Genomic DNA, 144,179 nt, shown 5'->3' on the forward strand with positions numbered 1-144,179 from the left:
CATAGCTACTGTTACTAAGCAGCGGCAAGAGTCCTCCAAGGTGAGCCAGGGGCGGTGCCGCAGCGCAGACAGACACACACACACACACACACGTATCGTACAGGGCAGACAGTATGAGTGGCACAGGCTGTGCCCGGCCGTGTAGCAGCCCGCGGGTGCCCCACCATTCTCAGCCCGCGCCAGTCCCTTCAGTGTGTCTCCTCCTCTTCCTCCCTCCACTTTCTCTCATTCATCGCTCTGCCCCGCCTCCTCTCTCTCTCTATTCAGTCCTATCCACCCTCCTCCTCTTCTTCTTTGCGATCATCCGGCTCAGTGATCCGGCTGCCAGGTAGGCACTGTTACTTCTTCCTCTCACCTTCACCCCTCCTGCCCTCTGATCTCACTATGGTCATCCTCTGCTCCAGCTGTTTCAGAGCTGTGCCCCCTCCTCTGCCTGACATCAGGGGTGGGGGAACACAAGCAATGCTGCAGGGTCCTTGTCCTGATCTGGAGGTGACATCTGGCTCCCCAGGGGATCATTTGTCACCAGTAGACAGACCCAGGTCACTCACTTACTTTTGGGGACATGACTTCATTGCTTTCATCATTCATCTATGGAAGTGTGGGGATGAAATAGTTAACATTTAAATGAGCCTTGGATCCCTGTGATGTCATCAGGACCCTTTGGGTGGTCTCTTTCCCATTTGTTTGAGCAGCTCGTTGGGATTCTTCACACCATGTGTAGGGGGTGAGATTTTTGGCAACTGAATGTATTGGTGTGTAAGCCACATAATATGGAAGGGACCTATACTAGTACCATATGGATGTAGACAGTGTGTATATATATATATATATATATATATATATATATATATTTCTGACACTTTTATGAAAGTTCTCATTAGATCTCAGTCTTTTGTTATATTTTCTTCTTAAGGATTTCGTGATCTTTCCAAGAAATCAGCTGAGTGATCTCATGTGCGTGATATTCCTTGTCTTTTTATAGATAACAAAAAGAATATTGTGTGCGAAACACTTTTGTTTTCTTCTTTTTTTTCCCTACGTGACACCCCTTGTGTGCCAAACACTATTCCTAAAGTGTTACAGTCCGGTCTCGCAGTCTGCATTGTGACTGATCTGCCTGTCTGGATATGATGGATGGAGGATTGTGGAGGTTTCTGTTTTTAGATCTACATTGAAATTCATGTGTTATTGTAAAGAATCTTACTATCTACAGATTTTGCCAGTTTACATATGTCTGTGATTCAGTCATGGGGATGTATAGGGGATCCTCTTACCAGGAGTGAAATTCACATTGGAGAAAGTAATAGATTCTCCCTCTATCTACATTGGCTGATAAGTGGAGCAGGAAAATGAAGGCGGTTGTAGAGACTTAGAATATCATGTCTGTCTTCTTCCAGAAACAGCACCACACCTGTTATGGGCTGTTCCCAATAAGTGATTGAGGCTGAGTTGTGGACAGGTGTGGTGCTGTATATGGAAGAAAGCAGCTTTGTTTCACTCGTCTTGTGCCAACCCCTTTAAAGAGGACCTTTCACCATATCTGGGCACAGGCAGTGTTATATACTGCCAGAAAGCTGACAGTGCGCTGAATTCAGCGCACTGTCGGCTTTCCCGATCCGTGCCCGGTGTAAAGCGCTATCGGTCCCGGTACCGTAGCGCTTTACAGTCAGAAGGGCGTTTCTGACCATTAGCCAGGAACGTCCTTCTGCCTCGCGGCGCCAATCGCGCTGTGCTGTGGAGCCGGGAGGAACTCCCCCTCCCTCTCCTGATAATGCTAGTCTACGGACAAGCTGTGTGAGCAGAGGGAGGGGGCGTTCCTCCCCGCTCCACAGCACAGCGCGATAGGCGCCGCGAGGCAGAAGGACATTCCTGGCTAATGGTCAGAAACGCCCTTCTGACCATAGAAGAGCTACGGTACCGGGCCGTAAGCTCTTCACACCGGGCACAGATCGGGAAAGCCGACAGTGCGCTGAATTCAGCGCACTGTCAGCTTTCTGGCAGTATATAGAACTGCCTGTGGGCAAAATGGTGAAAGGTCCTCTTTAACTTGACAATCTTTAATAATATTTGTGTAGGGAAGTAGTTACATTTGGCAGCATGGTGGCTCAGTGGTTAGCACTGCAGCCTTGCAGCGCTGGAGTCCTGGGTTAAAATCCTGCCAAGGACAACATCAGCAAGGAGTCTGTATGTTCTCCTCGTGTTTGCGTGGGTTTCCTCCGGGTACTCCGGTTTCCTCCCACACGCCAAAGATATACTGATAGGGAATGTAGATTGTGAGCCCTATATGGGACAGTGACTGACAATATCTGTAAAGCGCTACAGAATATGAGGGCGCTATATAGGTAAGCATAATAAATAAATAATACGTTTGTTAAAAAGGGATTTCTGGCCCCCTGGTTGTTGATCCAACACCTGAACCCTGCACCGATCAACTGATTTGTGCAGTTACTTCCTGGTGCCGGAATCTACCTCACTGGATGGCGCGGGAAGCAGCTATGCTGCTATTCAAGTAAGAAGTGGCAGCTGATCAGTAAGGGGTCTGGATGTTGGACCCCAGTGTAAAAAAAAACAAACAAACAAAACAAAAACCCTCTGTGTGTTGCAAATCCCCTTTAAAACAAAAAAGTCCACTGATAATTGTTATGGCTTCTCGCCCAGCTATGGCTATCCCATTAAAGTTGAGGTTTCTGTTTTGATATAGAGATATATGGTGGCAATGCTTTTAGGGTACGTTAATTTTCGCCGCGGTCTAGCCGCTGATGTAGTAGTGCATTGGCATTCCGTTGTGGCATCCCACTGCAGATAAGGCCCAGAAGAATGAGCTTAATCTGCGGGGAATCTAGAACCGCGGACTTTACGGCTGAATGAGCCACGTTGTCCGCGTCAAGATCGAGCAAGACGCATCTTTTGTCCGCTCCCTACTGCAATCTCTGCCTCCTATTGAAAACAATGAGAGGCGCATTCCGGTTTAAAATCCGCACCCAAATCCGCGGCAAATTCCTCTGTGTGAACACAGTCTTACAGGTATTTTAGAGGGCATTTTTTACACTTAGACATCCACACTATAGATGATTGGTCTTCGGTTGGTGAGCTGGTCTTAGGAGCTGCTTGAGCATGCGTTGGCTACTGAAATCAAGTCTAGAGCAGTCTGCGGGGAGGGAAAATTTCCAACATCAGTCCCACTTGCCAGACCTATAAGAATTGTAACTTTTATAATATTGGAAGTGAACAGAAACCTGCATAGAATCTGTCACCACGTCCACGTGCCCCTGAACTACTGTAATGGCTGGATCGCTTCAAAGACTCTGATTTAGAATATCTATTTTTATCTCAGTATTCACTGGCATTGCTCCTTAGTCGGCCTACAAAGGGTCCATGTGCTATAGCCTCTAGGAATCCTCTCCATTATATCTCCCTGTCATTGGAAAGTGTGAATCCAGATATACTAAAAATATATTCTTGTGTGGGAAAGCCCTGACATGTGCTTAGGAAAAACGTGTACATCCCTTTATTGGATTGTGCTTTGTTTTGTTTTATACAGATCTATAATTCAGCTGTATGAGTAGGATCAGTATAGCAGATCTCGGAGATCCCGGCTTCATGCCCCTTCCTTTGTTTACAGAGGGTTTGGACGTAGTAGTCCCTGTCCCTGAGATCTGCCTGATCACTGTATCTACAATGTAGAAGACTTTGGCTACTCTTTGTATATTATTACTACTATTACATTGAAATTATGACTGATAGTTAATAAAGATACTCAGTTTTCTAATATGTTCCCTGTGCTGTAAATAGCAAGTGTATCATAAAAAGACAGAATACAACAGAGATCCTCTTTATTCATTTCTCAGTGTATAAAAAATAAATAAATCACATGTTCTTTATAAATCTGGCACATGTTTATAATGTGTAGATGGAGTTTCCACACTACTACTGCTTATTCTAGGCTTACACCAGCATTCAAGTCTCTACAGGAGACTCCATGCCTGTTTATGCTTAAAGGGCATCTCTCATTAGATCTATGCTTTTCTCATAAGCACTAGTCCTACCTTCATTCTTCTGTCCCCATTAGCTATTTTTAAATAAAATTTTTACTAATTTGCAAATTCAGCTCATGGTGCGCAGGGGGCGTTACTCCTGAGCTCCGAGCTCAGCATCATTATGGCCTGAATTCCGCCTCCTCCGCAATTTAAGGTACGCCCCATCTTTGAAAATAAATCCTCCTCTTCGCTGTGTTTTCTTCATGGACGAGTATGTTATACCGTATAGTTCGTGTAGTTCTAAGGAGCGCTAAGCATACTGTGCATGCGTCGGTGCAGTACGCTCATTGATAAGAGCAAAGATGATGATTCATTTTCAAAGAAGGGGGCGTACCTGAGACGAAGAGAAGGCGGAATGCAGGCGATGACTATGCTGTACTCTGAGCACATGGGGTAACGCCTCCTGTGCTCCTTGAGCTGAATTTGTATATTGGTAAAAAGCATTTTATTCAAAAACTGCTGACGGGAACAGAAGAAGGAAGGTAGTAGGACTAGAACAGCTTTTAGAAAGGCTATTTCAATCATGTGCTTATTGAAAAATGTATAGATCCAATGATACATTCCCTTTAAAAGGGGAAGGGAGAAAAGTCCTACAAGGAGGAATTTTTTCTCCACAGTTTTTGGTACAAAAACAACGAAAATCCGCATGTAGCTGCTTCTTAAAGAGGACCTTTCGCCACTTTTGGGCACATGCAGTGTTATATACTGCTGGAAAGCTGACAGTGCGCTGAATTCAGCGCACTGTCGGCTTTCCCGATCTGTGCCCGGTGTAAAGAGCTTACGGTGCCGGTACCGTAGTGCTCTATGGTCAGAAGGGCGTTTCTGACCATTAGCCAGAGACGTCCTTCTGCCTCGCGGCGCCTATCGCGCTGTGCTGTGGAGCCGGGAGGAACGCCCCCTCCCGCTCCTGATAATACTCGTCTATGGATGAGCTGTGTGAGCAGAGGGAGGGGGCGTTCCTCCCCGCTCCACAGCACAGCGCGATAGGCGCCGCGAGGCAGAAGGACGTCTCTGGCTAATGGTCAGAAACGCCCTTCTGACCATAGAGCACTACGGTACCGGCACTGTAAGCTCTTTACAACGGGCACAGATCGGGAAAGCCGACAGTGCGCTGAACTCAGCGCACTGTCGGCTTTCTGGCAGTATATAACACTGCATGTGCCCAAAAGTGGTGAAAGGTCCTCTTTAAGTGGACAGGGTCTCTGTCTTTCAGATCCCCATACGGACCCGAAGGATGGAAACCCGAATACTAGTGTGAACTTAACGTACCAAGTGGGGTCCTTCCTCACCTCTGAAACCACTAAGATGCTCGTCCAGGCCCTCATAATCTCCCGCTTAGACTACTGCAACACCCTTCTCCATGGACTCCCAGCAAACACCCTCGCCCCCCTCCAGTCCACCTTAAACTGCCCTGCTCGCTTAATCCACCTCACCCCCTGATCTTCATCGGCTGCTCCCCTCTGCCAGTCCCTCCACTGGTTACCCATAGCCCAGCGAATTGAATTCAAGCTAGTAACATTAACATACAAAGCCATCCACAACTTGTCCCCTCCATATAGCTCCAAACTAATCTCCTGCTACCTGCCCACACGTAACCTCAGATCCTCCAATGACCTCCTACTCCGCTCTGCTCTCATCCGCTCCTCACACAACCATCTCCAAGATTTCTCCCGTGCATCCCCCATACTCTGGAACACCTTACCAAGACACATAAGACTGAGCCCCACAATCACAGGATTCAAGAAGGCCCTGAAGACTCACCTATTCAGGAAGGCCTACAACTTCCAATAACACTATCACTGCACTGCCATCTGAACAGCCTCCCCCCTCTCACCTTCTGTCTCTACCCCCCTTCTCTCATAGATTGTAAGCCCTAGTGGGCAGGGCCCTCTATCCCACTGTGCCAGTAAGTCATTGTTAGTGTTAGATCGACCTGTATATTCTGTGTACTGTATGCAACCCCCAAATGTAAAGCACCATGGAATTAATGGTGTTATATAAATAAACAATAATAATAAATATAGTAATGGAGTCTCAGTCTACCATAACCACCTTAATCAGCATGTTCAGAAATTAGTAAACAATAGAGGCAAATATAACAAATTATGTGTGGGTAAATGACCATAGCAACAAAGTGAACCAGCCACACAAAATATATGAATAAAAATTAACTTTTATTAAGTGCTCCTAAAAAGGTGTAGCAACATATATACATACAAAATATATAAACAAACATAAAACAAAATCATATAGGGGTAGACAATGCTACAAATACCAACTTGTCAGCCATGGAATGTACACTGGATGGCAACACTAATATCATGGTACAAAGGGCTCAACCATAGCTAAGACTGAAAGTGTCCAATAATAAAGTGTTGTAAATGAAAACAACAAATAATCAGTGTAATAACCCACAGATAGCTATGAGACTGCCCACATAAGATGATCCAAGATTAGCCTCCATACATACCAACAGTAAAGGGACCCGACGCGCGTTTCACCTGTGCTTGACAGGTTTCGTGAGGGGACCAACGAAACCTGACGAAACCTGTCAAGCACAGGTGAAACGCGCGTCGGGTCCCTTTACTGTTGGTATGTATGGAGGCTAATCTTGGATCATCTTATGTGGGCAGTCTCATAGCTATCTGTGGGTTATTACACTGATTATTTGTTGTTTTCATTTACAACACTTTATTATTGGACACTTTCAGTCTTAGCTATGGTTGAGCCCTTTGTACCATGATATTAGTGTTGCCATCCAGTGTACATTCCATGGCTGACAAGTTGGTATTTGTAGCATTGTCTACCCCTATATGATTTTGTTTTATGTTTGTTTATATATTTTGTATGTATATATGTTGCTACACCTTTTTAGGAGCACTTAATAAAAGTTAATTTTTATTCATATATTTTGTGTGGCTGGTTCACTTTGTTGCTATGTTCAGAAATTAACAAGAGTGAAAAGATTATTTTGGTCTCCTTTACAAGGGGATAAAACACATAGGAAAGTTCAGCCATCTATCTAATACAACTATCTAAGTTCAGACATAAGGGATATGTGGCAGATTTTCCATCTCCTGACAGCAGTTTTCTGCCCATCTCAAGTATATTTGCACCTTTATACATCCTAAAGTCGGTTGCACATTACCATGTGCTAACTGGCTGCCGTGAATAAATGGCACGGGTGGCGCATGGGGAACACACAGTCATCTTTGTGCCGTCTGTGCACCGGCCGTGCTTCCGCAACCCCTTTCATTCAATGAAAGGGGCCGCGGAAGATGAAGGGGGCAGTTAAACTGGGGGAAGATAAAGAGGGACATTAAGCTGGTGACAAATGAAGGGGGGACATTAAATTAGTGGCAGATGAAGGGGGACATTAAGCTGGGGACAGATGGAGGGGGGGAACATTAAACTTGGGACAGATGGAGGGTTGACTTTAAACTGGGGACAGATAGAGGAATGGACATTAAATGTGGGGGGCAACTGGAGGAGGACATTAAACCGTGGGGGTTAGCTGGAGGGGGACATGTCTTCCTCTAGTTACCCCCAGTTTAATGTCCCTCTCCAGCAGGCCTAGCTTAATGTCCCCCTCTAGTTTCCGCCAGTTTAAACTGGGGCGCGAAGAAAGGGGCAATTGAAGTGGAACATTATAATGTGGGGACATATAATGTTAGGGTAACTGTAGGAGCATTATAATGTGTGGAGGCACATGGAAAAATGGATGAGAATGGGCAGAGTAAACCTAGAAGTGTGTGGAGGCTAAATTTGCCGCAGCGCGCATAGCACGCCATACATTTTGTCCTCTTTCTGTCCTTTGAAAGATGGGAGGTATGTGCAAGGGGGCTAATCCTACTAATATTATAAATGTTTGTGTGTTTGTTACTCTTTCACGCAAAAATGGCTGAACGGATTTGGATGAAATTTGGCACACAGATAGTTTACCTCGATTAAGACTTAGGGTGCATTCACACTGAGTAAACGCTAGCTTATTCTGAACGTAAAACACGTTCAGAATAAGCGGCGTCTAAAGCAGCTCCATTCATCTCTATGGGAGCCGGCATACGAGCGCTCCCCATAGAAATGAATGGGCTGCTTCTTTCACTCCGTGCAGTCCCATTGAAGTGAATGGGGAGTGCCGGCGTGTACGCTCCGGCATGAGCAGAGCTTGCCGTATACGCCGGCACTCCCCATTCACTTCAATGGGACTGCACGGAGTGAAAGAAGCAGCCCATTCATTTCTATGGGGAGCGCTCGTATGCCGGCTCCCATAGAGATGAATGGAGCTGCTTTAGACGCCGCTTATTCTGAACGTGTTTTACATTCAGAATAAGCTAGCGTTTACTCAGTGTGAATGCACCCTTAGGCTACTTTTTATCCCAGTAAATGACGTGGCTTTACGACTGTTATGAATTTATGTTCATACTATGTTAAACTGCTGGAGATTTCAGCTATTTGCAGTTTTGCTGATAAAGCCTGTCCTGTTATCTCTCTAGATAAACACACAGATAACACAGAATCTTCTCAGACACTGAGATAGGAAAACCCCTTTCATCCAAATTTCCAGATGTAGCAGAGATGTGCATGTACAGATGTAGTAGAGCTTAAAACCGGCTGAATGGATTTGGATAAAATTTGACACATAGATAGTTTGTAACCTCGATTAACACATAATGACATAGCTTCACGACTCCTATTAATTTATGTTAATACTAGCTCGTGACTTCAGAATTCGGTCCAGAGAGAAATAAAAAAAAGTGTAATAAAAAAAAAAATTAAAGGGATAATAAAATTTCACCCATCATATTGCTTGTGCTGTAATAGAGAGAAATAGCTGCAGTTTTGCGTTTAAGTCATTAGGTATTTCATATGGTAGTCACAAAATTTCACTCCTTGCTTCTCACATGGTTAACTTTACGTCGCTTGCTCGAGTATCGAGTGCTCAAAACTTACAGGTACTGATGGAAAATGATAAATAATACAATGTCGTCTATAGAAGTATATTAACTTTTTTTTTTTGTTTAACTGTATTTTTATTGAAAATTTTAACATAACAAGTAAGAAAACAATTGCGAAGAAGAAAACAAATAAGGGAGAGGTCACAGGCCTCGCAGGGCGCAATAGGCATCCCAAGGGGACCAAATGGAGTCAAAGTCCTTCAATGTATTATTGAGGCTGGCCGTCAAAAATTCAAGAAGTATATTAACTTAACATATGTATGTCCAAAAAAAATAAATAAATTTTGTGATCACCATATCAAATACCTAATGACTTAAACGCAAAACTTCAGCTATTTCTCTCTATTACAGCGCAAGCGATATGACGGGTGACATTTTTTTTTTATCCCATTCACTTTTTTTTTATTATTCACACATTTTTCATTTCTCTCTGGACCCAATTCTGAAGTCCACACAGACAAAGTCACGTGCAGAAGCTAGTACAGTATAAAGCTACATTCACATCTGCAAGCCTGACTTTTTCTTATAGCGATTTCAGTAAAAAGGAGAAGGGACACTCTGAATCTGCTTGTGTCCATCATTTCCTGATCTGTTACAAATCGTAGAATACTGTCATCTGAATCAGGCCTTGTTTATATCATTATTTCTTCTAATACTACACTTATCACAAGATCTCAGCTGTTATCTTCATAAACATGCTTCAACTCTCATTTATACATGTTCTTATCTGATAAGAAGAAAGCCTTATTCTAGTTAGTGCATACCTCCCAACTTTTGAAGAACCGAAAGAGGTACAAAATGTGTGGCGCGCGTAGCGCGCTGCTGCAAATTTAGCCCCACCCACTTTTGTGTTGACTCCACCCACTCGTTAATTTTTCATGTGCCCGCACATAGTTTAATCCTCCTACAGTCACCCGTAAATTATATGTCCCCCCTCTATCTCTCCCCCAGTTTCATATACACCCTTCATCTGCCCCCAGATTCATGTCCTCTCCATCTCTGCCCCCAGATTCATGTCCCCACATCTCTGCCCCCAGATTCATGTCCCTCCATCTCTGCCCCCAGATTCATGTCCCTCCATCTCTGCCCCCAGATTCATGTCCCCCCATCTCTGCCCCCAGATTCATGTCCCCCCATCTCTGCCCCCAGATTCATGTCCCCCCATCTCTGCCCCCAGATTCATGTCCCCCCATCTCTGCCCCCAGATTCCTGTCCCTCCATCTCTGCCCCCAGATTCATGTCCCCCATCTCTGCCCCCAGATTCATGTCCCCCATCTCTTCCCCCAGATTCATGTCCCTCCATCTGTGCCCCCAGATTCTTGTCCCTCCATCTCTGCCCCCAGTGTCATGCCGTCCTCTCCATCTCTGCCCCCACTGTCATACCGTCCTCTCCTTCATCTGCCCCCAGATTCACGTTCCACCTCCACATTAAACTTACCTTCTCCTCCGCTCCCTCGCCGCTCTCTGCCCGCCTCTCTCGCTGACACATGCAGCTGAAGGAAGGAGCTGACACAGGTCAGCTCCTCGCTTCGCCGCTGCCCGCCTCTCTCCCTGACACATGCGGCTGAAGCTGCTCGCGTGCTCGCTTAGCCGCTGCGTGTCTCTCTCGCTGACACATGCGGCTGAAGCGAGGAGCTGACCTGTCAGCTCCTCGCTTCGCCGCTGTCGCCGGCTCCTGGCTTGTCACATCGCGTCTACAAGCCAGGAGCCGGCGGCAGTGGCGAAGCGAGGAGCTGACACAGGTCAGCTCCTCGCTTCAGCCGCATGTGTCAGCGAGAGAGACGCAGCGGCGAAGCGAGCAAGCGAGCAGCTTCAGCCGCATGTGTCAGGGAGAGACGCGGGCAGCCGCGAAGCAAGGAGCTGACCTGTGTCAGCTCCTTCCTTCAGCCGCATATGTGTTCAACTCAGATCTGCGTCCTCTGGACGCAGATCTGAGTTGAAATCGGGACATACCTCCCTCCAACCGGGACCGCGGGACATGTCACCCAAATCGTGACTGTCCCGCGGAAATCGGGATGGTTGGGAGGTATGTTAGTGGAGTCCATGTTAGGGTACACCCATTAGTAACATGAGCTTAAAGGATTACAAGCAGATATTATAACATGCTTTGTATATGCCAATTACCTGCTGCTCACCCATATGGCTACTTTCACACATGCAAATTTTCAGTCTGCAGCAAATTCTTAAAGGGGGGGCCTTTTACAACCTCAACTGACTGAGCCCTTCTCGTCCTTTAATAGGTGCTCACTACTGACTCCAGTGCAGCAAATATTTTTTCTCTAGCCCCTTCTGTTCCCAAATAATCAGCGCTGTTAGTTTGGATGCCTGATATGCTGGCTACACACTCTAATGTGAAGTAGGTGGAGTCAGGCAAGGGAGCATGGTAATGAGCTCTGTGTCCACTCAGGGCCAGTGACAGCACCTGGCTAACCTGGGAAGTTGCCGGGGCCCAATGAGCTCAAGGGGGCCTACTGATCAGCTAAGAACTGAAAACATTGGTTTTGTTAACATAAGAGCCTTTTACCTAGCTGAACTTGCTGCCGTCCGTCTGCAACCCCCTGTGTCCTAAAGTTTCCCTTCTCTGACCCCTCCGTAGCTGCTGTCTTCTCCAAGTGATGTATAGTACTTCTGTAACTGCTTATATGTGAGTGACCACACATAAGTGATTGATTGGCAGTAGAAGTTTTAGTCCTGTTAATTTGCTAACATGTTCACTGTACACTTCCTCTGACCTGGGACTTGTAGTACTTGTATAATTTTAATGAGGAATCATTTTAACAACTGTCCAGTGTAAAAGCATGAAATGATGAAACTCGAACAAACCAAAGTCTGTTGGGTAATAGTGGTGTCTGCCATGAGGCGAAGCTAACAATATGTTGTGATTTGCATTTATAACAGAATCCGTGATGGAGATGTGAACGTAGCCTTTATTTGTGGGGAGTTTTTGGGTGTTGGGAAGTTAGAAAGTGTAAGACTACAATGAATGTTGTCTATGTATGATAGTAGTATTGATGTATACATCCAACCAGTCATTGCAGTAGAGTATGAATAAGGCTAGGTTGACACTTTACAGTTTGCTCATCTGACAGAGTTACAGATGCTGCACCCTCCATTTGCATCCACCACCATTTACTGCAATGATAAAAAATTGAAACTTTTTTACTTTTATGAAGTTCTTTATGAATTGCAGGGCTCACTTGATGTAACTTGTAAGCTTACCATGACTAACAGAAGGCCACTGAGACTCTGTCATCCAAGGTCCCATAAGAACCTGGAGCTGGCCATGACACTTCTTATTGGAGCTCTGAGTCTAGTTAGCATGTTTGGTACCAAACTAACAGTACTTATTGTCCAGGAATCATAGGGGGCTAGAGAAAAAAATCCAACTGTGTCAGAATCAGTGGAGAGACGGCCATTCAGGAGGACCTTTCGCCACCTCCAACAAGTCCAGCTCTTTACATCAATTAATAAATGCTGATTTGCTGATTGATACAATTAGAATTTTTTCTCTAGCCCCCACCGTTCCTGAACAATCAGTGTTGTTAATTTTGCTGCCTGACATTTATTCTCTGTACTGTCAGGAGGGCGGTGTCAGTCAGGAGCAGACATGTGGTGTGATTCTGAGCTCTGATCCTGGCTTTCTCTGGAGCTCTGAATTACACCCCCCTGCCTGACACTGCCTCCCTGACATATAAGGGCCCATTCACACGGCAGAAAATGAAAAATTCCTCTTCATTTTCTGCCGCCAGCTTTATCACCACGGTCTAGCTATTACACGATGCTGATGCAGTGCATCGGCCTTCCGTTGCGGCATCCTGCTGCTGATTAGGCCTGGATCAGTAGGGAGCCTTGAGTGACGACTCTGTGGAGGAGGAATCCACGTCCAGATCAAGCAGGACGCTCCTTTTTTCTGTGTCCTGCTAAGATCTCTGCCTCCCATTTAAAACAGTGGGAGGTGGATTCCAAGGCGAAATCTGCCGCCAAATCCATTGCAAATTCTTCCTTGTGAACACAGCCTGGCAAAGCTTAAATGGAATATCAGGCACCAAAACTAACACTGCTTGTTGCTCAGGAACAGTGGGGGCTAGAGAAAAAATTCCAACTGCACTGTAATTAGTGGAGGGTGGACCCTACTGATCCCGTTCTCCTATCCTGATAGACGTACACATGCTCATCCTTGCTGCTCCATCTCTGGTGTAGGATAACGTCAGATCCTTAAAACTATCCGCAGTTGGCCATTTTGAGCAGTTCCGCTGTGTATACGCTCTTTTGGACGGAGACAAAAGTTAGACAGATGGCTGTCTATGCGTCCAGCTCTCTCCATTGTAGTGCATAGTTGAGAAATTCTTGGCTGATTGGAAAAGAAGGGGAACCCTGTTCTCCTGAGAGGTTGGGGTCCTAGAAGTGGAATCGGCAACCATCATACTTTTATAGCATATACGCCTGATATGTCTCGTGCGCAGTAATAACCTTTATGTTGTATTGCAGCTCTTGGGCATGACAGTATGGACTTTACACCAGTAAGGTTGTGCCTTTGTTGTAAACAATCTCCTGCCTACCACAAAAATCCTCAGGTATGGTAGACTGTCCAACTACCAGGGGCACAAAGTCGAAATCTTATAGAGAAAGTTTGGCTGAAAGCATCCTTTATGTGTAGCACCATAACTAAAAGGGATTATTATTGTCAGCTGGATTTGTCTTTTGTTTAATATCGGGCCGGACATGGCAATCTCGTGCTGACACCAGTGTTTTGGCCTGATTTTTTAAATTAATATTTATCTACCTTATTGCTGAGAAACGAAAATAGTTGGAGTAGGAATGGTCTAACAGGCTTCTAGGAATGGCATCTTTACCTGTATGGCAAGTATGTACAAGTAGATCTGTCAGCAGGTTACCTAAAAAGTGCTATTCTGTTCTCTATGGATGGAGCAATTTATGTTGATCATATATACTCTGTCCTGAGCGGCCCTCTCCATGTACAGACATGTAAAGAGGTATTTCCCTGGGATTGTAGACATGAGGTTGTGATTTGTGTTCATGCACATTGTCATGTGCATGGACAGTGCAGAGTGGCACATTCTTCCAATGCTATGGTGTCTGCTTGTGCAGGTCTCAGAATAAGCTTGAAAGGTCTTAAAGGTGTTGTATGGATTTATAGGTTTGGCTATGGGTGAAGTACAGTCTGTTTGAGGCCTCATTTATACTTCCAGTCCTCCCAGTTCACTATACGTTGTATGGGGAAGGTTCAGTAGAAGCAGTGGTGCAAACCGAACCAGACAGGGACGCAATATCTTGTGCAAACAGGTTTATTTGAAAAAAAATAAATAAATAAATAAGCCTTTACTTCAGGTACAAAATAAGCAAAATAAAATACAGCCTTAACTTCAGTCAGAAATGTCAAACAAAACCCTGCTCGTCCGAACACTAACTAAACAGTATAAAGATAACTATACATGTGGCTTACTACAAACAAAATAGCACAATATGGTGTCACCAGACTCTCAGTATTTTAGGACAGATCCAGGTGCCTCCTTTTGCACCAAGGATCTTCCCTGAAGAGTAGGCTCTGCAGCGTTTTATGGCCCAGTTATGAGCCCAGGACCCAAGACCCGCACTGGACCACACACATCAGAAACCTGGGGGAGATATACTGGGACTTCAGTATCTACCCAGCCCCATTTTTTCACAGCTGATAAAGGAAAAGACATTGCCTTCCTTAGAAGCGGCGTATTACTGAAGGCTTATTGCAATAAACCAAATATGGATTTATGTGAAACCCTCTTTCCTTTTTAAAATTTGCTTTTTATGTAGATACAGTGCTGGTGCTGACTGATGCCCCCTTTAAGGCTATGTGATCCAATGTGGGATATTTGCAGTGGAATATACCACAGCAGAGCTGGCCGTGGTTGTGGCTGCAGGTTTAACCACTGCGTTGCAAAGGTTGAAAAGTGCTTCAGAATTGGCAGCAATAATTGACTTTCTAGGGGTTCTTTGGAGTTCATCACCCATGGAGTGCTATTATACTCTGGGGTCTCCTTAGACCCCATGGTATAATAAGGGGTGGCTCAGGGAACGTATGGACATATAACATACACTTATACTCTCCTTGCCTCACCTCTCCTGGGCACGTTCACGGTTTCCGGTTTTACCCGATGACTTCTGCCTCAGTGGTCATGTGGGGAGCGCAATTGTCATAATTAGAGATGAGCGAGTAGTATTCGATTGAGTAGGTATTTGATAGATTACTACGGTATTCAAAATACTTGTACTCGGTCGAATGCCACGCGGTAAACGCAGTAAAAATTTGGTTCCCCTCCCACCTTCCTTGGTTCTTTTTATACACCAATAACTATGCAGGGGAGGTGGGACAGAAACTAGGACAACGTAGGCATTAAAAAAAAAACATATACAGTAGAGATGAGCGAGTAGTGAAATGTTCTTTCAAGTAGATCTCAATGTTCGACTATTCGATCGAATACCTACTCAATTGAATACAACTCGCTCCCCTCTAGTCATAATACTGGGTGTGGCCCACGTCAAATGCAGGCTGGAGAAGGCATAAAGAGGACATTGGTGGACTGTTGGACCCCCCCCCCCCCATGCAGATGAGGCGAGTATAATTCTTTGTTGTTTTTACTCCCATGGTGGCCTATGTTGAGCCGATACCTGTTAGATTAATCCAGCAAGTAGCAGCCGATGTTTGACTCATCGATTCCCACTCCTGTTGTGCCTGGCCTCCACTTTGCCCTCCAGGGTGCGGACACTGAAAAAAGCTGCAGCACCCTCTGGAGGAAGAAGCAGAGGCCGGACTGGACAGAAGCCAGGATTGGTGAGTATAATATCGGCCTGTTGGAACAAACCAATAGGTAGTAGCTGATTAAAAGGAAAAAAATGCTGCCCCTCAGTTTCTGCCATGGCAGGCGCGGCTCTGGTATGGGAGGCACTGTCCTCTATAAATGGGTACATTACATGTGGTGTGTTTGTGTAGTAACATACTTTGTACCCTGTAACTATTAGGCAGTGATCATTCTGTAAACCACAAATCATTAGAAATAACTCCCATAGACTTGGCTCAATTTGAAATCAATCGCTTGTCTCTTCCTAATCCCTCTGTGCATATATAGTGATTACTGCGAAAAGCCTTTTAATAGTTATTACTGAAAACACGGGGGAGTTTAATAATTCATTCTGCCCACTTTGTTTTCCAGCCTCAATACGTCTATTGATTATTTATTTAGTTTACAGTTTTTCAATACATCTGCTCGGATTACAACATTTGGCTTGTATCATGCCAATTATGTCTGAGAGCAGCCACCCACTGCAGATCTCCAGTCGTGGCAAATGGAAAAAGTGATTTGCTTCCCAGGGAACCATCTCTTCTCAACACACGTCTTAAAATGAGTAGCTCGATGCGGCTCTTATCAAACTTTACATGCCTGGAATATGAACGCAGTTGTTTTACTAAAAAGAATAGCAAGCTTTCTCATATTTTGGAAGAAAGAGTAAGGCTGGGTTCACATTTGCATTCAGGTTTCTGTTCTTCGGTTCCGCTTGGGGATCCGAAGAATGGAAACCATCTCCACTTAAAGTGATTACCTGCGGAATAGTGCAGCCCCCAAAAGACTATAATGGGGTTGCAAGGTTTCCACGGATCTGGGGACAGAAACCCTGAACATAGAGCAGACGTAGGTGTGAAAATAGCCCGAGTTTGCGTTTGGAGAGTCAGTTGCAGCGACTGCTGAAAATCGCCAGAAGAAAAAGGGCCGCAAGTATGGCTTTTTTTGTCTGGAAGATTCATTTTGAAAGAACAGATGTCGGACGCATCTCATTATAATAGTTCACAAAATCAATGAGTTAACAATAATTTAGAATTGTATTGAATTTGAAAGGAATGCGACCCTTCAGCATCATATATGTGTGAGGATCTAGGATAGACCTGGGCAATGTACGACCCGCGAGTCATATCTGGCCCTCTGACTGATTTAGTCCGGCCCGCATAGCTTGTCTAGGGAGGCGTGTCTTAGTGCCGGCAGGACAGTGCAAGAAGATGGAGACGTGTGGTGTCTAGAGGGGAGGGGGGATGTGAGATGCAAGGTGGAGAGTGTGTGTTTGTCTGTCTGTGTGTGTCTGTTTCTCAGTAACCTAGAGGCTGAGTTGGAAGGGGAATGTTATACTGGGGGCAGATATGGAGGGGAAATGTTATACTGGGGGCAGATATGGAGGGGAATGTTATACTGGGGGCAGATATGGAGGGGAAATGTTATACTGGGGGCAGATATGGAGGGGGAAGTTTATACTGGGGGCAGATATGGAGGGGGAATGTTATACTGGGGGCAGATATGGAGGGGGAATGTTATACTGGGGGCAGATATGGAGGGGGAATGTTATACTGGGGGCAGATATGGAGGGGGGATGTTATACTGGGGCAGAGATGGAAGGGGAATGTTATACTGGGGGCAGATATGGAGGGGGAATGTTATACTGGGGCAGAGATGGAAGGGGAATGTTATACTGGGGGCAGATATGGAGGGGAAATGTTATTCTGGGAGCAGATATGGAGGGGGAATATTATACTGGGGGCAGATATGGAGGGGGAATGTTATACTGGGGGTAGATATGGAGGGGGAATGTTATACTGGGGGCAGATATGGAGGGGGAATGTTATACTGGGGCAGATATGGAGGGGGAATGTTATACTGGGGGCAGATATGGAGGGGAAATGTTATTCTGGGAACAGATATGGAGGGGGAATGTTATACTGGGGGCAGATATGGAGGGGGAATGTTATACTGGGGGCAGATATGGAGGGGGGACATGAAATGGGGCAGATGAAGGGGGATATGAAACTGGTAAAGAAATGGAGGGGGGCATGAAACTGGGGGTAGATGAAGGGAACACTTAAACTAGGGGGACATTAAACTGGGGACAACTGGAGGGGGCATTAAACCGTGCAGGTAGCTGGAGGGGGACCTGTCTGCCTCTAGTTGCCCCCAGTTTAATGTCACTCCAGCTACCCCTACGGTTTAATTGTTGCTTCCAGCTGCCCGAGTTTAATGCCACCACCCCCCTCCCCCCCTCTAGTTTCCACTAGTTAAACCTGGGGCACCAGGAGAGGGACTTAATACTGCTGGGCAGTTGGAAGGGAACATTATAATGTGGGGGCATATAATGTACGGGTGACTGTAGGAGGATTATACTTTGTGGGGGCACATGAAAAGATGATTGAGAATGGGCGGAGTCAACGTAGAAGTGGGTGGAGCTAAATTTGCCACGGCGCACAATAGAATAGTTTCAATTTCTTCTCCGGCCCCTTGGGAAAATTAATTGCCCACCCCTGCTCTAGGAGATCAGGAGGATGTGAAAAAATCAAAAGTATAATAGTAAAGTCATTACATTTATATTGCAGCCTAAGCTACAGATTTGTATCCTTCTATCCCCAGCATGACTCTCTTAAGATCAGAGAACCTTTTAACCTCTGTCCTTAGTCATATGAGCCTGTATACAGAAAGCTGTCAGTCATTGAGTGAAGGCTGCTAAAATGAGTTACAAAGGTATTGGACTGAAAAGCTATAAATCAATGTAGTGAGCGTCTCCTCTGCCGCCTGGGGATCGAGGAGAATGAGACTTCTGATGGGGCCACTTTACACTACTATGCTACAATGACCTTTTGTTCCTTCTTCCACAAACCTTTAGGCTATTCTACCTGGCCCTGAAATTTTGGGGGTCACTTTGAAAATCAGCCTGAGAACCAGTCTGTGAAACCCCTATTTGTTATTTCTTTGTGATCCTTGCTCTGAACAAGATATATACCAGAGGTAATAAGTGAAAATGATGAAGCGATAAATAATCATTGAAAGCGAAGTCATGCAGCGTTGCACTTGAAAGAATTTCTCTTCTGCAGTTTTCTCCGCTCAAATATTTCATTTCCAAGTGGCGGTGTAAAGAGGATTTTAGGACAGAGAATGTTAAAGAGCTGGATGCGTTTCAAGGGCTTGTGCACCTATTAATACTTTATGGCTACCCAAGCCATAGCCTGTCATTTAATCTCATTATGGTAGAATTGGAATTGTGAACTGATCCAAATACAATTGCTGGGCATGAAGTCTTCACGGGAAATTGCAAGTTTCTTGTAGCTTAGTTCCACATATATGACTCTTTTGTATAGGTATTGTACGTCTATGTATTTGGGCTCATGGTCTATAATCTTATATATATAACGATCACACATAGCCATTAATAGGTGAAATAACATTCATTATCTTATAACAATGGCACGTCAAGGGCTAGGATATGGTAGGGAGCAGAAGTTGATGTGTTCAAAGTAAGAAACATGGGTTTAAGTGTAGGGATCTGAATGACTTTCACAGAGGTCAGAATGTAAAAGCGATTTCCAATATCCACATCGGTGTGTTATCAATAAAGCGTGTGTTTCTACAAGTCGGACTTAGCGCAGAACTTTTTGGCACAACAGATCCAGTCATGGATATAGTTGTAGCTGCGGCCGCCAGAAATATTATTTTCCACACTAACACGCTCCGGCGGTTAGACAAGGTAACTGCTGCCGACCCCTTATCTGACCAACGCAAGAAGAGCGCAACCATACAAAGAGACATCCCACGGGTGGCTCCTACCACTTTCCAGTTGCTCGGTGCCTCACACATATTTTATATGATAAATAGGATAACAGTCTACATCACCTCTTCTGACTGACTTCAGATAGTTATGAATCAATGAAGAACCCTAACCTGTACACACAATACTCCACAACCCCCGTCCTAATCTTCAAGACATGCTTGGAAGCTGACATAATCTCTTCAAAAAATTTTAAACACTCAAACTTGAGGATATAAAATCCTACTACTGTCATGCCACTAAAGCGTGCTTTAATCTTATTAGATTCATGTAATTTAGTTCTTCTTTTCAGCATGAAATATGCTTAGTTCTGTTAATCTACCATGACATGAACTCTTTAGAATTTTAAAGGGTAACAACTTTTATATATATATATATATATATATATATATATATATATATATATATATATATATATATATATACACTCACCGGCCACTTTATTAGGTACACCTGTCCAACTGCTCGTTAACACTTAATTTCTAATCAGCCAATCACATGGCGGCAACTCAGTGCATTTAGGCATGTAGACATGGTCAAGACAATCTCCTGCAGTTCAAACCGAGCATCAGTATGGGGAAGAAAGGTGATTTGAGTGCCTTTGAACGTGGCATGGTTGTTGGTGCCAGAAGGGCTGGTCTGAGTATTTCAGAAACTGCTGATCTACTGGGATTTTCACGCACAACCATCTCTAGAGTTTACAGAGAATGGTCCGAAAAAGAAAAAACATCCAGTGAGCGGCAGTTCTGTGGGCGGAAATGCGTTGTTGATGCCAGAGGTCAGAGGAGAATGGCCAGACTGGTTCGAGCTGATAGAAAGGCAACAGTGACTCAAATAGCCACCCGTTACAACCAAGGTAGCCAGAAGAGCATCTCTGAACGCACAGTACGTCGAACTTTGAGGCAGATGGGCTACAGCAGCAGAAGACCACACCGGGTGCCACTCCTTTCAGCTAAGAACAGGAAACTGAGGCTACAATTTGCACAAGCTCATCGAAATTGGACAATTGAAGATTGGAAAAACGTTGCCTGGTCTGATGAGTCTCGATTTCTGCTGCGACATTCGGATGGTAGGGTCAGAATTTGGCGTCAACAACATGAAAGCATGGATCCATCTTGCCTTGTATCAACGGTTCAGGCTGGTGGTGGTGGTGTCATGGTGTGGGGAATATTTTCTTGGCACTCTTTGGGCCCCTTGGTATCAATTGAGCATCGTCGCAACGCCAAAGCCTACCTGAGTATTGTTGCTGACCATGTCCATCCCTTTATGACCACAATGTACCCAACATCTGATGGCTACTTTCAGCAGGATAATGCGCCATGTCATAAAGCTGGAATCATCTCAGACTGGTTTCTTGAACATGACAATGAGTTCACTGTACTCCAATGGCCTCCACAGTCACCAGATCTCAATCCAATAGAGCATCTTTGGGATGTGGTGGAACGGGAGATTCGCATCATGGATGTGCAGCCGACAAATCTGCGGCAACTGTGTGATGCCATCATGTCAATATGGACCAAAATCTCTGAGGAATGCTTCCAGCACTATGCCACGAAGAATTGAGGCAGTTCTGAAGGCAAAAGGGGTCCAACCCGTTACTAGCATGGTGTACCTAATAAAGTGGCCGGTGAGTGTATATATACACACAGTCCTATGAAAAAGTTTGGGCACCCCTATTAATCTTAATCATTTTTAGTTCTAAATATTTTGGTATTTGCAACAGCCATTTCAGTTTGATATATCTAATAACTGATGGACACAGTAATATTTCAGGATTGAAATGAGGTTTATTGTACTAACAGAAAATGCGCAATATGCATTAAACCAAAATTTGACCGGTGCAAAAGTATGGGCACCTCAACAGAAAAGTGACATTAATATTTAGCAGATCCTCCTTTTGCAAAGATAACAGCCTCTAGTCGCTTCCTGTAGATTTTAATCAGTTCCTGGATCCTGGATAAAGGTATTTTGGACAAACAATTCAAGTTCAGTTAAGTTAGATGGTCGCCGAGCATGGACAGCCCGCTTCAAATCATCCCACAGATGTTCAATGATATTCAGGTCTGGGGACTGGGATGGCCATTCCAGAACATTGTAATTGTTCCTCTGCATGAATGCCTGAGTTGATTTGGAGCGGTGTTTTGGATCATTGTCTTGCTGAAATATCCATCCCCGGCGTAACTTCAACTTCGTCACTGATTCTTGAACATTATTCTCAAGAATCTGCTGATACTGAGTGGAATCCATGCGACTCTCAACTTTAACAAGATTCCCGATGCCGGCATTGGCCACACAGCCCCAAAGCATGATGGAACCTCCACCAAATTTTACAGTGGGTAGCATGTGTTTTTCTTGGAATGCTGTTTCTTTTTGGACGCCATGCATAACGCCTTTTTTTATAACCAAACAACTCAATTTTTGTTTCCAAAATGAAGCTGCCTTGTCCAAATGTGCTTTTTCATACCTCAGGCAACTCTATTTGTGGCGTACGTGCAGAAACGGCTTCTTTCTCATCACTCTCCCATACAGCTTCTCCTTGTGCAAAGTGCGCTGTATAGTTGACCGATGCACAGTGACACCATCTGCAGCAAGATGATGCTGCAGCTCTTTGGAGGTGGTCTGTGGATTGTCCTTGACTGTTCTCACCATTCTTCTTCTCTGCCTTTCTGATATTTTTCTTGGCCTGCCACTTCTGGGCTTAACAAGAACTGTCCCTGTGGTCTTCCATTTCCTTACTATGTTCCTCACAGTGGAAACTGACAGGTTAAATCTCTGAGACAGCTTTTTGTATCCTTCCGCTGAACAACTATGTTGAACAATCTTTGTTTTCAGATCATTTGAGAGTTGTTTTGAGTAGCCCATGATGCCACTCTTCAGAGGAGATTCAAATAGTAGAACAACTTGCAATTGGCCACCTTAAATACCTTTTCTCATGATTGGATACACCTGGCTATGAAGTTCAAAGCTCACTGAGGTTACAAAACCAATTTTGTGCTTCAGTAAGTCAGTAAAAAGTAGTTAGGAGTATTCAAATCAATAAAATGATAAGGGTGCCCATACTTTTGCACCGGTCAAATTTTGGTTTAATGCATATTGCACATTTTCTGTTAGTACAATAAACCTCATTTCAATCCTGAAATATTACTGTGTCCATCAGTTATTAGATATATCAAACTGAAATGGCTGTTATAAACACCAAAATATTTAGAACTAAAAATGATTAAGATTAATAGGGGTGCCCAAACTTTTTCATAGGACTGTATATATATATATATATATATATATATATATATATATATATATATATAATTTTTTTTATTTTTTTTTCCACAAATCTATAGTGCCGGTGAAGATGATCTTTGTAATAGACTTTTAAAGGAAATAAATGAAAGAAAAGTGCCTGTATCCTCACTTTATTTGCTTCTTTCTACCACTGATTAAACCTGTACAATAAAAGTCTATGGAGAGGTGAGTAGGTGGAAGAAGAGAACTTCTCAAAGAAGTGAGAATTCTGCCCTGTAGAGAGACTGTTTTCTTTTACAATACTTGGGGATTGTCAGAAATGACTATCTAGCCTTCTTCTGATAAGATATAAAACGTTAGACTGTATCATATCTGTCTCTCTTCTTCTCCATAGACTGCATTGTAAACTGACACTTCTTGTGTAGGGAGTACAGACTGAAATCATTCAGATAAGAAGTAAAGAGAGAAAAATAAGTAAAAATATAATTATTCTGTAAGTGGGCCAAGATTAGCAGTGAAAATGGTGCAGTTTGTGCTAAATTTCTCCATATGCCATATATACCATGGTATACTTTGAAAACCTCTCTATTCATGTTAGATGATTTTATTTCTATCGCCTCTTGGTTAACCCCTCCCCACTGCAGGCATTTTTCGATTTTCGTTTTTCACTTTCCATCATTCAAACTGCATATTCTTTTTTTTTTTTCTTTTTTTTTTAATATTCACAGAGCCATATGAGAGCTTAATGTTTGCGGGATAAATTGTATTCTGTAATGGTACAATTCAATATTCTGTACAATGTACTGGGAAGCTGGAAAAATTGAATTGGAGAAAAACTGCTTTTGTGTGACTTTTGTATGGGCCTCATTTTTACAGCGTTCACTGTGCAGGCAAAATTACATGTCACCCGTATTCTGGTAGGTCTGTACGATTCCAGGAATACCAAATTTATATATATATATATATATATATATATATATATATATATATATATATATATATATATTTATTTATTTATTTTACATTATAACTAGAGATGAGCAAACAGTGAAATATTCGAGATTCGATATTCGTTTCGAGTAGAGCCTCAATATTCGGCTACTCGATCGAATATGGAATCCCATTATAGTCTATAGGAAAAAATGCTCGTTTCGGGGGAAACCACTATTCGACTAAAGGAGAGTCACAAAGTCCACGAATAGCAGGATGAGAGTGTTTAGGAGGAGCGCTGTGCAGTTACAGCGTACGGACCCCATTATAGTCTATGGGGTCCATGCGCTTTAACTGCACAGCGTTTACAGTTGCGCTGATAAAAAAGTCAGCTCCCTCGTAACAGCAAGCTGCCAGCTCTCCTGACTAGCAAAGACGAGCCTGCTGCAGAACCAGCGTTGCTTTTGCGCAGGCTCGTCCTTGCTAGTCAGGAGAGCTGGCAGCTTGCTGTTACGAGGGAGCTGACTTTTTCTCATAGGAATGAATAGACCAGCGTTGATTGGCAAGTGTACAGCATTCAGTCAGTCAACACTGGTCCTGCAGCAGGCTCGTCCTTGCTAGTCGGGAGAGCTGGCAGCTTGCTGTTATGAGGGAGCTGACTCTCTTTCTCATAGGAATGAAATGACCAGCATTGATTGGCCAGTGTAAAGCATTCAGCCAAACAATGTTGGTCCTGCCAGAGGCTCATCTGTGAGGAGGCGGAGTCTAAAATCGGACCACAATGGAGACTGCTGTAGGCCGATCTTAGACTCCGCCTCCTCACAGACGAGCCTCCGGCAGAACCAGCATAGGCTGTCATGTCAGACGCTGCAGACAAATTAAACAGACCTATATGCACTTGAGAAAGGGCTAGTGCCCGAAATGCGTAGTGCCTTGTCAATAAAGATTCTGGAAGAATTTATGTCCAGCTGGTTTTTGCACGCCTTACCCCACTCCTTTGCTACCCGATTGGTCTTGGACTTTGAGGGCCACCTGTACATTTGCTTATTCTCATAGTCTGCAATACTATGATGTCCATTGGTCTCCTGGCAATACCAAATCTCTATTCCAAAAGAAGAAAGCAACCATTTTTTCAAAGTCCTGCACAACCCCCTTTACTGTATATACCCTTCTTTGAGACCCTTTACAAACCTGTCAAGGGAGCTAATAATAAATATAGTTCACACCATGAGCTGCTTTATTTTTGTAAAATTTTCTGCAAAATCTTGAGCTTCATTTATGCCTAGTAAATCTTTTGTTATACTTGCAGTTTGTTCTGCAGTCTTATCTCTCGTACTCTGACCTGTTTACTTTGAGTTTGCCGTCATATTTTAATCGCTAACGGTTAATAACAATTGATCTGGTTTACAAAGGGCGCCACGATATTGACATGGACTGCACAGATATATATATAGAGCAACTTCTACACCACTTACTGCTGCTGTTTTGTATGGTTTGCATTGATTTGGCTGCAGCTGACCATTACAGTTTTTAAGGAGATCCTACCAGTTTCTACAGGATTTAGTAATAATCTGTTGTCTATGGGGTTTGGCAATCCTCTGACACCTGCATTTAGGGGAAAGTAGGAAAAGACAGGTTCCACAATGTCTGCACCGGAACCCGATTAAAACCTGCAAGAAACCTCTAGAATATAAAATATAAAGGGTTTGTCCATTTTCAGCAAATAAATGTTACTGTTTGAATGCTGAAAAGTTATGTAATTTTCCAATATACTTTCTGTAGTGTTACCTTCCAGTTTTCTAGATCTCTGCTTGCTGTCATTCATTGTTCACTTCCAGTGGTTAAAAATCAGTCCATGGTCATGTGATATACCTGTCCATGGTCATGTGATATACCTGTCCATGGTCATGTGATATACCTGTCCATGGTCATGTGATATACCTGTCCATGGTCATGTGATATACCTGTCCATGGTCATGTGATATACCTGTCCATGGTCATGTGATATACCTGTCCATGGTCATGTGATATACCTGTCCATGGTCATGTGATGAACACACAGGTGCACGGCTTGTTACCAGGCAGATGTCTGATTACTGTGCTGTGACTATAACGAGTCGATGACCAAGGACTGTATATCACATGACCAGTTTCAGATACTCAGTATGTGGAAAGAGCAGCATTTTTTTTTTTCATTATTTAATACATAATTATATTTGTAGACAGTTAAACGTTAAACAAGTGTTTTGACACTTACATTTTTTATTATTTGAATCTGCTGCTTCTAGTTTATAAAAAAATAACAAAGAATTACTTGCCCCTCCCTGGGCTTCCCATTTCAGTGACAGTAGCGCAGTTCTTCTGTGTACAGGTATTTGGCTGATGTTGCCAGTCACATCCTTTTTGTTCGAGGAACTGCTGCAGCCAATCACTAAAAGCAGGCGACTGCTGTTATGTGCCGTTTGTGAGGAGGTGATCGCAGAAATCTGGGATGGGCACCAGGCACAAACCGTGGGGATACCTGTATACAAACCAACAGACCTGCTATTGCTGGAGATAGAGGCCCGGGGATAAGCGATTACTTGTTTGTTACATGTATAGGCCCACTAGCAACACTTTTTAGTCATAAAAAAAATGTAGCAGAACACCCTTTTAAAGGGATCCTATCATTCAGATGACATTTTTTCTAAGTGCCACGTCGGAATAGCCTTAAGAAAGGCTATTCTTCTCCTACCTTTCATTGTCTTCTACATGCTGCCGTTTGCCTACAATCCCGGTTCTTGTCTGTATGTAAATTAGCTCTCTCGCAGCACTGGGGGCGGGCCCAAGCACTCAGACAGCACTGGGGGCGTCCCCAATGCTGCGAGAGAACTCTCTCCAGTGCCGCTTCCTCTTCTTCAGCAGCGTCATCTGCAGCCTCTTCTTCCAGCGGTGGCTTGTAACTTCTAAGGCCTCCGGCCTTGGGCAGGGTATACTGCGCATGCCCATAGGCCATGAGAAATTGGCCACTTGCATAGTATTGTAAGCGGCCATTTTCTCAGGGCCTGTGGGCATGCACAGTCTGCTCTGCCCGAGGCCTAGAAGTAAGAAGACACTGCCGGAAGAACAGAATGAAGAGGCCATTCCTGATGAAGATGGAGGCGGCGCTGGAGAGTGTTCTCTCGCAGCATTGGGGCTGCCCCCAGTGCTGTCTGAGCACTGGGGCCCGCCCCAGTGCTGCGAGAGAGCTAATTTACATACCGACAAGAACTGGTATTGTCGGCGAACCCCGGCACTGAGAAGACAACGAAGGGTAGGAGAAGAATAGCCTTTCTTAAGGCTATTCCAACGTGGTACTTAGAAAAAATGTCGTCTGAATGATAGGATCCCTTTAAACATGTTTATGCCATTCATAATTTTGTTATTGTGGCTGGTTATCTGATTATACCTTGTCCACAATAAAAAAAAATCAGGGCTGGGTTTCTGAGAATTAGCAGACCATATAAGGTTCCTGCTCATGGTCGTATCCATTGGCAATTTATCAAGACAAAAGACAGTCAACACTAAGATGGAGGTAGAGGAAAAACTCTGTAAAAGTTATTTTTTTTTTGTATAGGAGATATGTAAAACTTTTAATTGTCTTCAAATATGAATATGGCTATGTTAATGGGAAAACACCTTGAAATTAATGAATCTATTCCCACAAATTCTATCTGTCTGCTCAGCTTTGCCTGATCATGGAAGACTTTGTAGTGAGCCCATTGCAATCTTAAAATGATCTTCTATACTGTGATAAATCTATTTAGTTGGGTAACCCTAAGGTATTGCCATTGTAACTACTGAGTAGATTATATTCTGTTCAGTGTGCCATAGTAGAGCCTGCAAAGTAATCTAATGTAGCTCAAGTGTATGAAGCCAGTGCCCAATAATTATGGGGCTTAAGTCCTGATCGTATCTGGTAATAGCTAGTAACAACAAGGTAATAATCACTCTGAATTTAGTGACGCCCAGGAGTCCTGTCAGAACAGAGTGGCATAATACAACTGCACTATTTGTCTGCTGCGTTATGTTTCAGGAAACCTTAGGCCGGATTCACACAGGGTTTTTTTGTCCGGAACTGAGGCGGAGGCCGCCTCAGTTTCTGGACCAAAAAATGGGTAACTGCGACTTGATGCCGGTGCAATGCATCGAGTTGCGCACTCTGCTCCAGATTAGGACCAATGAATGGGCCTAGTCAGGAGGAGGAAGTGTCTTCGGGCGGATGTGCGAGGTGAATCCGCCTGAAGAATGAGCATGTTGCCTCTTTTTTCCGGGAGCCGGAACAAACTGATCCCACAAAAAAAGAACTGACCGGCTCTCATTTGATTTCAATGGGAGCCATCTTTTTGATCAAAATCCTGACCAAAAAACTATATCTGAACTCAAACTTTCATTCTGCAACTGAGGCCCATCCATGGAAAGTGTGCGGTTGGCCCCAGACTAAACTCTGCCGCGTGTCACCGCATCAGTTGTGATAAAATGAGCTCTTGAACTAATAGCATTATATCAGCTCATTACTGTAGCGATCGGACTGTTCAAGAGCTCACTGCATTATAACGGACTATGATACAGGGACTCCTATGCATACGGCCGAGTTCAGTCCAAGTCCTACTCACAGACCCTTTTACACGGATGGGATTTGGTTTTGTGCAAGGCCCCTTAGAATACACATGTATACACACGGAAATGTGCATGTAAAAAATTCACCAACTGGTGAGGGTTCTCATTCATGTATATCAGGATTTTAGAAATAAATTGATATACTGTAGATTTTAAAAATGGCTCTGTAGGTCAGTTTTTGATCTATGTGAATGAGAAATGGAACTTCTCATTGACTTTAACATCAATGGATTAATGTACAGATTTTCTGCATTGAAATCTACTTGGAAAATCTGCACGTAATCCTGATTGTGTGCATGTACCCTAAGGCCTTATAAACACTATTGTGAAAAATGAGAGGCTATGAGTGTATTCACATGTTTTTGTGAAATTAATGGATCCGTTTTTAGATGATACAAACTTGGATCTGGGTTAAAAAAGACCTTTTTTTTAATTTTTATTTTTTTAAATAAACTGTTTAATAAAAACATATGACACTCTGCTATCAAAATCTGACGAAGCAACACTAAACAGATACACAACGGCTTTCAAAAATGGACGTGTATGGACATCTGTTTTTCATGCACATTGGGTCTGATAAAAACGTAACGGCCATGTGAAAAGGTTGCACATGGGTTACACGTAGCAGGTTGTATAGTATGAGAATAACAGATGATATTTAACAAAATCTCATCCACATACTTCCACTAAAACCTGCACCGCTGGGGGCGTGGCCTGGCGATGCACGAGTAGAGACGTGCTTCACATCGGCTCCCGCCCGAGACTTACCCCGTGCCGCATATATCACAGACCGGCCTGCCGCGGACTTCATCCATGGGGAGATCCAAGCGGGGCACAGGGCGCTCCTCCTCCACGCCGCCTCCCTTAGCTCCGGGAGCGGCGCTTCACTGGCTTTTCGGCCCGTCTGCTTCTGCCGGCGGGTCTGTCAAGATGGCGCCTGCCACGTGTGTGGAGTCCCGGAACCTGCCGCCTGGCTCTGCCTCAGCCCTGGCGCCACAACAGGAGATTGCCAGCAGCTCTCCTCCGTCCTCCTTGGCTTCCAGCCCCCCCGCCTCCAGCTCTAGAAGATTCTCTTCTCTGCACTCCTCCGGCTGCTTCCTCTTCCCCAGGTACTGGGCATGGACACGTCTCTCCCTCCCCCCAGGGCCCTGTGCTTGCCTCTGATTTGGACTGGCCCTCTCTTCCTGCCTCCCCTATGCAGGCCCCACAGCAGGCTACCCTGAGCTCCCCTGCTGTACGGGCCTCTCAACATGAGCCCTCTGTGATCCAACCTGCACAGACTCCTCCGGCCTCCCTGCCCCCATGGCATGCTGCTGGTCCTTCTACCTCGCCTGTGAGTTTTGTGGGGTCTTCCGTTGGCTTTCCTGCTGGTTCACTTTCGGGTCCCTCCACAATCTGTCATCCTGCTGTATCTATGACTGCTGTACCTGGGGCCCCCTTAGGTGATGCCCTGAGTGAGCTGCGTCGTCTCAGTGCTACTATCAGCTCCATCCCGACCAAAGCGGACATGGAATCTTATGTTGCTAGACTGGAACGGTCCTACAAGGCTGAGCTGGCTGCTGTTTCTTCCTCTGTTAAACGCCTGGAGCATAGGGTGGCTGCGGTTGAGGCTTCTTCATCTACTACTTCGGCCCTGGTGGACTCCCACGATGTGGTTCTGCAAACACACTCCCACCAACTGCAGCGACTCTCTGACGCCTTGGACGATTTGGAGAACCGAAACAGGCGCAACAACATCCGAGTGCGTGGCCTTCCGGAGTCGGTTGAACCTCGACACCTGGAGGGTACCCTCTACTCCATTTTCAATTCCCTGCTGGGTGCCTCCCCGGATTCTCCCCTAGAATTGGATCGTGCACACAGGGCACTGGGCCCCCGCACTCCCTGTCAGGACAATCCGAGAGATGTCATCTGCTGAGTGCACCGTTATCAGCTTAAAGAGCAAATCCTTCGCAAAGCTAGAGACTCTGCTCCAGTCCTCTTCCAGGGTCAGCCGATACAGCTCCTACCTGACCTTTCCCGTATTACTCTGGCCAAGTGTAAGGCCCTGAAGCCCCTCCTGGATGTCCTAGTGCGCAACAACATCGCCTACTCTTGGGGCTTCCCTTTCCGTCTGCAGGTCCGGAGAGATGGTCAACTTCTCACCCTTCATCATCCTGCTGAGATCCCATCATTCATGTTGGCCCTTCACCTTCCTCCAGTGGACATTCCTAGCTGGCCTGCTCCCGGCGGAGCCCCTGCTCCTTATCTACGCCCGATTCCTCAGAGGAGGGCACGGCCCCGCCAGCGCCCCCCGGACAGGGCTTCGGATGATGGCCCCACTGGGCGAGCTGCCCTACCGCCCTGAGATGGTTTTATCCCCTTTGTTGGGTTGCTTTTGCTATTGTTGTACTTTGTTTGATTGATTCCCTTTTTTTGCTGATTTTCCTTCCACTGAGTTCTAGGCCTGGCCGGTCTACTGTATGTTCATTTATCTGTTATCCTTTTCTTTATTGTGGTGCAGGGTCCTCGGGGGGAGCCGGTCTGTTCTTGCCTGGCTTCTTCCCTCCCGGGGTCCTCGCGTTAGTTGTTAACGTGATTCTTGGTGCGTTGGTCACCTCTCCCCACTTTTTCTAGGGAGGACTTCTCCTCCCCCCACTTCGTGGTTTCTGTTGTGTTTTGTGTGTTGTCTTCCCTGTCCCTTGTCTTTGTTCTTTTACTCCTCTCCCCCTTGTCTTTTCCTTTTGTGTCCAGCTTTCCTTCTGTTTCTGGTCCTCTTTGTGAGCTCACCTCGCCCCATCCTTCCTCCAGGGTTGTGGCACTATGGCCTCGGTTACATTGTGCTCTTTGAATGCCAGGGGCCTCAATACCCCTCAGAAGCGGCACCAGGTGTTATATCAATCTCACAAATCGCATTCTCACATATTAATTTTGCAGGAAACTCATTTCCGGAAAGACCATATTCCAGCTATGCGTGACCGTCATTACCCGACGTGGTTCCACAGCGCCAACCCCTCGGCGAAGTTGAAGGGTGTCTCTATTGCTCTTCACCGATCTCTTCAACATGAGGTACTGGGCTCGGTTCTTGATCCGGAGGGCAGGTATGTTTTTCTGAAATTACGTATTGGCAGCTCTGTTGTGACTATCGCGGGGTGTTATCTTCCCAATCAGCGGCAGATGGCTTACTGTCGGTCCCTATTGAGTAAATTGGCGGACTTCAGCGAGGGGGTGGTGATCCTGGGGGGCGACTTCAATTTTGTTCTTGACCCTTCTGTAGACTCTTCCCCCCCACGCTTGCCCAACGCCCCCTCCCAATTATGCAGACTTAAAGCCCAGTTACACTCTCTCCGTCTCGTAGATGTCTGGAGGGTCCTCCACCCCCAGGGGCGTGATTACACGTACCACTCCCCTGCCCATGGCTCGTACGGCCGTCTTGATTTTTTCTTAGTCAGTCACCATACACTGTCCTGGTCCCCCACGGCCCGTATAGGGTCCATGCTTTGGTCGGATCATGCTCCTGTCTTTGTGTCCTTTTTGATCCCCGGACTTGTTTCCCGTCCTTTCACCTGGCGCCTCAATGATTCCCTCCTCAAAGATGCTTCCTGCCGGACTGACATCTTCTCAACCATTCAGGAGTTCGAGCTCACTCATGCCCACGACCCTACTCCCCTTCCGACAAAATAGGAGGCCCTCAAATGTGTCCTTCGGGGAATCTTTATCAAACACGGCTCCCGACTTAAGAAGGAGCGCTCAATCTGGATTTCCGACCGCTTGGCGAAGATACATGCTCTCGAACTTGCGCATAAGCGTACCCCCATGACCTCTTTATCCACTGAACTTCTCAATGCCCGAGAGGAGTTGCGCTCTTACCTAGATGAAAGGTATATGGCGAATCGCGATAGACAGCGGAAGCATTTTTACGAATTTGCAAATAAATGTGGCCGACCGCTCGCTAAAAAATTGCATCCCCGGGTGGCTAAGACGTATATTCCTTTTCTGAGAGATAGCTCGGGTCGCCCCTTACACAACCTTGAGGGCCCTAGTGACTCGGCTGGCCCTGATTCGACCCTCCTTAAAAATCGGGACTACGTATGCAACACGGCCCTCCCCTCGATATCGAGCTCGGATAGGGAGGCGTTGGACTCCCCCTTTACTGAAGAGGAGCTGTCTCTGGCAATTCAGACGGCCCCATCAGGCAAATCCCCCGGCCCAGATGGTTTCACTCCCCGCTTTTATAAGATGTGTAAGGATCAGGTTTCTCCCCTCCTACTCAGAGTCTTCAACAGTCTGGGTGCGGATACCCCTTTCACACGCCAATCACTTTCTGCCCTAGTTACGGTTCTCCCCAAACCGGGGAGGGACCCTACCTGTTGTCCTAATATTCGCCCGATCTCCCTCCTTAATGTCGACATCAAGCTTTTTGCTAAGATGCTAGCTAATCGCCTTTCCCCTCTCATGCCCCGTATCATTCACACTGACCAGGTGGGCTTCATACCCGGGCGGGAGGCGCGGGATAATATAGGTAAAACCCTCCTAGTTCTGAACGCGGCTCGTGCGCGCTGCTTCCCACTCTGCCTTCTCTCTGTCGACGCCGTAAAAGCGTTCGACCGGGTCCACTGGGGTTTTTTGAGGGCGTCCCTGGAGCAGGTTGGTGTCGGGCAGGTGTTCCTTCACAGGGTACTTTCGCTATATGGGGATTCCTCTGCCCGGGTACGTGCGAACGGTATCATCTCGGACCCTTTCCTGGTCCGCAATGGCACCCGTCAGGGCTGCCCCCTCTCTCCCCTTCTCTACGCTCTTGTGATGGAGCACTTGGCCGTGGCTATACGCTCTCGCTCGGACATCACGGGATTTTCGGTAGATGGCACCCAGGTTAAGGCCGCTCTGTACGCAGATGATCTATTGCTCTATGTTGCCCAACCCAACCGCTCTTTCCCTGCTATCCTTGATGAATTCCGTCGCTTCGGGGAGGTCTCCAACTTCAAAGTTAACCTTACCAAGAGTGAAGCCCTTAATGTCTCTCTCCCGCCTTCCGAGGTCGCCGGTCTAGCCGCCCAATTTCCTTTTCGTTGGCAATCCCGCTCCATTAAATATCTGGGGATCCGGGTCGCCCCTGACCCTAAGGATCTGGTAGATCTCAACTATTTTCCCCTCTTAGAGAGGACTACCTCCGATTTGAGCTCCTACGGCTCCCTTGGTCTATCCTGGTTCGGCCGTATAAATGTCCTGAAAATGGATGTCGTTCCTCGTTTCCTCTACCTCTTTCAGGCTCTCCCGATCTCGGTTCCCGGGCGTTTTTTTTCCGCGCTTAGGTCCCTTTTCGGTCGTTTTGTCTGGGGCCCTTCCCGTAGTCGGATTCGCTTTAGGACACTTACTCGGCGCAAAACTGCTGGGGGCGCTGGCTTGCCGGATCCCATTCTTTACTACCGCGCAGCGGTCCTCCTCCGCTTGATTGATTGGCGCTATAGGTCCCGCGATAAACAATGGGTGTCACTAGAGGCAAAGCTGACGTCTTCCCACCTTCCTTCTCTCCCCTGGTTACCCTCGCACTTCCGCCCTGCCTCGATCCGCTCTTCTCCGTTGGCTTCCCACTTCCTTTCAGTGTGGGACTCTTTGTGTAAATCTGCTGCTCTGGCTAGGGTACCCGGCCCCCTGACCCCACTGTTTCGAAACCCTATGTTTCCACCGGGCGTAGCCGCCCGTCGCTTTTTGGTTTGGTCTGCAACTGCTGACATTAAACTGGGCGATATCCCCGATTCTTCTCCCTCTCTACCCCCCTTTGCCCACTTCCAATCTTCCTGTCCGGACGTTGCGCTCTCCTGGTTGGAGTATCACCAATTATCCGCCTTTTGGCACAAGTATTCTGTACAATCCATCCTTTCCCCTCCCCTCACGGACTTAGAGACTTTGCTGAGGGGCGCTTGTTTTCTTTAATTGCAAAAACCTTAATAAAATCTGATTACACCTAAAACCTGCACCGCTACCTGATCTACGCCAAAGGTTATCAAGCCGTGACATGCCAAATTACGCCGCAGCTCGAGAGGGAAAAAAAATCACTATAAAATATGGTGAGACCGGTAATAGATGAAGTAAGTGTAAAACCTAGAAATCTAGACAGGTGCATGCGCTACGTACCTCCACTCCATCCTTCCTCTCCGTGCTGAGCATTATAGTGAAGGGTCTCATAATGGATCTCCTGGTTCTTGACGGAGATCCTCTTTAATACACACATGAGTGTTCAGTAAGTGCAGTCTCGTTTTTTTTAATGGTGAATGTCTGGAGCCATCTGATAGAATTAGGCCAGTACTTTACTGGAGACAGACACAGAGAGCTGCTATTGATTGTTGTTGGAGCCAGATGTTTTACACTATCCTAATCTTTTTTTTACAGGGAACTCTTCTAAATAAATAAAAAAATAGAAATGTAACGAAGGGTAACATGAGGATAGACAGCGCTCTACTTCATGCATGATGTGCAAGCTACACACATTACTGGTCTCTGGGGGGAAAGGAAAAGTATTGTGAATCTTCCATTCATGGCATACATCTATTAAAACTGTGCACTGTTAGTTTCGCTTATTTTATTTTTTATAATGTACAATACTTGATATCAAGCTTTAGCTTTTTTGATTCAGTAGCTTTCATGTGACTTCAATTGATAGGTAAGTTTGACCTCCTATGGCCAGATCTACAGCCGTCCTTTATGTAACCAACAGACAAAAATAACATTGAAGCTCCTTCTAACGTGTCAGTCTTTTGATCCATTGCACCAGTTAAAGGAAATGTATTGTTAGAAATTTTTTACGATTTCAAATTAAGTTTTTATGTTGAACATTTTTTTTCTTAATTTTTCATGTCATTCTCTTTCTTAAAAAATAATCCGGAAATTTATTATTTTTCACTGCGGCCAATATTCCTCATTAGTATCCTAGGTGATATTACAGTAAAGGTTAACACTGGGTCCACCATAATCTACGTGATGATCACATCTTACCTCTCTACAGGTCAGTGGGCATGCCCACAACTCTAGAACTTGGTCATCTCCAGATACCAGTAGCCTTTGTCCATGGAGGTGCTGTAAAGCAAATCTCTGAACTGCTGTTCAGCAGAGGAGCAGCTCAGGAAAGATGGCTTACACAATATACATTCATCATGTACATTAAAAAAAAAACAAAAAAAACAACAACCCTTCATTAAATAAAAACAGATGAAACAATATTTCAATGACTGGTTTTAATTGGTAAAAACCATATACATTAGGTGGTATATTCCCTTTAAAATGTTATATTGTTCTTGGTACCATTACATCCTATAGATTTTGTTTCCCATTGGTGGCGAGAACTGCTGCTACTGCATCACAGGAGAACTGCCGTCCATATAATGACAATCTGTTCTCCCATGACCAATTCCATGAAGTGATATGACCTATAATTTAACCTGAGTCTTCAGAATTTTCTGCTACTAACTGTACAATAAACCGTATTGAAAATAGGATTAAATCCATTGGCATTTGACCGGTTTGTGTCATAAAGGTCAAGATGGTAAGCTGTTACTGTCAGGATGAGGCCTTCACTCATTGATTGTTCAGGTCCCTTAGGCATTTCAATGTAAGGGACATACAAGTTTAATAAAGAAAAAATGCAATGGTCATGGCACTAATACGTGGCAGGGTAAAAGTAAGCCTCAGGGGGGGGGGTATCCATAACTAATGACCTCTAATTGTAAACCATAAATCAGTGAAAGGTGATAGCCACATCACTAAAGTTATATACAGAAGGGTTTAAGGGGTTCTTAAGGGTTAGAAAAGGCTTATCTGATCTGATCTTTTTTTTTCCCGTATTGCGTGTTTCCAATCTGCAGGTCCATTTTTTTTTTTTTAATGTGAGAGTAACAACCGTTTTTCACTGATCACGTTTTTTCAGATGACATCTAAATGTCGTTAGTATTTTTTTTTCCCAATCCATAAACTTCAATAGGCACCTCAGGTCAATAAAATACAGACCAGAATACACTAAACACCAGCGCCCGATCTCCGTTTCCAGGTTTCCGTCTTCTGCCGATTGAAGACAGAAACCTGACAGACCGTGAGCACCGGTAAGTTGTTTGTGCTCTCCGCAGTGAAACAGTTTATTTTTTTTAATTTTATTTTATTTTTTTAACCGGACACAAAATCCTGCATGTCCGACTTTGTGTCCAGTTAAAAAAAAAAAACGGTTTTGCTGCGAAGAGCACAAAACGGTCACCGGTGCTCACGGTTGAACACTTTCCAAACCCATTCAAATGAATGGGTTTGAAAACTGACTGCAGGTTTCCGTCTCCTGTCCGGTTTCGGGCAGGAAACGAAAACCTGCAAAACAGAGACCGGAGTGCAGTTGTGAATGAGTCCTTAAAGGGGTTGTCCCATAACAAGGATCCTATCTATACTGCTAGTTTATGTGGATTTAAGACTTTTTCTAAATACATTGCTTTATCAAAACTGCCTTGTTTGGCCACTATCTTAATTTATTCATTTAACCCCTTAGCGACCCTTGACGTAACTGTACGTCATGGGTCGCATGGGGATGTATGGAGCGAGCTCACACGCTCCATACATCCAAATATATACATTATATATATATATTATACAAAAATATAAAAGTTCAAATCACCCCCCTTTCCCTAGATTAGCTATAAAAGTAATTAAAGAACATTAAACATAAACATATTAGGTATCCCCGCGCTCCAAAATGCCCGAACTATTAGAATATTAAAACATTTATCCCGTACTGCGAACGGCGTAGCGGCAAAAAAAATAAAAACCGCCAAAAAGCGTTTTTTTCAACACTTTGCCTCCTATAAAAAATTGAATAAAAAGTGATCAAACCATCCGATCTTTCCCCAAATGGTATCAATAGAAACGTCATCTTGTCCCGCATAAAAAGACACCACAACCAGCTCCATACATGGAAATATGAAAAAGTTACAGGTGTTAGAACATGATGACACAACATTTTTTTTCTATTTTGCAAAGTTTATCATTTTTTTAAAAGTATCAAAACATTTCAAATACTATATAAATTTGGTATCACCGTGTTCGTACTGACACGTAGAACACAGGTAACATGTCATTTGTACCAAACAGTGAACGCTGTAAAAATTAAACCCATAAGAAAATGGCGCAAATGCATTTTTTCTCCAATTGCGCCTCATTCTGAATTTTTTTCCAGCTTCCCAGTACATTGCACAGCATATTGAATGGTGCCATTACAAAGTACAATTTGTCCCGCAAACAATAAGCCATCATGTGACTCTGTGAACTGAAAAATGAAAAAGTTATGGCTCTTGAAATGTGAGGAGGGAAAAACGAAAATGCGAAACCAAAAAATGGCCGGGTCCTTAAGGGGTTAATTGTTTACATGCGTTTCTATGACCACGAGCCCCAGACCACAGGCTTATCTGCTCAGTCCCTAAGTGAGGTAGCTGCCTTCTCTCAGGGGGGGGAGGGGCTGAGTGCTGGGAGCAATGCTGAGCTGTTTGGATGATAAGTAACGGAGATCCTCAGATAGGGGAGGGGGGGAGGTGAGAGATTCAGGATTTCTGAGCTCTTATCTCCTGCTCTTCCACTTATCAGCCGATTTAATTGAATTTGGCTGATAAGGGCTTAGATAGGGAGTCCAGTACTGCAAATGTAATGCAAACTGATTCAAATCCAACTCTGCTACATCAACCTCTACATCAGCTTCATACTGTGGTAATTCATTTACAACCATTCCCTCATTACTGAGTGCAAACATAGCAGAGCAAGTGAAACTCCGCCCACCAATGTGCCGAGAAAACCAGGAAGTGAAGAGCGCACACAGCCTGCAGGTTGGTGAACAAAAGTTATGGGAATACCCCTTTAACCAGAAAATCTGATATGTCCAACATCGGACTGCAATATAATGTGGACTTTCTAAGAGGAGAAGCATAAAATAAATCTACGTTTATATACGTTTCTATGACCAATGCGAAATAATAATCTGTTACCTCTCATGTATTTCCGATGTTAAAGAAATGGATTTGCTGTTTAAATAGAATCTGATTCTCTGAGGTTTTTTTGTTGTTTTTGTAGATAATTCTATTATTTTGGTAGACTTGAGTTGCAAAGGGCATCCTGTAAAAGCCGCACTGAACTGAAAAATCTGAATAGTTGTAGAGTATTTTTTCATCCCTTGGCATAATAGTGGTCATTACCAATATAAATGCTGTGCAGTGGGGAGGAAACAGTCATTTCAGAGCTGGTGCTTTTCCAATAATGACAGTGCTGAAATAACAGGTATTAACCGCAGATACTCCAGTTTATATAAATGAAGTTCTTGCTGAGCGTACACTTTATATATAAAAAGATTTCTCTGTTGTAAGCTTTGGTTACACTTGTTTAATGGATTCAGATTTGGAAATTGAGATAGGCCGGTGAAGATCTGCTGTGAAATCTTCTGAATATTATTTTATGAATGTAGAAAGCTGAATAATGCAAATATTCATTTTTGAAAATTGTTATTTTACTTAGCTGGATACTCCTGATATTACTAGAGGCACAGAAAAGTAAGAATGGTTAGATTGTTATTCCAGACTGTTGTTTGGGTAAAATTTCCTATTGCGATAAGGGGTTTTTAGATTTTTCCGTTAAGGTCTTTATTAATTAATTTATTCATTCATTCATTCATTTATTTATTTTTTAAATAAGGAAGAGAGAGAATCTCCCAGACTCACCAAACCAGATGTGGAAGTGTTGGTGATTTGGAAAAGAAAACAGGAATAGATCAGGTTAAAGGGGTTGTCCCATCTGAAGGACCCTATCTAATATCTATCATGTGACCACTCCACCGACACTTTATGATGATCCGGTGATGTTCCGTTTCACCGCGTCCGAAACAGAACGTCACTATCACTCTTCCCTATCCCCATCAATACTTACCAAGCCTTCCTATGTCCGGAGATGGCCCCTCCCCCTCTTCCTTTCTTTTAGCAGTAGGCGGAATAGGCTAGCCAGGGAGACGGGTGAGGGTAGGAGGGACTAGTAATGGGCAAGATCGCTAGTCAGTGGGAGGGGCTAGTCTTAGTGAGGCTGGGTGGGAGGGCTTAGTGAGGCGGGAGGTTTTGTAATAGAGTGAGAGAGGAGGGGGGGCTGATTGATTAGGGAGTTAATGTAGAAGCTGCACAGAAGGAGGTTACACCATGTAAACTAACATAGAGGATGCCGCAGCAACCAGAGACTCTCAGAAATCACTCCAATAACTGCTAAAGGTGTAAGGGTGTACTTATTAACCCATCACTAGCACTAACACACATTTATTTAAAAAAAAAAAAAGATTTTCTGCCCAGAAAAACCCTTTTCAGTAAATTCAAGAGTTTTCTTAAATACATTGCTTTAGAAATGCTTTTTCGTTTGCCTGTTATGTGAAAATATTCCACCCATTGCTTTCATCATGTTGCCAAGGTACCCAACCTGTTATCTCTCCTTATCCAGCATTATACAAGGGCTGATGTGACTCTCTGATCTCTGGAGGGGTGGGTGGCTGAGTTCTCGGGATCACGCTTGCTCCCAGAGCTGTCATCTCCTGCTATTAGGTCCTGGACAATCAGGTCAGCTAATTGTAGTTTGCTTATCAATGTCTGTTATCTCTTTATGTAAACATAAAGATAACAATGAGTTTATAGAAATTCAATTATCAGTCCTGGCAGCATGTAAGTTGTTTTTTTTTTGTTGTTGTTTTTGTTTTTTTGTTTTGTTTTTTTTTTCTTTCCAAACATGTGTATTGTACACTTACTTTGCATCTGATTTGATCTGCATTATTTATAGGCTTCTAGTACTCATAGTAAATAAAATCTCATGGTAAAGATAATATCTATATCTACTGAGGTACTTCATAATGTCCTGTTCAAATAGTCAAAACCCACTTAACAGCTTGTTGAAGAATACAGGAAGTTAGAAGAAGAGATAGCAGGCAAACTGATGTGAAAGGAAGAGGGAAAATTTCATAACTCATCTTCACCAGGTTTCTGGCATAGATGGGCGATAAAGTGATGCATCTTTGGCACAAGCCCCTTCCTAGTGTCAAAGATAATCCACATCCTCCGTGCTGTACCCCGCTTGCCATGTTCATGTACCCTCAGCCCAACATATTTATTATAATTCACGCCAGTTTTCTGACATGAATTAAACTTAAATCTACACCAGTTCCTGATGCATAAGTGTTTGCCGAATTTATTAAGGGGTTAGAGCCTCTTAAAACTTCAAATGTATATGGCACGAGTCGGGACTTTTATAAAGACTGGTGTACAAAACACCAGTCTTAATAAATATGTCTCAATGTATTTTATCTGGTTTTCCTGCAATTGTCAAAGTGTTTTGTTTTTTTTTGTATGTGTCAGTAGCATATTTTTCTTAAACACAATCTGGTATGACTTGCTTTCTGTGGTCTTTCTTGTGGATGTCTCTGCAAAAAACAAAACAAAACCCCAAACACCAAAAATACTTGAAATGCATGTGTATTTTAGCACCTAAGAAAATTTGTGTAACGAAGCCTTAAAGGTTTTGTTCTACCTGGGCTCTTCTTAGGATAAATTTACAAATTTACAGAAGAATTTCTGGTTTTGAATTTTTTTTTTCTTTTTGTTGTGATTATCACAAAATCCATACCTCCCAACCATCCCGATTTCCGCGGGACAGTCACGATTCTGGTGACATGTCCCGCGGTCCCGGTTGGAGGGAGGTATGTCCCGATTGCAACTCAGATCTGCGTCCAGAGGACGCAGATCTGAGTTGAACACATATGCGGCTGAAGCAAGGAGCTGACACAGGTCAGCTCCTCGCTTCGCCGCTGCCCGCCTCTCTCCCTGACACACGCGGCTGAAGCTGCTCGCGTGCTCGCTTCGCCGCTGCGTCTCTCTCTCTCTCGCTGACACATGCGGCTGAAGCGAGGAGCTGACCTGTGTCAGCTCCTCGCTTCGCCGCTGCCGCCGGCTCCTGGCTTGTAGACGCGATGTACAAGCCAGGAGCTGGCGGCAGCAGCGAAGCGAGGAGCTGACACAGGTCAGCTCCTCGCTTCAGCCGCATGTGTCAGCGAGAGAGAGACGCAGCGGCGAAGCGAGCACGCCAGCAGCTTCAGCCGCGTGTGTCAGGGAGAGAGGCGGGCAGAGAGCGGCGAGGGAGCGGAGGAGAAGGTGAGTTTAATGTGGAGGTGGAACGTGAATCTGGGGGCAGATGAAGGAGAGGACAGCATGACACTGGGGGCAGAGATGGAGAGGACATGAATCTGGGGGCAGAGATGGAGGGACAGGAATCTGGGGGCAGAGATGTGGGACATGAATCTGGGGGCAGAGATGTGGGACATGAATCTGGGGGCAGAAATGGAGGGACATGAATCTGGGGGCAGAGATGGAGTGGACATGAAACTGGGGGCAGAGATGTGGGGACATGAAACTGGGGGCAGAGATGGAGAGGACATGAATCTGAGGGCAGAGATGGGGGACATGAATCTGGGGGAAGAGATGGGAGACATGAATCTGGGGCAGAGATGGAGAGGACATGAATCTGGGGGCAGAGATGGAGAGGACATGAATCTGGGGGCAGAGATGGAGAGGACATGAATCTGGGGGCAGAGATGGAGAGGACATGAATCTGGGGGCAGAGATGGAGAGGACATGAATCTGGGGGCAGAGATGGAGGGACATGAATCTGGGGGCAGAGATGAGAGGACATGAATCTGGGGGCAGAGATGGAGGGACATGAATCTGGGGGCAGAGATGTGGGGACATGAATCTGGGGGCAGAGATGTGGGACATGAATCTGGGGGCAGAGATGGAGGGACATGAATCTGGGGGCAGAGATGAGAGGACATGAATCTGGGGGAAGAGATGGGGGACATGAATCTGGGGGCAGAGATGGGGGGACATGAATCTGGGGGCAGAGATGGAGGGACATGAATCTGGGGGGAGAGATGTGGGGACATGAATCTGGGGGCAGAGATGGAGGGACATGAATCTGGGGGCAGAGATGGAGGGACATGAATCTGGGGGCAGAGATGTGGGACATGAATCTGGGGGCAGAGATGTGGGGACATGAATCTGGGGGTAGAGATGGAGAGGACATGAATCTGGGGGCAGAGATGGAGGGACATGAATCTGGGGGCAGAGATGGAGGGACATGAATCTGGGGGCAGAGATGGAAGAGGGACATAAAACTGGGGGCAGATGAAGGGTGTATATGAAACTGGGGGAGAGATAGAGGGGGGACATATAATTTACGGGTGACTGTAGGAGGATTATACTGTGTGCGGGCACATGAAAAATTAACGAGTAGGCGGGGTCAACACAAAAGTGGGTGGGGCTAAATTTGCCGCGGCGCGCTATGCGTGCCGCACATTTTGTCCCTCTTTCGGTTCTTCAAAAGTTGGGAGGTATGCAACATGCTCATTGTTGATGCAAGTAAGTCTTGGCTTTTAGAATGCAAATAAAGATCAATAGGGGACAGATTTTTTTTTAAATTTTCTTTTTCAAAGAAGAATAGGGAGGGAGAGTGAAACAGAGAAGAAAAACAAAGAGGGGGAAAAAAGGGTGGTGGGTGGATTGGGAGGAATAACCACTGGTTTAAGGGTAAGTTCACACAGGGTTTTTTGGACCGGAACCTGAGGCAGAGGCCGCCTCAGGTTCCGGACCAAAATATGGGTAGCTGCGACTGGATGCCGGTGCAGCACATCAGCATCCAGTCGCGCACTCCACTCTGGATTAGGCCCAAATGAATGGGCCTAGTTGGGAGGGAGTGTCTTCAGGCGGATGTCGCGCGGCGAATCCACCTGAAAAAATGAGCATGTCGCTTTGTTCCGGCTTCCGGAAAAAAAAAACTGACCGGCTCCCATTGATGTCAATGGGAGCCGTCTTTTTGGTCAGGGTTTTGAGGCGGATACGGCCTCAAAATCTTGACCAAAAAACTCAGTGTGATCCCCTGGGCTAGTTCACAAGGGGATTCCGCGTGTGCACATTCCACCGCAGCTGCCACGATGGGATGCCATTGCAGTGCACGGCATCCCATTGCGGCTTTCTGCTCCTGATTAGGCCCAAATGAATGGGCCTAGTCCGGAGGGTGCTGTCGCGAGGCGAACGCCACAGCTGAATCAGCCGCGGAATCTGCCTAAAGAAAGGGCAGATTGATTGATTTTTTTTTTTTTTTTTTCCCCGCTAGCAGGAACCAACCGCTAGCGGAAAAAAGAACACTAGCGGTCTACATCAACCTCTATTGTGAGGGGGCGGATTTTGAGGCGAATTCTGTGCCAAAATCTGCCCCCTGGTTTGGTTTGGTTTTTTGGCCGTTTTTGCCTCAAATTCCTGACCAAAAAGACGGCTTCCATTGAAATTAATGGGAACAGGTCAGGTCTCTTTTCCAGGAGCTGTTTGTTTCCGGAAAAAAGAATGGACATGTTCATTCTTCAGGCCGATTCACAAGGCCTCCTCCCAACTAGGCCCATTCATTGGGCCTAATCCGGAGCGAAGTGCACTGCACCGGCATCAAGTCATGGCTACCCGGTTTTTGGTCCGGAAACTAAGGCGGCGTCCGCCTCAGTTTCTGGATCAAAAAACCCCGTGTGGGAGGGAGGACCTACTGGGATGAGGTTGGCCCCCAAAGCACCCCTAGCTTGATAACATAATCGATTTATAGTCAGCAGAATCCTGGCAGAGTATCCAATAATTCCACTTCTTTATGAAAACAATGGGTTATGAATGGGGACAATGGCCACAGTCAGGGGGGGGGATAGATGGGTAGTAGCAAAGGCAAGGGACACAATTCTCAGAGAATGGGAGATTGTGGGATGTGGGGTGAGCAGGGAGCCGAATCAAGGGGAATCGTGGAGAATGAAGGTTTCAGAGCTTAAAATCAGCATGCCAGTCAACCACCCGGGCGAGGTGAGCCGAAACATAGTATGCTTGAATATTCAGGGGACCCACGCCACATGCCAAATTAGGATAGAAGAAAACAGTTTGTGTTATTCGTGCAGGTTTATTGGCCCATATGAATTTAGTCAAAAGGGAAGAGAGTTTAGAAAAGAATTCCCTGGGGACAGAAATCAGAAGAGCCTGAAGAACATAGAGAATCCAGGGGAGGGGACAGCTTTAGTATTGGTGAATGAATCCGATTTAAAGGGACATTCCTAAATCATAAAATGATGGCATATCACTAGTATGCGGCATCACTTTATGATCAGTGACGGTCTGATCTCTGAGACTCTTATTGATTGGAAGAATGAAGGGGCTGCAGTGCTGGCTCAATACTGTCTCCTTCACAGTCTTCACCTGCCTAGTGGCACTCCAAGTCACTAAACAAAATAAGGCAGAGCCCCATTCAAGTGATTCCTAGTCATTGCATATCCCAGCAATATGTTAGGACTTTGAGATAGGTGAGTAGTGTTTTATTAAACTTGCTGTTAACTTTTTTACTCTTTCTGTACCCCTTTAATGGACGAATTCAGGACAGATTTTCAGCCTTTGAATGTAAGCAATAAATGTTCCCATCCATCTTCCATGCAGGTTATAAAAGAAAACAAATCCCTTTAAGCAATTTTCTGTTGTTTCTGGAAAGCGCTGTAGTTGTGGAACATAAACTATATTGTATTGTGGGTTCAGAGATTACGCTGGCGTGTACTTTGTTGCTAAGAAGACATCACTTTATATGGACAAGACCTTGCTTTACCTTTCAGTGTTTATCCCTTCCAGTCTGTATTTTACCCCCGCAGTTATTATGTATCCCATAGGTTACAAAAGAATAATTCTTAAACTGATTCACTTGTAAGCCATGCTTAATACATGCAAGCAGTTATATACCGTTTTTTGAGCTGGTGCCATATCACACCCACTTACAGTCCCAGTAAATATTTGCTCTGCAGTTCATGTTGATCTCATCTTATGTCCTGCAGATACAAAGTATGTTTAGTTCTATAGTACTTAATACATTCTGCAAAGAAAACGGATTGAAATGAAGGTGACCTGTCACCAGACAGACCCATGTGTTCCAAGGAAGGTTGGACAAAGATCCCATTCACTGTAGGAAACTTCAGGTTGGAACCAGTTTCTTGTTGTAATAAGTTTACTTTTCTTTCGAATGAGTGATCTCTGCAAACATGTAATTTATTAAAGGGGTTATGCAGGGAAAAATAAATCTTACTTCCACTAGTTAAACTTTATTGCTAATATATATGCAGGTTTCCCAGAGCCCCAAGGATTACATTTGCATAGAGTGGTGGCATTCTGGAAGTCTATGCACCCTGGTGCTCTGTGAGGTCACCGACTCCACTCCTCTCCTTCTGCAGGTTCATAGGGTATAGCCAATTCATGTGGGTGCATCAGCACTGGAGGTAGAGGAACCAGACTTCTGGCCTCCCCCACAAATCCTTCAAAGCCAAACATTTGGGGCTGCAGTAATAAAGCTTATCCAGTATAGGGAATTCACTGGTAAGTTTTATTTTTGCCTACAAAGCCTGTATAAGCAGTGCACAGAAATGTTGAGCTACCTAGCAATGGAAAGTCTCTTCCAGGAGGGAGTACATTGCTGGTGCATTGCTATGCATTGTATCTGTAGACAATTGGGACATCCAGCTATGTTTTGTAAAATCTGCTGACAATCTGGTTGCGGTGGTCATATACCTAAAAGTGGCCATACACATTAGATGGAGCTGCTGTTTTGAGTAGGTCTGCAGCTTATTAATGTCTATGGTGGTGTCCAACCACCCTCAATGTCAGGGAAATGAAGAACTGTAGCGTACCATAGGGTTTCCAGCTATGCATCCCCTCCCCGACAGCTTTTCCTCCAAATCCACCCAAACACGTGCACACTTAACTCTGTATAGCATCCATGTGTCCTTAGGGAGAGGGGAGTATGTCTATATTGAAATCTGCATCAAAGTATCAGCTTAGGAGCCTCTGTCAGAGTACTTGCCAAAATCACAGACAAAATAGCCCAGAATACAAATAAAGCTTGATTATTTCACAAGTGGAGCGTGACGCCCTCTTCTTTCCTCTAGTACAAGTGCACTTGTTAGCTTCTTTGTATTAGAGCCATAAAAGGTGTCTGGCTGGAAAAAGTTATGCTTTGCTTTTTGGCTTTGTACTATTTTAACAACTCTCTCGCCAAGTTTTGTTCACTGTAGTTTATAGGCCTGCAATGTAATAAAGGCAATTACTGAAAAACACACAGAAGGGGAATGGATTTTCTCGTGTGTGTGTGGGTTGTTCTCTAAGAAACATCTGAACAATTCTACAAGAAAAATACTTTGTTCTGCAGACCGAAATGTTTAATGGTTAGATTGTCACCTTTAGGTAATGTTCACATTGGTCAGATTTGTTGCAGATATTTCACGTAGAGTCTATACTATGAATCTGAAGCTTACGGCAGCACAATGCAATTGGATGCGGTTTTTAGTGCAGATTGTATGGCTTGTCGCAGATTTTTATAGGCAAAAAGGTAGTGGATTTCACTTTTTGCATTACAAAAAGTGAATTCTATGGTAAAATTCATATCAAAAGATGCAAAAGTGTGAAATTGTAGCAAGTTTACTGAAGCTGGGCTGATGTAATACAAATCTAGATCCATAGAGAATGCCAGGAAATACCCAGCACTAGTGACGCACGCCTGCCAGTGACTGGCTAAGCGGGGTTTCTCAGTCTGTTGAGTTGGGACCAAGAAGTAGAAATCAATGGGAACATGGTAAGGGTATGTTCACACATCAGTATGCCATCCGTCCGTTTGAATTCAGTTTGACACTTCAAAACGGACTGATGCACATACTGATTGTATACTGACACCTTTTTATGCTGATAGCAAACGCTCTCCGTCCCCTAGAGGACAGATAAGGGGATTAAAAGTAGCAATTGTAACCAGAGTGGAGATCAGTATGTGTATCAGTCCGTTTTGAAGTGTCAAACTGAATTCGGACGGATGGCATACTGATGTGTGAACATACCCTAAGAGGCAGATTAAGACCAGTCGGGGATAAGTAAGAGGTTATCACTTCCTTTAATTTCCCCCCCACACCGGACAATCCCTTTAAGGTGGCTATACATATTAGATGAATATCAGTTGAACCCACTATGCATATGTATGGGGTACAGAAGGACTAGCTGTCAGGTCAGATTTAAAGTCTATAGGTATATGCGGCAGACTCAGTCCATCAGTTGTCCTGAGAACAAATATGAGCATTATAATGCCCCAAAAATGAGCATTAGAAAAACGGGGCTGATTTTCAGTTTCTTAGCACTGTAGACATTTGTAGCCACTTACAGTCTGTTACCTCTGCAGTGGTTTAGGGGAGAACAAGTCCTCTCCAATGACGGTTTCCTTATTCTATCCACGCAGGCTTGTAAGTATGCAGGTGAGACACATGCGCACTCCCTACAGTTAAAAATGAAGTTGTAGGAAGGACTGGGCATGTCTGACTGTATCGTACAAGAATAGCAGAGGATGAGGAAAAGGCTTCAAAATTTTATATTAGTTTATTGCAAAAATTGTGATCTACTTATAAGGAATCCTCATAAATATGATTCACATTGATAAGTCCTATGAACAAGTATTTTGTCACGTCCCATAACCATCTTGTAGATTCCAATAATTGCAGAGCATTAAAATTCAACTTTTTTTTCCTCAGGGATGTTTAATGGCAGAAACAAAGAAACCATGAAGACCAAGTAGTAGGAATTAAAGAATGCTTCTCCGAAACCGCTTTATCTTACTGCTGGCCCTGGCAGCCCTTCTGGCCTTTCTAAGTCTCAGTCTCCAGTTCTGTGAGTATAACACTTGGGGTAATCTTGTCTGAAACATTCGTAATGACTGTTAAATTATTACAGCATCACAATGGCATGTTTGTATCGTTGGAAGTATTTATTCCCTACACTTAAAAGTATCCTTTGGATAGGTCACCAGTCTTGGTCTGTAACCCAGGATCCCTTCCAAACACCTGAAGGAAGAGACAAAAGCCACTGAATCTGCCTAAAATTGGTGGAGAGAAAAGTCCTGCAAGGGGGACTTTTCTCTCCACTGGTTTTAGAGTGTGTATATATATATATATATATATATATATATATATATATATATATATATAATATAATTGTCAGAAACTGGGCAGAAACCTGAGATTCCCCATTACAGTCTATGGTATCCGTGGGTTTCCACTTGTAACAACTTTTTAAGCAAACAGGTTTTCCATCTTTCGGGTCACCATGTGGTCCTGAAGGACAGAAACCCAAATGCTAGTGTGAACCTAGCATAACTTCCTTTTTATTATAAAACAGGCTGTAACATTCTCTCTTGCAAAGCTTGTTACTAAGGAAAGTCTGTACATAGTTGTATTGTGAATATGCAGAGCGGAAGCATTTACCAAGGGGGGATGGTCACTTCAAATGGCTGTATCTTCAGTTTTATACCACCTAGAAAAATTATTCTCAGCTTTCATATGATGCCAAGATTAAAGTACTAGCTATAACCGAACCTGATATATCACTGTTCGGCAGCGGCTTTCCTGTGATTGGCCCATGTGAATTTAGTGCCAGATCAGGTGCTTTGTTGCTAAATTGCAATGACCAAAGTGTCCATACATAGCTGGACCAGCAATAGCAGTGGTAGCTCCGCTATGATTTTTTTCTTTTTTCACTTACTTGCCACCAATTCTTTTTACTATTGCTGTACAGTGACATCTTAGTGTCACAGGCTATCACAGAGGAACCATTGCCTCTAATAAATTCAACAGTGGCAGCGGCTCCTCTGTGATAATACATAGGAGATTGTCTGCCACAAACTTTATTTCTTCACTGACTGCAGTCAGAATGGACTGGCATACACTTTCTGCTAGGGACAAAGTACTCACTATTATACATGGAAAAATATAATACCACCAAACAGTAACCATATAGTGGTTAATAACTAGTTCTATACTGATGTTATGTATATATTATTATTATTAGAGATGAGCGAACAGTGTTCTATCGAACACATGTTCGATCGGATATCAGGGTGTTCGCCATGTTCGAATCGAATCGAACACCACGTGGTAAAGTGCGCCAAAATTCGATTCCCCTCCCACCTTCCCTGGCGCCTTTTTTGCACCAATAACAGCGCAGGGGAGGTGGGACAGGAACTACGACACCGGGGGCATTGAAAAAAATTGGAAAAAGTCATTGGCTGCCGAAATCAGGTGACCTCCATTTTAGACGAATAGTGGATTTCAAATCCGGGTCATATGAGAATGTGAACTTTGTGACTATGAGACAGGGATAGCTGTACAGGCAGGGATAGCTAGGGATAACCTTTATTTAGGGGGGAATGTTATTAAAAATAACTTTTTGGGGCTCTATCGGGTGTGTAATTGTGATTTTTGTGAGATAAACTTTTTCCCATAGGGATGCATTGGCCAGCGCTGATTGGCCGAATTCCGTACTCTGGCCAATCAGCGCTGGCCAATGCATTCTATTAGCTTGATGAAGCAGAGTGTGCACAAGGGTTCAAGCGCACCCTCGGCTCTGATGTAGCAGAGCCGAGGCTGCACAAGGGTTCAAGCGCACCCTCGGCTCTGATGTAGGAGAGCCGAGGGTGCACTTGAACCCTTGTGCACCCTCAGCTCTGCTACATCAGAGCCGAGGGTGCGCTTGAACCCTTGTGCACACTCTGCTTCATCAAGCTAATAGAATGCATTGGCCAGCGCTGATTGGCCAATGTATTCTATTAGCCTGATGAAGTAGAGCTGAATGTGTGTGCTAAGCACACACATTCAGCTCTACTTCATCGGGCTAATAGAATGCATTGGCCAGCGCTGATTGGCCAGAGTACGGAACTCGACCAATCAGCGCTGGCTCTGCTGGAGGAGGCGGAGTCTAAGATCGCTCCACACCAGTCTCCATTCAGGTCCGACCTTAGACTCCGCCTCCTCCGGCAGAGCCAGCGCTGATTGGCCGAAGGCTGGCCAATGCATTCCTATGCGAATGCAGACTTAGCAGTGCTGAGTCAGTTTTGCTCAACTACACATCTGATGCACACTCGGCACTGCTACATCAGATGTAGCAATCTGATGTAGCAGAGCCGAGGGTGCACTAGAACCCCTGTGCAAACTCAGTTCACGCTAATAGAATGCATTGGCCAGCGCTGATTGGCCAATGCATTCTATTAGCCCGATGAAGTAGAGCTGAATGTGTGTGCTAAGCACACACATTCAGCACTGCTTCATCACGCCAATACAATGCATTAGCCAGTGCTGATTGGCCAGAGTACGGAATTCGGCCAATCAGCGCTGGCTCTGCTGGAGGAGGCGGAGTCTAAGGTCGGACCTGAATGGAGACTGGTGTGGAGCGATCTTAGACTCCGCCTCCTCCAGCAGAGCCAGCGCTGATTGGTCGAGTTCCGTACTCTGGCCAATCAGCGCTGGCCAATGCATTCTATTAGCACACACATTCAGCTCTACTTCATCAGGCTAATAGAATACATTGGCCAATCAGCGCTGGCCAATGCATTCTATTAGCTTGATGAAGCAGAGTGTGCACAAGGGTTCAAGCGCACCCTCGGCTCTGATGTAGCAGAGCTGAGGGTGCACAAGGGTTCAAGTGCACCCTCGGCTCTCCTACATCAGAGCCGAGGGTGCGCTTGAACCCTTGTGCAGCCTCGGCTCTGCTACATCAGAGCCGAGGGTGCGCTTGAACCCTTGTGCACACTCTGCTTCATCAAGCTAATAGAATGCATTGGCCAGCGCTGATTGGCCAGAGTACGGAATTCGGCCAATCAGCGCTGGCTCTGCTGGAGGAGGCGGAGTCTAAGATCGCTCCACACCAGTCTCCATTCAGGTCCGACCTTAGACTCCGCCTCCTCCAGCAGAGCCAGCGCTGATTGGCCGAATTCCGTACTCTGGCCAATCAGCACTGGCTAATGCATTGTATTGGCGTGATGAAGCAGTGCTGAATGTGTGTGCTTAGCACACACATTCAGCTCTACTTCATCGGGCTAATAGAATGCATTGGCCAATCAGCGCTGGCCAATGCATTCTATTAGCGTGAACTGAGTTTGCACAGGGGTTCTAGTGCACCCTCGGCTCTGCTACATCAGATTGCTACATCTGATGTAGCAGTGCCGAGTGTGCATCAGATGTGTAGTTGAGCAAAACTGACTCAGCACTGCTAAGTCTGCATTCGCATAGGAATGCATTGGCCAGCCTTCGGCCAATCAGCGCTGGCTCTGCCGGAGGAGGCGGAGTCTAAGGTCGGACCTGAATGGAGACTGGTGTGGAGCGATCTTAGACTCCGCCTCCTCCAGCAGAGCCAGCGCTGATTGGCCGAATTCCGTACTCTGGCCAATCAGCGCTGGCCAATGCATTCTATTAGCTTGATGAAGCAGAGTGTGCACAAGGGTTCAAGCGCACCCTCGGCTCTGATGTAGCAGAGCTGAGGCTGCACAAGGGTTCAAGCGCACCCTCGGCTCTGATGTAGGAGAGCCGAGGGTGCACTTGAACCCTTGTGCACCCTCAGCTCTGCTACATCAGAGCCGAGGGTGCGCTTGAACCCTTGTGCACACTCTGCTTCATCAAGCTAATAGAATGCATTGGCCAGCGCTGATTGGCCAATGTATTCTATTAGCCTGATGAAGTAGAGCTGAATGTGTGTGCTAAGCACACACATTCAGCTCTACTTCATCGGGCTAATAGAATGCATTGGCCAATCAGCGCTGGCCAATGCATTCTATTAGCGTGAACTGAGTTTGCACAGGGGTTCTAGTGCACCCTCGGCTCTGCTACATCAGATTGCTACATCTGATGTAGCAGTGCCGAGTGTGCATCAGATGTGTAGTTGAGCAAAACTGACTCAGCACTGCTAAGTCTGCATTCGCATAGGAATGCATTGGCCAGCCTTCGGCCAATCAGCGCTGGCTCTGCCGGAGGAGGCGGAGTCTAAGGTCGGACCTGAATGGAGACTGGTGTGGAGCGATCTTAGACTCCGCCTCCTCCAGCAGAGCCAGCGCTGATTGGCCGAATTCCGTACTCTGGCCAATCAGCACTGGCTAATGCATTGTATTGGCGTGATGAAGCAGTGCTGAATGTGTGTGCTTAGCACACACATTCAGCTCTACTTCATCGGGCTAATAGAATGCATTGGCCAGCGCTGATTGGCCAGAGTACGGAATTCGGCCAATCAGCGCTGGCTCTGCTGGAGGAGGCGGAGTCTAAGATCGCTCCACACCAGTCTCCATTCAGGTCCGACCTTAGACTCCGCCTCCTCCAGCAGAGCCAGCGCTGATTGGCCGAATTCCGTACTCTGGCCAATCAGCACTGGCTAATGCATTGTATTGGCGTGATGAAGCAGTGCTGAATGAGTGTGCTTAGCACACACATTCAGCTCTACTTCATCGGGCTAATAGAATGCATTGGCCAATCAGCGCTGGCCAATGCATTCTATTAGCGTGAACTGAGTTTGCACAGGGGTTCTAGTGCACCCTCGGCTCTGCTACATCAGATTGCTACATCTGATGTAGCAGTGCCGAGTGTGCATCAGATGTGTAGTTGAGCAAAACTGACTCAGCACTGCTAAGTCTGCATTCGCATAGGAATGCATTGGCCAGCCTTCGGCCAATCAGCGCTGGCTCTGCCGGAGGAGGCGGAGTCTAAGGTCGGACCTGAATGGAGACTGGTGTGGAGCGATCTTAGACTCCGCCTCCTCCAGCAGAGCCAGCGCTGATTGGTCGAGTTCCGTACTCTGGCCAATCAGCACTGGCCAATGCATTTCTATGGGGAAAAGTTAGCTTGCGAAAATCGCAAACTGACAGGGATTTCCATGAAATAAAGTGACTTTTATGCCCCCAGACATGCTTCCCCTGCTGTCCCAGTGTCATTCCAGGGTGTTGGTATCATTTCCTGGGGTGTCATAGTGGACTTGGTGACCCTCCAGACACGAATTTGGGTTTCCCCCTTAACGAGTTTATGTTCCCCATAGACTATAATGGGGTTCGAAACCCATTCGAACACTCGAACAGTGAGCGGCTGTTCGAATCGAATTTCGAACCTCGAACATTTTAGTGTTCGCTCATCTCTAATTATTATTATTATTATTATTATTATTATTATTATTATTATTATTATTATTATGCAGAAAATACTGTACTGACCAACTAAATCCAGACCCACTGCTATCCAGGCACTACACCTATTACTATCCCTCCTTCCAGTATTGTGCCTGCTTCAATCCTCTTCACTCCATCTGTGATGCCAATGCCCATAAATTCTATAGAATCCTGCAGAAATATTGCCATAAACTAGAGTAACCCCAAAACAAGTGATATCACAATAGCATAACAACAATGTCCTTGAAAATAATATTGCCACTCACATAGTGCCCCCCATAATAACATTGCTACACACAGGAGATAAAAAGATGAGCCACTGCATTAGTTTTAATAAAAATGCAATATAATGTAGAGGCAATATAACATCACTTATGGAAACTGAATATTTACTATATTAGCAGGACAGATAACATTGTATTATATCATCTCCATCGTGCACTAATACATTCTTAGTACAATGCACAGGGACATTTGTGTTTGTCTCCTCGTCTCTTGTTATTGATCAGAATAAACTATCCTAATAGTAAGATCATTTACTGTGTTGTCTTGTACAATGGCAGGATGCTGATAAGAACACGACTCCCAGAATACTCCTCTCATGAATAGTGCACATCAGTTATTGACCGCTTTCCTGGTATTAGCACATATACAAAGATAGCTGTCAATCATGGTGGCAGATGATGTTGTGGGAAGGAAGAACTGGGCACAGTAAATGTTATCATGCCTGACCTTTTGTTCTTCTGCAAGATAAGTCACCACCAGGGTTGTCCAGTAGCGGCACACGTGCAAGCTTGGTGAAACCAAATGTGCATGTATTAGGAGAGTCTGAAGAACAGTTGTCAATTGAACAAGTGTTTGGGGTGATAATTAGGGCTGGTTGATTAAGCCAAACGTCAACCAGGATGACAGACGCGATTTTGTTCACATCAGTTATTATAATTATATTATATATTATAATAATAGTATATATTATAATAATACAAGGTTCTACCTGCAGTTTCATTCAGACCACAGAGTATAATGATCAGAGGCCCAGGGGAACTGATCAAACATAAAATAATCGTGTTACTCATCTCTCCTGGTCTCCAACACAGCTCCCTGTTCTCTTCAGTGCTTCTGCCCCACGTCAAGGACTGCTGAGGCTTATGATTGCGCTTCAGCAGCTCACGTTGCGTCGTACACATAAACACAAGTATCAAAACATAGCGCAACCTAAATGCTTGTTATTGGACCTCAACAGTCCCTGATGTCAAACAGAAGACCTGAAGATATCAAGTAGTCTCACCGGAGCCCAGGAGAGGTGAGTAACACTATTTTTCATGTTTGATTACGTCCTCTTTTGCCTCCTCTTATTATATCCTAGGGTCTGAAGAGACTCGAGAGTATAATAGCAGTTTTGGTTCAGCTGTGTTCATTCCGAATGAAACCGTCAGCAAACTTCGCAATATTTACCCAGCACGTACACATACTGTAAAGTTGATGTGGCTTAAAAGGAGCATGGCCTAAATAATCGCTATTAATCGTAATCAAAGTAAAATGCCCAATTTAAAGAGGACCTTTCACCATATCTGGGCACATGCAGTGTTATATACTGCCGGAATGCTGACAGTGCGCTGAGTTCAGCGCACTGTCGGCTTTCCCGATCTGTGCCCGGTGTGAAGAGCTTACGGTCCAGTACCGTAGCTCTTCTATGGTCAGAAGGGCGTTTCTGACCATTAGCCAGAGACGTCCTTCTGCCTCGCGGCGCCAATCACGCTGTACTGTGGAGCGGGGAGGAACGCCCCCTCCCTCTGCTCACACAGCTCATCCATAGACGAGTATTATCAGGAGAGGGAGGGGACGTTCCTCCCCGCTCCACAGCACAGCGCGATTGGCGCCGCGAGGCAGAAGGACGTCTCTGGCTAATGGTCAGAAACGCCCTTCTGACCATAGAAGAGCTACGGTACCGGACCGTAAGCTCTTCACACTGGGCACAGATCAGGAAAGCCGACTGTCAGCATTCCGGCAGTATATAACACTGCATGTGCCCAGATATGGTGAAAGGTCCTCTTTAATCGTGATTTTGATTCAGGTCATGAGTAAATTAACCCTGAGATTTCCCTTGTTCTGTGTTCTTATCTGCGCCATTGTCTTTGTTTATGTGGTCTGTTGGAGGATCAGAACAATGGACATACAGAATGCTAAAAGCGCAAACGCCAATGTTGCCCAACAAACCCTATTGACTCTAATGGAATTGTTTGAGCTTTCTTGTGAAACCACTGGATGAAAAAGTTGGACATGCCGCACTTTTTTATCTGGCGATTTTTGATGGTCATTGCAAACCGACTCTGGTACAGAATTGTACTCAGCCTAAAGTGGATATTACATATAATAAATCCCCATCAGTAATGCTCCTGCTTCTCTAACACCAGGAATCAGCTCTTCTGGTCACAGAAAGCCATGTGACCACTCTGTTCCTCTCCAAGCAGTATTTTGGTATGACCTGGCAACCAGGTCCACCATTACTCTTTGTATTGGCTCAACAGTGTAGATCTAAAGTTCTTTTTCCAGTAGGTTTCCCAGGATTTCCTTGGGAGGTCTCCTTCCCAGGACCACTTTTGTTGGGTTTTTTTTCTGCAAAAAGGTACCACAAAGTACTGGGTAACGGGTCCTCTCTTAGTACCTAACTTAGGGTAAGTAAAAGGAGATACGAAGTTATACTGGAAAGTCACAGATAGGTGAAAGCAAACTGCCTGGTATCCAAACCAGATGAACTGGTACTATACATTGAAAAACTGCCTATAGCAAGGTTATCTCCATGGGTTGCTGTTGTGTTCTAGTCCATAGTCTGCTATTTTAGTTGATATTTCCTTCCCCACTTATGCACATTTTTTGTACTGCTTTGCTAGTTTTCTACGACGCAGCTTAGCATAATTTGCATTGGCATCAGGCTTGTTATCTCTTTAGTACTGTAATGTATAAAGTAAGTGACCCCTTACATTGTCTAGAACTCTAGATGACCCTAATGTTAATTTAAGGGGTACTTTGTAACAGGCACTCATGCAAAGAAGAAAATGGAAAACTCTTACATTTTAAGACCACAAGGGAAAGACACAAAAGAAAACTTGGCAGCGATCGCTGCCAGAAGGAATTCAGCATTAAATCCTGCGTGGGTTTATTTAATGGGCGTACAAAGCTTTTCTCTTGTGTTTTTACAGTGTTTTTTTGGGGGGTTTGTTTTTTTATACATATTGAGGCTGAGAAAATCAAATGACTAATGTAGATCTCTGGTTTATATCTCAGGCAAGTACATGTCACCCACCTGACTACTTAGAACTTGGCGTAGTTATGAGAACCTGGGAGGCGGACGGTGGAGCTTACCATTGTACATTTACACAGACTGGTACTCCCCTTCCCCCTGTGTGTTCTGTGTCTATACCTAATGCTCTGCCATAATGCATTATGGGTGATCTGGTGCTATATTGTTCAGTGCAGAGAACTTTACAACCGTCACAATGCAGAATATGTGTAAGCAGTGGATTGTGATATACTTATAGATAATATTGTATTGAAATCGATTATCCCAGTAAAGGTTTAATGTACTGTACGTCAAATTGACAATGTTGTTTACCAGCAGGGCTGCACCTGCCATGAGGCAACAGAGGCTACAGACTCAGGCAGCACCTGCTTTCACAAACTGAGGGGTGACATTTTTCCATTGGCTGCTACCTAATGGTTTATTTCAAGGGGCAGCAGCTGATATTTTACTCACCAATCCTGTCCAGTCCGACTTCAGCATTCACACCCTGGAGACAGAAGTGGAGGCCAGACTTGATAGGAGTGGGGATTGGTGAGTAAAATATTGGTCGCTATCTGTTGGAATAATCAAATAGGTAGAGACCAAACTTGCGTGGCACCAGAGGAAGTGAGTAAAAACAACAAACAATTACACTCACCTCACCTGGACCTCCAGTGGTCTCCTGTCATCCTCTTCAGACATTTTTCAGCCTGCATCTAATGTCATGCACCCTGGGGTCACTGCTGAGGCCTGAACATTATGTCTGATGACCGTGTATGATAGTGCTTCATGGTGACGAACCCCAAAAGTTTAAATATCAGACTGAGCTCAAAACTTTTGGAAAATTTGTGTCGCATCTAAGACTGGTATATCACTGTGAGGGGACCAAAACGAACAGAACAACAATATGTATGGAGGTCTAAAAAGGGTTAATACACTGTGTGTGAGCCAGTAAAGGGGACAGTATACTGTGTGGGAACCAGTAAAAGGGGCAGTACACTGTGGGGTTCAGTATAGGGGAATTATACTGTTTGGGAACCAATAAAAGGGACCATATCCTGAGTGAAGGAGGCAATATCCTGTGTGTTCTTTAAAGAGGACCTTTCACCACTTGGGGCACATGTGGTTTTATATACAGCTAGAAAGCCGACAGTGCGCTGAATTCATTGGCTTTCACGATCTGTGCCCCCCGGTAAAGAGCAGTGTACGGCCCCTTTTACTGGTTCCCACACAGTATACTGTCCCCTTTACTGGCTCACCCACAGTGTATTAACCCTTTTTAGACCTCCATACATATTGTTGTTTTGGTCGGCTTTCTAGCAGTATATAAAACCACATGTGCCCCAGGTGGTGAAAGGTCCTCTTTAAGTGTAATTCTGCAGTATCTACCATAAGTATGGAGATAACTTGCTTATCCTCCTACCTAATGTTCAGGAGAATCAATGTAGCTTATTTTTTTAAGTTAAATTTAAAAAAACAATACAACAGATAACAAAAGGACAAGGCTACAAAGAGAGCATACATGCATGAATAATACATTACATTGTCATTGCAAACCAGAATATACAGTACTATGAAAAATTCAACTGACCTAATAAACATGACCATTCTAGATTATACATGGACCATATTAATATTAATAAATAATATACAGTATACTTGTAGTATCAGGAACAGGATAGACTTCTGGTCGGTGCAGGGGTCAAAGGGAGCGCTATATAGAAGTTGGCAAATTCTGTCAACGAAAAGCCACACAATTCATCCCACAGCTTGAGAAACTTCATGACCTGTATTTGTCTTCACATGAGTTAGCTTTTCCACGTGGTCCACCCACTCTATTTTTATATTCTTTCCTTTTATATGTTTATTTTAGGATCGATGTATGTTGATCTCAGGCAGGTTTACATTCACTTACTGAGCATTTTCCAACCACATTGCTGGATGTTTATTCCCAGCCCCTGCTGTCCTTGCATCCTTGGCAAACAGCAGATTTTGCAAGGGGAAGTCACGCCAGCTGTGCATTTTTACTGTGATGCAAGGACGGTACAAAGTCTGCCAGAATTGTTCCGACTCACACCATTGTAGGACATATGTGCAGATTTTGCCTTCCAGGCACAACCTCCTTGAGTTATTTCCGGATCTGTTCTATTTTATTTATACTGCATGGACAAAAGTAGTGGGACACCTATATATTACCCTACAGGAGCTTTTAGGACATCCCATTCTAATGACGTTAATGTAAAGTTAGTTCCTACTTTGAAGATAAAACAGCTTCCTTTCTCCTGGGAAGACTCTACAAGATTTGGGGGTGTATAGGTGGGAAGATTTTTCTCCTTCATCCAGAAGACTGTTTGTGAGGAATGGACAAGACCAACGTTCACTAAACCCATGCTTGTCCATCAGACAGCCAGATAGAGAAGTGTGACTCTTTTTTTTTTTTTTTTTTGTCTCGTTCACACGTCTGAATAGCCTTAAGAAAGGCTATTCTTCTCCTACCTTTAGATATCTTCTCCACCCTGCCGTTGGGTTAAAATCCCAGTTTTTGTCGGTATGCAAATGAGTTTGTTGCAGCACTGGGGACAGGCCTCAGCGCCCAAATAGCACTGGGGGCGTCCCCAATACTGCGAGAGAACTTTCTCCAGCGACGCCTCCATCTTCTTCAGCAACCACCTCTTCACTCGTCTTCTTCTGGTTGGGGTCACACTTCGACGCCTGCGCAGTCGGCTCTGCCATAGAACTACAGGAGTTTACTGCGCATGCTCGCGAAAGTGGCCACAAAAAAAATGGCCGCCGGCATATGCACTCGGCTCTGCCAGCGGCCCGATGGCAAAGCCGACTGCGCAGGCATCGAAGTGTGACCCTAGCTGGAAGAAGACGAGTGAAGAGGCGGTTGCTGAAGAAGATGGAGGCGTCGCTGGAGAGAGTTCTCTCGCAGTATTGGGGACGCCCCCACTGCTGTTTGAGCGCTGAGGCCCGCCGCCAGTGCTGCGAGAGAACTCATTTGCATACCGGAAAAAAAAACGGGATTTTAACCGAATGGCGGGGCAGAGACAACTTCTAAAGTTAGAAGAAGAATAGCCTTTCTCAAGGCTATTCTGACATGTGAACGAGAAAAAAAGAGCTTTAATGGTAGAATCCCTTTAAGAAAGAATAATAAAGTTTTTAACAAAAAGCTAAAAATTCCAAAATTTTTGCCTACATCTCAAAAATAAACAAAACCAAATATAAATAAATTAGGTATCTCTGTGTCTGAAAATGCCCAAACAACAAATGTATAAAAGTATATTTCCCTTATGGTGAAAAAATCAAAATGGCCAAACCGCCGTTTTTCTGCCATTACACCTTTGCAAGAAAAGATTCCTTACACAGCCCCGTATATATACAGAAATATAAAAAGTTATGGGTTAAAAGATATCGGTTAAAAAAATTTTTTTCAAAGTTATGGATTTTTTTTTACATAGCACCATTATAAAGTACAGTTTGTACCGCAAAAATAAGCCCTCATACGGCTCTGTGAGGGAAAAATTAAAAACAAGTTAAAAAACAATTGAGAAATGGCTGCGGGAAGGGGTTAAGAGGTGTGTCCTAATATAGTTTTCTCCGTGTGTATGACACTGTAACTAATACATTAGTCCAGATGTGGTCTCACTGCAGAGATGGGAGGATTGTAACACCTCTAGCTACAGAATGTCATTCTACCCCCACCCCCCCACCCCTCAAATCCATCTCTTCTGACGTCTTGACTATGATAGAACTACCATTGCCATGCTCCTAAAGAGGATTCTTTCTTCTAGAATCCATTATTTTACCTATATCTATAGTTTCCATTGTTTTCACAGCATTTTTTTTTACTACTGTATAAAGAAACATATAGAGAAAAAACTGAGACCTGTAGCAAGAACAACAAAAAGACAATTTTCTATTTTTGGTAAGAGTAAGTATTCCCTAACAAGACTTAATATTTGGGAAGGCCTGGAGAGCGGACTGCCAGGGCTGAGCATGTTAGCAGCGAAGACCACAAAACCTCACTTGCAAATGTTTAACTTTAATGTTAGTTATTGGAGAACAAGACGGCCTTTCTTTCTGTGGTCCAAGCCTGTCTTTTCCCCCAGCAAGGAATTGAATCAACTGTTAGGTATGCAGAACTGTGAAAGGCCGTCCTGTCCCTCTTTAGGAGGTGCTCCGCCAGTCAGTAAAAATATACAGTGTTTGAGTCAATCCCTGCCATTTCCATAGTGGACCACTGGAAGGCTACAACATGAGCAGCAACATGCTTCCAATTCTGCTCCTACTAGGTGCGTGCCCTGCCATATATTACTGCAACCGCCTGATATACTCTGTGTAACTGTATTTATTGATTTATGGCTGTTTTATATTCATAATGAATATTGCTTTGTTCTTGATGTAAGGCTAAGGTATACTGGCAGTCACTATTACTATTATATTCTATTGTAAAGGCAATTTACAAGAAAGTGTCTACGTTTTTGGTGAATAACTTTAACTCCATAGAAAAGTACTGCTATAAGCCCCTCTTACGTGGACTTTTACTGTCATAGGTATGGTAAGAGGCAGAATAATCTTAACCGTATTCATTAAAATATCTCAGCGATCCTTCTAAGTGTAAGCCCTGCCACTTCTGTGCGTAATATAATGTTAGCATAATACGTGCAAGGTCTGCAGTAGGAATAACGTTAGAACAGATTGGGACTTGTTTTTTTTTCTTTTGCATTGAAAACAATGAATAAATGTAGACTAATCTGAAAAATGAAAACATATTATAATATATTGTTATATATCATAAATATATATTATATTTATTTTTTTAATATGCATTCTGAGTCCTTGGTTCAAATCCAGCCAAAGACAACATCTGTGTGGAGTTTGTATGTTTCCTGCATGTTTGTGTGGGTTTACTCAGTGTACTCTGATTTCTTCCAAGACATACTGATAGGGAATGTAGATTGTGAGTCTATATGGAAAGGTGTTGACAATATCTGTAAGGGGCTGCGGAATATGAAGTGGCTACATTAGTAAGCCAATTAATAATATTAACATACATATATGGTTCATACGTAAAAGTCACAACTCATATGGTTACAATCATGTTGCAGACTTTTGCAATGGATTTTTTAATATGAGGACATTGCTTTTAAAGGGGCTCTATCACTAGATTTACATGTTATGAGCTAAAGATATGCCTGAATAGCCTTTAAAAAGGCTACTCAGGTTCTGCTATTAGTTTGTAAAAAAGACCCCCGTTTTTGTTTCTTACCTCGGAAATCAATATGCAAATTAGCTTGACTGTGCACGGTGGGCGTCCCGTGCACCCCTTACCGTCATAGCTTCTGGATGCCCACCACTGCCACTAAGCCCTCCTCCTACTGCTTCTTCACCGCCTACATCGGCGGCGGTTTCTATTGAAATAACGCGTGTGCGCAGCAGCGCTCCCTCCGGCGCGTTACTGCGCACGCTTCAGTGCCTTTTCCCAATGAAAACATTGTGAGCTGCAGCATGCGCAGTAGCGCGCCGGAGGGAGCGCTACTGCGCACGCGTGTTATTTCAATAGAAACCGCCGACGATGGAAGTGGTGAAGAAGCAGGAGGAGGGGGGCTTGGAGGCAGCGGTGGGCGTCCAGAAGCTATGACGCTAAGTGGTGCACGGGACGCCCTCCGTGCACGGTCAAGCTCGTTTGCATATTGATTTCCGAGGTAAGAAACAAAAACGGGGGGTCTTTTTACAAACTAATAGCAGCACCTGACCTGAGCAGCCTTTTTAAAGGCTATTCAGGCATATCTTTAGCTCATAACATGTAAATCTAGTGATAGAGCCCCTTTAAGTTAATCTATACTGACTATGCCCTTAAGGGTTTTACTATAATTTACCCACATCTATAGTTAGAGGCTTTCCAGCTTTGGTCCACATGTGAAAAATTTAAAGAGGACCCATCACCTATTCTGACATGTCTGCTTTAGTATATAATCATACTCCCTATTATATCTGGAGCATCAATTGTGTTGTGCTGTTTCTCAGTTATTCCTCCTAGAAATGTATAAAAAAAATAAATGACAAGTGGGTGTTACCAGTTGGGGATGGGTCCCCACATAGTATTACTGACAGTATCCACGACCGTGGCTATGCTTACATCCTATGGAACATTACATGATATATACCTTACACAGTATATGTGAATTGGAACAATAGGAACAACCATTTGTGAATGTATTGCTACATTTCTAGAAGAAATAAGAGGAACTGCACTACATAGAGTTCTGACGTGTCAGGGGACGTGTCTGGTAATTTGGAGGTTCTTGAAGAAGAATAAATGTAGCCGCCGGCAAGGAGTTGGTAACCAGGGAAACATTCCAAAAATGATCTAATGACTTTATTACAAGGTACATGTTGTTTTTCAGTATTTGTATTGTAATCGTTGTTTACTATGTCATTTTTGTCTCCAGTCTCCAGATGGCTACCTGTTAGTATGCAGCTTAAGACACAGCCCCATGTCCACCCAGGTAATGTACCATTCCTTACCGTTGCAGTATTTTGTATGGACTATCCAAGGACACAACCAGAGAGTTAATCTAGTTTTCTGCAGATTTCCATTGTGTTTGCAGTGGCTGTGCTGGGACGGTAATATACGCTATGATTTAATGATAGTAATTAAAGTAAACCAATTTTATTTCCAAGCTACCTCAATACGCCGCGGTGAACTCTGTATCCACCAGGGTGCAATCGGAGACCGGTTCTTTGAGGCCAGAGAAATTGGAGAGCGTATCGCGGGATAAAACAGACTTGTAATTCTGGGCATTCCACACCCTAGAAATTATAGTACAAATATACAGAGCCGCTTGGAGCTGTGTTTTCATGTATTTTATAAGGATGGCTTGTTGAAAAATGTGTATAATTATATGTAATTTTTATGTGTATATAGGCTATTTATATTTTTCAGATAGCCTGGGCTCGGTATAAAGTCTAGAGTCAAATTTTGCCTCTGTTTCATGTTGTTTCTTATTATCTACATTATTGTTTCACAACCTGTAATATACCAGTATACCTGAGAGTATGGGCAATGTTCACAACACGTTTAGCACTACACTTTGCATATACCACAGAATAACCATCAGGGTGCACGCAAATTGCAACTATAGATATGCAACCGTATTTTTCGGACTATAAGATGCACTTTTTTTCCCCAAAATTTTTGGGGAAAAAAAGGGTGCGTCTTATAGTCCGAATGTGGCGCCTGGCATCCGCTGTAATAGAGAGACGGATGCCGGCAAGGGATAGACGCCGGGGCCTGAGACATCGCTGCGCTCCTCTGCCCTGCATGAAGCCAGCAGCAGCAGGGGCGATGCTATTCCGCTCCTCCGTCCCCCCGCCGCTGGCTTCATGCAGGGCAGAGGAGCGTAGCGATGTCTCAGGCCCCGGCACCTGTGCCAGCGTCTATCCCTCGCCAGCATCCGCCTCTCTAGTACAGCGGATGCCGGGTCAGTATCGGTGGCCCCTTCTCCCCCGGGGCCAGTCCCCACCGGCCCCGTATCTGTGAAGTTGCAGGCCGGCTCCTGCGCGGCGATATCGCAGGAGCCGACCTGTTCGGGTGACAGCCGGGAGCCTAATGAAGGCTAACAGGCCTGTCACTGCTATATTAGTATTGCGGCTGGGTCTATGACCAGCCGTAATACTAATATACAGAATGTCCCATAGACGGCAATACAGTTGTATTGCCGTCTATGGGACTTGCAGTCAAGTGACCGCAGGTTCAAGCCCCCGGGGGGGAATAAAATAGTAAAAAAAAGAAAAAAAAAAAGCTTTAAAAAATATATAATAAAAATATGAAATAAATAAAAGTTCTAAATCACCTCCTGTCCCTAGAATATATATATAAAAGTAGAAAATCATATATCATAAACCACCGGGTTTTTTTTCAATACAAGGTGATCTAAGCAATAGACATTCCCCAAAATGGTATAACTAAAAAGTACTTCTGGCCCTGCAAAAAAAAAACACACTATGCATCCCCGTACAGCTGCAGGGTCACCTGTCAATGTGGCCTTGCAGCTGTTGCAAAACTACAACTCCCATATATTAAATATTTTACCATTTTTTGCTTCAAAATTTTTTTCCCCTATTTTCCTCCTCTAAAACCTAGGTGCGTCTTATAGTCCGAAAAATACGGAGTATAAGCCTAGTTTTTCAGCACAGTTTTTGTGTTGAAAAAGCCCTCCTCAGCTTATACTCGAGCAAGCAAAAAAAAAAAAAAAAAGTACTTTTTTTTTGGTGGTGGTGGTGGTGGTGGGGTCTAGGGGGGGGTCTATGACCAGACACAATAGTAATGTATAGAATCTCCCATTAAATAGTGGGGGGGGGGGGGGGGGGGGGGAACTTTAGAGAAATATAATAAATTAAATAAATAAAGGTTCTAAATCCCTCCTTTCCCTAGAATACATATAAAAGTAGAAAATGACTGTGACACACATACACATTAGGTATCCCTGTGTCTGAAAATGCCCGGTCTACTGAATATAGGGTATCTGCAGTGCTCCTGTTCCGTCCGGAAGGGGTTAATAGGAGCACTGCAGACACCCTATATTCAGCCAGGCTGAATTCCAAGTGGGGGAAATAAACCCAGTCCTCAAGCTCAGGGAAGGGGCAGACAGACAACTAAAACACCCCCTCCCCTTCCCCAGCATCTACTGCACCCAAAAACTCCGACCATTTTAATTTTTGAAATTTTCCAGTAGCTGCTGCATTCCCCCCCCCCCCCATCGGCTTATACTCGAGTCAATAAGTTTTCCCAGTTTTTTGTGGTAAAATTAGGGACCTCGGCTTATATTCGGGTCAGCTTATACTCGAGTATATACAGTACTTACTCCACTCCTCAGGTCAGTATATGTCAACATACATCATAAAGAGGATTTTAGGATTTTAATATTGATGAACTATCTTTAGAATTTTTGGGGGTCCAACAACCAGGAGCCCCCACAATCAGCTGATGCAACATTGTACATTGTGTAGGGACTGTGCTTGGTATTGCAACTTGGTCTTATTTGCTTTAATGGGACTGAGCTGCAAACAGACCATGTGGCGAATAGATGTAACGTCACTGGCCTGTGAAGCAGAAGCAGCACTCGCCAAGGTACTGGTACTTTGTTAAGCTGATCTGTGTAGAGATTCCCTGTAACAAAATCCAACTGATCAGATATTGATGCCTGATCCTAAGAACTATCCTAATATGTAACTCCTAGAAAACCACATTAAAGAAGGACAGACCAAGCACAGCTTTGGGGAGGACTGGATAGAGAGGGTAGAGTTAAGTAATGATAGAATCAGAGAGGATTAGTCCATGACAGAAGCAGGGAGGAACTGAGATGGTCAGAAAGGGAGGCTAGGGACCGTTAGCTAGTGTCCTCCATACAGGCATTGGGCCATTGAGCAGCTTGCACACCCACCCTGATTGGATCATGGTTGCAGTGGGGAGGAGGGGGGTTCCATGGCATGGAAGGCAGTTATTATGTGGAGTTCTCTGGGGCTTTTAGATTTATAGTAACCCCCAAGTGAACAGTCAAGAGTTACAATGTGCCGCCTACGCCTCCTTCAGACCCATTTATTCTTGCAGTTAGCCCAGGTGACAAAATGGACAGGAATAGTGGCCTGTACTGAAGACTCTTAGCCCTCTACATTGACCTTTGATAATACACAGGCATGTATATGTTGCCATACACACTGATAAAACAACACTTGATTGTGAGCATAGAGATTTAGAGGACAGCTCTTCACTACAAGCTACATGGGCAATTGTATGTACAAAAACATGTTATGCTATATACTGTATCATGTGTGAGCTGTGGGGTTTCTGTACGGTTTGTGAAAAATTGTGCAAGTGGTGCTTGGCCTGATTTACTTACTTGTGTGACTTTTCTGGGGTTTATTATGAATTGCCAAGAGCATTGTTCTGACTTATGGCACTTCCTTAATCTTCTTGTGTCCTGCTTTGTCTCATTTTACAATTAAATCTCAAAAACCTATATAAATAAATAGTTCCTCTCGATGGCCCACATTTACTAAGGCTGGTGTGCCTAGAAAGTGGTCATCAATGCACCTCGACTTGACGAATCTCATTCCTGTACCACTCTTGCCACTTTTTTAGACAGTGGGCAGAGTTGGGTAGGAACATGATCAGAATTACAGGAGCCTCCTAGTATTGCTGGGGAGTTTTGCTGGCGTAAACATTTAAAAATTTTCCCCTATTTGTCTGAGGAGATCAGCCAAGTGCTGTGGTTCTGCTTGTGCTGCCTGGTTGTAAAACAACTGGCTGCAGCAGGAGCCTCCCATCAGTCCTGTCTACAGTAGGATGAAAAGATTTACAATATGCAATTGTAGTAATTATGCCAAGTGTGTATACAGATCATAAGATCTATTCGGACAACGCAAAACAGCCATGAAAATTGGACGTTTTTCACAACCGTTTTTGCATCCCTGGGTCAGCCATTTTCAAGAATCCATAATAAATTTGAGTCTATTGAAAGATCTGTGAAAACGGGTAAAAATAGGACGTCCTTTTCTTCTTTTTTTTTTGTTGGTCCGTTAAAAAGGGGTGTGTCAAAAAATTGGTGATGTGAGTAGCCCCATGCACAGAAATTTATTTTAATGCGGCCTTGTGACGGCCGTGAACAACTTCCTTGAGACTAGATCTTAAGGTCAGTCCCAAGACCAAAGATACATTTTTAAGTGAAGATACTAAAACCCCAAAATGGCATCTACTTTGTAACTAAACAAGAGCTTCTGGCGTCACCCCTTGTGTGCTGCGTTCACATCTGTAACACTGTTTTTGTTGTTCTGCTCTGTCACAGTATCCGAAAAATGGAAAAACAATCCATCTGGTCACGGGGAACCCCATTTTCTATAATGGGGTCTGTCAGGTGTCCTCTATTTTTTTTTTTTTCACAGAAAACCCCAGACAAAAAAAGTCAAGTTTACAGACTTTTTCACTAGGGATATATGCAGGACTTTGTGCTGGAGGTTACCAATGACATGGGTGTGAACGTAGCCTTATTGGGGATGTTGGCTTCTTATTCAATTCTGTTTACTATTTTTCTCACAGGGTTCCCGATGCGGCTCATACCCGCTGCTCCAGCGAGGGAAGAAGTACTCACTGCCAAAAATCGCAAAAGAATCATGCCTGACCTGCTGACAGAGCCTTCTGTACCCGATCCACTGTATGAAGCCAACCTGTACTGCAATACTCCTGGAATAGCAGAGCGTAGTATGGAAGGTAATGTCCTGTGCAGATTGTACACCAGCTACTGTAATACCAATCCACCACTAGTCTGCTGCTCAGATTCCTGTATTACATCATTAGCAATGAGATGTACTAAATAAAATGCATCAGAAAAGTGTTTAAGACACTTCTTAAGCCCATGTAGATATAGTTGGCCCATCCTATTGGTAACAAGAGTGACTCTTCGATATATGCAGAGACAACGCTTTTATCTGTCCATGAAGAGAACAAGGATCAAGAAACTTTTTTTTTTTTTCTAAGCAACACGTTGGAATAGCCTTAAGAAAGGCTATTCTTCTCCTACCTTTCGTTGTCTTCTCTGAGCTGCCGTTCGCCTGAAATCCCGGTTTTTTGTCGGTATGCAAATGAGTTCTCTCGCAGCACTGGGGGCGTGCCCCAGCGCTCAAACAGCACTGGGGGCGTCCCCAATGCTGCGAAAGCTCTCTCTCCAGCGCCACCTCCATCTTCGTCAGCAATGTCCTCTTCTTCCAGCGCAGGTTTCAGACTTCTAGGCCTCGGGCAGAGCTGACTCCGCATGCCCACAGGCCACGAGAAAATGGCCGCTTACAATAATGCTCCATTTCTGTGCTATTTGTTATTTATTTATTTATTTATTCATACTTAGTATAGTTAATTCTCTCCCTTAGGCCCCGTTCACACAGGGCTAGAGACCGCGTTTTTTGGTCCTGATTCTGATGCAGGAAGCCGCGTCAGAATAGGACCAAAATGCGACTGTCGCAGCTTCCGACAGTCGCGGCTTCCCGCTCCGGAGTAGGCCCAAATGAATGGGCTTAGTCTAGAGGGTGCTGCCGTGAAGCAGACGCCGCGGCTGAATCAACCACAGAAACTGCCTGCAGAAAGGGCAGCTCGCTTCTTTTTTCCGTGAGCGGCAACATACCGCTCACGACAAAAAGGAAGATAGCGGTCTACATAGACCTGTATTGTGAGGGGGCGAATTCTGAGGTGGATTCGGCGTCAAAATCCGTCCCCTCTTGCCCAGTGCGAACGAGCCCTTAATATCTCATGGGCCCCCTGTAGCTCATTTCACACGCTAGAACAAAAATATCCCCTCCCTTACATTATAGGAACCCGATAATGTCCATTACCATAATCTTTATTTACAGCACTGCTGGTAGAAGTGACCATCACTTGTATAATTCTCACACTATGTTTACATCTGCGCCTGGTATCTGTATGTTGCGAATCCGTGAAAAAAACAACGAATTTGTCAAAAAAAAAAAAAAAATGGCTACACAGCACATACATAATCTATCTTTTTTGACAGAACTGTCAAAGAAACTGTTTTTGTAGGGTCCGTTCTCCCCCCCCACCACCACCACCACCTTCTTCACTCTGAGCATGTGTAGAGAAGAAAGAGGGTAAAACACGTTGGTAATCCATTTGTGTCTGCCTCCCATAGACATCAATGTTATAAAAAAATGAAATAAAATTTACATTTGTTGCTGTTGTCGTGTATCCTATTTTTTGGATGGAGCAAAAGTCCAACTTTTTTCTCCACTTGGGTACCCAAAAAAACGGAAACCCAATCTGCTTACCCGCGGAACCTTTATACTGCAGTGGAGTCCGCAGGGTTTCTACCTGAAAAATATGGAGAGAAAAGTCCGCATTTTTCAAGCCTAATGGGGGACGGATTTCTCAAACGGTCACACAGCGCTAATGTGACCACAGCCTTACAGTGCTGCAATAACCAGCTCTACCTTATCTATATTGTGTATATAACTTTTATTATTTAAATATGAATTTTCAAATATTTACAATTACAATAATGTAATATTTTTTATCATATAAATATATGTATTATTAATCTAAACATGTGATATTTCATCATTTTCTATGTCTTTAGGCCATGCACCTCATAACTTTAAACTGTTGTCCGTCCAAGTAATGATCCGTCATGGAGATAGGTATCCACTGTATGCTATTCCTAAAACCAAGAGACCTGATATTGACTGTGTCCTGGAGCCAGACAGGTATAGTACATCTTAAAGTCATTTGTGCTTGACTTCATCGTTTCTCTAAAAAAAAAAAAAAAAATCCATCCTTAAATACATCATTAACAATATAGCGTAGGTGAAAACAAGAATTAGATACTAAAGGGATATGGATACACTGTATATACTTGCACAATATGGACTAAAATATTGGAGCACAGCTCTTAACCATTGAATTCTGTTTGAGGTCAGTCTGTCTGAACAAATATATGGGTAAAAAATATGCAAATCTATTCTCCAGGATGTAATTAGGAGAACAGTGCACTCTGTACACCACCCTATAGAGGGCAGCATCCTTAACATCATGAACGACTCAGTTATAAAGTCTATTTAATCATGATGTGGATTTAATTGCCAAATTAGTATTTCTATCCCAAAAGGAACAGATTCCCAGATATGGACAAATGTATGTGAAAGAATGGTTTGCTCTAAAGAGCTCATTGAATCCTAGAGTGATACTGTAATAGGATGTCACCATTGTAAGCCAGTTTGTGAAATTTCTTCCCCCATAGACAATGACTTGTGAGTGTAAGGCAGGGTTCACCGTTATGAAGGTGTCCGTTTAAAAGAAAAAAAAGTACACCTATCATAATGGACATTAACTGATGGTAATGTGTCCGTTTTTTTTTAAATGATCCATTTAATGGATCAGTTAAAAAAAAAACGGACACAGTATCAGCATCAGTTGGTATCAGTTTGTCCATTTTTTATACTGTCTGTTTTTGTTTGTTTGTTTTGGGTTGTTTTTTTTTTGCTTTTTGAGCATGCGCAGAAAATAGAGAGAAAATAACGGAGAGTAACTGATGGCTATGAGTTAAGCGGCGTTCACACTGCTGCTGCTGTCCGCCCCAGGGTGTCCGTGGTAAACCCCGGGGAAACCAGACAGCATACAATTTGCGAGCGGTCTGCTTTAAAACCCATTCATTTGAACTTTTTTTTTATTAGAGGGCTATCATTAATAAGGGGGAACTATTACTGATATGGCGCTGTTTATAAGCAGGGACTATTATTTATAAGGAGGCGCTATAATAACTGATGAGGGGGTGCAAAAATCTATTGGGTCATTATTTCAATTGTCAGACCCCCACTTCAGTGTTGTCTATTGTTCTCCTTACATTTTCTAGGAACCCATCCCATCCAAACTTGGCAGACTTTATTAGCCACATGACAAAAGGAATGGAAGCCCAGATGGATGGTACATTGAGCAGCCTTCCACGTTTTCCCAGCCATTCACTGTGTGAGATGGGAGAATTAACCCAAACAGGTAGACCATATTTTCTGTATTATCTTGTGGCATTCACAAATAAAGGAAAAGTTATTTTTCATTTTAGTACAGTAAACAGGTATCCTATTTAAAAAATGGATTAATTGGGACAGGGGCTGATATCATTGTAATCGACCTTCAGCATATTCCTCTAAACACCATTGACCAATGTGTTCAGTAATCCCTATGTTTCTATTGTGTCATGCAGGTGTTGTTCAGCATTTGCACAATGGACAAATCCTAAGGGAAAATTACTTGAAGAAACATAAACTTCTCACAAGTGACTGGACAGCAAAGCAGCTTTACATGGAATCCACTGGGAAAAGCCGGACGCTGCAGAGCGGTCTGGCCTTACTGTACAGCTTCCTGCCTGGCTTTGACTGGAAGAAGATAAGCGTCCGACACCAGTGGAGCAGTATATTCTGTTCCAGTCACTGTGACTGTCCTATGAGGAACCACTACCTCGAAGAAGAGCAGCGCCGCCAGTACGGCTATAGGATTAAAAACGCTCAGCTAGAAAAGACTTATATTGATATGGCCAAAGTGGTGGGGGTCCCCACTCGGCTATTAAGAGCCTCCAATCCCATTGACTCATTGCTGTGCCATTTTTGCCACAATGTCACCTTCCCGTGCACCAAGAATGGCTGTATAGACATTGAGCACTTTAAGGTTATTAAAGCACATCAAATTGAGGATGAGCGGGAGAGGCATGAAAAGCAGCTGTATTATAAGTATTCACTATTGGCTACTTACCCCCTGCTAAACCAGACTGTCAGCCGAATGCAACGGATATCAGAAGGCAAAAAGACGGAAGTGTTTGCCTTATACTCTGCCCATGACGTGACTCTCTCACCCGTCCTCAGCGCCATCGGTCTCACGGAGGCCAGGTTCCCTCGATTTGCCGCCCGCTTAGTATTTGAATTGTGGCAAAACACTGACAAACAAAAGGACCACTACGTCCGCATCCTGTACAACGGGGAGGATGTCACTTTTCAGACTTCTTTTTGTAGAGAATACGTGAGGCGCTCGAACAGGCCCCTATGTCCGCTTTCAAAATTTGTCAATTTTGTGAAGAAAGAGATGTTCTCGGCCCTGAACAGCACCAGTTATTACGATGCCTGTCATCAGAGGTTGTTTTAGAGAGGAGTTCATGGCAAGAAGCCTATTCATTTATTGTAACATCGACAACAGGAGACATTCATCTTGGTTCAGTAACTGTGCAAATAAAAGTCGCCATTAAGCTCTTGCACGGTTTATGTTGACAGCACTGACCACAGCTAAGCTGCCAACTGAGCAGTGTGTCTGCCATGCAGATTTGTTCCACAGTCCAGCTAGCTCCATGGTTAATGAAAGGCGGCCAGCCTTCTATGTAAGGCATAAAGCAGAGATTGTAATGCGTTACGTTAACTGCAATTTCTTGTGTGCTGAAAAAGCCTGGCTCCATTTAAGACCTGAAATTTCAGACATGACAGCAATTTACTGCATTGTCCTATACTTCCCCATATCACTTTGTCATAGGTTTAGGAAAGTGAGATATTGGCAGTTCAGTTCATGGATTTATCCTTAAGGTGGTCAATTGCCTTTGAAGGAGTTTAATGGCTAAATAATTGATGACCTTTTCTTAGGATAAGTCATCAATAAAAGATCACCAGGGGTCTGACACCTAGGTTCCCGACCAACCACCCATTGAAAGAGGCTGCAGCATTCAGGTAAGTACTGCGGCCTCTTCAGTACCGACTTAGTACAGTGCCGTACATTGGCATGAGAGCATGCTGTGCATTGGTATGGGACTGATCAGACCAAGTCACCGATGAATGAGACATCACATGGCCTTTGAAGCGCCAGCAGTGCTCAGGAAGCTCCGCTACTGCTTCTAACAGCTGATCTGGGGGGTCCCTGGGGTTGGACTCTCACAGATCTTCAATAGTTAACCTATTCTAAGGATAATTCATCAATTAAAAAGTCTCAGAAAACCCCTTTAATAGCTGTTGGCCAGTCCCCCACACATCAGTGGAACCATTGTATTCTCAATAGAGAATATCCTGCAAGAACAAAGGATCAGACATAATGAAATCCAACATGTCCAACCTTTCTTTTCCTCCACATTTGCGGTCAGCACCCTTTTACACACTACATGGTTGGCTGGTCTGATGAGTTTGGCCAACATTCATCAAATGTTTGCAATAGAAAAACACATAGACATCAGCAATGACATCTAAAGTAGTTCTTCCATATAAATATCATGTATATAACACCCAATATCTCAGCTTCCTAAACGCATGTGATTGTCGTATCGGGCCTCTATCTGCAGTCACCGGTGACTATTTAGGTTCCAAGCAGATTGACAAGGAATGTACTTACCACCTTATTGCCTCTTTCATGCTGTGGGTTACTTACAGAATTAAACCAATGTCTAACAGAATTTGGCAGTCACACCACTTACTAAACCATTCCATGGTTGAAAATGTAAGATTATAAAACTTAAAACAACATGTTTATTTGTTAGGATCCTGAAATTCTAGACCTAGATTCTAGAGAGCTTAGAGAGTGCTCACTGCAGTTTAGGCTATGTTCACACTTGCGTAGTAGCTTCCATTTCTTAAAGAAACCACAATATCCTGTCCGATCCGTCCAGTGGACCCCTTTAAGTGATAATGGGGTCTATGTGACCTGTGATGCAGTTATGAAATTGTAAGACAGGTCCCTATGGTGAAGTGTGAATATTAGGCGGGTATTACTGTATAATAAATAAGGCTCTGTTCACATTTCTATTGCAGCTTCTGTTTATAAACCACAGTTAAATGTCTTAAGATCATATGTAACCAGCACCTTCTCTTCATTGGTGCCAAACCATATATAGTGGGACTAGTATACATCTTGAAATCCACTACTACACACCGTGGTCAGGCGATGATAATGTCAGTCGATTCAGGTCACTTACCTCTAGTGCCATCATGAAATCTAGTTTCCTTCTTGGACTACAGCTGCTGACCTGAATATACTGACATTGACCTATCTTGACTACATACCAAAACCAAAAAACGGGGAGGAATACTTGGCGTAATGAAAGGTAAATTTTATTAAAAACTCGGGGAAGGATAATTACCAACAGACAAATAGGAATCTGTCCCAACACAGGTAGGATAAAATACAGCAGTGACACATAGTACAAAAAATTGGTGTCCTATACAGGTATATACGGTCTCTATCCGTGGCTGATTGTTATAGTATATACTTAGAGCTGCGCAATAGAGTAAAGGTCACAAGTGTAGGCAGTTCAGGGAGATGCTGACAATGCAAGTATCTGTGATAGTAAAATCTATAAATAGGTAGAATATATAGCCAATATTGTAAAAATAATGGTAAAACACAAATCCAGCCGTACGAAGTGAAAAAATGCAAAAAGTACACTATGTGATCAAAACTATCCAGATACCCCCAAAAGCATACGTTTTTCATATTAGGTGCATTGTGCTGCCACCTACTGCCAGGTACTCCATGTCAGTGACCTCAGTAGACATTAGACATCGTGAGAGAGCAGAATGGGGCGCTCTGCGAAACTCACGGACTTTGAACGTGGTCAGGTGATTGGGTGCCACACATCACGCAGGTCAATGCCAAACGACGCCTCGCTTGGTGTAAGGAGCGTAAACATTGGACGATTGAACAGTGGAAAAACGTTGTGTGGAGTGACGAATCACAATACACATTGTGGCGATCCGATGGCAGGGTGTGGATATGGTGAATGCCCGGTGAACGACATCTGCCAGCGTGTGTAGTGCCAACAGTAAAATTCGGAGGCGGTGGTGTTATGGTGTGGTCGTGTTCTTCATGGAGGGGGATTGCACCCCTTGTTGTTTTGCGTGGCACTATCACAGCACAGGCCTACATTCATGTTTTAAACACCTTCTTGCTTCCCACTGTTGAAGAGCAATTCGGGGATGGCGATTCCATCTTTCAACACGATCGAGCACCTGTTCATACTGCACGGCCTGTGGTGGAGTGGTTACATGACAATAACATCTCTGTAATGCACTGGCCTGCACAGAGTCCTGATTTGAATCCTATAGAACACCTTTGGGATATTTTGGAACGCCAACTTCATGCCAGGCCTCACCGACCTACATCAATACCTCTCCTCAGTGCAGCACTCTTGGCTGCCATTCCTCAAGAAACCTTCCAGCACCTGATTGAACGTATTCCTGCGAGAGTGGAAGCTGTCATCAAGGCTAAGGGTGGGCCAATACCATATGGAATTCCAGCATTACCGATGGAGGGCGCCACAAACTTGTAAGTCATTTTCAGCCAGGTGTCCGGATACTTTTGATCACATAGTGTATATACTCAAAACTGCAGAATTAGAATAAAATATATATCACAAGTGTGGGCAGTTAGGAAGTGGTGTTAACAATGTAGATGCACATAGTAATTAGATCTGTATACAAATCAAATATAGGAACAATATTGCAATACATTCAAATAGAAGTAAGAAGTATGGTTGGCAATGAAGAATCAGAAGATACAACAAAACAGAAGAGAGATTATAGAGTAGATGGTCACTAGCATAAAGTTAGACACATACCCATGGTAGAAGTATACTGTGGACCCGGAGGGAAAAGAGACCTACACCCCAACGCGCGTTTCGACGCTTGTGCCTTCTTACACCAAGTACAGTATTCCTCCCTGTTTTTTTGTTTTGGTCAGTTTATCCTGGTTATAGGAATACAATACCTACGATGTGACCCGTACAGAGGGAAGATGGTATGTTTTTGCACTCTTATGTTCCCTCGATGTCATGTTTGTTGTATATCTTGACTACATAGTAGAGCCATGAATTTTATGTTGTTAAAACTATCTATCATGGGTAAAACAGGGCCTGTGTGAACAGAGCTGAACAACTTTTTAACCAGTGTAAGTGCTTCATACACACGCTATTTTTAGTGTTTTAAGATGCTTGTAAGAGAAAAAACTGCATTACAAGGATTCTTACAGAATTTTTGGTGGTATTTTTATTTTGTAACTTTTTTTATATGTTACTTTTTTCTGGTGTTCTAGGGAATAATACCAGGAAAAAAATTTACATCGAGAGCATGCTGTTTTACATAAAATACCACTGACCTCAAAAACACAAAGAAAACCTCATAAAAGTGTTGTGTGTTTCCAGTGAAAATCTGTCTATACACAAGATGAGATTTTAGCCTGTCATATTTGTCATTCATAAAAACAGTCCCACAGACAATTGATAGTCTGCATTGTAGCCAAACATTATCTTGTGTGTGTGTCGTTGGCTTAAAGGAAACCTTTCAGTTGAATTTGGGACTCTAAACTACAAGTATTCCCTTATGGGCCTGTGGTTAGTATCCCAAATAAACGAATATACTATATGCCTGCCCACCCTGGGGTTATTTAACACAAAGCCCCTTATGCTTATCAGTAGATGTAGTTCCAATGCATGTACTTTAATGACGCCAGAGCAGTATACGGTGACTTCACTCAACACAGGCCTGATGCACAGTTGTACAATTTTCCAATATACTTTATGTAACAATTCCTATAATGGTTTTCTAGATCTCTGCTTGCAGTCATTCATTCTGCTTACTCCTAGTGAGTAAAAATCAGTCCATGGTCAGGTCATGTGATATACAGTCCATGGTCATGTGATGGAAACACAGGTGCATGGCTTATTACAAGACAAAGCCGTGACTGTAACAAGGTTTGTACCAGTGTGTCCTACTGCACATGTGCAGCAAAGCCAAGATGGGAATTTATCTATAAGTAAGCATAAGGCGGTAATACTAGACACACCCCAGGACGGACAGGCTTACTGTTGTTATATTTTAGACCATAAACTACAGGTCCATAAGGACATACTTGTGATTTATTGTCTGTGAGTCTCCTGACGGGTTCCCTTTAAGGCTGTTAAAGTAGGGCACTTGTGCAGTGTTATACCAGCCATTCAATACATGTAAATATATGACAATGTCTAACTGTAAGCTGTGTGGTTTCAGTGTAGTTACATCTTCTGCGGGCAGTATTTGGTACTGTGTTCTGAACATTTCTTTTTTTTCCAGTTTTACTACATAATTCACTTTTTTTTTTTACCTTGGGACATTGCCTAATTTTATCATCAAGTACATTGTGGTACATCAGGTTGCATTACACTTATATGTACCGTTAAATGAGGCCTATTACTGATTAGAAGTCCATGCCACTTTTATGTTCAACATGTAACTCTATTTTTATGGGCGGCTTATTTGCTTTTTTCTGATATGAAGTGTCCACTGCCCTGCTTTTCTTTGTAGACACATGTAGTGTTATTTGGTGATAATTGTCTGTCCTGTGTTGCCATTACAGGGTGCTTAAAGGGCATGTCCAGTCACGGCAAATAAATGTTGTTTGTATATCGACAAGTTATACAGTTTTCCTATCTACAATTTTGTAACCATTCTTTATGGTTTTCTAGATCTCTGCTTGCTGGTATTCTTTATGTATAAAATTCCGTCCATGGTCATGTGATATACAGTCCATGGTCATGTGATGGACACACAGGTACACAGCTCGTTACAAGACAAAGCTCTGATTACTATGCTGTGACTATAACAAGATGTGCACCTGTGTGACCATCACATGACCATGGACTGTATATCACATGGAGATCTACAAAATCATTAGGAATTGATACAGAAAATATATTGGAAAATAGTAAGATTTTAAATTATAAAAACAATCTTCTGTTTTCTTAAACTGGACAACCCCTTTAAGGCCGGGGCCCCATGGACCAGAAGCTCCGTGATTTGCCTGCGGCGGAAACGCCATGGGAAAAATCACAGTGTTTTACAGTAACTGCAAAGTGAATGGGATTTGTGCAAATCCCATGCCCACTTTCTGGAGAAAACTGTAGCGCGGACACACTGCATGTTCCAAAACTGGTGCAGTTTTGGAAATCACAGCATGTCCATTATATCTACAGAAACGCAGACGGCTTTCCTGTAGATATAATTGTGACAGAAAGTCTGGGGGAAAATTCTGTGAACTTTCTCTTTAAGGCGCTGCGGAGAGAACCGTAATGTGTTGCCACTGCGTTTTTTCCCGCAGCGCTTTACAGCTGCAGGTCGTCCTGTGGGGCTTTAGCCTAAAGGTGAGTAAAACTCCATTCGCATGTAATAAGATAAGATAATCCTTTAATAGTCCCACAATGGGGAAATTTCAGTGATACAGTTTCATAGATGGTACAGTAGTATATAACAAGAGAGAAACACACATACAAGCTCATGGCAGATAGAGAAATCCTAGGAATCATAGCAACTAAAAGGGAAAGAAACACAGACACACTGCAGGATCATTTAGTTCTCTGTGTGAAGTGATGTTAATAATACAGCCCGACCGTGGTTGGAGGACAAAAACATCTGACCGTGGCCTATGACCTTACTGCAGTTTTATTTGACTATTTATTTTCACACATTGACACTTTTGTTATATATGTGAATACAAGACGCTCCTTACCTCCCCATATTCTATATCACTGAGGTGATGCAGGGCAGATGAGAAAAACTGAGATCCAACCCCTGTTATTAGATTATTAAATTAGTAGAATTTAGGATCAATTGGTTTTATTGTCTGATGTAAAAATAACATTTTCAGCTATACTTTCTGTGTCATTTCCTTGTGGTTTTTAATTTTTAAAACTGGAATACCCCACACAGTACACTATGGCCAAATGTATAGAAATATACAGAAATGTTGGAGATTTCACAATGTGTGTCTTGTTTGTGGCTATGCTTAAAAATCTGTGCAGACAGACCAAAAACAAAACTATCTGCCTTATTACACTGCAGTGTGATCAGGTAAGGGGAGTAAACTTGTGGATGGAGCCGCAGCTTGTCCGCCATTGGCTTGGTCACTGACCTAGCAGATTTATAGAACACTGTGTAGTGGCTGTTCCTGGTTACTGCAGATCAACTCCCTTGTATGGAAGCTATGCTGCAGTAACCATGAATGGACACTTTGTGATCTGTGTTAATTTCAGCAACCACGGCTGCCAATATCTGCTGACTGGTGGGGGTGTCACGTCAGACCCACCACAATCTGAAATTGATGCCCTAAAGACAGGATAGGCCATCAAAATCTATATGATAGAAAACCTCTTTAAGGGCTAGTTCACACGGGCACAGAGTCCAGGTCATAATCCACCCCCTCACAATAGAGGTCTATGGAGACTGCTAGCGATCTTTTTTTCTATGAGTGGCATGTTGCCGCTCACGGAAAAAAGAAGCAAGCTGCCCTTTCTTCAGGCAGAGTCCGCGGCTCATTCAGCCACGGTCCGCCTCGCGGCAGCAACCTCCGGATTAGGCCCATTCATTTTGGATGAGAAAAAAGATATATCCAGCACAACGATAGATCCAGATAAAACTTAGCTTTTAATGAATAGGAACATTTGGTCCCATAAAAAACCCAACACAGACATCGAACAGAAATGAGTAAGGAGCTCAGGCTCTGAAATGCGTAAGCGGTTCAGTATGTCGCATCGTCATTGTTAGTCCGGTATGTCTACATGAATTGTTTTGAATAGCGCTGAATTTGTTTTTCTGTTCGATGTCTGTGTTGGGTTTTTTATGGGACCAAATGTTCCTATTCATTAAAAGCTAAGTTTTATCTGGATCTATCGTTGTGCTGGATATATCTTTTTTCTCATGCATTATGTCTTTTGCCTAAACCCAGTAGGCTATATCCGTGCATAACCAGTTTCACGTATATACATTTTTACCGGAGCATCGAGCCGTGAATCATTGTGCCATTCATTTTGGGCCTACTCCGGAGCGGGAAGCCGTGACTGACAGTCGCAGCAAGCGTATTTTGATCAGGACCAAAATATGCTACTCCATCCCCGTGTGAACTAGTTCTAAGGCTAAGGCCCCACGTTGCAGAAATGCTGCATTTTTTGTTGCGGTTTTTTAATCCAAAGCCAAGAATGGCTACAGAAGGAATGGGAAATATATAGGAAGTTCTTATATTTCTATCTTCTGCTCAATCCACTCCTGACTTTGGCTCAAAAAAAACGCAACAAAATCTGCAACAAAAAAAGCTGCATTTCCAAAACATGGGGCTTTAGCCTAAGACAGAATTTCTTTACTAGATTGAGGCTTCTTGTTTGTGCTTTGATGTTTTATTACCTGTTTGGTGAATCCCGTCACACTTCTTGTATCATTTCACTGTCCTACATGTTGCAGTTTTGTGTAAATACTGAACAGAACATAAAGTAATCTGCTGTAATCTGGACATTGCTTGAAAAGAGCTAATTCACAACACTGTTGGGTTGTCTTCATTAAATTGCATCTGAAGTATGTGTGTATAATATATATGTAGTACATACATGTACCCTCATAAGGCCTTGTTTACTTAATGGTTAAAATGGTGTACAGGGAGTAAAGTTTGCTGTATAGCCACTGTACCCACTGAACATGTCTGTAGATTATAAGGCAGGGTTCACATGGACCTTACTTTAAAGAAGAACTGCATTCAGTAATTAATTGCAGTAATATCTAGCACGTTACTGTGTATTTTACCTGTATGATAACAACCACTACATTGAAAACTTCTGGTTTATTGACATAGTACAAATGTGCTACTTATTATAGAGGACCTTTCACCTCCTCAGACACATGCGGTGTAATACACCGCTAGAAAGCCAACAGTGCGCGGAATTCAGTACACTATCAGCTTTCATGTTCTGTGCCCTCAGTGAACAGCTATCAATGTCGGTACCGTACCTCTTCACTGTCAGAAGGGGGTTTCTGACGGTTAGTCAGGAAGGCCCCTCCTCACAGTAGCGTCTATTGCGCTGTACTGTGAGAGGAGGTGTTCCTTATCATCCAGCGATGACGCTGAGCGATGAGGAATGCCCTCCCTCATACTCGTCTGTCAGTCCCTGATCTCAGCGGTGATGCTGGCTTGTACGGCAAATGAATGCTGAGGCTATATGGGGCCTTAGCCTAAAAAACCCTTTTGTTGTCAGAGGGTTAAAAAAAAAAAAATTCTGGGAGTGATGACATATCGTACCAACATGTGGCCTAGTCTCTGATCTTAGAGGTGATTCCACTAAGTACAGCTCACCATTACTCCCTGGAGGTAAATACAGATCAGCGGGTCACCAGAGCATCAGTGCTGGAGAAGCAAGGAATGGACAAGGTGAGGAGGGTGTGTTTAGTTTTTATATGAGTACATTTGTTACTACGGTACTCTCTGACATCCCCTTTAATCTTCAGAGTAAAAACAAGGCTCCAGTAGATATAAATGACCAATAAACTAAAGTACTGGGCAAAAGCTTCAGGTATGTATGGAAAAAAAATGCTGCAAGGTAAGAGCGCTTTCAAAAGCGGAGGGTTAATAGTGGGATTTTTTTGGGGAGGGGGGGGGGTTTGATCAATGAACAAAAGGAAAATCAAAATCACATTACTATTTGGTGTGACCGTCCTTTGGAGAAAGAGTCCTGGAAGTGATGATTTGGCCCCCAGAGAGCCCTGATCTTTGCATCATCCAGTCTGTCTGGGATTACATGAAGAGACAGAAGGATTGGAGCAAGCCTACATGCACAGATGAGCTGTGCTTCCTTATCCAACATGTTTGGAACAACCTCCCTACTGAGTTCTTCTACAACTGTCTGTGAGTGTACTTACAATGATTGGTGGAAGGTATAGGTCAGCTCATACAGCGCAAAATGAAGAACTTCCTCTTCATTTTCCGCCGTTGTTTTTTTCGCTTGGCTAGCCGCGATGCCAATGCAATGCATCAGCATATCGTCGCGGCATCCCGCTCCTGATTAGGCCTGGTTGAATGGGCCTAGTCCAGAGGAAGTCTTGTGCCACAAGCGGAATCTGTGGCAAGATCGAGCAGGACGCTCCTTTTTTCCGTGTCCTGCAGCAATCTCTGCCTCCATTGAAAACAACGGGTGGGATCTGCTCTGGATTCAGGAGTGGAATCCACCCCCAAATCCACGGCAAATTCCTCCCTGTGAACTGACCCAAAGGGCGGTCACACTAAATATTGATGGGATTTAGATTTCTCTTTTGTTCATTCACTTTGTTAATTGACAAAAATAAGCTATTGGCACTTTTATTTCTGACAGCATTCTTACTTTGCTGCTTTTTCTTTTTTTTTTTAAACGCCTAAAACTTTTGTGCGGTACTGTACATATTTACTGCTGCTATTCAGTTTATTACTAGATCATAGAAGACTGCTGTGGCCATTTACTTCTCTGCAATGACTTTTAAGGCTTCTGTACTGTGTAGAGGGAGGTGCTGGATCCAGTATACCCTAAATGCAGGTGTACCTTTCATATAGGACAATGCTACCCTGCACATAGTATCTGATAGGCTCCAGCATTGTACTGAGAAGGATGGTACAGGGAGCGATAATAAGTGCATATGGCATTCTAGCACTTGACTCCTGTGGAGTACATGTGGAGTACATCAGTTAAGCCACCACTTGTGTGACATTTTTCAGGACACACCAGAGAGAAGATTGTATGACTTCTTAGAAATCTTAGGTACAATACTGAAGGGCAAACTGAGCCTCAGAGTATTAGATTTTAATACTTGTAGGTATTCTGAACAGGATTTGTCTTTTGCAGTGTGTTAATGTGGTGTCACCGTCATGCCCATCCAGGCTTGTACTGCGAGCTGCTGATTCATTTTTTGCCAGGTGGGGGCACTGTTAGCACATTATATAGAGCCAGTGGAGTCTGGAACTAAACCATTCAGCTTGATCTAAGTAAAACTGCAGCTATTGCAGCAGATATTGTATATCTATTGTGTACAGTGTCTAAGAACATGCGCTACACTGCAAAACCGGGATGTTAATACAGCAATAATGTCCCCCTGGTGTATGCTTAAAGTGGTTGCCCAGCACAAAAATTATTTTTCATACTGATGTCCTATCCACATGATAAGTTATCAGTATGTGACCTGTAGAGGTACAACACCTGGACCCTGCACTGATCTGCTGATCCGACATCCGCCAGGTGCTGAAATTTACATCAGTGGATGGAGGGTTTGTGCAAGTTGCTCCTCTTTAAGTAGTAGAGGCAGCACAGCACTTCCGCGGAGCCACCGCTATGTAGTGGACAGCGCTGCTGATCTGTTCCTCTTACTTGAATTGGATCCCTGTGTGGGATCCAGGTGTCAGACCCTACAGATCACATACTGGTGACCTGTCCTGTGAATATGTCATCAGTATGAAAAATCATTTTAGGGTCAGACAAATCCCTTTAAACTATGCTTGTTGTTGTTTCTGCTTCTATACTGGTTCACAATGACTGGATAGGCTAGGAGTTCTTCTAAAAGCATGGTCATATAGCGGAGGCGGTGCCATACCACACTGGTGAAACGGCAAGAATGTGCTGGATGGTTTAGCGTCACAGGTTCCCTATAAGATTCATGATCAATCTTTTAGCATAGATTATCAATATTAAATTACCGGGTAATAGGGAACCCTGCCTGCTTCTGACTCTGTATATTATGCAGTCCTACCAGAAGCCTGCCCCCAGTTGGTCTGATATTAATGCCCAGAAGATCCCTATAAATCAATGAATTATAACTGAATGTTTTCCCTAAAAACTATAGATTATTGCTCAGCTCCTTCTCTGTAGCAGGCTACACAAATTCAATGTGATGGGTTATTTTCTCCAACTCTTAAGCATTATTCACACATCATGGTCATATTACATGTTTCTGCCATGTTTTAAATTGTAAAAAAATAATAAAAAAAACTTAGGGTTTTGGGGGGGTTTTGCCACAGTTTTGGTATCCCTGAAAAATCCAACATAAGCCATGAGATGTAATTTAACCCATAAGGTGTTCTCTCTGTTAGGGTCATTTATGCCAGACGGGTAGTGATAGTGATGACATTGTGTTGGGTCTGTTTGCTTTGTATTTTCAATATCATTGTGTTGTGCGATTCATGTTTTTCACTATCAATGTAATGCTAAAAGTGAATGTAAAGCTCCACCAATGAGTAAAATGGCTATATAGACAAGAAATGTAAAATCTTATTTTTTATTTTTTTTAATTTTCTTATTTACTAGTTTTTATAGAGCAGTGTAAGAAAATTCTCAATTTCATACATGGAAGCTGTCCGTAATTAGGATAGCTGTGTCAACAAAACTAACCCCAACATCCTTGCACATTAGGGTAAGTTCACACAGAGTTTTTTGGGCAGGGTTTTGAGGCCGTGATCGCCTCAAAACCCTGACCAAAAAGACGGTTCCCATTGAAATCAATGGGAGCTGCTCTGGCTCCCGGAAAAAAGAAGCGAGATGTTCATTCTTCAGGCAGAGTCTATTCGCAATTCAGCCTGAAGACACTCCCTCCTCTGGACTTGGCCCATTCATTGGGCCTAATCCAGAGCAAAGTGCATGGCTGAATGCCGGAGCAGTGCATCGGCTTTCAATCGTGGCTACCCGGAGGACACCTCGATCCAAAAAACCCTGTGTGAACCCTAAATGTGTTTTAGTCTAAGAATGTAGCAGGATGCCCATTGCCGGTAAGCTGGTACTAAATAGGTAGACAGCATGTTAAGAAGTAGACAAGAAGATTTTGGAAGCATCTTGGTAGAAAGGCTGAATTTCCAATAGGTGACACTCCCTCCATGTTGTGTTGGGTGCACTTTTACAAGGGATTGGCCAGATTCCCACTTCATAATTTACCAGAAGAAATAGACAGTTCTTTGAGTTTGCTACCACATCTATTGTTTGTACATATCAGAATCCATATAACTACATATAAAAGGTTTGAAGTCAACAATTCTTCCAGGATTTACAAGATAAGGCAATGCTTTGGGCAAGTGCCCTTCATCAGGCACATAGATGTATAACAGTTGTTAGGTCACATTTCCTAGGATTGTGTTCAATTCATGACAGGAGAGCTGATAGCTCATGTTCAAGACGGTTGGGTTGACCCATTCAGAGTTGTGGGATTACTATGTCAGGTCCAAGACTGGCATCAGAAGATTGAGGTAGGGCTTAGTACATAGAACAGTCAGGTGAAGTGGAAAGAGAGCCTGAAAAGTCACTATAGCAGAGGGTAACCAAGCGCTTGGGGATTGAAGGGGTTTCCCTTTAAAGTCCTGAGAGAATAAGGTCAATGTTGTGCCAAATCTTAATTTTGTGGCTGGAGCTGGGGTGTCCTTTCATGACTCTGGATGGGCCAACCTGCCTTATAAATGAAGCGCTGCAATGCCCTGTATCAGCCTGTAGAAGACTACAATAACCAGACTGTTGTCTGTCTGGTTTTTTTGAGCATCAGTATCTATCCATATGGTTTTAAGTCTGCCTACCTTTAAAATCATAGAAACATCTACTGGTCATAGCTAACCTGCTTGTTGATAGTTTCCAGTTTTGGAAAGAGTAAAAACGTGATTTAAAAAAAATCAGAAAAGGTTAATAAAGAGAATGTGTTGTTTCCAGATCTAAAGCTGACTATGCCCATCAGATTTGTATCTACAGACCTTTGGGAGTTTAGCTAAATTTGGAGAAATCTGCGGAGAATCCAATGTGTGTGGTGATCATAAACATAATAGTAACAGCATAAGCTACCAGAATAGGCCGGATCTGCCAATGATCTGCAGATAAATCTCTGGTGTATGGACAACTCTCTGCTCATTACATTGTAGAGTCGTAGGTAGGGCTTCAATTTAATGTTTCCCACAAATCATATTGCTATTTGTCTCCTGTTTCCAGGTTCTATTCTGTCTATAATGTACAAAACACTTGTCCACATTTATCCTGCATTTGTACTGTCCTCTACGTGTCCGTTATTGTAAATGATTCCAGGATGTAAACTGTGCTTTACAATGGGTGGAGGAATGAAAAAGTGTTTTCTACCAATAAAAGAGGAAATCATAAAAACATTTGTGTCTTTGAATTATAAAAAAAAATAAACATATTTGGGGAAAAACAAACCTTCTTTTTAGAAGGTACAATTTATAGGGACATATTCTCTCCAGGGGTATAGGAATATGCTGAGGCCTATTATGTAGGAGGACTCCAGTACTATCAGTGGCACATAGTAGGCTATAGGATCTACATTGGGACCCCCAGGAGCTTTACGTTACGTCTCGGAGGCTCCTGATTATATGGTGGGATTGGAATGTTCTGGCTGTACACTTCGATCTCAGCAGTGTATATACTACATGTGCAGAGCGCCTGCCAGATATCATTTCCCTCATGGTCTTTTTTTTTTTTCTTCTTAGAAATTGATGGATTTGAAGAAGACAAATAAAGCAATTCATTTTACTGTCTCGTGTTCACTAGACACAATACTATTCCTGGAAGACATTTAATCCAGCAACAACTACATTGTCTAAAAGACGCACATATATTCTAGATTTCTGGAGCTGGTCTGGAGTCGCCATGTTCTAACATCAGTAACTTTTTAATATTTCCATGTACAGGGATTCATAGGGCGTGTTTTATGTGTGCCAGATGAAACTTTTAATTATACCATTTTGGGGAGTATATATTGCTTTAATTTGTTTTTAATCACATTTTATGAGAAGCGAAAAAGCACAAAAAAACCCCGCAGTTCAGCTTTTTAAAAAAATTTTTTCCTGCTATGGGGATCACTGTTTGGGGGAGAAAAAGTTATACAGATTTCCAGAGAGTAGCCTGTCATAGAAGTTAATGCCAGTCAAACGTGGGAGACTTCAATAGTCTCCCCGCTGTCATGGCAATGGATCACTGGCCCTGACTTTCGTTCTCTGTATTGGCGATCCTGCTCAAAATGGCAGTGCCGATGTACCGCCGGGAAAATGGTGCCTATGTCACCTTTGACCAAGGCAGCAGGGGCCTTAATGCATTAGCGCCAGGTCTCCACTGTATAATACAGTATATAATATTGAGATACCTAATGCAGTAATAGAACGTCGGATGTCGGGAAGATGGTAAAGGGGTTGTCCAGTTTCGGCAAGTAAATGTTATTTGTATAATACAAAAGTTCTATATTTTTCCAATTGGTTTTCTAGATCTCTGCTTGCTGTCATTCATTCTCCTTACACTAGGTTTAGACTAGTGCCGGGCTCGGACAGCTACAACAGCAGTTACTTATGGAAACTAGCAGACTGAAATTTGCAGGATTTTCTTCTCTGCTGATTCTCAGCGGTCTCTGTGATGCAGATGTGAACCCCGCCTAAAGCTAAGGCCCGACATAGCAGAAAAAAATCTGCAGCAGAAAATCTACGTTTTCAAGAACGTTTTTGAAAATTGCAGCATGTCAATTATACTTACGGAAATGCCGGCGTTTAACCGGTATAATGGGCAGAAAGTCCGCAGAATAAAACTCTGCGAAAATGCAATGAAAAACGCTGTGGGAAACAAACGTAATGCGTTTTTGCTGCTTTTTTTTTTTTTTCCCTCACCGTTTTTCATTGCATTCTTGCAGTTTTCTTCTGTGGAATTTTTGCCCCTGTTCTACCCATAGGGAAAATGCCAGCATTTTTTCAGGTATAATGGACATGCTGCAATTTTTAAAAACATTCTTGAAAACGCAGCTTTTTTTCTGCAAAGTGTGGATGGGATTAGCCAGAATCCCATTGACTTTGCAGGTACTGTACAACGCAGAGTTATTTGCCAGTGTGTTTCTGCTGCAGCAAAATTGCTGCGTTTTCGCAACGTGGCGCTTCAGCCTTCAGATATATAAATCAGTCCATGGTCTGGTCATGTGATGTACAGTCCATGGTCATGTGATAAGCACACAGGCATATGTCCGATTACTGTGCTGTGACTGTAACGAGCTGTGCACCTGTGTGTTCATTATATGACCATGGACATTTTATTCACTGGAAGTATGCAAAGAAGGACAGCAAGCAGAGATCTCGAAAACGGTGAGGAATTAATACAGGAAGTATATAGGAAAGGGGGCAACACAGTGGCTTAGTGGTTAGCACTGCAACTTTGCAGCATTGCAGTCCTGTGTTTGAATCCTGCCAGGATCAACATCTGCAAGGAGTTTGTATGTTCTACCCATGTCTGTGTGGATTTCCTTCCATTCTACAAAGACATACTGATAAGAAAAAAAAAGTACATTGTGGTCCCTATATGGGGCTGACAATCTACATAAAAAAGTATATTGGAAAGTATTAGTATTTGATTTATTTTGCTGTATACGTTATTATGGGGTATTATAGCTTTGTTTCTACAATTTTCCACTATACTTCCTGTTATCAGTTTTTAGGATCTCTTCTTGCAGTTAGTCATTCATACCCTTGCATCTACTTTCTGTGGATAAAATCTGTCCTGGTCATGTGATACTCGCACAATTACCAGGCTTGTTAAAATGACATAGCTCTGCTCATTTTAGTGGAAGCTCGATGAGCCTTGTACTAGGGTTGCTATGACGGCACCAATAGGCTAATTCTGCATGGACTTCCAATGACCTTCACGGAGCAGATCACATTGATAAGAGGTCACATGGCATGAAGCCCCATGTACAGGAGTTATCCCAGATTTATATATATATATATATATATATATATATATATATATATATATATATATATATATATATATATATATATACTGTATATATATAATGAGATATATTGTAGGTTGCAGCTATCTCTCCTAACTCCCCAGAAATAAGGGGAGGGGGGGGGTGTGTGGAGAATAACACTTCAGAGAGAGAATATATACGTAGGATATAGACCTGTGCACGTTGAAATTCAACAATGTGACAATTCTGGTAAAAATGGCAGGTTATAAGAACATTTACATATGTCCAGGATACATCCACATAGAGTGCTGACATTTATTTTGTTCCAATTTGGATAAGGAAAATCTGCAAATGTTTATAATAGCAGCAAAGTGATTGATTTTAACAACCATAATTCACACAGTAAAAAATAAATAAATAAAAAAATCAGCTTGTACATTGATAGTATGCCAATTTTATCTACGGATTCTTTCCCCATATTTAACTCTTTGCCATGTATAGGTTAAAAGCTGCTGCAAAACCGCAACAAGATTCACATGTAAAAGCTCACTTCAATAAAGTGGTGGAGAATCATCTTGGGGCGAAATCACACGGAGTAACGCGGCACTGATTCTGGCACAATAACTCGCATAAGAATCAGCGCTGCAAAACTAATGTGCGTAACGTGAGTTATCGTGCCAGAATAAGCGCTGCGTGTGAATGCCCCCTTAGAAGAGACGTGAGTCTGTGCTTCGATTGTCGGTAAGCAACACCCCCTCTCACAGTACAGCACAATAGATGCTACTGTGAGGGGCGGCATTCCTGACTGACCATCAGAAATGCCCTTCTGACACTGAAGAGCTACGGTACCGGCACTGATAGCTCTTCAGCGGGGGCACAGAACGGGAAAGCCAATTAGTGTGCTGAATTCAGCGCACTGTCCGCTTTCTAGCGGTGTATTACACTGCATGTGCCCTGAGGACGTGAAAGGTCCTCTTTAAAAAATTCCCCTCATATTAAATATCCCCCATGGAGTTCAGAAAGTGACATTATTTTTGTGATTTTCTTTCTAGTTCATAACAATTTCCGAATTTATGACCTATTTCCCTGACTGCACATTTTTAACACTACCTACAATAGTCAGAGCGGCTTACTTGATTTTCTGTGCACACTTCCTGGTTAATTGTTACATGACTTGTGGTATCCTAATGAGCCTGTGATGGAAGATCACCAAACACTTCTACTTTCAGTGACTCTCTGACATTACGCAAACCCTTCCAGCTAGATGACTGATTTGGAGAAGGTACATTGCAAAGGGTGAGAGTTGTGCTGAAAATCTGCAAGATATAATTAACGTTTAGGCCAGAGCCCCACGTGGCGGAAATGCTGCGGAAAAGAAATGTTCATATTAGCTGAAAAAACGCAATGGTTTTCCTTACAGAGGGGAAGGAAAAAGCTGATAAAAAGGCATAAAAAACTTAGTGAAAAATACAATGCATTTACGTAGTTTTTCTTCCATAGTGTTTTTTTTTAGTTGTGTTTTGCTATGTAGGACCTTAGTCTAAGGTGCCATTCACACGGAGAAAAATGGCACGGATACCACACGCCTTATGGCTCTTTTCTGTGCGGGATCGGTGGCAGAGTCCGCGCGGTAAAAAAGCATCCCCATAGAAGCGTTTATCAGGCATTTCTGCCTGAAAAAAGTCAATGGGAGGTGCCATAAAACGCTAGAGGTTTTTCCGCCTCCCATTAACTTGTATTGATTTCCTGAGGTGGAATCCGCCTGTAGAATGGACATGTTCACTCTTTTTTCTACTAGCGGAGAAAGTCCGCGGAGGAAAACTCTGTGAACTTTCTCTTTAAAGCACTGCAGAAAGAACCGCAATGCGATCATGCAGCGGTTCTTCCCGCAGCGCTTTATCACTGCGTTTATGGCCCATGGGGCCTTAGCCTTAAGGAGTTTTCTATTCTGCAGTCCAAAATTAGGAAAGGGCAGCGAAGATGTTTTGAAAAAATAAAAAGGCTTACTTGTCTTTAGTGTACATATACATAGAGAATATTAATACAGTACATTCAATATAACAAAAATGGGATATTTCTAAATAGTCATCAGAGGTAGAAACCACTATTACTATGAGTCAACCCTATTGTGAAACTGAAGCAAGCCTGCAGCCATTGAGACTTGTGAGTCATAGCGGCTGTTCCCTGCCCTAACAGGTGATGTGCTATCAGCAGTATACCGGCTTTCTCCTGTGCACCTGATACATGTAATACACTTGGCTCTGATATTTCGAGGAGTATCTATGGAAATATCAGCAGGAACCCACAGGGCTAATATCACTAGGAGTAAAACCTATTGAAAGGGTTTTCCAGGTAACAACTTTTTATTTAACCACCTTATTCTTGAAGAATAAAGAGACTTTTTAAGGCTAAGGTCCCACTTAGCAAAAGGCGGCAAAATAATACGGTTTTTCAAAAACACAGCTTTTCTGTTGCATTTTTTTCCTTGCAGTGTCTGGATGGGATAATGGGATTAGTCAGAATCTAATTCACTTTGCTGGTATTGTAAAACGCTCCATTTTTTTCCCACTATGTTTCCGCAGCAAGACAATATGCTGCGTTTCCGTAATGTAGTGCCTTAGCCTTAAAGTCTTGTAAAATTAAAAAAAAAAGGTAGCCATCTTGGTCATGTATGACATATCCATACCTCCCAACTTTTGAAGAACCGAAAGAGGGACAAAATGTGCGGACTTTTCAGACCCCAGAGTATAATAATTGGAGAACCGGGGAAATAAAAAAAAAATTACTGTTTCTTACCTGTCCCCCGGCTCCTACGCAGGGGTGAGCCTGCTCCTTTCGCCGCCCGAGGCTAACTGCAGAAAGCCGCCCCCCCCCCCGAACCGGGAGGAGGGGCGGAGCGGGGGCGTGTGAAGGGGGCGGGGCTTAGCGCCGTTCGCCGGCAGAGAGTAGGCCCGGAGACTGCCTGCTCTCTGCCTAAGCGTGAGGGGAGGCTGCTGGAGCAGCGCTGATCCAGTGGCCTCCCCAAACCACCGCTCGGTGATAAGCCAGTCCAGGACAGCTTGTCCTGGACTGGCTTAGGGAAGCAAAAATGCCGCCCTTCCTGAGGCCCTGGCATAGTGCCACCCGAAGCGCTCGCTTCAGGTCGCCTCATGGGAGGTGCAGCACTGCTCCTACGCTGTCTTCTCCGCTGCCGTCCTTCTTCTATGACGTCGGACGTCACATGACCCGGGAAGCAGGCCGGGTTTATGTGACATCAGAGACGTCAGACAAGTAGGAAGGAGGCCTGGCAGGATCGTGGAGAGGTAAGTAAGTGTTTTTACGTTCCCTTACCTCTCCCGGTCCACCGATCATTATACTCGGTGGTCTGCAAAGGCCCCCGAGTATAATGATAGTATTTGTGGGGCCCGCGGTGTCACTTACCGATCCCGGCCCAGCCAGGATCGGCAAGTAAATAGGGCCCGTAACAGCCTATTAAAAAAAAAACAAAAAAAAACGCGGTAGCGGCTGTCACCGGTCCCCCTAATGGCCTGGGCCCTGTGGCAGCTGCCTCCGCTGCCTCTGCGGTAGTTACGCCCTTGCCTCCCATTGATTTCAATGGGAAGCGCGCGTATGCTGGCACCCTTAGAAACCAATGGCATCTGTTTTAACGCCACTCACTCTGAACGAGTTTTACGTTCAGAATGAGCGAGTGTTTACTCCGTGTGAAGGCTCCCAAAGGTTGAAAACCAGGCCAAACACACAGCAATAATTGACATTATGTGGGTGTTTTTCTGCAGTGTATAGAAGGGGTTTGTGTAAATGCTGATCACTACATTATTGTACATTGCAGCAAGTTAGATGCCGGTGATTTTACAACAGCTAACCCACTGTGTGAATGCCAAGTGTGTGTCTACTACAAGGTTGGCAGGGTGTCTGCTTTCTGGTCCAGACATATAGGAAGTATCACAGAGATGCTTGGCCTTAGCAGCTGAACAGGTATTTTGGGTGTGTCAAGACAATAATAAGTAGAGACCAACAGGAACCTGGTTACCAGAATGGGTGTAACAGGAGAGTTATCGATTCTTTCATTGTTTAAAAAACTTTTAAAAGATCTTTGCAAGCATTTCACTTTTGCTTAATGGTATGTTAAAAAGCTCCTTATCTGGCCCTAAATGCCTTCTTGATACCGATGACCTGTCTACAAGATTGGACATCAGTCTCTGATCTGTATATGTCCAACACCCAGACTCCACACAGATCCTCTGAATTGGCTTCCTCCGAGCACCAAAAGCTACAGAAGTTAATAGGAATGGAGTTGCAGCCCTGTCTGCCATATAGCAGTAGCACCAGAGAATTGCAGCTCCTTTCCTATTAGGGTGCATCCACACAGAGGAAAATGGTGCTGAATTTGGTGTGGAATCCGTTTCAGATTCAGCGTTGAAAAAAAAGCCTCCCATTGACTTCAATGGGATTCTTTTTCTGAAAGAAACCCATTGAAGTCAATGGAAGGCTTTTTTTTTCAGCGCTGAATCTTATGCGGATTCCACACCAAATTCAGCACCATTTTCCTCCATGTGAATGCACCCTTACCCCTGTTTCACATTAGCATTTGGGTTCCATCCAGAGGAGTCTGCATGAGGACCCCCCACCACCACGAACGGAATACCAACGCAACTGCAAGCGCTGTGCAGTTAAAGCACGCGGACCCCATAGACTATAATGGGGTCCGTGTGCTTATCGCGCACTGTCCGCAAGAATCATCCGTGCGGGCAGTACGCGGAAAGCACACAGACCCCATTATAGTCTATGGGATCCATGGGCTTTAACTGCACAGCGCTTGCAATTGCGATTGGATTCCATCCAGGGGACCTCCATGCAGACTCTTACCGGATGAAATAAATACGCTACTGTGAACTGACCTTAGGCTGCGATCACACAGAGTTTTTTGGTCAGGAAACTGACTCAGGTTCCTCCCCCAAAAAATGCCTCGCCATACAGTCCTATGGTGAGGCATTTTTAGGGGGAGGAATTTGAGTCAGTTTCCTGACCAAAAAACTCTGTGTGAACGCAGCCTAAGTTCACACACAGATTTTTGGCCGTAAACACCTCAAAAAAGATGGCTCCCATTGAAATCAATGGGAGCCACTCATCAGTTTTTTCCAGGAGCCATTTCTTCCGGCTCCTGGAAAAAAAGAAGCGAGATGCTCATTCTTCAGGATGAGTCGCCTCATGATTCGGTCTGAAGACATACCCTCCTCCAGACTAGGCCCATTCATTGGGCCTAATCCGGAGCGGAGTGCACGGCTGGATGCTGGTGCAGTGCACTGGCTTTCAGTCGCGGCTACCCGGCTTTTGGACCGGAACTTGAGGCGGCCTCCGCCTCAGGTTCAGGTCTAAGAAACCACATGTGAACTTACCCTTACTTGTCCAGGAGCAGACTCCTTCCACTGCTGTATTCTTTGACACCTGAAGGCAGCCAGATTAGCAAATGTGTGCAGGGTCGGGGGTCAGACCCCCACAGATCAGATACTAATGACCTATGCTTTGGATAAATCATTAGAATAAAAAATGCATTTGGAACTAGAAAACCCCTTTAAAATCTACACAACCCCATCATGCAGTCTATGCAATGTATTAACACACATACATTGCACTGTGCAGCTTTCTAGTTCAGTTGGATGTTATCTTCAGAAAATGTGACAAATTGCATCTATGAATGTTGACATATGATGGGTTGAATGTATAAGGATTTACTATGAACAAGCCATTGATATGATTTTCCTTTTTCTCCCTCAATATAGAGTCTAATCCATTTCAATGGAGGAAATTTAATAAGACTCATTGAAGACAATTTTCATCATTCCGAGGTTCTATATGTTGTGCTGCAGAAATTGAAGCAAGACCAAATGCTACAATAGATATTTTTCACATCATTAACTTGGAAACTATTATGCATAAAATCTATTCGAGACTGTGAGAGACAACTAGCATTTTGCCAAATCGGATTTGGCTGCAGGATATGTGAATGAGATCACATATGCTAAAAATTTTCGCTGTATATTTCTGGGTTAATTCCTAGTAAGAAAATCAGAGTGTTTGTTCCATATGCAGAGATTCATCTTTGCTGCCAAAATTGTAATGATCTTTACAAAACTGAAATCTGAATCTTTCAAGACGTTTATTTTGCCTATCACTATGTATCCAGCCTTATAGCCTTTTATAACATACAGTGGTCTCGCTACATAGAATAGTAATTGGTAACAGGATGACCCCTATATGACCTTGCCCACCAACAAACTAGTCTACAATGGTCTAGACACCGCCATTACATTCCTTGACTGCATCACAACAGATGATTGAAGAGGAAGGTCCACTGGGACTGAAACGTTTAGGAATTTTTTCTGATGTTGTATGCATTTATCTATTCTTTATGCTGTGTGAACAAGTTTTTTATTGGTGGAGATGACATTAAAAAAAATGTTACGCATAAAAAGTATTTTCCTGGTGTGCTAAAATACTACATTTCTGCTATTGGTGGATTTTTCTGATATTTTCTGGCACCCTCTTTAATAGTGATAGCCCCTCCCCTATCTTATTCTGTTTGTTCCATATGGGACAGTGACCGTCCAATATCTTTTCTTTTTTTTAATGTGGATTGTGTGCCCCATATAGGGATCACAATGTACTTTTTTTTTCTCCTATCAGTATGTCTTTGTAGTATGGAAGGAAATCCACGCAAACACGGGGAGAACATACAAACTCCTTTCAGATGTTGTTCCTGGTGGGATTCGAGTGCAGGACTTCAGCGCTGCAAGGCTGCAGTGCCACCCACTGAGCCACCGTGTTGCCCCTAGTGACCGTCCAATATCTGTAACGCGCTGCAAAATATGTTGGTGCTATACCAGTAAGCAAAATAGATAAATAATAATTCCTAGTAAAATGTTACAATTGCATCTTCTGTTTGCAGTTTGCTTATAGATGCGCGTACGCCATGCGGGCTTGGAATAAATCTATACACAAAGAAGGTTTTACAGAGATTACATACATGCACAGATCTGCCAGGAGAAGAAACCCAGAAAACTAAAGTAGAGTAGAAACCAAGGCAAAGACTTAGGAGGTCATAGAAGTGAGTCAAATGCCTCCTTAAAGAGAGTCTATAGTTAGAAAAACACCTTTTTAACTAATGGCATGTTGGAATAATCTTTAAAAAGGCTATTCTACTCCTCCTACAATGGCAGCCCAGGCACGCGCAGTTGGCTTTGCCCAGGCAGCCATTTTCCGGGAGGTCTGTTACAGCACTGCGTCCAATGCCTGCGAAAGGCAGAAGATACGGAGAAGAGGAAGAGGGGCGTGAACACAATGAGCTAAGGGGCGGTGGATATTTATGATGCAGGGGGTGCTCGGAGAACAGGGAGAATGCCCCTGCTGCTCCGTTATTCATAATTAGCATAACAAAAGAATTTTATCAGAAACCAATGGGACGTCGGTCACTTCCTTTTTCCGCAAGTGGTTTGTTCCCGCTCGCAGAAAAAAGAAGCGACATGCTCTTTCTTCAGGTGGATCCACCTTGTGACACCTCCCTCCAGACGAGGTCCATTCAATTGGGCCTAATCCAGAGTGGAATGCCGCGCCTGGATGACGGTGCACTGACATCCAGGCTCGGCTAGCCGTTTTTTGGTCTGGAATCTGAGGTGGCCTCCGCGTCAAATTCTAGACCAGCAGTTCTCAACCTGTGGGTCACGACCACGTCGGGGGTCGAACGACCAAAACACAGGGGTTGCCTAAAGCATACCTCCCAACCGTCCCGGTCGGTGGGAGGTATGTCCTGGTTTCAACTGATCGGCGCCCGGAGGACGCTGATGAGTTGAACACACAGGCGATTAAAGCAGCCAGCTCCTGCTTTAACGCTGTGCTGTGGCTTCTGTATGTGTAGCCGCGATGTGATGATGTCACATCACGGCCACAACTATCTGAGTAAGCAAGACTGAGCAGGCGGCAGGAGAGCGTTGGAAGGTGAGTGTGTTTTTTTTGTTTTAAACTTTAAGGTGGAACATAATGAAGGGGCAGATGAAGGGGGGGACGGCATGACACTGGGGGCAGAGATGGAGGGACATGAAGCTCTGGGCAGATGAAAAAGGGGACGGCATGACACTGGGGGCAGAGATGGAGGGACATGAAGCTCTGGGCAGATGAAGGGGGGGGGGACATGAAGCTCTGGGCAGAGATGGGGAACATGAAACTGGGGAACAGATGGGGACATGAAACTGGGGGAAGAGATGGGGAGCATGAAACTGTGGACAGATGAAGGTGGGGTACGGCATGACACTGGAGGCAGAGATGGGGGGACATGAAACTGGGGGCAGAGATGGGGGGACATGAAACTGGGGGCAGAGATGGGGGGACATGAAACTGGGGGCAGAGATGGGGGGACATGAAACTGGGGGCAGAGATGGAGGGGGACATGAAACTGGGGGCAGATGAAGGGGTTATATGAAACTGGGGGAGAGATGGCAAGAGGACATATAATGTACGGGTGACTGTAGGAGGATTATACTGTGTGGGAGCACATGAAAAATGAATGAGAATGGGCGGGGTCAACAAAAGTGGGTGGAGCTAAATTCGCAGCGCCGCATATTTTCTCCCTCTTTCTGATCTTCAAAAGTTGGGAGGTATGCCTAAAGCCATCAGAAAATACTATTTCTGATGGCTTTAGCCACTGAGAAGCCATGCTACTGTCTGCAGCAGCGCTATTCAGCTGGAACGCACGCCGTTATGGACACGTGTTCCAAACTGAATGGGGTCACCGCAACATGAGGAAATGTATTGCAGGGTCACGGTATTAGAAAGGTTGAGAACCACTGTTCTAGACCAGAAAACCCCGTCTGATCCCGGCCTTAGACTGGATTCACATCCGTGCAGTACTGTACTTTTCGCTCTGCCAGTTTCAATATAAAATTGCCGGAAAGCGGGCAGAACCCATTATAGTCTATATGCGGATAGGGTACCCTTCTTTCGGATCCCCATATGGACCTGAATAATGGAGACCCAAATGCAAGTGTGAACCTACGGTAAGTCATTCTATGATAAATGAGAACAGACAAAAAACAGTGTGAACACAGCCTTAAATAAGTATTACTTGTTATCTTACATTGTCATGTGTTTTGAGGCTGGACAACTCCTTTAATAATGTTTTGCAAATTTATTCAGAGAATTTCCACTAGTGACTGATCTGTGACCACACAGTGAGAAGCGCCGTAAGAGAAGGCATGAGTGTCCAGCAGGGAAACATGGCCTTACTACTGACAGGCGCCACATGACGTCACTTCTCTGACAACCAAACACCACCTACACATGAGGCGCTGACAAGTTACTGAGCGCTAAATGTCAGATTGTGCGCTGCCACACATGTCAATAAAGATGTTGAAGGCTAGGACGCACGGTTGACAGCGTCAGGCAGCTATACAAAATAGAACAGGAGACGTCATGTGGGCGTTGCCCAAGTGTCACGCAAGTGGACGGGGACAGACTGTTTCGTCCAATCAGATCCTTTCTTGCATTTGCAGGGGAAATTGGAGCTTAAACATGGCGCCTTGTTGGCTTCAGCCCTAGTCATTTACATTTCACACCATAGAGGGATAAGGGTGAAGAAGGGAGGGAGAGGTGTAAAGTCTCGCGAGATCCTCCCCGTTCTCATGCTCCTCCCACCGGCCGAGCTAGCTGAGTGAGGGATGCTTGTCCGCCATCGCGGAGGGGTTTAGTCAGCGCCGTGTAGACTAGTTCCGGTACAGAATACTACGTTCTTCCAGCCGCGCTGCTGGGAACCAGGCCTGGATAGAGGAGGCTACAGGAGTACCTAGGTCTCTCATAGGCCGGGCCCGGGGCCTCCTCACACCGACGCACGCCGGGGGGAGACAAGGAGGGGCCCCGGGGCCGAGAGAGGACAACGATTAGCCGCCGACATGTCGAACCTCAGCAAAGGCACCGGCAGCAGGAAGGACACCAAGATGCGGATCCGGGCCTTCCCGGTAAGAGAGGCTGGAAGGCGGAGAGATTAACTGGGGGCACATCCAGGGAGGCGGGGTGTGTGACAGGAGGAGGGGGCTGCTTCCTGGCAGTAAACACTGGAGGTGGGCTGAGCACCCAGCACAGGGGGTATCTGCTGCCCACACAATGACAGGGCCCCCGGAGAACAAGGGCCAGATGACAGCGCCGCTTGCTGGGCCCAGGCCTCGGCCTACTGCTCACTGGGTCTGGAATAAAGAGCTAGTTCGCTCATGTGTAGTCAGTGTGCAGGTGATGGCAGGCTATTGTTCTCTGCTGTCAGCCCTTACACTCAGTGAGGTGGGCTGCTCTTCGGTGACATCTCTGACAGGACGTCAGACATGACAGCCCCATGATGACAGCCATACCTGAGCCTGCTGTGAGGGGCCCTGTATGTTCTGTCTATGCAGAAAGGAGCAGGCAGCCATTGATGCTGTTTATCCTGTTCTCTTCTGCTTTGTGTGTCAGTTGCTCACAGCATTCAAGAGCACTGCCTGACTACAGTGAGTGGTAACGCTGGGTATGACAGGTCACAGGTTGTCAGCCTCCCAGTGTCAGCTCTGTATGTCTGACCCCTAACTCACTATAGACTCCATACAAGAAAGTGCCAGGACACTATGCCATGTGCTATACGTCAGCTGGTATGGCCAGAGCAGGCTGTTAGCCTCCCAGTGTATATAGTAGATACAGCACTGAATGTGACTCCTATACCACTGCAGGGCGCGTTACAAGAGAGTACCAGTAAACTATATCAGCTGGGTATGATTAGGAGAGGTGCAGGCTGTTGCACTGTTTCCGTTCACTGACATCAAGGAGAGGTGTTAAGCATGGGGTATACCCAAAATACAAAGTATATTAGAAAGCTACTCAGCTGTTCATTATGGAGTGTTTGCCATAAATGGGTTTCAATTTTTTTTCTACAATTGTGTAGGGTGTGTTTGGTGAACATTTTTATAATATACTTTATTAACCTGTTTTACTACTTTTCAATAGAAAACGGGCCCTAAGTTTCTTCCTAGCAACCTGAGCATTGCCAGAGAGAATCCATACTACTTTGCATTGGCAGTATTTACAGATGTAGCAGTTGACACGGGGGAAGGAGGGGGTGGTGGTGGTTTGGAGAGGCGATTACTTAAAATTGTATCTGTTTTTATACCCCCTAGATAGTGGTTCTGGTGTCATGAAAGCTTTTCTATGCTACCAAGTGGAGGTGGTATAAAACTAGACGTGTAGCTATTTTGGGGTGAATTGTCTCTGTATCGTAAAACTAGGTTGCCCCTTTTCCTTAGATCACAAATTTAAAAAAAAAAAACACACGTTAGGTTTCCCACCAATCTGAAAATGCTTGGACTACAGCCATATAAAAATATCTTTTCCATACAGTAAATTCTGTAGCATGGGGCAAAAATTCCAGCACTTAGATTTTTTTTTTTCTCTAGCCCTTTGAGCAATCATTTGTTGCTTTCTATAACTATACTCCCTACGGTCAGGTGGGCAGCGCCTGGCACCGCCTACCTTGCAGTAGAGCCTAATTGTGCATTGCTTTGGAATAGTAGGGGCTAAGGATTCAGAGTCAGAGTGGCACCTGTTGAAGGATGCAAAGAATGGGGTTGGTGGAGGTGGTGAAAGGTCCTCTGTAAGGCTTTAAAGTGTAACAAAAAAGTGTATACATTTGGTATAGTGGTAATCATACTGACCCACACAATAAAGGTAATTTTGGCTGCACAGTGAATGCTGTAATAATGCCGCCTCATTCTGTATTTTTTTTCCCTTCTCATTCTTTACATATGGAACATTAAATGGTACCACTGCAAATTAGAATTTGTCCTGCAAAAATTAAGCCCTCTTAGGCTAAAGGCCCCACGTTGCAGAAATGCAGCTTTTTGTTGTTGTGGTTTTTAAAGCCAAAGCCAGGAGTGGATTGAGCAAGGGAGAAGTGTAAGAACTTTCTTTACATTTCCCATTCCTTCTGAAGCCATTGTTGGCTTTGGCAAAAAAAAAGCAACAAAAGTTGCGCTTCCACAACGTGAGGCCTCTGTGAATGGAAAAATGGAATGTCTTTTGGAAGGCGGGAAGTAAAAAAAAAAAAAAAAAAAAAAAAATTGTTGCGGCAGAAAGGAGTTATGTTAGGCTTGGCTATTGTTTTATGATTAGTGAGGGACTGACCTCTAGGACCAGCACCGTTCCTGAGAACAAGTGGCTGCAGTTTCTGCACAACACGTGGCCAGGGAGCTTCTAGGAAAATATTGGTGGGGGTCCAACCTCAGCACCACATTCTTCATAAAGTAATGGTGGATCTTAACACTGATTTCACTTTACAAGATGCATCATCCTTCATAAGTATTAGGGCCCGTTCCCACGGAATAACGCTGCGCTCACTCTGATACGTAAACACGTGTCAGAGTGAGCGCTTCAAAACAGAATCCCATTGACATCAATGGGTTCCGTTTAACGTGCCTAACACACTGAAATCAATGGGTTAAAAAGCCTTCCATTGATTTCAATGTGTAGCACGCATAAGACGGAACCCATTGAAGTCAATGGGATTCTGTTTTGAAGCGCTCACTCTGACACGTGTTTACGTGTCAGAATGAGCACAGCGTCACTCCGTGGGAATGGGCCCTTCGGGAAACAGGAAAGCCACAGTGTATGGGGGGTCACTTGACTGTGTGCTGTTTCTGTCACTTTTACTAGTTTATAAATCTTAGGTTTGGCCTAATAAGAGGATTGTCTAATAATACCTCGTATTCTGATCTCCCTTCCGTAATGACTGAGCAGTAAGTTACAATTCCCTCCACTGCTCTCAGCGCGGCCACTTTGAAACGTTTGGAAAATGTATTTTCATTTTTCCATGTGTTTATGATAACAGAGATGAAAGGACAGTGGGGGCATGAAGTGCACGACATGGACAGATGTAGGAGAGTTTAGTGCCACGTGAAATATTAAAGATGAGTTATTCAGTTTATTTTTGCCCGACTGTGAGAAGTGAACAGCACACACTGATAACATAAGGGTACACTACAACAAGACCAGGGAAACATGGCAGAATGGCAGCCAGTGTTGTTCTTCTGGGGCATGTGCTGTGTGTTTTCCATATCCACTACCTGCAGCATATTTCGGATTCTGTCCGCTGCCTTCTAGATAATGGGATGTTTTGTGCTGGCGGCTTCTCCAGGATTTCCTTGCAGTCCGTACAGCTTATTGATAACGCTTTGTGCTGGCGGTGTAGGTGAGCAGCTTTCTGCTGACCCTGGCGCTGCTTATCTCTCCTAGTTAGTAATGACAATGCCAGAAGGGGAGAGTGACACATATGGGGGCTCTGCCCAGATTCTTGTTTACTCACTTGGTTTCTGTTCAGGGTCACTCTTCCTGAAGTGGCTGATTCACTTTTTCTTTAGCTTTACTCATTGATATATGTAGCGTAAATTCCTCTGGGTGTGTGGTTGTGTCTCCGAATCGTGATTTTGAGTGCTTGGTGCCCACTGGACATTTGTACAGGTCTGTCTCTGCAGTGCAGTCACCTTACAGTATTGGAGCATCAGAAAGAGGACAAAACAGCAATGAAATGGCCTCATAAAGTGGATCATGTGCGACAATAACAGCATGAAGGGGTGGGGGATGGGGCGCTGCTACATACACACTGCCTATTGACTACATATAGATATATAGCAGTCTGTTCTCTGACACCACCTGCTGCGCTTGTCATGATCAGCACTTGATATTAACCCCTTTATATTAGGAGCTGAAAGACCTTGTTGGATTGGGAAAAAAGTCTATTCTTACACCCCCCAACAAAACCAGAGATACTTCAGTCAGCGGATTGTGAATAGTGTTGGAGCTCAGTCTCTTCCACTTGGATAGAAGGTAACAGAAATACCAGATATCATTGGCCAGGGTAACACATCACCTGACTTGTTGCCTCTGTTCACGTTAGATTCCCAGTTGACCTGTTTGCTGCTGCTCACACTTATCTGATGCTTGTGGACGGCTTGTGGCTATGGCCAAGTGTTCAGGAGTTCACAGACTAGTGTAATGTACAATTTTCTCATAAAATGTGGCAGAAGTTGGGAGGCTGACTCAGATTTCACTAAATATGTATTTGAGGCACATCTCAGGCCCGATTCACATCTGCGTTCGGATCATTCCATTCCCATATCCACATGAAGTATACAGAGAGAAGTTCTGCAAGCAGCGCTTTTCTCTCCGTGTCTTTCGTGCGGAAACGACACGGACCCAATTATAGTCTGAGGTCCGTAGTTTTCCTGAAGGTTAGGTTTCTGTTTGAGGGATCCCCATGTGGACCCCCGAATAAAAACCGGATCTTATCTGATAAAAATGCCTCACTACTTATGCAGCTTTCTTCCTAAATTGACATTCCCTGCGAAATCTGTTTTGTCATAAGACAATTATATACAACCATAGAATTTTATAGGGCAGGAAGTGAGGGGGAAAAAAGCAGATATGGGCACAGAGAGCTGCAGTTTATAAGGGTAGGTTCACACTGCTCTCCTTGAAGTCTGTTGCTCTGATCCATCATAGAATCCGAGCAACAGACTGAAATGCCAATAGAAAGACTGATGTAGATCGAGTCCCCTCTGTGATGTTTGATTTGTAAGATCACCCCCCCCCCCATTCACATGGGCATCAAACACCTAGATATAGAGCAAGCAGGTGAATGAAGAATTGTGGGAAATGTAGTAAAATAAAGGCTGCACTAGGAAGCAGTGAGTACTTAACACTGCTGTAGATGTACTTGCAGATAAAATGTGGCAGCTATATAACCCTCTTAAAGGGAATGCAGATGGAGGGGGCCACATTTGTCTTTCTATTGGCGTTTCAGTCCATTGCTCTGATTCTATGATGATGTTTAGAATCTGTGCGGATGCCATAACTACCCGGTCACCACTGAGAGCTCTGATTTCGGGCATTAAATGCTTATAGGGCTTTTGATACTCCCTGCATTTGTCAAAAATAAGAAAATGAGCATTGAAATTAAAAATTTATCCATACGGTCGGGAAAAAAAAAATATTCTAGATTTTATTGTATTTTCCAAATTGCCTTGCCTTAGATCAGAGAAACGAATTTCAACAATGGCAGTGTGAATGTAGCCCAAGTGCTTTATTTGCTTCTATTACGCCCCATATGATGCTGCTTGTGAGGGTGAGAGGTTAGGGAATGGAGTCTTGTGCTTTCTCCATACGGCAGACATGGAGCTGACTCTATTACAGCAAGCTTATATAGTACGGTTTACTAATCCTCCAGTGACAGATTAGAAAGTGATTTTCACACTTATATTGAAGTGAATGGGGAATCTACTGTAATGTTTATTGCTCATACTGACATTCTCCATCCTTTTGTCTGGCGGGGGCTTTCTCACCTCCGTTCATGGAGAAGACGTGTATTTAGAGAAGCTGATCACCTTTGTGTTAGGGGGGTAGCATTCTTCTATCAGATATCAATGTTGGGGTGCGTTCTCACTGTTTGCTGGGTGTCAGAGTATTTCCTGACATTTGCTGCTGTTCAGCAGACAGACATAACTATACTGGCTTGAAGGAGGCCCAAAGAGTTGGGGCTGATGGATACATTAGTAATATGCGCTGCTTCCCTGACGCATATGAGAAATGTACTGCCAATACATGCTTTATATATGGGGGAGCCTGGAGGGCTGCTTTATTTGTTCATGTACCCGACTGTTACAATCTGAGATGTTTTTGGAGGCCAAGATAACAGCTGGCTAGTGAGGAATCACAGATAGAAATAAAGTGATACAAGCAAGGACCGTGTCATCAAATTTTAATGAGAATCATTGTGGGAATTCTAAGAAAGCTGAAGTGCCTGTGACTACAGCGAGCTGTCATGTCCCATCTCCAGCTAGTGAGCCGCTCTTCATTATAGCAGGCGCTTACTTTCTGCCGCCTCTTTCCATTAGATTCACACTGACCTCACCAGACACTCCCAACCATGTGCCGTATATAATACATCCAGCCTCGCACATGTACTCAGCCACACCTCTGCTTCTATAGTGGCCACTCATGGACCTGGACTCAACTCAGCTGTTATAACCCCTTAAGCACCAGACTCATTTTTCATTTTTAATGATCAAACATTATTTATTTTTATTTATTTTTCTTCATGTTTTCATTCTGGACCTGTAACTAAAATTTTCTGTCGATACAAGAAATTGACAGCTTTGGGTGGATTTTGCTCCTGATTCTGATGCAGGAAGCAGTGCCAGAAAAGGGCCAAAATCCACCTGCCGCGACTTCCAACAGTTGCGGCACTCCGGTCCGGAGTAGGCCCAAATGAATGGGCCTAGTCTGAGGCGGACGCTGAGGTGGATGCCGTGGCTGAGTCAGCCGCGGAATCCACCTGAAGGAAGGACAGCGCAACATGCCGCTCACGGAAAAAAAAAGAGCTCTAGAGGTCTACATAGACCACTATTGTGAGGGGGCGGATTATTACGTGGATTCAGCGCCATAATCCGCCCCTTGTGAACGGGGCCTTAGGGCTTACATACAGTACACAAAATATATAAAACTGATATAATACTAACAGTAACCAACTAGCACAATGGGATTGAGGGTCCTGCCCAAACGTCTACAAACTTTATTCCCCAGGTATGTATAATTATGGCCAGACCCCATATGTGTAGGATTTTTTTTTTTTTTCTGTTTTACGATTTTATTATTCTATGGAGCTGTGAAGGGTTTGTTTTTGCAAAACAAGATGGTGTTTTCATTGGTGCCATATTGGGGTTCATATACTTGGGAGGCGAGATGAACAAAAACAATTTTTTAGTTGAGGAGTTTTTTTCTTTTTAGTGGTATTTTCAGTATAAATAATGTGGTACTTTAATAATTTGGCTATGGATACAGGGATACCAAATGTGTATGTATTTGTATTGTTCTGGATCAGTGACTGTGGATCCTAAACAGTCACTTAGGCCCTGCCTCTGGTAAGGCCTATGATGGCAGACATGGGGTCCTTTGTTAGGCTTCCTGTGATGGTGCCCCTGGGCCACTATTGGCTGCGTCCTCTAAGATTATATGGCTCCAAATGATATTATCCCAGTCAGTAAGAGTATGGCTCCCCCTGCCATTGTGCTGGCACAGCTGCTGCCTCAGCATGAACAGAATGGCATGCTTATATGTCTTTCTGCACTGACTGTCTTATCCATGAAAATACTAAAATTACACACCAGCTCTGTAAACAGCACCAAGACCTATATAAATAGCACTGACAACGCATTGGCACCATTTGTTATATCGCACAAATATTTACTACTATTAGTTACTAGCTATACATAGAAATTTGAGGTTCTTCATATATGTGATTGATCAAGCTTGTAAAAGCCCATCTGCCACGACAAGGCAACCTCATTCAGATGGGAAGCTACACTAAACACATACACATAACTGTCCTGGGCCCAGAATAAATCTATAGTCTGAATAAAGGGCAAGTCCGATCCAGAGTCATGCTCCATTTCAATTAAAATAGCCTTGGACAGATGGGATCTTAGAAACCAGACAGATAGTACTTTGTAAAAGGCACATATATATATATATATATATATATATATATATATATATATATATATATATATATATACATACATACATGGTTTGGGTAAATTTAGGGTCTGTGCTTGTTACTGGAGTTCATGAACTTGGATGAGACCAGGCTAAATCTATACCATGTAACTGATGAATGTGATATCATTGGCACAGGGAAGAGTCTGCAGCCTCTTTAAAGAACTGATCGGCGGGGTTCTATGTTGGGCTCCCACCCATTAGATTTGGATGACCTATTCTAAGGATAGGTCAACAGTATCTAAGCCCCAGAAAAACCCTTTTTAGGCTAAGGCCCCACTTTGTTGAAACACAGCTTTTTTTTTTGTTTGTTTTTGTTTTTTTTTGAGCCAAAGCCAAGAATGGCTACAAGAGGAATGAGACATATATAGGAAGCTCTTCACCTTCTAGCTTCTGCTCAATCCACTCTCTGGCTATCCGCAACGTGGGGCCTCAGCCTAACACATCCAGGTTATCACCTATTAGAAGATGTTATTGGTGGGAGCCCCTAGATGACATTGATCAGCTATGGTTGACAAGTCATTCAGAAAGCTGTCATCTGAAGTCCCTCATGTTTGGCGAGCTGTAGGTAAGATGTGAGAGGTTGTCAGGCTGTATCCTAAATCTTCCTGTGCTCTTGAGTCTCCCAGCAATTACTTATGAAGATGGAAGGCAAATATTGTGGTGTGTGTGAGAGCTCATTCAGGTTACAGTATATACAGTAATGTATGAATATAGTTCCCTGAAGCATAACAGCTGCAGCGCTTGGCCGGGGTCAGACGCTGCAGGAAAGAACCGCTTACACTTGTAACAGTCACAACACGTCTACACGGTCTAACAACTTTTCGAGTCAAATAGTTAAGACGGTTTTGCTGTTGAACTTCCTTTTAATTACCAGATCACAAGGTTTTTCCATACGATGTGTTCTGACATCCCTGGAAGGATACAATTGTTAATGTGACGATACATGTTAGGTAAAGGGTGGCCAAAGCTGACTATTTCTATTGGACTGGTCAGGCCTCTGAAGTGTGTGGGGGGCAGACACTGGAGTTTTACATGCTGATCCCTTAGTTGTAGGGAAGGTTCGCTGCCTTCAGAGGAGTCTGGCAGCCATCTTTCCTCATTTGCAGCACATTTATTTGATCCGTGACTATATTATGTGTATGACAAGCATTACAAAGCATGGCCAGATCATGAGGAACCTTTTAACCCTCTAACAATTACTTTGACTTTCTAAAAATGTCAGTTTTTTTTTTTTTTTTTTCGTTGCAGATTTTGAGTTTATGGCTCAAATATTACACAAAACGATTAACCCTTGCCTTTAACCCTTTAGAGATCTAACACCTTTTAGTCTTAAACCAGTAACTTGTCATCCCTCTCTGCAGCCACACGTGCATAACTTTTTATATTTTATTTCAACTCAATGTGGCTTTACAAGACCTTGTATTTTGTGGGTACATAAGACTTTGGTTTATGGCTTTTATCATGTAGGTTAATAACCTACTAATTTTATTTTAGGGTTTTTTACGGATGTGGCGATGACACTTGTGTGATTTTGTTTTATTTTCATTAACAAGGGGAAAAACAATTTAAGTGCTGCCGTCAGTAATGACCCCAGTATCTAAGTCTACTTTCTGATTGATATGGGTGTGGTTTGGTTTATGAGATGGGCCAAAATGATGGTGAAGGCAGACAATGTTGTATAACAAACGCTTGGATGCCCTGACACCCTGGTCCTCCCCTTTGGTGTTCACTTACTGGGCTGCAGTGATTCCAGCAACATACAGCCATTATACAGTCATTTCTGCAGTCCACCGAAGGCAGCTCTTTACCCCAAGTATGTCCCCAGTTATGTCCCATCTTGTTGTTTTTAGTCTTCTCCAGTATTCCTTTTTTGTTTTCAGCTTGGCCCTTTGTCTTCTAAACCAATGACTCCCGCCATACAAATATTATTGCAGTAGCCTTTAGTGTACGATGGTGACCCGTTCCCCTAGCCATGGGGACTATCACCAGCCCTGTCAGATCCATGTTGACTTTTTATTGTCAGGTTTTCAGGAGTGGTGCTGCCGTCTGCTACGAAAGCGCTTACTTACATGAACAACTCTTCAGCTCTATATTCCTGTGCTCAGCATCTCTCCGTCTATAGTATGCTCATATAATGTAGTATATTGTGGACCTGACAGCTGAGCTTGTTCTGATACACTGCGTATATCTGTATATCACTAAAGCGTATGTATTCATGTGTATTGTATCCATACTGCACACATGAGAATATCTCTATCAGGAATGATCTTCTGTCCTTAGTCATGTGCTCCTTCTGACAGATAAATACTATTTTTCATGAGTCACTATGACCTGGACTTTTTTTTTTTTACAGCATAATAGACCTAGAAGTGTGTATGTGGGGAAGAAATGGCCTCTTTTATACGTACCAAGCTGCTCAATGTGTTTGACTATGCCAAAGCATTTCTAGGATAATTTACTGTTATGTCTATACTCGGGATAGGCCACCAATGTTTAACCAGAGGGTGCCCCACATCTGACATCCGTGCTTTTAACCATAGTGAAGGGTTTGTCATTTAGCTCGGTGTCTTGTACTGCTTACTGCAGCTTGTACAAATGGGGTCATATACCTTGTTAAAACTGAAAGGCCGCCTGACTGTTCCATGAGTTTGGACCCCCATAGATCCAACATTGATGTTGTCTCCCTTAAAAATAAAAGAAAAATGGGTGTGAAAACTTTTTGCATCACATGTAAGTCATAGGCCCGGTTCACATCTGCATTCGGGGATTCCGTACCCCTTTCTTCATGAAAAATGCATAGAAAAAAGCGCGGCAAGCAACACTATTCTCTCTGCATTGTTCGTGTGGAAACCACACGAACCCCATTATAGGTTATGTGGTCTGCGTGTTTCCTAAGGTAACCGCTTTTATGCAGATTAGGTTTTTGTTCTAGGGGTCCACAAGCGGACCCCCTGAACGGACACTAATGCAGATGTAAATGAAGCCTAAATCTGACCTGTACATTGCAGCTGTTGAGTCGCCCCCTGCCTTACAGTTTTTCAGGAAGTTAAATATTGATCAATATCTAATTCTATACCTTACTGTCACAGGTCACCTACTGAATAGCTCCATTTGAGTGAATGGTGTTAAGCTGCAATACCAAACATAGCCACTATGCAGTATATTAGGGTGTGCTTGATATTTGGTAAAAAAAATGCCTCACTCTAGAGATGAGCGAGTACGGTTCGGATCAGCCGATCCGAACAGCACGCTCGCATAGAAATGAATGGACGTAGCCGGCACGCAGTGGGTTAAGTGGCCAGCCGCCGTCAAAGCGGAAGTACCGGGTGCATCCATTCATTTCTATGGAGCGTGCTGTTCGGATCAGCTGATCCGAACAGTACTCTCTCATCTCTAAAGAAGTCATAGTTATCGCCCAAGCAATGCAGTCTCTTCATACGGATGGTTGGTGGACTGCGGCTGCCGCCGGTCTTATACTGATGGCCTATCCTAAGGATATTTAATCAAAATTACAATCCTGGCAAATTTTTCTGCCATTAACATGATCTGTAGTCAAAGTAACCTGACCATTATAGACCATAGTGACATGAATAAAGCTAGAAGCCTCATGGCAGAACAAACTTGACCCTGTGTTTTTGGTTTCTAACACTTCTGTGGGGGTAAAAGTTTTCACAATGCATAGGCTAAACTTAGTTACTCCTATACATCAGCGCCCCCCATAGGTGATGGAGCCTAGTTTCTCCCCTGTTAATATGACAATTCTATGCTCTATTCTACTATGTGAAAGCAACAAGTGTAGATTGGTTGGAGATGTCACGGCGAGGCGGAGGACTGACAGAAGAGACTGAACATGGGGGGGGGGGGGGGTCCGTGCAGCGCTACCCCGCAGCGCTCTGCTAGTCTAATAATCGGGGTGCCACTGAACCATATCTATATGAGGAGTGAGCATGCTTATCCAGTAGTGTGAACACTTTTTTTTTTTTTCTCACCACATTATAACTAGAATTAAAAAAAATATCTGGTTTTATTTTGGAAATCAAATAAATCCATAGCTTGCACAGCAGTAAACGTCTTCATGACAATGGACATCAGATTCAGAGTCTGGCCGCCTCTTACCTTTTTCGATTTACCCAATTCCCATTTTCTAAGTCAGAATCAGATAAGAGAAAGTTTTACTGCATTGTTGCACTGCACAAGGTTTTTGTTGTCTGTTACCATGGAGAGCCTGTAAAATTAAAAGAGAATTTTTTTTCACTAGGATTTATTGAAGAATTGCTTCATTTTATATGTATTGAGTTAATGTTTGTGACGCTGGAACAGCCTTTAAAATCTAACATATTTTAAGGTTTTTTTTTTCTTTCCCCCCATGTTCTAAAATTGTCTGTTTTCAGGGGTTTAATGGCTTAAAGGGGTTTTCCAACTTCCTTTCTGTTACATCAGAAGCCTCTTGATAACTTGTTTCTATAGAAACAGATTTATTTCAGCATGGTGCCATACGACAATGCCTTTCTTTGCCTGCTTTCCGGTTACAGCCGAATGTGCAGTTTTTTTCAATTCTTTTCTTACCTGTGGAGTGCAGCCTTGTCTGGTCTTACCTCCATGTACTAGACGTGTTATTACGCTGATGAAGTAACCGCACATTAGTAACCTTTTAATAGCTGTTGATGATAATGGTCTTCTCCATCCTCTTCATTTAGCCGTGTAAAGGGGTCTTGTAATGGCCTCGGAGAGGCACTTGTCTTGGCACTCCTGGGCTCACCGTGTTTGAGACATGGTTGGTAATGCACATGAGAGATTTGCACATTCATTTTATTTTGGTGATATCTGCTGTTAACCTATAACCAACCCAGACATCAGATACTTGACAAGCTGGAGCAGTGAGGTTATTGCTCTGGAGAGGTAAGCAGCAGCACCCTCATTGCTCCTAAGAGCTCCTTAGAATATTGGCAAAAACTCCAATGTCTTGGAAATGAAGGCGCCAATTCATGAGGGGAAAACTTTGTTTAGGTGACTCTCTGTGGGGCTGGTTTGATATGCTATGCTCGGGTGACAGACCCCCTTTATATCTTATTAAAGAAATGTGCTTCCTCCTCCACTTTTTTTTTTTTTTTTAATGTAGATTGTGAGCCCCACTTAGAGCTCACAATGTACATTTTTCCCTATCAGTATGCCTTTGGAATATGGGATGGAAATCCATGCAAACACGGGGAGAACATACAAACGCCTTGCAGATGGTTTTTTTTCCCCTTGGTGGGATTTGAACACCAGGACTCCAGCGCTGCAAGGCTGCAGTACTAACCACTGAGCCACCGTATTCCTCCTCCACTTTATCGGGCTATTTTACACCACCTTTCACTCATCTCTAATAGTACCTCCATTTATATGTAATCTATAAGTAATTGCTTTATAGCCTCATTTTATACAGTTGTTGATCATTATCTTCCTAGATCTAGTGTAGTCGAGAGCTATTACCAAGTGTAGCAGAGCTCAGCAACAATCACGACTACACAACAGTATTGGTATTTTCTAGCCTCTGTGGCGCTCTCTTCCCTCACCATTTATTTGGTTCCCTGACTGGAAGCCTAGCTAAGATCGTCTTGGTATTTTCGGCAGGCGGATTTGTGAATGTTACAGTGTAGGTTTCTGCCAGCTTGGATTTGTACAGCGTGTCTCAACCACGTTATTGTGGAATAGATTGTTGTCTATGAGAGGTCTGCATGTGAATGGGAACAAGCCATCTGTTCTCATGAGTTTTACAAATTGCAGAGCACTGCGGGGAGGGAAATGAATACTCGGCTTGCCGCAGTGCCCACACATCCAGGATTTCACTTTTTCATTTAGAGGTCTTGTCATCTTTCTCTTTATTAGCAGTTGTAATATGTCATACTATTCTGTATGGTATTACATGCTTCATAGAAAGTCATGGCTTTTGGAATAAAGGTAGTGAAAAATGGAAAAAAAAAAGTCTGCGTCAAGTTACGGTTAAAGTAGAACTTCCACTAACTTCAATTGGCACTGATCATCTGATATTTTTTTTTTTTTCCCCTCCTTCAAGCTTCACTGTTCCTGATCAGTTGTTTAGTTTCAGAAGGCGTGCAGTCTCTGTCTTTCTGCTCTAACCGAGGAACAGTGGGGCCTAGAGAACAAAAAGCCCAAATGCAGCGGAATCAGAGGAGCTGTGCTATGGAAGGATGCAAAAAAGTTGTTAGGTCCTCTATCTATAGATATATATAATCACCCTGCTGCTGCCCCTAATACTATGGCCACAAATACTGTAAGACACTATGCACAACACTGAGTGTCCATCTGAGCTGTGACATCCGAGTGTATTCCGTGATGTACTTGTTTCTATGGGGGGCTTCTGATCCATTGTGTTCCAATGACGCGGAGAAGAATAGGACCTGCTCTATTTTCCAGAACCAACCATCAGCACCCCCTCGGATAGCACGCCCGGACATGTGCATGGATCCTTATGGTGCCATACGGGTAGCCTCCCTGAAGAATATACATATTCATGCTATACACAGTGCCCTCAAAAATAACTGACCAGCAAATAGTGTACTATAAAGTAATATTGCTCCCCAGTGGGCCAGTTTTAACATCCAGTAGTAGTAGTAGTAGTAGTGTTACCCAAATGTCACTAGGGTTACCTTTTATCACACACAAATTTCATCAAGGAATTTTTTTTTTTTTTTAAAGGATTTTTGGCACAACACGACGCAGCAGCAAATTTGTGTAATGTTAAGCCTCTAACCATACCAGAGCACTATGTGACCCCGTACAATATAATGCCCTTTAAGTGGCTCTACCCAACATAGTTTGTAACGGAAAAAGTCCCCACCTTACTTCCCTTCCCTGTAGCGGTCTGTGATGTGGGGGAGTCCTCAAGCCTATTTGAGCTTTTGGTCTGCAACCCCCCCCCCCCCCCCCCCCCCTTATGCAGTAGGGTGCAAAGTTAGTTATGTCTGCCCCTCCACCAGACATAGGTGATAGAGACCAGCAGGTTACTGACCCACGCCTGTGTCACAGAGGGCTGCAGGCTGACACATGGAGAGGGCACATACTACTTTCCCTTCATTATAAGGGCTTTTCTGCTTGTACGTTTTATTTCATGTTGGCCTCTGGTCACACCTAAACTATTGATTTTTATGATTCTGCTGTTATCTGTGACGGGTACAATGCATAGGTTGTAACCCAGATAAAGATCAGCCTGTAACAAAAGTTGATTTTGTTATGGATTTCCTATAACCTCATGGGTGTGAATTCTCCCTCTTTGATATGCCATATACAGTGTTATTAGCAGAATGTGAATCCTTCTGTACCTGCCGTTTATCGCACAGATATACAGCGGTGTATGACATGGTGCAGTGTGCTTGTTACAGCCTTGTGCAGGTCAGCTAGTGTACTGTGGTATTATTAAGCGCGCTACGCTCCCACGCTTCCTCTGACACTGACAGGTAGCCAGACTGCAGAGCGCACACAATACTGCAAATGCTTCACTCTGTGCCTGCACCAGCCTGCTGACAGCCAGACCAGTCTGGACACAATTATATGTATTATTTTATTTTATTTTTGCTACTCTTTTAGGTGAACTCTGCTGTCCTATCTTGAGAGCAGGATACAATGGGAGAAAATCCCATCCCTTAATATCTCCTTCACTTTCATTGATATGAAAGCTCCTGACTCTGTTCCATTCAGATTTGGGGACACAACTTCCCTGTTCCCAGAATTGGTGCGACCGTGAGCAGTCGAACCCCAACAAATATGCAAGTTGTCCCCTATCTTGTGGATACTAGAGAATACCCCTTTCAATTTGATTCACCTATTTTCATTGACACATCAAAATGGAGATTGTTAAATATTTTGGAACAGACTTTTGGCGATTTCCCTTTGGTGATAGATTGAGAAGCCAAGTCTTGCCAAATACACTAAGCTTAGATACGTAGGCTTAGTCAAGTGTAGATGTGGCTGTTCGTCCACCATGCACGTTCCCTGTAGGGTGAAATCCTTGTCAATTCCAGACTTGAGAATCCACAGTATGCCCTGAATTACAGATTTTTGTAAACTCCATTGCCATGTAATCATATGGTTTCAGATTCACATTGACAATTGTTTTTCATGTATTGATCTTTTACAGATGACTATGGATGAAAAGTATGTCAATAGCATTTGGGATCTGCTAAAGAATGCGATTCAAGAAATCCAGCGCAAGAACAACAGTGGATTAAGTTTTGAAGAACTGTATAGAAATGCATATACCATGGTGCTGCATAAACACGGAGAGAAGCTATACACGGGGCTTAGAGAAGTGGTGACGGAGCATCTCATAAATAAGGTAACCACAGGGCCTGGCACAAATGGCAGCAAGCTTCCTGTGTCTCTTGATGTCAGGCGGACAGACAGTGTGCCTGTGAAGGAATGTGTAGTTAATAGTCAATGTACTTTATAGCTGAGCAATAATCAGACTAACAGATTTACTTCCACAGCAAGAACTGAAAATTCCTTGAGGTATTTTGGAATAAATTGGGCAAGGTTCTTGGATGTGGTCAAATATTTCATTCAGTAGGACGTTGTAAATTTATAATGAAGAGCTTAAAAGAGAACCTGTCACTGGCAGACCTGTAGAGATATCAGTGTGTGGTCCTAATAGAAGACTTACTTCATCCACTAAAGCATGGGTAGGCAAATTTATTTATACGGCATGCCGATTAAAATAAAAAACGAGCCACTTAAAGTGCAGGGGTAATAATTGTAAGGCTGACGTCCCCCTACACTAAAGTCATATAGCACAAACCACAACACAGGGGTGCTGCCATACTGGATACAACTGTACTTTTCCAATAGAAGCAATGTAAGTACATGTGCAAACAGCAATGAGTGGTAAATGTCTGCGACTGGGGCAGTGAGGTGGCACACTATGTACCTGGATGCTGCAACCAGTCCCCAGCCGCCGGTACTTCCAATTTTCTGTAAGTGAAACGGTGCCTGGGCACTGGTATTGGCTATAGCCACATCTGGGTACACAGTGTGTGTGCAGGAGGCCTAGGGGTGCTGACAAACGGCATGCATGTGGTTTTCACTGACCCATATATTAAAAATGAATTGACAGGGCTGCAGATGTGGACTGATTTAGGACCGGCTTCAACTTGGCCCAGACACACAGCCGCAAAAAATGACGTCTGCCTGTATGGGCCCATTGAAATGCTTGGATCTGTACGTTTATCCGTAATAGCAGATAAAAAGTATGTCATATTACCAGCTATTAACCCCATCCTGTCCCTCACATTAACCCCTATAGACTTTACATAAAGGTTGCTGAGACACATGGAGGTACTAATTTAATATCTTCATTAATGAGGTTCTTTATTAGTACCCCCAATATGTTTCACATATTAGTAATCCTCACATAAAGCAATAAAGCACACAGGGGTTAACGTGAGGGACATGGAATTACTAATCCTAAATAACCCCAGACTAATGAAATTAATAGTGATAGTAACTCCAGCATTGACGTGGTGTTTGTGTGATATATATATATAGATATATATATATTTATATTTATTGTATTTTTATTTTTTATTTTCCTCCTCCTCCTTTGTGCAGAGAGCAGGTACACATGACTGTAGCAGGCAGGATGCTTGTACTGTACAGTGATGAGCTCCGCCTCCTGTGCGTTCTTCACCCCCTGGTGGGCAGAGACGGTAGCAAGGGGAGGTGGAGTGTCCTGTAGCAGAGCACAAAAAAAAAGCTCCCTCTTCATAGTACTTTCAGGTCCCAAACTATGTCACTCATGTCAAGGGTTGCTGACCTCTGCACAAGTGTCCTCAACCCTATAAAATGGGTGGGCTGTAAAAAAGCACTATAAGGATGCTGCCACATGCAGGCCACGCACCGAGCTGTGCTGACAGGGTTCGTTTGTCCAAGTAAAGCAATTATTGGTTATCGGCTGATGCTTGTCAATCACCGCACGTCTTTAACAACTTAAACACTAACAAGTACCAGCCAATAATCAATAAATATTTCACTTTGTGCAGTGAAAAAACCTTATGGATATCCTTAATCTCCCATCCATTTTATGGACCTGCTAATTGGACGTGAATACACCCTTAGCTTCTATGCTACATGAAAACCCAATTACGTGTGGACACTCTTGTGCTGTCACATGATCCTTTGCAGCCAGTCTGGCAAGGATGTGACTTATATTCCAAGATTCCTCAGACCGTTGCAGCTAAGATTTTTTTTTGTTTCCCCTGCAGTGACCTCTGCTGGGAGGACTGCAGCATTACATAATGCCATACAAATGAATATGTGAGGCTTCTTTGCCATGGCGAGGGACATTGTGTGTGATTCCCTCTCTGGTTCACAGAGGAGTCTGCGGAGACGTCCCCCTTACGATGTTCATGTGTTATATATTTACTTGTGTTCAGGAACCACACATGTAGTTTGAGTCACTGGAGTGGAATGACACTTGACAGAAGATCTGCCCATGTGCAACTCTAAGCAGCTTCTACAAACTAACACATTGCTGAAGCCCCTGGGCCCTGTGTACCATGTGATATGCAAAATACTGGCGTCTTATTACAAGGTAGACGGGCCTTCGGGCCCCCTCAGGCTATACCTCTGCACCGTCTAGAGCTAATGCATTGGTATATACAACATGAATTCCTGCGTGTAGGCAAATCTCTTGGTAGACTCCTGGTAGGTTTGTAAAGGAAGGAGGGGTAGGGGGGTTAACAAATGTCATCCCCAGAGATTAATAAGGATTGTCAGAGATATTCTAATACTAGATCATGTTTTTCCTCCAGGGGCGCTTTCGTTCACAGGCAACAATTTTGTATATATTTTAAAACGACAGTATGCCCTGTCTGCAACCATAACATTAAAGGGAATGTCATCAGAAAATGACTGTCGTCTGTTTTAGCAAATGTTTGTATTCCCTAGGCAATAGCAATTGTGACACATCTTTTTCTACCTCTGATATACAATTCCTCTGTTATTGCTGCTACATTTATGATTTAAGTTAATATGTTAGTCTTGTAGTTCTCTTTGGCAAAATGTCGCTTCACAGCTTGGTAAAAGGAAAATGTTTGTTTTGGTACCGTGTTAGCCAGTGGTTATAAAATATAAAAAAAAAAAAAAAAAAAAACTTTTGCAAGTCTTCAGTATCACCTACTGAAGACTTGCAAAAGTTTTTTTTGTTTTTTTTTTTTGCTTCACAGCTTGACATTGTCATATTGGGTAGGGTCACCCCCCCCCCCCCCTTCCAAACAGGTAGCCCTAAATGGTTGTTATACATGCATTTCTAGGAAGAATAACAGAGGGATGGCACAATGCAGAATTATGAGAAAAAGGTCACCTGTGATATCTATCTATCTATCCATCTATCTATCTATTTTAATCAATTTTTACGCTTCTATTCCCATTGAAATTCTAAAGTGCTCACTTTTTCTTTTTTTGTTTTTAATGTAGCAATTTTTAACTAGCCAATACAGAGGAGATTCAGTACGTTATTCTTTGTCCCACATTTGCCCCCTTCTTATAAGTGTCAAGACCCTAATGCAGTCATATATACTAGCAGTAAATAATCCCCCCCCCCCCCCCAACCCCTTTTTTTTAAAATCAGGTATAAGACTCTCGGATCCTTACTTGTACGTCCTCTTACGTCAAAAGCTAACGCTATGAGGCAGCACATTTATTACTTTCAGATCATGTGCACAAAATTAACCCATTTTTTTGTTCAGGTTTGGCTGTGGTTTTTGAGCTGAAGCCGGGAGTGTTTTCAGCAGAAGGTAGAAGTATAAGAACTTTCTATAATCTCACATTCCTTTTGTAGCCGTTTTTGGCATTAGCTCAAAATGCTGTTGCAAAATCTTCAACAAAAATACCCTTTGTTTCAGCAAGATGGTGCCTTAGCCTTGGTTTTTTTCCAGGCTAAAAATATTGATGACCTATCGTAGAGAAAAGTTGTCAATGTCAGATCGGTAAGAAATGACACCCAAGATTCTCACAGGTCAACTGTTTCCAGCATCTGATACTCAGAGAATGGAGCAGGAGGCAGACAGATCTGTTCTCTGTATAGTGGCCAGGCAGGTTATTCATATGAACTAGAGCTAAGCTGCAGTGACTCGAAACACTACACAGAGAACAGCGCTGTCTGCTTCCTGCTCCATTCTCTGTGTATCAGCTAGTGAGGATGCAAGGTGTCAAACTGACACATTTCATATTGATTACCTAGGCTAGCTCAATTGGTATTTTTAACCAGAAGAAAACCTCTTCTGTAATCTGTTACGATTTTCAGACTATACAAACAAACATAATAGAAAATATCCCAATGTATCCCCCACTTTTCCCTGTTATTTGCCCATGAAGAATTGTAGAGGAGTCTCCAAGAAGCAGTATTCCCTGAGACAATCCCCATTCTCCTTAGGGCCCCTTCCCACGAAGTAATGCGGCACTCAATCTGACATGTAAACATGTGTCAGAGTGAGCGCTTCAAAACAGAATCTCATTGACTTCAATGAGTGCCGTCTTACGCGCACTACACATTGAAATCAATGGGATGCTTTTTAACCCATTGATTTCAATATGTAGCGCGTGTAAGACGGCACCCATTGAAGTCAATGGGATTCTGTTTTCAAGTGCTCACTCTGACACGAGTTTACGTGTCAGATTCAGCACCGCGTTACTTCGTTGGAACGGGCCCATCGCGTGGAAAACTCACTTTAATAAGGGTTGGCAAAGCCTGACCCTGGTAGTCGACCCATTTGTCCCAGAACTTCTCAAACCTGTGTCTGCCTTTGTTTCATAGATAGCTTTTTCTCCCATATTGTTCCATTAAAAGAATTTATCAATTTAGGCTTCAGTAATGGATGTTTATGCACCAGGAACTTGGCTATGGGTTTCCGGTCTTGATAAAGACTCCAATTCCCCCCACTGTTCCCAACAATTCCACCTTTGGGTCTCCTGAGAAAGATATTCCAGACACCTCGCACTGATTCCTAGTACTGTCGGCCATCTTTTCTGTAGAGATCACTTCTGAGATGAAAGGTATCGCCTATATCTAAATAAAACCGGGTCAATCAATGAAAATAGGTGACGGTCACAGCTCGTCTCCCCTCCCTGCACAGTGACCTTTGCACAATTTGCAGGGCCATGTCCACAAGTCACTTCTGAAGGTTCCTATGGTCTGTCGGTGCTGTAAAGCATAACTGTGAATGCTGTTAACAGCTCAGGAAAGATGGCTGTTCTTGTTAATACCCACATCTAAGCCTGTGCGAATAACAGTGCCTGAGGTTGTGTGAAGGCCATCCGAAATTGTCAACCGCTTTATGTTCAGTAAGGTCTGTGGGGTGTCATTGTACAAATCCATCAGTGCTTTTTTTTTTTTTTTTTGTACTCCTAACAATAGGCAGACGTGTTAATTTAGCTTTAATAAAACCAAAAAATTTTATACAATGTTTCTTTCCTGTAGTTGCATATTTGATGCAGACTTTCTGGTATATGTTACACGGCACAACTGAAATTGCGGAGTCTGCACCGAGATGATTAAGAAATATCTACAATTCTTATGAATATCAGTGAGGATGGGGAAAAGATGAAACTCGGCAACTTTTCTCAGTAGCCATAGGCCCGTGAATGCGAACCTATGGCACAGGTGCCAGAGGTGGCACTCAAAGCCCTCTCTGTGGGCACCCATCTATGGAACAGATTATACTGTGTGGCGGCCACTATGGAACAGATTGTACTGTGTGGTGACCACTATGGAGCAGATTGTACTGTGTGGGGGCCACTGTGGATCAGATTGTACTGTGTGGTGACCACTGTGGCGTAGATTGTACTGTGTGGGGTCCTTTTTGCAGCAGATTATACTGTGAAGCCAATTGGACTGTGTGGGGGCCACTGTGGAGCATATTGTACTGTGTGGGGTTTGCTGTGGAGCAGATTGGACCATGTGGGAGTCCTTCACTATTTATATCACACAGTATCTGTTTTTATACCAGACATGTGGAATTACTACAGGTCATAAGAACATTACGTGGTCACGATAAAACAGATTTGTACAATGTAAATAGTGAACATTAATTGTTTAAAAGTACCAAACGCAGTACAAAGTTGCTTGCAATATTGAATGCTCTGTAAAGCCCCATTCACTTGACCGTATTTTGAGGGTCCTTAATTGTCCACAATTGTGGATCCGTTCAGTATTAAGGTTGAATTGCCATGTTGGCACTTTGTGATAAATTAGTGGTTTTTGGGTTGCAGTTTGGGCACTTGGTCTCTAAAAGGTTCGCCATCACTGCCATAGGCTCACCTCCCAAATGATGTGATCTAACAATATCCATCGGAAAACCACCAATCGTGTATAAAGCCTTATTCACAAGTCACTGCTTTTTATCCATGAGGAGTCTGTGTTTTCCATGGACAGCACATGAACCTGTTGATATTTTATTTAGTTTTTTTTTCCCCACACAAAGGTTACATTTACTATTATTACCTGTGATTTTTGGAGTGCATTTGTGCACCTATGAGCTTTTTCAGTGGGTTAGACAAAAATAGATAATTGTGAACTTTTTCTCCCCACAGAAGTGTGCATAAAGCCTTATATTTTTTACATTTTGAGCACTACCCTGCTGTGCATGTTGTACCTGTTTTATTGTTGCATACTACAGCCATTTACTTATGTTTGGACTCACTTGTAGGACAGCTGAACTGTAGTAGTTCCAGTGCTGGAGGCTGCAGGAAATAGCTGACTGGTGGGGGTGCTTGGTGTCCGACCTATCCTAAGAATGGGTTATTATTATTATCATTACAATGGCTGGAAAGTCCCTGTTTGGGGATCCCAACCCCTCTGCTCCAGTGTTGATGACACCCCCTGACTTCAGTAGCCCCCACCAGGGACCTGCAGATATTACACATGCCCCATAGTAATCTCTGCTGTGATGGAATACACCTTGCCACCATGCGTATGCCCATGGAATAAAGGCAGGAGCACATGCACAGGATTTGGAGGAGCCTGGAGGTGAGTCATACAGCGTCCTGATAATCAAAAATTAGAAATTTTTTTTTTTTTTTTTTTTTTTTTTTTGCAGACTGAAAAAACAGACAGCATATATAGTAAGGTGTAATGTAAGAGCCTGACTTTACCTTTACAATGAACCAGTCACCTCTCCTGCTTTATTTGGTTTATTACATCTTTATTTTTATAAAGCACCCCCGGACGGGTAAAACCCAGTTGTCATCTTATTGGTATATCTCTGGGAGGAATAACGGAGGACTAGTAAAACCTAGTTATAAGAACTGATGCTCCAGAATGGCGGGTTCCCTTTAAGTGGTATCTGTTATACTATGGGTTATGTAAGTTCAGGCAGCTGTAACTGAATGTATGCTCCTTAGCTTTAGGCTCATTCACACAGCGCTGTACAGGGCCGATCCTTGTTGTCTTGTTTCTCTTCTCCACAACACGGTAATGACCTCAGATGTTTGCTGCCTCTGCCGAGATGACTTGTACTTTTCTGTGAAGGTGTGGTCTTGTGAGATGTGGTGAACGTTATTTCACAATGTGAAGAAAAAAATAGTTTTTAGGGCAAGCTGTCTATATAACAGATGCAGTTATAAGAAAAAGTCCGAAAATTTCTTAAAGGGAGCAGTACAATTAACTAGAAATCCCATACTGATACATGTGGTGATTTTTGGCTAAATACTAGGTAGTAAAACGGTCTGCTAATCCCATACAGCACAATGACTTGTACTCACCTGACAAAGGCCTAAAAGACATGCTCTTGGGTTCGGAGGGGAGTGTGTATGATGTAAAGGACCATTTATCTTGTCTGTCTGTTGGCCTGAATAAAATAAGATCTACACACTTGTTCAAGGGAATCGGCCAGACGACGACGTGGTGCCAGAAGATACCGCTAAATCTGTCACCGTGTGTAAAGTAGTTACTTCAGCTCTCCAAGATGAAGATCAAGAAAACTTTATTCCAATATAAAAAGAAACCGCTTGTTCACACAGCATGAGGAATAAATGATGTTCTCTATAGCAGGGCCTGTTTTTGGTCCACCATGGGCCTTTGTTTGTGGGACTTCTGTAATACATTAAAGTGCATATATATATATATATATATATATATATATATATATATATATATATATATATATATAATAGTCCTATATAAGCAACAAACATCCTGGCAAAAGAAATATCAGTATCAAGTACTGAAGTATTATTGACAGCCTGAGGCAGCACTGCTGGGGGAGTCCATTGAAATGGGAGATTTGAGATAAAAAAAAAAATGATTACAATTAAAACCTTATTGAAACATAAGATTGAGTCTTGTTCACACAGCACAATTTACATTCTTCTATAGCAGTTGCTGTGGAGTGGGACAGTTTTTGTATTACACCAGTCTAGTTCATTTCCTCCATTTATATTAACCCGAACGACAAAACAGAAATTGTCAGCAGTGTCTCAGTAGTGCAGCCTCAGGCTTTGTGAATGGTTTGTTTTAACAATTTTAATGCATACTTTATGGTGTGTGTGTGTGTAATGTTGTACTATTCAACTAAACGTTTAGCCAAAACTGAATTTTCCAAAAACCACGGGTACTAACTCAAAATTACATACATACAGGTATGAGCCGAGGCCACTGTGGTACACAGCGTGTTGCCCGAAAATATGTGCTATAGATATACAAAGTAACTTTACCTACCAGCGTGCTCGGATAGATCGACCGCCATATATCTATTAATCCTGTGAAACATGGAACAGTTATGTGGGGTGTGTGTCATGGGCATACTGGTGGTGTAGCACTACAGCTTACAGTCTTATAAACTACTTACATATCCACAAATAAGTGTCAAAGAACAAACAAACGAGTTTGTTGCTGAACAGATATCACGGGTGGAGGACTTATTCCAATGTCCCACAGCTGCGTTATGTTGTGGCCTGTTACAAACACCACTAACTATACTGACTACAGGCCTGATAACAGTCTCGGAAAGTTTGGTGTGCACACTTACCAACACGGGTCTTATTTAGATGGGTAGCTGGTCATGGTTATTGAATGAGGAGGCTGCTCTTGTCAAAAGTTCTGTACCCAAGATGACAGTCTTTACAACTGGATTTGGCGCGGCTCCTAAGCTGTCTCGGCAAATCTCTCCTATCTACAGGATCCAGTGCTGACAAGAAGTCGTCATCAGTATTACTATCCAGGCAAATATCTCTTAAAGGGGTCCACCATATGACTGATCCAGCCATGCCTTTATTTTCATTGTTCTCCTATAACAGAAAAAATGTAACCACATGGAGATATGCAATTTGTTCTTTATATTCCAGGATACCTTGTAGATTTATGGTAATGATTTTATACATTTGTGTTCTCTCTATTTATAGGTTCGAGATGATGTCTTAAACTCGTTAAATAATAACTTCCTGCAGACCCTTAACCAGGCATGGAATGACCACCAGACTGCCATGGTAATGATTAGAGATATTCTCATGTACATGGTAAGTGTCTCCAAACTAGGGTGTGCATTTACTCCAAGTAATAGACTGGACAAACCCTGTAAAGGGATAACCCTATTCCTATACCCTGAGATAGAATGAGGTTCCCTAATCAGGGTTCCCTTATATGAGCCCGAGTCTGAAGCTACTGGCAAACTATTGAGTTCATCTAAAATGCAGAGATTGGCTGATCCCAGACTCCAGGGGTTGTCTGTAATAAGAATATTAGTAGAACTACAAGGAAGCCATGGTGTTACATAGAAGTGCTCTGTAATGCTTGATATTCCTCTGATTTAATCTGGATGAATACAGGGGATTTTGTAGGACTGATTTTATGTTCTAAACTTATCAAGTAAACGGGATGAGGAGTGTTATGTAGAGCACAACCCCATATAGGCGCTGGCTACAGATTGTCCACGTATAGTCCATCTCCTCTACTCTTAAGACTACAGTAGGTGCCACCTTTTGTCTTTTTTCTTTTCCCCTATTGATTTAGGTGAGATTATCTCTGGTATTCAGCACCTGACAAAGTACCGTAGGATTGAGTCTCGAGTCCTTGCAACTCTGTACTGTGGATACCTTGTATACTCTGTATATATGAGGCCTACTGATTTCTTATTGCTTTGTGGGAATTGGGATATCGACCCGCAGGAAAAAGACTTGTATGTTTTAGCCACTGAGTGCTGTTGATGTCTCTTGTTTTAGGACAGAGTCTATGTTCAACAAAACAATGTGGAAAATGTCTATAACCTGGGCTTGATAATATTTCGTGATCAAGTTGTACGCTATGGCTGCATAAGAGACCACCTACGGCAGACATTATTAGACATGATCGCACGAGAGCGGAAAGGAGAAGTAGTGGACAGGTAAATGAACTCATGATATTTTCTTCTTTTCCCTCACCTAGAGATTCTGATAAGTTATATGAACATTTTTTTTGATTCTGTGTGCACCAGTGTCGTACAGTGAGTTGCTCAGCTCTTGTTTTCCACAGCTCCTCTGGTATATGGAAGCACCAATCTGGTCACAAGCTGTGGGCTCCTGCTCCATGTTTTCCTGAAATGATTTTGAGCCTCTGTGGTGTATGTTTTAATTTGATCTAGATCTCTCTTGGATGTAGTTGTCAATTTAACTCCTCCTGTTAAACTAATTCAGACATCTATGACAAATTCTTAGACCCCATCGTGATTGGGTGCAGCTACCTCTTCCAGGAGAATGGGACACTAAGGGAGCATTATTCTTAAGATGGCTATGGATTCTAGAGGTGGAACCGGCATATATCAGATATCCAGATGAGGTGCCATTCATTGGAATATTATCCAGTGGATATGCCGTTAATGTCTGAGATGCGAATATTCCTATAAATTTGGGGCCCAGAAAGGGGTACTGCGCTCTAGTACAGATTTCCATGTGCAGACTGTTGGATGTCTTATGCACAGAGCTTTTTACCTGTAAAATCAAAGCTTCTAGGGGGTGAGTGGTGTTGGGCTCACTGTAGTGTCTCCCAATTTATTTTCTTTTTTTTTTTTTTTTTCGTTGAATTGGCCTAAAATTCTACGGGTTTTCTTAATGGTCTTGCTAATATTATTGTTCCTCATGTTACAAGTTATTTAGAGGGGGTTGGTTAGCAGTTTAGAAGTGAAGATGTATACGTAGATTTAAAGAGGACCATTCATGGATTTGGGCACATGCGGTGTTATATACCGCTGGAAAACAGTACGCTGAATTCAGCTTTCCCGATCTGTCTGTCTGTCAGGAACGTCCTTCTCCACAGCAGCTCCTATAGCGCTATACAGTGTGAGCGGGGAGGAAGGCCCATCCCCTCCTGATAGTCTATGGACGAGCACTGTGAGAAGAGGGAGGGGGGCGTTCCTCCCCGCTCACACTGTACAGCGCTATAGGTGCTGCTGTGGAGAAGGACGTTCCTGACAGAATGTCAGGAACGCCCTTTTGACAGTGAAGAGTTATGGTACCGGCACCGATAGCGCTTTACCTGAGGCACAGATCGGGAAAGCCAACAGTGCGCTGAATTCAGTGCACTGTTGCCTTTCCAGTGGTATATAACACTGCATGTGCCCAAATCCATGAAAGGTCCTCTTTAAGGCCTCATGTACATGACTGTGTGCAGTGTTGTTATGCTAGCACAGACACTTTGTTTTCTGTCCCCATGCTCACAACCATATATTATCACAGGTCTGTAAGTGGAGGCAAAACTCACTACAGGTCCTATTTCTGGCCAGGCTTACTGAAGTAAATGAATGGGGTCTGTGGAGGCACAGGAGACGCAAGGACATCATCCATATGTCATTAAACCATAGACCTGACTTATGCTCTCATAGTCATGTACGTGACATCTTTGATTGTCTTGATCCTATTACCCAGTAGACTTGGATGAGACACCCACTGCAGTACTCACTAAGGCTGCTATTAAAAGTATGGTTTGTGAGCACCTGCATTTCTCAGTGGCTCTGGGGAAACAGCTAATGTGCAGGGGGTCCTTCATTGGGCCCCAGCTGGTCTAAAACTGATGTCTTATGCTATGGATAGGACGTGAGTATTAAAGCCGTTTAAACTAGAGCTCCACAACAATGTGAGTTGTGGTGTTGCCATGACTTGGGCTTCAATTTTTTTCCTATGTCAAATTCCGAAGCCGCCTTGGGGTGTCCATCCTGTTACATTTATGTCCGTCATTGTCTACCTAGTCAGCCAGTGCTAATATCATTGTAATACATGTGTACTGGTAGAAGCGTAGCATTAGTCTATGACAGAGGTCCTCAAACTTTTCAAACAGTGGGCCGGAGGCAGAGCAGGTCGCACAGACATCGGGAGCGGTGCCCTCCAATTGGTTAAGTGAAGTGCACTCCATGGCCTGGCCCGAGCTCCCCAGGAGCTTCATTATAAATGCACGCCTGCCGGCGTTGTCAGCGGGGCCAGACAGAAGTGCTTGGCGGGCCGCATGTGGCCCACGGGCCGCAGTTTGAGGACCCCTGGTCTATGTAGTCTAACAACGAACCTTATAGTCATTGTGAGCCGTGTGCATTTAGCCATTTTATATCCTTTTGTCTTGTAAATCATCCCAGGGGCGCCATAAGAAATGCCTGTCAGATGCTGATGATCCTTGGCTTGGAAGGCAGGTCAGTGTACGAAGAAGACTTTGAAGCCCCATTTTTGGAAATGTCTGCAGAGTTCTTCCAGGTAGGTGGTTGTGTAGCCTTCATATTTTTTCTCTGAATAAAGTGTGATTTTGTGTGTGGTTATCCAGATACACACACACACACACACACACACACACACACACACACACACACACACACACAGCAAGTCTCTGCATAAACATTGCATCACTTGCTCCAAGCCTAATACCCCTTCACCTGTGGACCGTAGACTCTGGATAACATATCTATTCAGATCAGTAAAACCTTCCTAGGTTTCCTCACTAGTGCTCCTTGCGGAGGCTGCACCATATTTCTCAGTTCTTATTGAGTTTGCTTGGGTAAAGCAAAGCAAGGTCGACATCCGAAGCGTATTTTATCCTTTGAAGCATATTTACAGTGTACAAGCTGGCAGATTGTTGGTTCTGTGTCACATTTCATGAAAGACATTTGTATAATTTCCTCGCTTTTAACAACTGTTGTCTTTCAAGTCATCAAATCCTAACCAAGCCTTTGTTTTCTACACAGATGGAAAGCCAGAAGTTTTTAGCGGAAAACAGTGCCTCAGTGTATATAAAGAAAGTAGAGGCTAGAATAAATGAAGAAATAGAGCGAGTCATGCACTGCCTAGACAAATCCACAGAGGAGCCCATTGTGAAAGTCGTGGAGCGGGAGCTCATCTCTAAGCACATGAAGACTATTGTGGAGATGGAGAACTCTGGACTAGTGCATATGTTGAAGAATGGAAAGACAGAAGGTATTTCTAAATCACCTGGCCGACCTTATGTCTAATGTCTTATAGAGTGGCTGAAGAGTTTGTCTGCTCTTCCCTCCCTCCTTAAAGAGGACTATTCATGTCCTCGCAGACCGGCAGCGATGACGCTGGCAGGCTAGGCCAGCCATTCAGACAGTGGAGGAATATTGGTGCTGATACTGCGATATCTCTGACACCATGTACCAGCAAAGCTGATGCTAATCTGTGAGGACATGGAAAGGTCTTCTTTAAGGCTGAGGGCCCCATGTTGCAGATTTTGCTGTGGTTATTTGAGCCAAAGCCAAGCTTGGCTACAAAAGAATGAAATGGGAAATATATAGGAAGTACTTATAGTTTTACCAGTGGCTCACTCCACCCCTTGCTGCTTTGACAAAAAAAAAAAAATAATAATAATGCAACAACAATAGCTGCCTTTCCACAATGCGGGGCCTTGGCCTAAAGGAGTAAAACAAGGTGTTCTCTGTCCACAGGATAAGGAATAAATGTCTGGTAGATGGCGTCCCTTCTGATACTAAGAGTAGGCTCCTGTGTGCCTTGAATGAATGAATGGTGGAGGAGGTTACATATGCATGTCACCACTTCATTGTATTATGTGGGACATAATGTTGTACTCAGTCCCATAGAGATGACTGGACTGCAGCATGCATCCATTCAGGGCATTCTAGTTATTAGGGGTAGCTGTGGTCAGACCCCCACCATTCGGTTATCCCTTATACTGTGGATAGGGGATAAGTCTTAGGGAGCTTTCACACGGCGTTACGCTTCGCTCATTCAGACACGTAAACACCTGTCAAAGTGACTGCTGTGAAACACAATCCCATAGACTTCAATGTGTGCCAGTCTTACATGCGCTACACATTGAAATCAATGGGTTTAAAAGCCTCCCATTGATTCCAATGTGTAGTGCGCATAAGACTGGCACACATTGAAGTCTATGGGATTGTGTTTTGAAGTGCTCACTCTGACACGTGTTTCTGTGTCTGAATGAGCGGAGCGTAAACTCTTTGTGAAGGCTCCCTTATGACCTGAATACCCTTTTAGTTGCACCAGTATGATGATGATGATTAATATAGTGCCATTAATTTCGTGATGATGTAAACTTAAGGGGTTTACATACACAGTAAAAGTACAACAAAAAGTATCAGCACAAAATTAACAAGACTACTAACCTGATAGGAAGGAAAGAGGAACCCGATGACAGACTTACATTTAGAAGCTAATATTTAGAAGAAAATTCTAAATGGGCTCCATTGTTTTTCCAAAGGGACACTTTATTAAAAAAAAAAAAAAAAAAAAAAAAAGGATTCGCTCTCTCCTGACCCTGAGTAGCAGACTGGATTCATAATCTGCTGACTTTATACATCTACATAAGTTTTTGTTTGCTTCAAGGAAATACACAAAGCTCTGTGGTAGCGATCTACTCTTACATGGTTTTTACTTCTTTTTGCTTTGCATGTGTTTCTCATCTTGAGGCTAAAAGCAATAACTTGTAGAAAATGCAGTCTGTCGGGTAAAAGTTAGTACTTAAAACATAATCTGGACACCGCCTGAAATAAAGCATACTTGGGTGATTGTCGGCCTTGTATTGCCGCAGACAGCATCCATCACCAATGGATCAGAGCATTTTACTTATTACTTAGGCTGAGCTGAATGTAGTTGGCGAGATATAGGGCTATTTTCTTGTGGCAAAAACACTTTGTTCTAATGGTTACCAAATATACTACTTTGTTGTAGGTGCAGTTTACTATAGTTATTTGAAATGAGAAATGTCTATGTAAGTGCAACTGAGCCCTCTAGTGGTCACTTGCCTAAGTGGGAAATGTTTAGAGGTTGGCTTGTTTTACCACACAACGAAGTGAATGGCCACTGGACACTTCTCCTCCTATGCAAACACAACATGGCATTAGATGTAAAACACTGGTCATTATCATTCCTGCACCAATGGAAAATAAAATGTCAGGCGCCCATAGATGCTTTCTAACTCCTACTAGAAGCTGCCAGCCAACTTTATTAATGGGTGAGACTGCAACAAATCCTAAATAGAGACACTGTTCTTCCACAAGTTAGAAACTTAAAGTATTTTACCTCTAGGGTGATGCATACAGATTTTATTCCTGTTTTTCATCTCTTTTATCTGTGTATTTCTTTGACACTTACTTTCAGATCTAGCATGTATGTACAAGTTGTTCAGTAGAGTCCCAAATGGCCTAAAGACAATGTGTGAGTGCATGAGTCTGTATCTACGAGAACAGGGCAAAGCCCTGGTGTCTGAAGAAGGGGAAGGAAAGAATCCTGTCGATTATATACAGGTTGGTATTGAATGGCATGTCGTTGCACCCTATGGCAAACAAATGTTGACGTTTAGCCCTTTTTTTTTTTTTTTTTTACACAATCTTTTTTTTTTTTTTTTTTTCTTTTCTTTTGATTTTGAAGCAGATTTTTCTGCCAACATAGAGAAGTGCAAAGTGTAAAATAAGTGCAAACCATGGCCTTGTACAGTAACCTGTCATTGCCCTATTAATATTAGGACTAATATGGGTTTGCTATTAACAGCGCATATCTCAAGCAAACTCGAGGGACATTCCCATCAATACAGGGTAGTTGATAAATGTGTGATGACTAGGGTGCTATATTTACTTCTATGGGCCTTAGTGTGCTGTCTCCATCAGTCCCAAAGAAGTGAATGGAGTGCTGGTCATGTATGCAGTACTGCCTCATTCACACACAAGGCTTGGAGTGTCCTAGTCTTGTGATCCAAGAAGTCAGACTAACAGTACTAATCCATTTACACCTTAGGGATATCTGATAAATGTTATAGGGCAATCAAACGTTTCCCAGTTATACATGATGGCATTTCCAGGGCTATGTAGGCCAAACCACTAACTTTGTTTTTCTAGAGATCGGGGTGCCACCAATCATAAAGCAGTAGCATAGTCTAATAACATTGCTATTACTCTGCTAGAGGGAAATACCCCCTTTAAGCATTGATGGAGTATAGAAATACACCAGTGCATGGAATGTATGCGCAACAATGCTAAATCCTGCTCTGCTTATATATGCAGTTGACTCATAAAATAGTACTTATTCTTTGGTGTGTACGTCTTAGGTTCATTCACACATACAGGGTTTGATGAGGTTTTTGTTATATACACACACACACACACACACACACACACACACACACACACACACACACACACACTCTTTGGAAAACAATATTCCACAAGAATAAGTAGCATTGTTGGTTAACAGCATTTAAACCCTGTAAAAAAATTGTACGAATACCGCTTTATGTATAAAATCACCATTGACTTATCTTCCTGTTTTTCACTTCCTACAGGGTCTTCTTGACCTAAAGAGCAGGTTTGACCGGTTCCTTCAGGAGTCTTTTAGTAATGACCGTCTTTTCAAGCAAACCATTGCTGGTGACTTTGAGTACTTCCTTAATCTCAACTCCAGGTCTCCTGAATATCTTTCCCTATTTATCGACGACAAACTGAAAAAAGGAGTCAAAGGAGTAAGTCAATGCCATACGATATAATCTTAAGATTTGTAGATGAATAATGGATATAGTTCTAACAATTTGTGGGGTGTGAGTGGATGTCCTAAAAAAGATAGAGAGAATGGGAATCGCAGCTATATCCTGAATTCTAGATCCCTTCCATCTAATATTCTATATATCCGTGGCACAGTGGTATCTTTATGGTTTCCGTAAGCGCCATATTTAATGGATGGAAGGGGTCGGTCATAAGGCTGACATAAGGGGTTGGCGACATGCTTTTATTGCTTGTTTTTGACATTACCTTTGTTTCTTTAAAAGCTGACGGAGCAAGAGGTAGAATCTATACTGGACAAAGCAATGGTCCTGTTTAGATTTATGCAAGAAAAGGATGTATTCGAACGTTATTACAAGCAACATTTGGCCCGAAGACTCCTCACCAACAAGAGTGTGTCAGATGACTCAGAAAAGAACATGATATCCAAGCTAAAGGTGAGACGAACTTAGCAGATCACATTTGTGCCATATATAGTTCGTTTCCTGGGATTCAGGTAGAGGATGTTGTACATGTTAGAAAAATGATGTCCGTTAGTTTCGTGTACTCTGAAAGCATGTGTGTGTGATGTGGACGGTGAAATGCTGCTTGGCATAAATCATATCCAAGTATACAGTAATACTGGCTGAGATCTGACTGCTCTCTCTGCCATAACTCCGTTCCTCTGTAGCTTATGTCACATACAGTGCCAGATCTTCTCTTTAGTTTAAGGTTATGGACGCCTGTGCACTGAATCTGTTTCTTCTAAATGCAAAACTAAGCAACGTTTTAATGCTAAGTTCACAATAGTGTTTGGCTTTCCATTCTTCGGATCCGCTTGGGGACCTGTAAAAAGGGAAAGCTAACCTGCGATAGTTTCTAACTAATATTCGGATCCACTTAGTGACCCCTTAGACCAGGGGGTAGGGAACCTTTGGCTCTCCAGCTGCTGTGAAACTACAATTCCCCGTATGCTCCATTCACTTCCATGGGAGTTCCAAGAACAGCAGAGCAAGTATGCATGCTGGGAGTTGTAGTTTTGCAACAGCTGGAGAGCCGTACGTTCCCTACCCCTGCCTTAGACTATAATCCTTGCAGGACTTTTCTCACTAAGCTTTTTAAGCAGATTTGAGGACGGAAACCCTGAATGGAAATTAATCGCTAGTGTGAACTTAGCCTTAATAGTCTTTTACTAAAATTTTCTTGTAATTTATTGTAACTCCTGCACATACGTTGCTGTTTAGCTGAATGTAATATAGGTCTAGCAGCACTGCTCCTGTCTATCTTGGCTTTCTCTGCTATCCCCTTGCTTTTTCTGTGGTAATAGATGACAAAAACATGGGGAGGATGTGGTACACGGCAAGTAAGTGTGAAGGAAGAAGGCAGCCATGTTATCAGGCAGGTCATGCATGCTGTATAAGGGTACATTGTCCATTGCCTTCAATTCTGGACATCCTGTTTGCTTGTTTATCTTTATGGCTAGATGTAAATCTGGTCATGTTAAGTACATAGGCAAGGAAATTCAGGAAGCCACATACTGCAGCATGTAAAATAAGAAGTGTAACAGCAGTTTTGGAAAGCTCTAACTTTTTTTTCTTTTAGACTGAATGTGGGTGCCAATTTACATCAAAGTTGGAAGGCATGTTCAGAGACATGAGCATCTCAAACACCACTATGGATGAATTCCGGCAACATTTACAGACCACAGGGGTATGAAAAAATACTGGTTTTAACCCCTATATAGACTTATGTATTTGTGTATATTTCCACCGTCCAACTGTGTGGTCATGTCAGTGTGTTCTACTTTTATATTTCAGGTTTCCTTAGGGGGTGTAGATCTCACAGTCAGAGTGCTCACCACTGGCTACTGGCCCACACAATCTGCTACACCAAAATGCAACATCCCACCAGCTCCTAGACATGCTTTTGAAATCTTTAGAAGGTATGTATATCAGAAATCAGAACCTAACACTCACTATAAGGGCTTGTTCACACAGCAGAATCCGCTGCTGATTTTGTTTTTTTTTCTCTATTCAATGGGATTGGAGTATTCTGTCCACCTCATACTCCGCTTCATTTTCTTCCATCTGAATGGACCCTTAGGCTTCGTGTCTCATAACACTGGTTATGTCTCTATTACCCATTAACAAGCCTGTTGCAGGGCAGTTTAGATTTTTCCGGAGCAAGCTGGAATCTGCCTTATGGTGGGTGCTATGCTAGGAGTTTTAATGACTACTTTGATAAATGGAGTGCAGTGTAAGTTTTGAGGTTAGATTTGCTTTCTGGTTGATAAAAGTGGACAGAGCAGGAGGTAGAATTGTTGCAAATATTTTATTCTACAGATATATATCACACACATTAACTATCTAATCTTCACCATCTCTCCAAGTTCATGTAGTACATTTATAAAGACCAAACTAGCGCTAGGTTCACACTTGTCCATTTAGTGACCTAAAAACATAAACGTTATCTGCTTGAAAAGCGGTTACCCATGGAAAGCTGCAGACCCCATAGACTATAAGGCCTGCAGGACTTTCCCTCTACATAATGTGAGTGGAAAGGGGAACAGAGTCCCCGAACTGTCACCCAAAGCATCTTAGTAATTTACTTTATTAAAGAAAATGGTCTATTTCTTTTATTTGATGCTTCCTGCCACTGATCAAATCTATACAAGTGACATCTAGGGTGACGGCAGGGGTAAGGGAGATGATGGCTCCTTGAAGTAGAGACCTCAGTTTTCTTTCACATCCCAGTTGTATTAGATATTACTTTCCAGCCTTCTCCTAACAAGTGACCTAGACGGCTTCAGATCTGTCTCCCTCTTTTTCTTCCTCTTAATCAACACTCCATAGACTTCATTGTAAACTGATCTGCTTGTATACATAGTAGGAGACAGAATCATGCTAAGAACAGAGAATAGTTATGTTGTGTCCCTTCACCTGCACTATAGATTTAGGAACAAGGTAAATGCATTTAATTTAGAAGTTGCATATTCCAAGATTTTCAAAAAATTTCCAGAAGGGGAAATTGAGAAAATAAACAAATAACCTTAGCTCATCGTTTTAAGCACTGGTGGTCTTTGCTGGCCTGTGTCTACTTCTCTTCAACAACATCAGCGACTTGTAATACATGTAACTGATTCAGCCAGCCATTGGCTTTACTGACCTTGTGCCGTACACGGGGGTATGACTATTGAAATCAATGTCTGGCAGTGGTAGTAATATGCATTGTATGGTATGTCTTTGAAGCAAAGTAATCCTAGACCATTGGAGCGGCAGAGGAATTAGCGGATAGGTTATGGTTACTTTTATTGCATTTGTCATTGTGGTAATGTCTTGGCCTGAGCCTCCTGCTAGATGTGTCTCGATGTACAATAAGAAATGCCCTAACAGAAGGAAACAAGATCAGCCTGTACTTTTTTTCATTAAAAAAACATTTATCCATTGTCCCATATGGTCTTTACATTATGTGTACACATTCTATAAACACATGGTTTTACAAAGTAATGGATTTTTAGTTTCTTCTGCCTTTGCTTTCATTATATAATGTTCCTGGTGAGTAGCTAAATGTAAGGCACTTATTACAGTCAGCCTTGGATCTCATAGATCAGTTGTCTGGCCAGTTCGAGGTCTCAGCTGAACATCACTGATCATATATTTGTGCATTGGTCCGCTGTCCATAGTCATACAGAGAAATGCTGCATGCAACTTTTTTGTCTGACTAGTTTTGTTAGCAGACACCTCTTAATGTGTTGGATGCTGGAGATGATCCCACAATAATGGGATCATTTCCCCTTCAGCATTTCCGTTTTACACCAGAGGCAAAAGGCAACCGATGGCTTGATGTATCTGAACAAGGCCTGAGGTGAATGATAAGGGAAGGTCAATTGCCACCAAATTTATGCTTCTACATTGCCTTACAAATGACACTAATAGCTGGAGGAATGGACTAGTGTGCTGTGGTCCTAGTGTGAGATATCGCTGTACTCTGAAGATAGGAATATACTTTTCCTTACTAAATGGAAAGTATATAACAGAGGTAGAATACCTAAATACAGGAACCCATTGCAGTCCCTTAGCAGGTGTTCACTTGTAGGAATTTTCTGCTGATTTGAGTGTGTAGCGTCCAAATTGTCTCTGTACATAGTGTACCCAGTTGTGACCATCCCTAATATGACCGCATTCATATTTAATACTCACTTGTTTCATTGAGTCCCATAGAAATTTTTTTGTATTGCTGTTTTTGAGTCTTATATGGCAGTAAATAATTTCTGATCCCTTCTTTGGCCCTCTGTAGGTTTTACCTTGCGAAGCACAGTGGACGACAGCTCACGTTGCAGCACCACATGGGCTCAGCAGATCTCAATGCCACATTCTATGGGCCTGTAAAAAAGGTAAGTACACTTACCACCCGAATGATAGGACTGCATATATATAGGGTTTTATTGTATACATAGGATATCTTTATGTTGTCTCAGGAGGACGGCTCAGAAGTCGGTGTTGGAGGTGCACAAGTTACAGGATCTAACACAAGAAAACATATACTGCAAGTCTCCACCTTCCAAATGACTATACTAATGCTCTTCAACAATAGAGAAAAGTATACTTTTGAGGTGAGTTTTGGAAAGTGAGTTGTGACTGACATATCTTCCATTCTGCCAGTGACTGGATTTACCACAGATCCTGCTCTCTGCCCTGTCATGGGCTATATTCACCTATGCTATATACGTTTCTTTCTGCTTGTTTTGTTATAGGAAAGCTAGTACTTAGATGTAAGATGTCTTGTCACTAGTTGTGTAAGGCTGTCCATTGTATACTCCTAGCCCCATGTTGTGTTCTGCCGTTACATAAAAAGCGGCCTGTCTATATTCAGTACAAATACAAGGCCTTATATTGTAGAATTCAACAAAATCTCTTACTTTCCGAGATGTCTTATTTTCGGGGAAACACGGTAGGTTCACACTAGTGTTCGGCTTTCTGTTCTTTGGATGTGCTTGAGGACCCAAAAACGGAAAGCTAACCCACTTAAAAAGTGGCTATCTGCAGACCCCATAGAATATATTGAATCATACATAAAAAAAGGCACCTCAACAGAGCAGTGGTTGTTCCTGGAGTTGCTAGGTGGACAGCTGCTGCATTACCCGGGGACCAAACAACCGAAAATTGTTAGTAAAAATCTAGACACAAAAAGAATCTGGGGATAACAAATGCGCTGCTGTGAGTTTAATTCTTGAATTCCTTATTGGGTTAATGGCAATGTGTTTTGACATCTGGTCTGCTGTCTTCATCAGGCCAACTGTGGCATGAAGTGAAGGGGTTTGCCATTTGTTGGAGGATGGAGGGGTAAATGCTTTTTTGGCAGCTTTTTTTTTTTTTTCTTTTTTCTGTAGGGTATCTGCATCTTTTTATGTGAATTGGTGTTTAATTCAGACAGGACTACTAGAATTTATGTAGCCATATGTCACGGGATGGTTAGAGTCCGGCAATAGGCAATGTGTAATATATATTTCATGTGGAATGTATTCTCTAACCTGTTGTAAACATCAGTGTGTAGTTGGCTGATTCGGGTCTAGTGTGTTAGCACATTGTATGCAAATACCTCTAACTAGTGAGGACCAGTGAGGACAATGGGTGGAGATAATCTGATCAGTGTCTCCAAGAAGATGTTGGATGGTGCATTGTCCATAGTAGACAGGGAGTCTGCTCTCCTTGGTATAGGTGAGGGGGGAAGGATCTGTGACTCAGCCCTTCCCACCCACAGATATAGGTGTAACAGTTTAGTATATAGTTGTAGCTGGAGTTAGTATGTGTTAGCCGGCCTGTGCACAGCTCTGCAGAGAGCCAGGACTTAGTTACAGGACCAAGGAACCAAAGTTATCATTGGATTGTGACTTCTGTGGACTTATTGTTATTACGGTTGATGTGACCGCCGCCGGCTACTAACTTTGTGGATTACAATAAATTGCTGTTGTCTCCCGACCTCTTGCGTCCGTGTTGATTCAAAAGACCATCCGGAGGAAGACGTATACCTTTGCTCCGTGACAACTGGTTGGCAGCGGTGGGATCAACAGCGGACAGCGAGATGGACTACAGCAGCCCAGCGATTAATGGAGCCACAACCTCAGAATACAGGAACTGGACTATGGCAAGTCTAAAATTAAGGGCCCGGGAACTAAACCTGAGTTACCAGGGAAGAACGAAAGAGCAACTGATCGAGGCACTGGAGGAGATGACCCTGCAAAGCGACCATGAGGAGGGCTGCCCCCAGGAGACTGGAGAGATACAGGAGTGGCAGGTACAGACCCAAAAGAGCAGATGGGTTGTTTTGTATGAGGAGGAATTGGCAGTGCTGGGGCTAGAAGCAACTGCAGAGCAAAGGAGTAGAGCATTACAGAGGGCTCAGGAAACGGAGAAGGAGGAACAGAGAATGGCGCATGAAAAGGAAAGAATGGCGCATGAAATGCGAATGGCTGAGATAACTATGAGGAATTATAATCAAACGTCGACCCCCAGCCCAACAGTGAGAGAACCACCATATGTCTCCCATAAACACTTCAAGACCTTTGAGGAAGCGGCTGGGGATGTTGATGGATATTTTCAGGACTTCGAACACCAGTGCCGCCTGATGGAAGTCCCAGAGAAGGATTGGGTCCGGTATCTGGTGGGGCACCTACGAGATGGGGCTGCGGAAGCTCTCAGAGCCATGGACCCTAGTGATCAGCGGGACTATGAGGCCATTAAAAGAGCGGTGCAGAAGTATTATGCAGTCACTCCAGAATCTTACCGAGTTCAGTTCCGCTCTTTGTCTTACAATGGGGGAAGCTCCTTCCACATGTTCGCCCACAAGTTGAAGCAAGCATGCAAGCGCTGGCTAGAAGGAGAGGAGGCTGTCACAGTCGATAAGATCCTCCAAGTCATACTTAAGGAACAGTTCTTTTCCCAGTGCCCCGCTGAGATCCGTGAGTGGGTGCTGGAACGGAACCCAGCCACAGTTGAGCAAGCTGCTTCTCTTGCAGATGAGGGCCTGACCATCAAGCCGCAGTGGAAGAGGTTGTTTGCAGAGGAGCGGAAAACTACCACAGTCCGCCAGACACCCTTCAGCCAGCCAACCACCTTTCGTGCCCGGCCTCAGGATTACAATTCCCCCTCTACCCCTGTCCCAGCCCATCGGCCTCCAGCTATGAACAACCCTGTCCCTAGACAACGACCTACTGGAAGAATGCTAGAGCGCAGATGTTTTGGGTGCGGGCGGCCTGGACATTTGCAAGCTAGTTGCCCTGTTAACATGGGGGCACGGGCCACCGTGGCATCCCGGCCTATTCACTACCTGGGAACCACTCCTAGGACAGAAAGTTTGGCCCCATTTCCAGATGACTCCATGAATGACACATCTGTTCCACCTCCAGGGGTCTATGGGATTCAGCCTTCCGCCACACATCCCGCAAACCTTCAGCGGAAGCACGTGCAGGAGGTCCTACTGGATGGCCGAACAGTTGTTGGATTCCGGGACTCGGGAGCTTTCCTAACGGTAGCGGACCCCCGAGTTGTGCGACCCGAGGCCCTAGAGGAGGGCCCTGGCATTTCTATCAAGTTGGCAGGGGGTACTCAAAGACGTATTCCTAAAGCTACCGTGGAACTCGACTATGGTTATGGACCAAAACGATGCACAATTGGTGTGATGAGCGGGCTGCCGGCCGATGTTCTGTTAGGCAACGATGTTGGAAATCTACAGTGCCACTTTGTGGGAGCAGTGACCCGAAGCCAAGCTCAGAGAGACGCCAACATGGATCCACCGGATTTTCTGCCAGATGCCAGCCCTTCAAACCTACAACTTTACCATTCAGTACCGCCGAGGGAACCAACACCAGAACGCAGATGGGTTATCCCGGCAGGAGGACATATGAGCTATAGAGACTGATGTGCATTCCCCAATTTACCTGTGTAGGCCAATTGTGTCATGCACATGTTTTGAGAGGGGGAGGGGTTGTCACGGGATGGTTAGAGTCCGGCAATAGGCAATGTGTAATATATATTTCATGTGGAATGTATTCTCTAACCTGTTGTAAACATCAGTGTGTAGTTGGCTGATTCGGGTCTAGTGTGTTAGCACATTGTATGCAAATACCTCTAACTAGTGAGGACCAGTGAGGACAATGGGTGGAGATAATCTGATCAGTGTCTCCAAGAAGATGTTGGATGGTGCATTGTCCATAGTAGACAGGGAGTCTGCTCTCCTTGGTATAGGTGAGGGGGGAAGGATCTGTGACTCAGCCCTTCCCACCCACAGATATAGGTGTAACAGTTTAGTATATAGTTGTAGCTGGAGTTAGTATGTGTTAGCCGGCCTGTGCACAGCTCTGCAGAGAGCCAGGACTTAGTTACAGGACCAAGGAACCAAAGTTATCATTGGATTGTGACTTCTGTGGACTTATTGTTATTACGGTTGATGTGACCGCCGCCGGCTACTAACTTTGTGGATTACAATAAATTGCTGTTGTCTCCCGACCTCTTGCGTCCGTGTTGATTCAAAAGACCATCCGGAGGAAGACGTATACCTTTGCTCCGTGACACCATATAATTATAACCTCCAGCTATATGCACCTTACGTGTTTGTATAGAAATGTATCTGTAAAGTCTCTGATCTTGAGTTAGACAGGTTTGTCTAATCCACCTTAAGGCTAATGCCCCACTGGGAGGAAACACAGCATTTTTGGGCATTGCGGAAACGCAGCGGAAATAAACGCATAGTGAATGCAATTTTGTATAATCCTAGCCCCACATTGCGGAAAAGCTGCGTTTTTGAAAAACGCAGCATTTCAATTATAGTTGGTGAAACGCTGAGTTTTTCCTCCATAGATTTCTATGGAGAGTGTGAAAACTGTAGCAAAAACGCAGCATGATAAATGTGTTGCGGAAACTCCGCAGAAACGCTGTGTAAAAGCATCAAAATCCGCAGACAAAAACTCACTGTTTTGCTTGGTTGAGGCTAAGGCTAATTCGAGCAAAAACGCGATGAAAAACTCAACAGAAAACTCATATGAATTTCCGCAGCACAAAACTGAAAAACGCAATGAAAACCGCATGTACGCAGCGTTTTCTCTGTGTTTTTTTTTTTTTACGCTGCATTTCTGTCCAGTGGGGCCTTAGCCTCAATCTCTGTTTTTTGGGGAATCCATTCTGTTCTCAGCACATGGTAAAACAAAACTATTGTTACATTTCTTGCCCGTGCAGTTCAGTCTGACTTTTTCCTTGTTTGATCCCTTGCAGTGATTTGCTTGTAAAACCAATATTTCTTTCTTTCTAATAAAGTATGTTCAGAAGAAGCGTTCTCTAAAACAGAATTTTATTTATTTAGGAAATCCAACAAGAGACGGACATCCCAGAGCGAGAGCTTGTAAGGGCACTTCAGTCTCTGGCCTGTGGGAAGCCAACCCAACGAGTCCTCACAAAAGAACCTAAATCTAAAGAAATAGAGAGTGGGCACATGTTCACTGTTAATGATCAGTTCACTTCCAAACTTCATAGAGTTAAAATCCAAACAGGTGAGTACTGTATAGGGCTCCTAGTGCTGGTAAAACTGGCCATAGGTGGACAACACTTAAATACTTGTTGTTTTGCTAGTAGTGCATGTTCTGGATCTTTCCAGTTTTCTGTGAGAAAATGGAAAGATCATTTACATCACTTGGAGACTTAGAGCTCTGTAGTAACTGTAGTGTGCATGCACCGGCGAGGAATCTGCGATCAGTCCCAGAGCCTGTAAAGGTTCAGTCAGCTATATGGGGGCTGTGCTGGAGATGGAGCCCATTCAGGCCCATCACAGAAACACATGGGCTGGTTGAATAATAATTTTGCTGTGAAGTCTCCCTTTTTAAATGTATTTTTATTCCTCCTCTTTCTAGCCTATCAGATCAGTATAAATATGCACTTTGCTTTTTTCAGTGGCGGCCAAACAAGGTGAATCTGACCCCGAAAGAAAAGAGACTCGACAGAAAGTTGACGATGATAGAAAACATGAGATAGAAGCTGCTATAGTCCGGATTATGAAATCTAGGAAGAAAATGCAGCACAACGTATTAGTAGCAGAGGTATTGTTTGTTTTATATAGGTATTGAAGCGAGACCTAAAATATTAGATTTAACGTTACACATCTCAGAAATCTGATCGTGTGTTCCACAATAAGTGGTTTGAGGACATGTTATAAATGAAGCACAATGATCTTTACAGTATTGGCTCACATGCTCATTGCAGCATTGATGTCCTGATATGACCTTCGTGTCTGGCTCTTATCCAGTGGGAATTCAATCCGTATAATGGGATGCAGTTTACTTCTACTTTTTTTTTTTTTTTTTGAATATGTTCAAAATGTGTTTTGTTTTACACTTTTGACTAAATATATTTCTTTAAAAAAAAAATTAAATTACTTAAATTGCTAGTATTTATACCATTATTTTGTTTTGCTTGTGGTGTTTTTTTTAAATATTTATTTAATCAATTAAATCTTTCTCTCCCTTTCCTCCCCTCAGGTAACACAGCAATTGAAGGCCCGGTTCCTTCCAAGTCCAGTTGTTATTAAAAAACGTATTGAAGGACTTATTGAACGTGAATATCTAGCACGAACACCTGAGGATCGCAAAGTATACACCTACGTAGCATAGAAAATGCGTCCTGCTAATTGATTTACTTTTGGACTTCATACCCCTTCGCATGGACTGGGAAGTTCTTTTAAATCATTACACGGTTACGAGCGTCATCTATTAAATTTCAGTACGTGTTCTAGAACATGCACGACAAGCCTACAAGATTTTACGACATCAGATTCCCTCGGGGGCCTTTGTAGATATCATTTATACAGTTCCTTTGTGGAATTGTTAACACCCAGATTTCTCTTTCTCTCAATAATGTATGGAAAGAATGGGAAACACCAAAAAAGGAAGAAAAAAAAAAAAAAATGAATAAAAAAAAAAAAAACTAATTTAGAAAATAAGAGTCACGTTAATAAAATTTTGGGGAACTTACTCCCTGCCCCCAAATGTTAGTGGTGGTGTTTATGTTCATCTGCTGAATCTAATGCTTTTCTTTAAGGGTATATAAATATAAATGGAAAATGCTGAGTTCTGTTGCAGTTCAGGTTATGGGAATAAGTAAAAAATTTTTGTAGTATTAAACACAGGAACGTCTTTACAATGCCAGGTTGGGTGTTGGGCTGCTGTTTATTTTGATCCTTGCACATAAGTTTTAAGTTAACACACAAATGTCTGTGTCTTTAAGGTAAAGTCTTAGTCTACCTTCTGTACATTTTTACCCCTCCTCCCCTTCTTCTTTTGCACTCTGGACCATCCGCACCCAATGAAGATCAGCACTTGTTTTCACTCTTTGATTCCTTTTGTACAAATCGCCGGTGGAAGATTCTGGTTTTCCACTTCATCCCAACGCTGGATAGGCGGCCATAGAGTAATATATTCTGTTTATTGGCGACTTCAAAGTGTAAAGGCAGGAGTGTGTATTTGGTGTACATTTAACCCTATTTATTCAGTCAAGTGCTCAAGACACAACAGTCTGAACTTCTACCATGCAGAGAACGGCTTATTGCTAAAGAGTGAAAACCCCCTGTAGAACCTGCTATGCATCTAGTGTATATAACCACTGTATTTTCCGAAAGTGATGCCTTTTCCACATGATTTATCACTCCACCTTTACACATCGCTTCTTGTCTCCTCTTTCAACAGCATATATGGGGCGAATCTCCTTAATCATGGTTCCATATCCAAGCCCTATGTACCAATATGCATGTTGAGCGTCGAGTGCCATTGTTGACTTTGAAAGTTGAAATCCATTGTCCTAAGAATTTTATTTTACAGCTAGAAATGGATATTATTCTGCACCATGTGAATTCTTTTTTCCCCTATGGGATATTATGTTCAGCATAAATATGTGAAAGTTGCCCATCAAACATTTATTTACTCGATCTCGGCAAGTCTTGTTCTATTCTTATCCACAAACGTTGCCACAGACAAAATCCAAAATGTTCCAGTGTTTGCAGTTGTAAATAACATTTTACTTGTTTACTATATTCTTTTAAAAGACCATTTTATGCTATACATTTATGGTAATAAGAGCCTGCAAATTTGCAATAAACAGGGTTTTTACTCTTCCATGTTTACATTGCAATGCAAATTTCTGGGGGAATAAAAAGGTGTATCATTCTCGACTTGCAGTTTCTATAATTTTGTATGACTTGAAAGTTGAATTTAAAAATAAAATAAAAACGCAAGCTAGTTTAGGATTTTCCTGGTTTAGTGTATTATAATTTTTAGGGTAGGGAAAACGTCACATGAAAGGGTTTATTTGTACTATTTTATGTATATTATTGTTTAATTTATGCTTCAATATTGACACTGAGCCTCCAAACCAAAAGAGATTAAATGGAACTTTTATTTTGTAGCGCTGCATTTTATCGTTCTTGTATTAGTAACGGCACTGGAGAATTTCAGGTGATTATCAGAGGAGTATTTTTTTTTTTTTTTTTTCTCTTTCTAGACTTGTGTGTACTGTTAAGGAGTTCGTATTCATTCATGTAGATGTAGCCATGCAATAATCCTTTACTCTTGTTTATGGGGTTTTGCCAACAGCTCCTGGTCAGCTTAAAGGAATATTCACAAGGATTGTTATTTTTATTTTTTACATAGATCTTTAATTGCTGTCAGAAATATTGTGTGTATACAGTCTGCCATTGTTTAATAAAGCAGGAGGTTATGCAAAAAATTTGCCAATGTGCAAACTTCAAG

General features: G+C 43.4%; 2 protein-coding genes across 4 annotated transcripts; both read left to right on the top strand.

The window, feature by feature from the left end:
• The first annotated feature begins 248 nt into the window (after nucleotides 1–248).
• On the top strand, nucleotides 249–74,365 carry PXYLP1 (2-phosphoxylose phosphatase 1). Of its 2 annotated transcripts, none has more exons than XM_075268871.1 (7): nucleotides 249–328; nucleotides 48,066–48,201; nucleotides 63,242–63,298; nucleotides 67,888–68,058; nucleotides 69,929–70,055; nucleotides 71,201–71,340; nucleotides 71,549–74,365. In XM_075268871.1, the coding sequence occupies exons 2-7, from the start codon at nucleotides 48,123–48,125 to the stop codon at nucleotides 72,478–72,480; spliced, it is 1,506 nt and encodes a 501-aa protein (XP_075124972.1). In that variant the 5' UTR covers nucleotides 249–328; nucleotides 48,066–48,122; the 3' UTR covers nucleotides 72,481–74,365. The 2 variants fall into 2 exon arrangements, with proteins under 2 accessions (XP_075124972.1, XP_075124971.1); XM_075268870.1 differs by lacking the exon at nucleotides 249–328 and adding an exon at nucleotides 31,450–31,515.
• A 24,109-nt stretch (nucleotides 74,366–98,474) lies between these two features.
• CUL3 (cullin 3) lies at nucleotides 98,475–143,660 on the top strand. 2 transcript variants are annotated; one of them, XM_075268869.1, is made up of 16 exons: nucleotides 98,475–98,824; nucleotides 114,571–114,768; nucleotides 123,825–123,938; nucleotides 124,641–124,801; nucleotides 127,016–127,130; nucleotides 127,616–127,844; nucleotides 130,026–130,171; nucleotides 131,203–131,379; nucleotides 131,683–131,853; nucleotides 132,998–133,105; nucleotides 133,213–133,337; nucleotides 135,692–135,788; nucleotides 135,876–136,007; nucleotides 140,750–140,936; nucleotides 141,334–141,479; nucleotides 141,918–143,660. In XM_075268869.1, the coding sequence occupies exons 1-16, from the start codon at nucleotides 98,759–98,761 to the stop codon at nucleotides 142,047–142,049; spliced, it is 2,304 nt and encodes a 767-aa protein (XP_075124970.1). In that variant the 5' UTR covers nucleotides 98,475–98,758; the 3' UTR covers nucleotides 142,050–143,660. The 2 variants fall into 2 exon arrangements, with proteins under 2 accessions (XP_075124970.1, XP_075124969.1); XM_075268868.1 differs by having other exon boundaries at nucleotides 98,476–98,824; nucleotides 135,873–136,007.
• The last annotated feature ends 519 nt before the right edge of the window (nucleotides 143,661–144,179 follow it).

This window comes from Leptodactylus fuscus, chromosome 3 (genome assembly GCF_031893055.1).
Source record: "Leptodactylus fuscus isolate aLepFus1 chromosome 3, aLepFus1.hap2, whole genome shotgun sequence".
Classification (NCBI taxonomy): domain Eukaryota; kingdom Metazoa; phylum Chordata; class Amphibia; order Anura; family Leptodactylidae; genus Leptodactylus; species Leptodactylus fuscus.

What these genes read in the sequence shown, in the direction of transcription:
- PXYLP1 (XM_075268871.1), top strand. Translation starts at nt 48,123, where the DNA reads ATGCTTCTCCGAAACCGCTTTATCTTACTGCTGGCCCTGGCAGCCCTT. An exon ending in AAGTCTCAGTCTCCAGTTCT is followed by an intron (nt 48,202 to 63,241) that starts GTGAGTATAACA and finishes TTTTGTCTCCAG; the next exon opens with TCTCCAGATGGCTACCTGTT. An exon ending in GGGAGAATTAACCCAAACAG is followed by an intron (nt 71,341 to 71,548) that starts GTAGACCATATT and finishes TGTGTCATGCAG; the next exon opens with GTGTTGTTCAGCATTTGCAC.
- CUL3 (XM_075268868.1), top strand. Translation starts at nt 98,759, where the DNA reads ATGTCGAACCTCAGCAAAGGCACCGGCAGCAGGAAGGACACCAAGATG. An exon ending in ATCCTGTCGATTATATACAG is followed by an intron (nt 130,172 to 131,202) that starts GTTGGTATTGAA and finishes CACTTCCTACAG; the next exon opens with GGTCTTCTTGACCTAAAGAG. An exon ending in TAGAGTTAAAATCCAAACAG is followed by an intron (nt 140,937 to 141,333) that starts GTGAGTACTGTA and finishes TGCTTTTTTCAG; the next exon opens with TGGCGGCCAAACAAGGTGAA.